Source organism: Sorex fumeus, unplaced genomic scaffold (assembly GCF_029834395.1).
Source record: "Sorex fumeus unplaced genomic scaffold, SorFum_2.1 ptg000019l, whole genome shotgun sequence".
NCBI lineage: Eukaryota > Metazoa > Chordata > Mammalia > Eulipotyphla > Soricidae > Sorex > Sorex fumeus.
In genome coordinates this window covers 42,067,850-42,193,711 of record NW_026606076.1, presented here as the reverse complement: position 1 = coordinate 42,193,711, position 125,862 = coordinate 42,067,850, and the positions used below count along the sequence as shown (strand labels likewise).

General features: G+C 53.6%; 4 protein-coding genes across 5 annotated transcripts; 3 read left to right on the top strand and 1 right to left on the bottom strand.

Annotated features, from left to right (window-relative positions):
• Window positions 1–8,154: 8,154 nt before the first annotated feature.
• On the bottom strand, window positions 8,155–55,117 carry ITK (IL2 inducible T cell kinase). 2 transcript variants are annotated; one of them, XM_056112889.1, is made up of 17 exons: window positions 54,980–55,117; window positions 42,397–42,501; window positions 39,604–39,685; window positions 37,725–37,853; window positions 31,177–31,226; window positions 29,544–29,695; window positions 27,371–27,436; window positions 19,430–19,484; window positions 16,354–16,436; window positions 15,200–15,333; window positions 14,518–14,592; window positions 13,042–13,213; window positions 12,280–12,496; window positions 11,158–11,222; window positions 10,961–11,079; window positions 10,053–10,210; window positions 8,155–8,290 (listed from the first exon to the last, which is right to left on the bottom strand). In XM_056112889.1, the coding sequence occupies exons 1-17, from the start codon at window positions 55,115–55,117 to the stop codon at window positions 8,219–8,221; spliced, it is 1,872 nt and encodes a 623-aa protein (XP_055968864.1). In that variant the 3' UTR covers window positions 8,155–8,218. The 2 variants fall into 2 exon arrangements, with proteins under 2 accessions (XP_055968864.1, XP_055968865.1); XM_056112890.1 differs by having other exon boundaries at window positions 31,186–31,226.
• Window positions 55,118–69,720: 14,603 nt separating this feature from the next.
• On the top strand, window positions 69,721–73,444 carry GARIN3 (golgi associated RAB2B interactor family member 3). The gene is made up of 2 exons (XM_056113053.1): window positions 69,721–70,380; window positions 72,260–73,444. The coding sequence occupies exons 1-2, from the start codon at window positions 69,721–69,723 to the stop codon at window positions 73,442–73,444; spliced, it is 1,845 nt and encodes a 614-aa protein (XP_055969028.1).
• Window positions 73,445–82,999: 9,555 nt separating this feature from the next.
• Window positions 83,000–87,983, top strand: MED7 (mediator complex subunit 7). Its single transcript, XM_056113069.1, has 2 exons — window positions 83,000–83,052; window positions 87,145–87,983. Exon 2 carries the CDS (start codon window positions 87,166–87,168, stop codon window positions 87,913–87,915), a length of 750 nt encoding a protein of 249 aa, XP_055969044.1. The 5' UTR covers window positions 83,000–83,052; window positions 87,145–87,165; the 3' UTR covers window positions 87,916–87,983.
• A 12,720-nt stretch (window positions 87,984–100,703) lies between these two features.
• HAVCR2 (hepatitis A virus cellular receptor 2) lies at window positions 100,704–115,104 on the top strand. Its single transcript, XM_056113052.1, has 7 exons — window positions 100,704–100,752; window positions 104,188–104,526; window positions 105,467–105,544; window positions 106,675–106,715; window positions 109,106–109,229; window positions 109,392–109,440; window positions 114,957–115,104. Exons 1-7 carry the CDS (start codon window positions 100,704–100,706, stop codon window positions 115,102–115,104), a joined length of 828 nt encoding a protein of 275 aa, XP_055969027.1.
• The last annotated feature ends 10,758 nt before the right edge of the window (window positions 115,105–125,862 follow it).

Genomic DNA, 125,862 nt, shown 5'->3' with positions numbered 1-125,862 from the left:
CCGCACACACACAGTCACCCGCACACACGCACACACACACAGTCACCCGTGCGCGCACACACACACTCACACACATACTCATACACACACAGTCACCTGCACATACACTCACCTGCACATATCCATATCCTCACACACATACGCACTCATACACTCACCCCCCACACACATACACACACTCATATGCTTTTACAGACTCACACACATATAGTCACTCACACACTCACCTACATATACACTCACACACATACACACTCAAACACTCATCCCCCCCACATACATACTCATATACTTACACATACACATACAGACACACATACACACTCATACACTCACCCACACATGCACATACACTCATATGCTTACATATATACACATACTGACTCACACACATATGCTCACACACTCACCGACATATACATTCACAAATATATACTCACACACACAGACTCATACATATATACTCAAACACTCACACACTCACCTGCACACACATATACAGTCACACACATACTCATACAACTCACCTGCACACACATAGACACACACTCATATGTTCACACACACACACATACATATATACTCACATACCAATACACTCATACCCTCCTACACCCACCTGCACACATACATACACTCTCATACACCCTCACACTCACCAGCACACACACTCACACTCATGTACACACTCATACACCTGCACACACATAAATACATATACTCAAATAAACACACATACACATTCCAACACACTTATACATGCACACATATACTGTAACATATACGTACATACTCTCACACACATATGCACACATATACTGTAATAAATACATATATCCTCACACACTTTCATACGCACACATGCAAACATCACTGTACATATATTCACACATGTACACTCTAATATTCACACACTCACACGCATCCACACACATACACTCACACCACCTCACATATACACAAATACTCTCACACCTACACTCTTACGTACACACACACTTTCACACACATACACTCACATACACATATACCCTCACACTCAGATACACATACACACATTTACCACATACACATACACTCATGTATCTCACACACATCCACGTATTTATAATCAAACACACAATAACGCACAAACCCCTCCTCTTGAATTTCTGCCTGGGGGTCAGGGTGCCTTGGTAGCAGGCAATTTGGGGAGGCTGTTCCCCCTGAAACGTTCCCAAGATTCCCCCCACCAGCCGAGGGCCCATACTGGATCTTGGGCTCTGTTTCCCACACCAGAACTCAGCAAGACACCTGCGTTGTGGCTATGGGGAAATTCTTTTCTAAGTAGCTTTCTTGGGGAACTCAGGCATGCAGTGTGTGTGTATGTGTGTGTGTGTGTGTGTGTGTGAGAGAGAGAGAGAGAGAGAGAGAGAGAGAAATGGGGCAGTGGGGGTGCTCAGGAAGCTCTGAGGGACCCTCTGGAGGGGAAAGAAGGGGAAGCCCCCCCACCCCCAGCTCTGTCCCACCTGCCTGGGCATATCCCGGGGGCAGGTAGGCCTCCTGCATCTGCGACTCTGGGCTGGGCAGTGAGGCCTCGTGAGGGCCAAGCCTAAGGGGAGGTATGACCCCGTGTCCCCACTGTGGACCCCTGCGCCCTCCTGCGCCGCCCTGCCCAGTTCTCCCGTGCCCAGGTCATGGAGAAGGATTGGACACCGGGAGGTGCCCCATGGCTAGGCCTGGTTGGAAGGAGAGGAGGAGATGGCATTAGTGGCCGGGCTGGGGGGAGTGGACAGGCAGAGGTCAAAGCTGGCCACCTGGGCAGTTCCCAGTGTCCTGGCCTGCCAGGGGGTCCCTAGGGAGTGTCACGCTCCTCCCCTCGCCTGCCCCCTGCAAACCGAGCACCCATTCCTCCTTCTCCTCCTCCTCCTCCTCCTCCTTCTCCTGCTCACGCAGGCGCGCTGGGGCGGGCAGGTAAGCAAGCATCCCCCAGAACACCCCACCTCCTCCGGGGGGTTCCGCCCGCTCGGCTCGGGCCCTGCCCCCGCCTCCCCGCCCCCAGCCCGCTGCCACCGCCGCCGCCGCCGCCGCCGCCGTGGGTGTAGGCCCGAGGCTTCAAAGCGGGTCAGCCTCGCCCGGCGCCCCTCGCCCCACCCATCCCGTCCTCCGCAGCAGGGGCGCGGGGGACCCCAGGCTGCGGGCTGGGCGCAGGGCGGGACAAGAGGTGCCGAGGGCAGTGCGGGTCGGGTGGGGGTGCCGAGCGGCTGCAGCACCTGCGCCGGGAAGGGGGAGCGCTGGGGGGGGGGGGGTGGCCTTGGGGCTGCGGCCGCTGCAGGTGCCGCGGGAGCCGCTGGGCCCAGGCCGCGCAGCCACCCGCGGGGCTCCGCGTCCCGGTGCACCCGGGCCTGGGCGCCCGGCTCCGAGGGCGGGTGGGGGTGGGGGGGTTGCTTCCTCCCAGGGGGCCACCCCCCCCACCCCCGTAGCTTCGAGCATCCTCAAGCAGCGCAGCAGAGCAGCATCGGGTGCCCCCTCGCGCCCGCCGCCCGCTGCCCCTGCGAGCCGGGGCCCGGCTGGTCGGCGCCGCCTACCTGGATCTGCTGCTGCAGGTCCCCGAGCGGCCGGAGGTGTGTGCAGGCCCCGCGCCGGGGCGCAGGATGCTCGGCCCGGGCGCTCGGCTCGGCTCGGCTCAGCTCTGCCACCGCCGGAGCCCCGCCCCCGGCAGGCCACGCCCCCAGAAGACCACGCCCACTGTGGCCACGCCCCCGGCCCGCCCACGCCGCCGCCGCCGCCGCGGGCGCACAAAGAGCCGGAAGTGGTTCGCCCGGTGCGCCCTTGGGCGCGGCCTGTGCCTCCCCACCCTGCATCCTGGGCCTGCGCGCCCACTGGCTCTGAGATGCACACAGGCCCGGCCCGCAGAGCAGCGCATCGCAAACTCCCATAGAGGAGAGGGGGGCCGGCTGCTGCATTCGCTGCCCCGCTCAATTTTTCTTTTTGGCTTTCTGGGTCACACACGGCGGTGCTCAGAGGTGACTCCTGGCTCTGCACTCCGGCTCTGCACCTGGTGGTGCTTGGGGGGACCCTATGGAATGCTGGGGATCGAACCCTGGTCGGCCGTTTGCAAGGCAAACGCCCTTCTATTAGCTCCAGCCCCAGCTTGATTTCTTCTGTCTTCTGTCCCGTTTCTCTATGGAGGAGGGGTGCTGGTTTTGGGTGCTAACCCTGTCCCCCAGATGAGCACTGTGCCCGGTGGAGCCTCAGAAGCTTGATCTTTGCAGGCACCATGAACCCAGCTGTTGTCCAGCGACAGGCCTGCCCGAGAAGTCCTGCACCCTGGGGGTGTAGGATCTAAATCACGGATCTAATCACGGTCCTCCCACTGTTCATCGATTTGCTCCAGCGGGCCCAGTAACGTCTCCATTATGAGACTTGTTACTGTGATTGGCATATCACATAGGCCACAGGGAGCTTGCCAGGCTTTGCTGTGCGGGGAAGATACTCTCAGTAGCTTGCTGGGTTCTCTGAGAGGGGCGGAGGAATTGGACTTGGGTGGGCCATGTCGGCCGCATGCAAGGCAAACGCCCTACCGCTGTGCTATCGCTCCAGCCCAGGGGTGCAGGAGGAAGATGGAAAATAAACCTGGCGGTTAGGAACGGGGCCTTCCAGGGATGGGTCTGGATGTGTCCCTAAAGCCCCGCCCTGCTCAGGAAGCCTCCCCCACAACCCTCAGTTTTGAGGTCCCGCATCCCCAAGACTGGCCTCCCTTAAACCTGCATTTCTCTCCAGATGTAATCAGCGTTTTTGCTTGGGGATCCCCTATAGTGCCTGGATTCAAACCAGTTCCCACGCATCACCCCACACCCACTACTCACAGAACTATCTCCTAACCTGGAATAATGTTTTAAAACAAAATTTTATCCATTTATTTATTTTTTGATTTTTGAGTTTTTATGGGCCACCCCCTCTCCCTCTGTGCTCAGGGCTCAGCTCCTGGCTCTGAGCTCAGGGATCACTCCTGGTGGTGCTCAGTAATCCCCGGGAAACAAACCCGGGTCTGCTGCATATAAGGAACATGCCCTACCCGCTGTAATATTCCTCCAACCCCTAAAAAAGAAATTTTTTAGAAAGGGCCATGTCATTATAGGAGGTTGCAACCCACAGTTTCACAGGGTCTGGGGCACCGAAGGGTGCTTCAGGGAGGGGTGTTTCAGACTGCTAGCAGGCCCCTTTCTCTGGGGTCTGGACAGCCCTCTGTGCACCCGATGAGTTTACCCGCACACAGGCCAAGCCAGACACCCCAGCTGTACCGGAGACCACTAGCCGGATATCGGCCCTTCCCCTCTCAGGAAGTTTGGGGGGTTCTAAGGGTGTGTGGCTAGGAGGGGTGCTGAGACCAGAGCTCCCTAATGTACCTGCCCTCCCCCCGCCCCCCCTCCCCATGGTCTGCCTCTCCCAGGGGCTCTGTGCAAGGTCGGCTGACTTCGTTCTCAGCAAAGGTCCCTGGGGACTGCCTTCACTTGCACCCCAGTTCCCAAGCCCCCAAAACCATCATCCTGCAGGGGTGCAGCCGTCTTGCCCGAGCTCATCAACGTTGCTATTTCTGAAGGGATGACTGATAAAAATGTGTCCTCCCGGGCTGTCTGTGGGAGTGTCTGTAGGGGGGTGGTTTCAAAATAGCACGGAGGTGCCTTTCTCTCTCTCCCCCCCCCCCTTTCTCCCCCTTCCTTCTTCCCTTCTTTACTCTCCCTCTCATTTTTTCTTTCTTTTTTTGTTTCCTCTTTTGTTTTTGTTTCTTTTGTTTTTGTGGACAGTGCAGTGCAGGTTTTGTTTTGGGGGGCCACGCCCTGCAGTACTCATGGGTTACTCCTAAATCAGTGCTCACTCCTATTGTGTGTTGAGGGACTATAGGGTGCCAGGATGGAAACTAGGTCTACTGTATGCAAAACGTGTGCACTAGCAGTTTTAATACCTCTAGGTCCTTCCTCCCTCCCTCCCTTCCTTCCTTCCTTCCTTCCTTCCTTCCTTCCTTCCTTCCCTCCCTTCCTCTTTCCCTCCTTCCCTCCTTCCCTCCTTCCTTCCTTCCTTCCTTCCTTCCTTCCTTCCTTCCTTCCCTCCCTTCCTCTTTCCCTCCTTCCTTCCTTCCTTCCTTCCTTCCTTCCTTCCTTCCTTCCTTCCTTCCTCTTTCCTTCCTTTATGGGTTGATACTTTTCAGGAGTGTTTGCAGGGAAGACCCTTCCTTCCTTCCTTCCCTCCCTTCCTCCTTCCCTCCTTCTTTCCTTCCTTTCTTCCTTCCTTCCTCCCTCCCTCCCTTCCTTCCTTCCCTGCCCACTGTCATAGGGGTCTCAGGCATCTTATACCCCCTTTTCCAGCGTTTTCCGCTGCTTACAAACATGAGTATTCAGGGACCAGGAACCTTTGACTTCCTCTGTGTTCCGGTTTGCATCTGACCTTTGGCCACACTATACTTTCTGCTCGGAACCTTCTGCCCTCTTTTTCCTCTGCCTTCTCCCCTTTCCTCCAGCGCCCTGCCCCCCACCCTCCAACTTGAACTCATCCTTGTTTTGTTTTTGTGCTACACCCCCCCAGGGCTGACGCCTGGCTCTGCGCTCAGGGACCACTCCTGGCAGGGCTGGGGGGGGGGACCCTATGAGATGCCAGGGATTGAACCCAGGTACAAAGTAAATGCCTTCCCTGCTGGACTATCCCTCCAGCCCCTAACTTGGACTCATCCTTCTGGTGCCCACTTAGCTAGCACTACCTCCGGACCCCTCAATGCCGGGGGAGGTGAGAGGTCTTCTCTGTGCAAACAATCCTGCTGCTGCATAGACTGTGAACCCACTTCCTGCCCTCACCATTGAGTGTGCCCTCTAGGACAGCAGAGATGCATCCGCGAGCGGGCTTCCCTTGGATGCTCACGTACCTAACGGAAGTGCAATAAAAATGATGGCGAATGGACATTGCAGGGCTGGGGTGATAGCCCAGTGGGTAAGATGCTTGTTTTGCACATGGCTGACTAGGGTTCAGTTCCCAGCACCCCATAGGGTCCCCCAAGCCCACCAGAATTGGTCCCTGAGTGCAGAGCCAGGAGTCAGATCTGAGCATCGCTGAGTGTGGTCCCCCCCCAAAAAAGTGGCACCGCATCTCCCACGTGGCCAGTGGAATCTGTCTCCATCTTCTCTGCTCCCTTCAGGGCTGGAATCAGGCTACTGACCAGCACGGACAGCACCACAGCTACGCTTGAGAGCCACCTGGCAAGGCTGCCAGGCACCAGGGAACTAGGAATCCCTGGATATTAATTGGATGAACAAAAAATGTTGGTGGGGGACCTTTGGCTAAAACAGGGGAGACCAGACTGACAAGGACAGACAGACTTTCGCTCCATGTGCTTTACTGAGCCTGGTCTGGCGTGATAATTGTCAGGCCGGAAGTGGCAGTGCCCTCATAAATACTCAGCCCACCCAGACATATTTACACAGATCCCAAAGGCACACCCACAAATGCAGAGGCCATCCGTGCAGTGCAATCGAACCCATGGCTCACGTGTGGAAATTCGCTGTGAATGTGTGATACCATTTTCAGAAGGGAAACCCATGTCCCAGCAGGGAGGGAGCAGGGAGTTGGCACAAAGTCCCCCGATGAAACTGAACCTCAAAAAGATGATGCCGGGCCTGAGCCATAATACAGTGTGAAGGGCAGTTGCCTTGCACGCAACCAACCCGAGTTCGATCCCCAGCATCCCATAGGGTCCCCAGTGCACCATCAGGAGCGATTCCTGAGGGCAGAGCCAGGAGTCAGCTTTGAGCAACACCCAGTGTGGCCCCCAAAAAACAAATAAATAAACCAAATAAAGATGGCAGCCCCATGGGAGGTGGGGCTGGGGTGGGGGGCGGGGATCCGGACCCACACCACAGAACTCAGGCAGTGAGTCCCAACTCAGTGTTCCTTCTAGGTTGGGCGTTCCAGAAACCCTCTGTAATGAGGGGTTCCGAAAGAGAATCCACAAGCAAGCAGAGCTGACGTGGGCTGTGTTAAATCAGATCAGCTTCAGAGGAGGAATTTTTTTTGTGTGGCCACACCAGGCAGTGCTCAGGTGGGCCACTCCTAGTTCCGCACTCAGGAATCACTTTCAGGGACCCTATGGGATGCTGGGGATCGAAACCTGGTCAGTTGTGTGCAAGACAAGCGTTCTACCCGCTGTACTCACTCTCTCTCTCTCTCTCTCTCTCTCTCTCTCTCTCTCTCTCTCTCTCTCTCTGCTCTCTCAGGAGGATTTTTACCCTGAAGCGCCAGCTCAGAGTTTGCAGTAGTGCAGGGGGGGTCTCACTGGGTCTTGAAGGCATGATGGCCATCCAAACCTCCCCCACTCCCGACAACCTGAGTTGTGTCAGATTACTGGGGCACCCCTCCCCCGCCCGCAGTGTTTGTGGGGTGCATTGGGCCACACGTGGGGATGGTAATTATAGCAAGCATGTCTCCCTCTGCAGGAGACGTTCGATGTCCCTTTGAAGCTCTTCTGCAAAGGGCTCTCGGCAACATGACTGGTGGTTTGGGTGGATCCAAGGGTTCATTAACTGCGGCCCTCCAAGGTTATGGGCTCTGACTAAAGAAAGGAGACGGAGTGGGCAAAGGGAGATCCGACCACAGCGGAGGGGGAACCACACTGCCTCCCTATTGGTCCGAGAAGCACTCCTTGGGTGAATGAGTGGAATTGCCAGTGATGGGCTTTCTCTCCCTCCATGCAATACCCTCCATCCTCAGTAGGAGACAGTGTTGAGCAGACAAAAACCTGAATGCGCCAGGGCTGGAATGACAGTCTAGCGGGGAGGGCCTTTGCTTTGCATGAGGCTCATGTTTTGAGCCCTGGCACCCTATATGGTTCCCTTGAATCTACTGGGTGTGATCCCCGAGGGCAGTGGGAGGAGTAAGCTCTGAGCACCACCAGGTGTGCCCCCCACCACCAAAAATCCATAATAATAACTCAGGGCTCCTCTGTCTTCCCCTCCCACACACACACACAAGAGGAAGTGTGAGATGTCAAGGGGCTTGGCGTGTGAGGGATGCAGTGGAGAGAGCAGGCAGAGGCCACTGCTCTGGGTCCGGCGTCACAGGTGAAGCCTCCTGCCAGCCTGTGTGGCTCCTTGGGGACCGGAGAGACCAGAACCGTGGCGGCAGCTGTTAATGCTTTTGTGGAGGGCCGGTGGGGCCCCTGGTGCAGATCCAGTTCGTGGCTGCTGGCTTCCCGCTAAAGTCCCGATTCTGCCATTTCCCCCAGCTGAGTCAGGAGCATGGTGAAGGGCGGCCTGTCTTCCGGTTTCTGATGGGGGTGGGGTGGGGGGGAGAGATGAAGCAGGACTGTGAGTTTCTTGCTACGTCCGAAGCAAGCCAGAGGCCAATCACAAGTGCCTCCACTGATTGTCTAATAAAGTCTATTCATTAAAAAAAATGGGGGGCTGGAGCAATAGTACAGTGGGTAGGGCGTTTGCCTTGCACATGGCTGAACTGAGTTCTAATTAATCCCCAGCATCCCATATGGTCCCCCGAGCACCGCCAGGATTAATTCCTGAGTGCAGAGCCAGGAGTAACTCCTGAGCATCACTGGGTGTGATCCAAAAAGCAAAAAAAAAAAAAAAAAGGGGGGGGGGAGACAAAAAAAAATCAGGGACTGGAGCAATAGTACAGCGAGGAGGGTGTTAGCCTTGCATGCACCTGACCCAGGTTCAATCCCCAGCCCCCAAGAACCGCCAGGAGTGATTCCTGAATGCAGGGTCAGGAGTAAACACCTAAGCAGCATTGCCAGGTGTCACCTAAAACCCCCAAATTAAGTAGACTTTAAAAAAAAACAAAAAATCAATGAAAAAATTTTTTTGAAAAAATCAATGAAAGCAAAGTTCAAAACCGAAAACACATAGCATAAGCATTGGCGCTCATTGTGGTTGGTTCTTTGTCCTGGAGAAGCTGCCTAGGTTGGCTTTGTGCCCGAGATTCATTTGGGTGTGTTTTTGTTTCTCGGCTGCAAAGGCTGGGCTAGAATGATAGGTCAGTGAGATGGGCCCTCACTTTGCAGGGAGCTGACCTGGGCTTGACCCATGGCATCCCATAGGGTCCCTTGAGCCCCACCAGGAATGATCCCCGAGTGCAGAGCCAGGAGTCAGCCCTGAGCATCACCGGGTGTGGACTCCCAAAAAAAAGAAAGAAAGAAAGAAAGAGAGAGAGAGAGAGAGAGAAAATTGATAAGGTCCTGACCCTTCATCCAGTCAGACAAATGTTGGCAGGTGACTGTACATGGGAAATAAAACATAATTTCTGGTTTGGGGCCGGAGAGAAAGCATAGTGGTTACGACGTCTGACTTGCAGGCCACTGACCACCAAGTTGGAACCTCAGCATCACACATGGATGTCCACACAGGAGCCATGGGTTGCTCCTGTGCAGAGCCAGGAATAGCCTCTGAACACAGTTGGGTGGGGACCAACCTTCCCTCCCACGCCCATCTCTGGTCCCCAAATAAAAAATTTTCTGGTCACCATCAGCTTTTGTGGGCTGGGAATCTGGGACGGGGACAGCTCCTTGATGCTCAAGTCACTTGCTTGCTAACCCACGTCATGGAGTGTGAGCCATAGGACAGCGGGGAGGGAGTTGGCCTTGCACGTGGCTGACCTGGGTTCGATCCCCAATGTCCCATAGGGTCCCCGAGCAAGCCACGACTCAGCCTTGAACATTGCCGAGTGTGATCCAAAAGCCAAAACCAACCAAACCAAAAAAAAAAAAAACCACAAGGGCTAGAGCGATAGCACAGTGGGTAGGGCATTTGCCTTGCATGCGGCCGACCTGGGTTCGATTCCCAGCATCCCATATGGTCCTCTGAGCACCGCCAGGAGTAATTCCTGAGAGCATGAACCAGGAGTAACCCCTGAGCATCGCTGGGTGTGACCCAAAAAGAAAAAAAAAACAGAAAAATCTCAAACCAAGTCTACTCAGGTTGTATCCCTTATCCTAAGCTGAATCCTTTTTCTGGGGAGGGGCTGGCCGTGACATCACACAGCCTGTCAGCAGGACGGGGTACCATCCCTCCACCAACCTCTTTCCAGCAGAGATTCATGATCTGGTACACGGGTGGTGAGGCCAGGCGGGGCTTGTAGAGTCGGAAACCACTCGAGATATCCTCCACCACCTCCGAGTTGGTCCGATTCTCATAAGGGATCTTCCCTTCGCTGAACACTTCCCACATCAGCACACCTGTGGGCAGGTGAGGGCCGCCTGGCTGAAGTCCATGGCACGCGCGCGAGCACACACACACACACACACACACACACACACACACACACGCGGGGATGCCCTTATAAAAGGAGCCCCAGGTGCCCAGAGCAGGGATCTCAACCTCCTCTGTCCCACCACCCCCATTTTCAGGAGAAAAAAAATCACTCTTGGTGGCTGGAGTGATAGTATAAGCAGGCCGGTAATCAATCCAGGTAATCAATCCAGGTTCGATCTGCAGCACCCTGCAGGGTCCCCTGAGCAGCCCCAGGAATGATTCCAAAGAGCAGAGCCAGGAAGCGAGTCTTTGGGTGCGCCCTCCCCCAAATAAGACAAATCACTCAGCACCCCCTCAATTGTTCCTCAGTCTATTACCACCCCTTTTCTACTTAAGGATTTTTTTTTGGTGGGGGGGGGGTGTGTGGGCTTATCCAGTGATGCTCAGAACTTACTCCTGGCTCTGCACTCAGGAATCACTCTTCTGTTGATGCTCGGGGAAAACATAGGGGATATGGGGTTCGAACCCGGGTTGGCCATGTGCAAGCAAGCACTTTCCCCACCCACTGTACTATCTTTCCAGCCCCTTTACTTTAGAAATCCCCGCAGAACTCTCCACCCAGCACTCTGGGCAGGGCAGAGGGTTGGATGTCCAAGGCCTTGGCCCCTCTACCTCTGACCGTGAAGTCAGAGGTTCTGGGTGTCCAGGGGGCGTGGACTGGAGGGGACACTCACCAAATGACCACACGTCTGACTTGCTGCTGTAACGGCTGAAAGAGAAGACTTCCGGGGACGCCCACTTGACAGGGAACTTGGTGCCGGTGGAGCTGGTGTACTGGTCATCCAGGACGAACCTGGGTAGAGAAAGAAGTTCGGGGATGAGAGCTCAGCCCACTCCTGACACTCGGTCACTCTCCTGCCCCTTGCACTACCTGGTCATCCCGAAGTCGGACACTTTGATGACGTGATTCTCTCCCACGAGGCAGTTCCGGGCAGCCTGGGGGGGGGGGGGGGGAAAGAGCATGTGGAAGGAGTGTTGGGGTGGGGTGGGGTCCTGATGGGCTGTCATCAGTCCTAGGTCACACCCGGCGATGCTCAGGGGTTCCTCCTGGCTCTGCACTCAGGAATCACTCCTGGTGGTGCTCAGGGGAACCATATGGGATGCCGGGGATCGAACTTAAGACGGCCGCATGCAAGGCAAATGCCCTCCCCATTGTGCCATCGGTCCAGGCCAGGCCTTGGCTTTCTAGGCTGGATAACGGCACGGAGGAACTTCGTGGATGTGAACCAAGACTCGAGGAGCTGGGGGGAGCTGGCTAGGAAGCTTGTTAAGGAGCCAAAGTGCGGCAGGGAAGGTGTCTGCCTTGCATGTGGCTGACCCAGGTTCGATCCCCAGGAGTGATCCCTGAGTGCAGAGCCAAGAGGAAGCCCTGAGCATCACTGGATGTGACCCTCACCTCCTCAGAAAAGAAGCATATTAAGTCTCCCCCACCCTCTCTCTCTTCTGGAATAGGGAAATCTGGTCTTGGGGCTCCATCGCTGAGAAACCTGTGTTTGTGGTGTGTGGGGCTGGACCAGAAAAATTCCCAAGTACAAGCTGGCCCATCCCATGGGGTCCAAAGGGTTCGGGGCTGGAGCGATAGCACAGCGGGGAGGGCGTTTGCCTTGCATGCGGCTGACCTGGGTTTGATCCCCAGCATCCCATAGGGTCCCCAAAGCCCCGCCAGGATTAATTCCTGAGTCCAGAACCAGGACTTAACCCCTGAGCATTGCTGGGTGTGACCCAAAAAAGCAAAAAAGAAAAAAAGTGGGTTCAAGGTGAAAGTAGGAAGTGGGACCTCTAGGTACCCCAGGAAGGGGCAGAGAAAGAAATTCTAGGAGGGGATCATGTCTGTGATCTCTCACATGTGCTGGGCGTGGAGAGCTCCGGTTTGCCGTGGGATCTCCCTCCCTCCCTCCCTCCGTCTCTCCCTCCCTCCCTCCCTCCTCATCCTGCATCCCTGCATGGGGCTGTGGGGTGGAGGTGGGGTGCTTGGGTGGGGTGGGGGTCTCACCAGGTCTCGGTGGATGACACACGCCTCCTCCAGGTAGGCCATGCCCTCGCACACATCCAAGCACATGCCCAGCAGCGCGCCTGCCTTCAGCGTGCCCCGCTGGTGGCGCAGGAAGTCCGACAGGCAACCGTGTTCCATGAACTCGAACACCAGGCAGATGGGGGCCTGCTCCAGGCACACCCCATACAGCTGCACCAGCTTGGGGTGTGAGAGCTTCCTGGAGTGGGGGAAGGGGGGAAGAAGGCAAGAGACAGGGGCTGGAGCAATGATAGCACAGCGGGAAGGGCATTTGCTTTGCACGTGGCCGACCCAGGTTCCATTCCCAGCATCCCATAGGGTCCCCCCGAGCACCACCAGGAGTCATTCCTGGGTGCAAAGCCAGGAGGAACCCCTGTGCATCGCCGGGTATGACCCAAAAAAGCAAAAAAAAAAAATAAAGAAAGAAAAAAAAGGAAAAAAAAAGGCAAGAGACAATCTACACTCTGTCTCCTACTGAGTGCATTCCCTCACCTCCCTCCCTTACCTCCCTCAAAGGCAGGGCAGGAAGTCAAGAGGTGTGACCCCTTGGGAGGAAATGGGGGTGGGGGTAATGGGGGGGTATCAGTGGGCTCTGTAGACATTGGGGTGGGGGAGTTTGATCTTGAAATCGGTGCTGGGGGAAAACCAGGGCTAGGAGGGGGCAGTGCATGGTCTGCAACTGGTGTTCAAAGGCACAGAGCGGGGCGGGGTGGGGGGGCAGGCTCCCTTCCCAGGGCCCCTCACATCATGATTTCCGCTTCCTCGAGGAAGTCTTCTTCAGACATGGCGCCCTCCCGGACGGTCTTGATGGCCACCTTGTCTCTGTTAAGCCAGTAGCCCAGGTGCACCAGCCCGAACTGCCCGCTGCCGATCTCCTGCACGAAGGTGAGCTCCGAGGGGTCAATCACCCACTTCCCTGAAAGACAGGTGCTATTTGTTCTAGGGTCAGCTTGCAAGAGGGGAGGAGGTGGCAAGGGACTCCAGGAAGTCGCCAAGTCCCCTCCTAGAACCTGATCCTGCGCTTAACGTAACCCAGAGATGGTGAGTGGTAAGAAGCCGTCATCTTGGGACCACTGCCGATAAATAAAATGAATATTCTCTTTTCCCAAATTATAAACTTTAAAAAATAAAGAGCCAGGCTGGGCTGGAGAGACACAGCAGGTTGGGTGCTTGCCTTTGGGTGTAACCCTGGTGCCATGTAGGGTCCCCAAGCAACACCAAAAGTGATTTCCTGAGTGTAGAGCCAGGGCTGGAGCGATAGCACAGCGGTAGGGCGTTTGCCTTGCACGCAGCCAACATGGCCGACCCGAGTTCGATTCCTCCGCCCCTCTCGGAGAGCCCGGCAAGCTACCGAGAGTATCTCGCCCGCACGGCAGAGCCTGGCAAGCTCCCTGTGACGTATTCGATATGCCAAACACAGTAACAACTAAGTCTCCAATGGAGATGTTACTGGGCCCGCCCCAGCAAATCGATGAGCAAGGGGAGGGCCTTTACTTTACTTACTTTACTAGAGCCAGGAGTGAGCCCTGGATGCTATTGAATGTGCCTCCACCGCCCCCCACCCCCAAAACAAAGAAAAGTGCGTGCGTGCGTGTGTGTATGTGTGTGTGTGTGTGTGTGTGTGTGTGTGTAGGGGGGAGGAGGGAGGAGAGTCATCCCTGCAGGAGGTGTCTAGTTGCAATAAAACGCAAGTGGGGGGGTGCCTGGAGCGATAGCACAGCAGGTTGCACGCGGTCAACCCCAGTTCGATTCCCAGCAACCCATATGGTCCCCCAGCACTACCAGGAATAATTCCTGAGTGCATGCGCTAGGAGGAACCCCGCTAGGAGGAACCCCCCCCCCCCATGCAATGCTGGGTGTGGCCCAAGAAACAAAACAAACAAACAAAAAGCAAGTGGGGAAGAAGAGGGGGAAAGACGTTCATGGAGACCACCAGGATGCTTAGAAGGAACCTGTAATGTTCCAAGTTTAACTGCAAACTTCTCAGGATCACTTTTACCTATGAACCAAAGTTGATCATTCATTCATTCATTCATTCACCCATTCACACAGCCAGCCAAGGGAATCTGCTACACACACACACACACACACACACACACACACACACACACACACACTTTAGCTAGATGTTAGCAGGAGGGGATGGCCACTGTGCCCTGGCCTGGGGAGTGTGCGTTTCAGTGCTGGGGCATCCCTCCCTCAAAGGCTGAGCATGCTTACCATAGCGTAGCCCGGCCGTGACCGGGGCTTTCTGCCTCCAGGAGCAGACGGGGTGCCGGAGCCGAGTGACCAGGCCTGGGTGGGTTAAGAAGAAGGTGTTGTTTAGAGCTGACAGCAGCAGCTATCCCAGTGAAATCACCTGGGAGATGCAGGGCAGAAGTGACTTTTATTCTGAAAAATCCAATGCGATAGAGACTTTTATTTTGGAAAATGTAGGAACTCTTATTCTGGAAAATGCAAGACAAAGGAGACTTTTACTTGGGAGAATCCACTGCAAAGGTTACTCTTATTCTGGAAAATGCAAGGCAAAGACAGCTTTTACTCTGGAAAAAGCAACTTTTATTCTGGAAAAGAAATCCTACAGCCCAGTCTCTGATGGCATATGTTTCCTAAGAGGTGGGTGGGCGGTGAAAATCCCAGGACTCCAACTACAGAATTTGGTGATTAAAAGAAAAAAAAATTCTATCCTGGGACTGGAGTGATAGTCCAGCAGGTTGGGCATTTGTCTTGCACACAGTTGACCCAGGTTCCATTCCCAGCATCTGCAGGATCCCCTAAGCACCGCCAGGAATGATCCCTGAGTGCAGAGCCAGGAGTAACCTCTGAGTATCGCTAGGTATGGCCCCCAAATCAAAATAAAACCTGTCCTGCTGTCCCCAAAGCAAGTGCCCCGTGGACTCACCTCCTCCGTTGTGTTGGTGGTAGTTGATGAGAAGGGGGATGGAATCAAACACGAACTTCTCAGCCACGTAGAAGCGTTTGGGGCTGTCGCTGGTCTCCTTGATATGATAGTGCTTGATGCAGGGGCTGTTCTCACTGAAACCCAGGGAGGACAGGTTCAGGGCCGTGCTTTCGCCCCAGGCCACCTTATGCAGCCTGGCCTCAGGTCTACTGGTCAGCATCAAAGATCCTGAGGGGGCGCCTGGTCTCACACCACGGGTGGGCCAGGGCAGGAGTGCTCCCTGTCACTGTGGGGAAGGTCACAGATACTCCCTGTCATACCCCGGGCAAGGTCATGGGTCTCCCTGTCACGTGGAAAGATCACATGTGCTCCCTGTCACACTTGAGAAAGTCACAGGTTCTCTTTGTCATAGTGGGGCATGTCACAAGTGCTCCCTGTCACACTTCCTGATGGGGAAAGGCCAGGAGTGCTTCCTCTCATATGGGGGAGGTCATGAGTGCTCCCTGTCACAAGTGGCAAAGGTCAGGAGTGCTCTCCATCAGTGGGGAAGGTCTCAGAGCTCCCTGTCACAGTGGAGAGGTCTGAAGTGCTCCCTCTCGCAGTGGGACAATTTATGAGTGCTCTCTGTCACATTGAAAAAAATCACAGGTTCTTCCCATCAGTGGAAAAGGTCACAAATGCTCCCTGTCACAGTGGGGAAGGTCACAGAGCTCCCTATCACAATCGGGAAGGTTGTGAGTGTTCCCTGTCACAGTGGGGAAGGTTGTGAGTGCTCCCCGTCACAGTGGGGAAGGTTGTGAGTGCTCCCCGTCACAGTGGGGAAAGTCATGTGTGCTCCCCGTCACAGTGGAGAAGGTCACGAGTGCTCCCCATCACAGTGGGGAAGGTCACAAGTGCTCCCCCATCACAGTGGGGAAGGTCGTGAGTGTTCCCCATCACAGTGGGGAAAGTCATGAGTGCTCTCTGTCACAGTGGGGAAGGTCATGAGTGCTCCCAAATACAGCGGGGGAGATCACAGAGGTGCTCCCCAGTGCCCCTCATTCTTCAGAGCTTCTTGTTCAGGGACGGAGACGTCCACATCTCTCTCCTGGCCGGACCCGCTCGGTCTAGTGCTCCTGATGTTTGAGTCCCCGGAGGAGGGGGCCTGTCCCTACCTCCCGATGGCCTTGGTGAGCACGGACACTGTGTGCGTCCCGGGGGTCCTGGAGTCTCGCACCATGAACGCCCCCTCTTTGTCCTGGAGGAAGAGAGAAGGGAGGGGGTGAGCAGTGCTCTGAGGTGTGGGGTCCTTCCTGAGACTGAGCCCCATGGAGCTGGGGTGCTGCTTCCAGAGACAAAGGGTGCAATTGAGGGCAGGATCACAGAAGATGACGCCCACCACCCACCGGCCGCTCTCAGCCTCAGTTTCCTCAGGAGGTCACCTCCTAGTAACTCCCAACCAGAAAGCAGCAGATCCGAGGTTCATGTTCCAGATAGGTGCCACTGTCCCATGACATCAAGGTACAGCAACGTGGGAGCTTCTCATCCCCACCCCCACCCTCATCAAGGGCACAGAGCCCTTTGTGGTGTCAGAATCATCCCCCTCCACCCCCAACCCCATTCCCAGCTCTCCCCAGAACTGCTGAAAAATAACCTTCAACTCCCCAGAAAAATAACATTCAACTCCCCAGAACTGCTGGTACTGGCTGAAAACATAACATTCAACTCCTGCTGGTACTGCTAAAAAATAACATTCAACTACTGGCTTCAGGAGGGAAGTGGGGAGCAGGAAGCACCCCGACATGCTTCCAGCGCAAGCAATCAGAAAGGATTCCCCCTATTATTGATTCCTTCCCAGCAAGGACCTCAAAACCACCTGTTTCCAGCACGCACCAGACCATATTTCCAGTCCACTTGGGCTTGTGGTATTCGGGAGACTTTGTATAGGTGGGGAATGGGGAGAGGGGGTGGACTCAGTGAGTGGGGCCTTGAGCCTGTCTGTGGAACGAAGCACACAGTCGGGAACAGCGCCCCCTGCCCCACCCTGTAAAGGGGGTGTGCGTGGTAATGCAGTAAGGTCCCATGCTTGAGCTGCGTTTGCAATGTCAGGGAGAAAGGTGGGACTCTGCAAAAGTTTTCTTTTTTTATCCTTTAATGCTTTCTAGGTCACACGCAGGGATGCTCAGGGTTTACTCCTGGCTCTGCACTCAGGAATTACTCCTGGCAGTGCTGGGGGGACCACATGGGATGCTGAGGATAGAACCCGGGTCTGCCGCGTCCAAGGCAAACGCCCTCCCTGCTGCACTATCGCTCTGGCCCCTCTGCAAAGGTTTTCTGGTTCTGGCCTTATCCGACTTTGCTACTGTTGCGTTTACATCTGGGTTGCCCAGTGCGCGCGTCCCAGAGCACGGGGCTGGAGCTGCAGACCCTGCAAATAACACATCGTTCAAGTTTTCTGGGTTTGCGTGGGGGAGGGGTACAAACCCACTCCAGGGGGGCGGGGGACCGCTGACCCCCTCATCCCCACCCTACCCCTCCAAACTCCCCAATAACGACTCGGTCGCAGACATCCCTGATCACGGCCAGGACAAACCCCCCAAAAGCAGAACTCCGCTCACCCAGAGGGCCCCCTGGGAAGTCTCCAGGATGCGTAGCCTCGACCTTGCTTGCATGGGGACAGGTGTCAATAATTCAGCGTAGTTCTGACTCGGTGGGGCGTGTGTCGCCTACACCCTCGCACGCGAGCTAAGTTCACTTAAACTTGGACCGGAGCTTGCAAGCATGCGTGCGTGCGTGCGTGCGTGCGTGCAGCGTGCGTGATGCGTGCGCGATGCGTGCGCGATGCCTGCGTGCGTGCGTTTGCAACCAGCTCGGGGGAGCGAGCGTGACCGCTAATGCACCCACTCTGTTTTGGTTGATTTTGTTTTGTTGGGGGGGTCACACCCGGCGGTGTCGCCCGCACCCCACCGAGCTCCGGTGCTTCAAGCCTCGCCTTTCCGCGACGCGGATGCCCCCCTCTCCGCCCGGCTGTTCCTTGCAGCCTTGGAGCTCAGGGAAGGCCTGACCCTGGAGGGACCTAGTCGGGTCCTCGGTTGTCTGCCTTCTCACGACTTGAGCTGGAAGAAAGAAGCGACACGGTAGGGCGCATTTCTAATCCCCTATAAAACGGTGATGGATTTTGTAAGAGCTTGGCTCGCGGCCGCCGGGAAGCACAGTGGTTAGAGAAAAGCGGGGATTCTCCTGCGGGCTGTGTGGATGGAGAGACACCCTGGAACCCCGGCTGGGGACCACTGGGGCAGCCTCCAGAGCCGAGGGACAGCGGGAGCGCTGCTCATCTTGGACCGGTGGAAGAAACGGGGCAAGTGGAGAACCCCAGTGTCCACTCACGGTGTTGGGGGGCGAGAGAGCGCGCGCGCACAGGGCACGCCCTCTCTTCAGGGGCTCCCCTCCTAATCTTGACACCCACTCCCCACACCCACCCGCCGGCCTGGGTAGCCTCCTCTGACCTGGTGTAGCTTTAGAACCATCAGGAAAAGCTAAGGCAAGTGGCAGTATTCCTTAGCACCCCGAATACAAATCATTGAGCATGACATTCTATTCTGGCCTGACCAGAGTTGGGGTGAGGGGGCTCCCTGGGTGGTCCCAGCCAGAGAAACCACAGCTTTAGTGAGTTACCTGCCAGTATGAAAACTTTCCCACCCCTCCACCCCCAGTTTCTTTTTTGTTGTTTTTTTTTGGGGGGGAGAGATTACTCAGAGATTACTCCTGGCTCTGCATTCAGGACTCACTCCTGGCAGGGCTCCGGGGACCCAATGGGGTACCAGGGATCGAACCTAGGTTAGCACGACAAGCGCCCTCCATGCTCTCCTAGTGCTCTGGCCTTCATCCCTATTTTAGTTACCCTGTCGTCGGCTGATGCCATGATATCCCTCTGCCCCAGGATATTTGCACCAGATATGAAAACCATTCCTTAGCCATCCAACCCCCTGCCTTGGCATGAGGCGGAGCCAGGCTGATATAAAAGCACAACTGAGTTCATTTTCACTCCAAAAAACAAATCCAGCTAGGGCTGGAGCGACAGCACAGCAAGTAGGGCGTTTGCCTTTCGCGCGGCTGACCCGGGTTCAATTCCCAGCATCCCATATGGTCCCCCAAGCACTGCCAGGAGTGATTCCTGAGTGCAGAGCCAGGAGTAACCTCTGTGCATCGCTGGGTATGACCCAAAAAGAAAAAAAAATCCAGCCGACTTACAGTGTCCAGAAGAAGTTTTTCAGCTTTGTCTCTGCTGATATTTTTGTTGTACCACCTGAAGGCAGGAAAAATAAAATAGTTGCAGTTAGTGATGATTGAAATGTGAGTTTTAGCTGTTTGCATTCTTTATTTCTAAAAGGCCTTTTGTGCTGGGGTTGGAGAGCTAGTCCAGTGATTAAGGAGCTTGTCTTGTATGTGGCTGACCCAGGTTCAAACCCCTGGACTGTGCCAGGGGTCAGTCCTGGGCACAGCCCACAAATAGCCCCTGAGCACTGCAGGGTGTAATCCAAACTCACTTCCCTTCTCCCCAAAATAAAATACAGTTTATTCTAGGAAAGCATTTGATCATTTTCTGTTTTCACCTCCTAGGGTTTAAAACTCAAAAGGAAACATATTTCCCGGCCAGTGGGCACAGAACAAATGAACCCATGTTGGCAAAACTGGGATCTTGGCTGAAGCCAGATTTGTGGTGGTGTGTAGAGCATCCATTGTATTGTTCTCCTTTTGGGCACGGTGCAAGTTTTGGGTTTAAAATATGTGTCCTGGCCTGAGAGATAATACAGCAAGTAGGGTGCTTGCTCTGCATGTGGCCAACCTGGGTTTGATCCCTGGCACCCTGTAGGGTTCGTCCAGCACCACTTGGAGTGATTTCTTTTTTTTTTTTTTGGGTCACACCCAGCAATGTGCAGGGGTTACTCCTGGTTTATTCACTTAGGAATTACTCCTGGCCATGCTCAGGGGACATATGGGATGCTGGAAATTGAACCCGGGTCCGGCCGCATGAAAGGCAAATGCCTGGAGTGCTATCACTCCAGCCCCTCGGAGTGATTTCTGAGTGCAGAGCAAGGTGTAATTTTTACCGGAAGTGACAGAAAAAAAAATGAAAGAAAACAAACAAAAAAGAAAAATATGCATCCTCCTCTCTGTGTCTGAGGACAGTGTTGGTAATAACGTGCACATTGGTGAAGGGTAGTGGACACTGCCAGACAGTCATGAATATCTTTGTGATTCAGTGATTCAATTTAAAAAAGAACATTTTAGAAAGAACGAGCAGCTAGGAACACTATTGTCCTTACAGTTTCAAGATCTGCAAAAATTTTTATAGTTTTGGTGTCTACTAAAAAAAAAAAAAGCAGAAGGATTGGAGCAATAGTCCAGTGGGGAGGGCATATGCCTTGCACGTGGCTGATCCTAGTTCGGTTCTCGGTCCCCAGAGCACCGCCAGGAGTAATTCCTGAGTGCAGAGCCAGGAGTAACCTCTGATCATGCCGGGTGTGACCCAAAAACCAAAATCAAGCAATAACAACAACAAAACACCCCAAATGCTCAGAAAGTAGCAAAGGTTAGAAATGATGTTGGGGGGTGAAGGTTGGGGCGTGGTTAGGGCTGGGGCGTATTTAAAGGTTGTGGGCGTGGTTAAGGGTGGGTGTGGTTAAATGGTGGGCGTGGCCAAAGAAGTGGGCGTGGTGAGAGTGTGGGTGTGGTTGGAGGATGGGCGTGGTTAACAGGTGAGTCACATCCTGGCTTCCCTGGCTCCTCGGAAGAGGCACTGGAACTGATCTGCTGCCACTAAAGGATCTGGGCGCCTCACCAGCCCAGCACAGGGGAAGCTCTGGGCGGAAGGAGCATCCTGAGGATCATGGCTGTTGAGTGTTGAGAGCAGCCACTTATGGGGGAGCAACAGGCTTCTCTGAGCCTCTCAACGTCACACCCCTAGATGGTGCCTATAATAAACTCATGGGGCTCCTCCCAGCTGGCGAACAAGCTTGTTCCCGTGAGCGAGCAATTGGATTGTGCTGAAAGAAAGGCGTTTGCTGCATGGGCCTCCAAGCTGATGTCCACCCTGAGGAGGACATACTGCCCTACCTCTGCCACTGAGAGTGCTCTAGTCGCACACACACAGACACACTCACGCACGCACGTGCACACACACCAACATTCATCTTACCAACCCTCCTTTTTTTTTTTTTTTTTTTTTGCATCACACCCGGTGGTGCTCAGGGCTTTCTCCTGGCTCTGTGCTCAGGGATGGATCACTTCAGGACTAACTGAGCCCCACGGGGACAGAAGAGGTGTTGTGATTGAACCTGGGTGTAAGTCAGGCGCCCTGCCCGCTGTGCTATCTTTCTGGCTTCTTTTTTTTTTACATGGTTTTGAAGTCTTTGGCGATGGTCCCCCGAGATCAGGCAGCATGGAGTGGGAAATCTGCCCGGGTTTCTCTGCAACATTGGGCGTGTGAAAATGCAGTTCTGCGTGCAGAGAGCAAAGCCAGCTCACAGATGGAGTGGCTCGCGGGTGTCAGGTTTTATTTTTAAAATGACTTAAAATACCTTCCGACTGGAGAAGATAGAGTTTTCTTTTCCTTTCCACCCTTCCCTGCTGCTTTCTTCTCTGATGGAATTTTGAGTTGGGCTCACTACCAGAAAGGAAGAGGTAATGAAGAAAAGCCCAAACAAGTCATCCAAGTTTTTTGGGGGGGAGGGGAAGCGGAGCGATAGTACCGAGGGAAGGGTGCTTGCCTGGCACGAGGCTGACCTGGTTTGATCCCTGGCATCCCCTAGAGTCCCCTGAGCCCCACCAGGAGTGACCCCTGAACACAGAGCCAGGAATAAACCCTGGCATATGTGGCCCCTAAATAAAGAAAACAAACAAACAAACAAGTTTCCCAGCCCAGTGCTCATTGAAATAGATGCTGTTCTGCTTTCTTTGTTATTATGATCTACTGGTGTTGTCTATAAAAACAGCAGATGAGGGGCTGGAGTGATAGCACAGCGGGTGGGGCGTTTGCCTTGCACGTGGCCAACCCAGGTTCAATTCCCAGCATCCCATATGGTCTCCTGAGCGCCACCAGGAGTCATTCCTGAGTGTAGAGCCAGGAGTAACCACTATGCATCGCTGGGTGTGACCCAAAAAGCAAAAAACAAAAACAAAAACAAAAACAAAAACAGCAGATGAGGGTGCCAGAGCCTTGCTACAGCAGCTAAGGTGCTTACCTTGCATGCAGCTGACCTGGGTTCGATCCCTGATATCCCATAGGGTCCCCTGAGCACCACCCGGAATAATTCCCGAGTACAGAGCCAGAAGGAAGCCCTGAGCACCATTGGGTATGGCTCCAAAACAAAAGGAAAACAAAATGAGAGACCAACTGTAGGGGCCAGAGTGATAATAGTGCAGTAGGTAGAGTGTTTGCCTTGCACGCAGCTGACCTGGGTTCGTTTATTCTCCAGCATTCCTATGGCTCCCCAAGCACCACCAGGAGTGATTCATGAGTGCAATGCACCCCCTGAGTACTGCCGGATATGACGCCCCCCACAAAACAAAACCCAGCAGATGACTTTTTTTTCTTTTCGGGTTACACCTGGCGATGCAGAGGGGTTACTCCTGGCTCTGCACTCAGGAATAACTCCTGGCGGCACTCAGGGGACCATATGGGATGCTGGGAATTGAACCCGGGTCAGCCGTGTGCAAGGCAAACACCCTACCCGCTGTGCTATCACTCCAGCCCCAGCAGATGACTTTTATTGAAGTATATTTCCCACACTTTTCTTGGCAGCTCAAGCATGGTGAGATGAAGGTTCTTCCCCCGACGGAGGGCTCTCCGCCTCGGAAAACCTCATCATGAGATCTTTTAATTGAGAGATGTTTTGGAAAACCATAGAACCCACTGGAATTTCCAGAGCCAACAGCCGCCTTTGAACCCCCCCAGAACCCCCCAGGAGAGGTTGGAAGTCTTGATGAGCTGCCCCCCCCCCCCGTCTTGTAATTGGTAAGTAATTCTGTCTTTCTTGTCATCGTTAAGCATAGAGGAGGACATGGAGATGCTGTGATGAAAGTTCTCCCTGTATGCTTCACCCAGATGACCCAGGTGCCAACATTGTGTGCCCTGAACCTGCTTTTGCCCTCCAGAAAGGTGCAGTTTTTCCTCTGAACCCTCTGAGATTAGACTTCCTCCCAAGCACTGCAGTCTGTATTTTTTTTGGGGGGGGGGGTCACACCGAGCACGCAGCTTCGGGAGGGACGCACATGGAGCTATGAGGGAGGAAGAGGACACCCGCCTAGCCAGCCAGATCAGCCGAATCAACTCTGGCGATCAATGGGGTGACAGATGTCGCAGCCAGATCGCCCGCACACCAGGGCTGGAGCGATAGCACAGCGGTAGGGCGTTTGCCTTGTGCGCAGCCAGCCCGGGCGAGCCGGGTTTGATTCCTCCGCCCCTCTCAGAGAGCCCGGCAAGCTACCACACGGCAAAGCCTGGCAAGCTACCCGTGACACATTCAATATGCCAAACACAGTAACAACAAGTCTCAAAATGGAGACGTTACTGGGCCCGCTCGAGCAAAATCGATGAACAATGGGAGGGCAGACAGTGTTTGGGTCACACCAGTGGTGCTCATGGGTTAACCCTGGCTCTACACTCAGGAATTACTCCTGGTAGTGCTCAAGGGACCATATGGGATGCCAGGGATCGAATCCGGGTCAGCTGTGTGCAAGGCAAACGCCCTTCCCGCTGTACTATAGCTCCAGCCCCTGCAGTCTGTATTTCTGAGGTGGTGCAGTTACTTGTGGACCTACAGTTAGGGGCCAGCATTCATTCATTGCCCCGCCACATTTTTTTGAACACTTTAAAAACATTTTTTTGGTGGTGGGGAGGTGGGACTTGGGGGGAGGTTCTGTTTATTTGGTTTGGCACTTTCAGCGGTGCTCAGGAGAGACCCTATAGAGATCGAACTCGGGTCAGCCACATGCAAGGCAAATTACCCTCCCTGCTGGACTGTCACTCCCGACCCTCTAACCATCTTTCTCCCCGCAATATTAGTGGGTTTCTTTTTCCGGCTTTTTGGGCCACACCCAGCGATGCACAGGGGTTACTCCTGGCATTGCACTCAGGAATTACTCCTGCTGGTGCTTGGGAGACCATATGGCATGCTGGGAATTGAACCCGGGTTGGCTGCATGCAGGGCAAGAGCCCTATCTGCTGTACTATCTCTCCAGCCCCTATGTTACTGTTTTATTACAGTGAACATCGATAGGTTAAAAAATCAACCAAGAAAGAAGTGCATATGAGTACAGAAAAAGGTACCAAATATAGAGCTATTATTTTCCTCTTCCTTCACATTACTCTTCTGCATTAAGGTGTGATAATAGAGGAAGTATTGGCAAGAGGAAAAGCACTTTCAATATCCAATATCACTATTCAACGATATTTGAATCGTTCAACAGTTCAATGGAGTGATAGCTCAGCGGGTAGGGTGTTTGTCTTGCATGTTGCCAACCTGGCCGACCTGAGTTCGATCCCTCTGCCCCTCTTGGAGAGCCTGGCAAGCTACCGAGAGTATCCTGCCCATATGGCAAAGCCTGGCAAGCTACCCGTGATGTATTCGATATACCAAACATAGTAACATGTCTCACAATGGAGACATTACTGGGCCTACTTGAGTAAATCAATGAACAATGGGGGAACAGTGCAACAGTTCAATATCACCAATTACAATATTCAATATCTAATATCCCATATAGTCATGTGGTCCTCTAACCATCTTGAACATGGCTGGGGGGATCCGCTCCCCCTGCCTTTGGCTCCCTCATCTTCTTTCTCCTGTCACCCCCTCCTCCCTGATGGCACCAACCAGCCAGTTCGCAGCATTTCCCTCAACTGTGATTTGCCTTTCGTCCCACACCTCCCCAAGTTCCTCTCACTCTGAAGCCAGGATGGGACCTCCGGGTGGGGGGAACTGAGAAGGGACACGTCCTTCTTGGGGTGTCACATGGGGAGACATTGGCTGAATGTGGGCCCCCTAGTTGCAGTGACGTGGGAACAACTTGGTGCTGATGGGAGTCTACCAGCCAGGCATTTCCATTCTGTGATATATCAATGATAACAGAAGAGAGCCACTATGAGACTAGGCAAGGCTGGCTTTCTCCTCTAGGCCGTGCTGTTCGTGGGGCGTATGCTGGCCTGAGGGACTCTGGCCTGACTGGATTGGCACTTTTTTTTTTTTTACTTTTTGGGTCACACCCAGTGATGCACAGGAATTGCACACCTGGCTCTACACTCAGGAATTACTCCTGGCGGTGCTTGGGGGACCCTATGGGATGCTGGGAATCGAATCCAGGTTGGCCACAAGCAAGGCAAAAGCCCTCCCTGCTGTGCTATCACTCCAGCCCCTGGATTGACACTTTGAGCCACAAATGACGGATTTCCCGCCCCCCCCCCCCCAGCTCATTCTTTCTGGGGGCATGAGTTGGCGTGCTTGGATTCTCGGTTAAGACTGAGGCTTCGGCCTGTGCATGGGTTGGCTTGTTCCTCACTGATGGAGCTTCTGAACTCTCTGTTTCAGTCAATTCTTTGTTGCAGTTGTTGTTGCTTTTGGGTCACACCTGGTGCTGCTCAGGATTTACTCCTAAATCTGCACTTGGGAATCACCCCCTGGCAGACCTGGGGGACCCTAGGGAATGCTGGGAATTGAACCTGGGTCAGCTGCGTGCCGGACAAACGCCCTTCCTGCTGCACTGTTGCCCTGGCCACTCGTATGGATTCTCATTCCATTGTCATCGATTGTTGTCATCCCATGCTGTGATACTCTTGGTGTCCCTGACTCGGCCCCATGGAGCAGGATCCGTGAAATACCCCCGGTTTAAAGGGCGAGGGGGCGCCTACCCCCTCTTCTCATACGCATGCTATTATTCTATTAATTATTTTGGGATCAGAGTTTGGGTGGGTGTGGGGGAGGGCAAGAAGGAGGCTTGTCGGCAAGGTGCCCCAAACCAAACTCAATCAAACCAAACTGATACGTGTGTGTGTGTGTTGTGTGTATGTGTGGTTGTTGTTGTTTTGGAGTCACACCCAGTGGTGCTCAGGGCTTACTCCTGACTCTGCACTCAGGAATTACTCCTGGAGGTGCTTGGGGGAACATGAAGATGTGCCGAGGATCACACCCTAATATTTTCTTTCTTTGTAGGGCGTTTGCCTTGCGTGCAGCCAGCCCGGCCGAGCCGGGTTTGATTCTTCTGCCCCTCTCGGAGAGCCCGGCAAGCTACTGAGAGTATCTCACCCTCACGCCAAAGCCCGGCAAGCTCCCCATGACGTATTCGATAATGCCAAACACAGTAACAACAAGTCTCACAATGGAGATGTTACTGGGCCCGCTTGAGCAAATCGATGAACAACGGGAGGATAGTGCTACAGTGCTTTTTTTTTTTTTTGGCTTTTTGGGTCACACCTGGCGATGCACAAGGGTTCCTCCTGGCTCTGCACTAGGAATTACCCCTGGCGGTGCTCAGGGGACCATATGGGATTCTGGGAATTGACCCCGGGTTGGCCGTGTGCAAGGCCACTGTGCTATTGCTCCAGTCCCCAACAGTGCTTTTTAAAAAATGAATCACTCTGAGATGCAGTTAGACTTGTAAACTTTCGGGATTATGTTTCAGTCATACAATGATCGAGTACCCATCCCTCCACCGGTGCCCATTCTCCACCACCCATGATGCCAGTATCCCTTCTGCCACCCTCTCCCATCTCCCCTCTGCCTCTGTGGCAGGCACATTCCCTCTTACTCTCTCTCTCTCTCTCCTTTTGGGTGTTATAGTTTGCAATACGGGTACTAAGTGGCCATCATGTTCGGTCCATAGTCTACTTTGAGCATGCATCTCCCATCATGGGAAACCCTCCAAGCATCGTTTATTTGGTGGTCCCTTCTCCATCCCAGCTGCCTTTTCCCCCAGCATGTGAGGCTGGCTTCCAAGTCATGGAGCAATTCTCCTGGCCGTTATCTCTATAATCCTTGATACCCTAATATTTTCTGATTGGCCATGTACAAGGCAAGCTCCCACCTCGCTGTTTTGTGTCTGTGGCCCCCAAACCAGCACTTCTAGAATCAACCAATAATTGATCCACCTCTCAGCAGACTGTGGTCATAGAGGAAGCAAAAGAGAATCGCTTACTCGTAGGTTTCCAGGTTATTTGGAGACTTTTCCACCAGGTAACTGCTCGGTACGTAGCCTTCATGTCTGTGGGAAGGGAAGAAAGAGTTTAGACCAAGACTGGACTAGAGTTCTCTGCCCCTGGGTAGAGGCTTGATGCAACACCAGACATATGCAGATTGCAGTATCCACAGCCACATGACCTTCGGGCTGAGACACGTTAGAAGCATAGAATAGGATTGCTGAAAACAGCTGCCAACTGCTGTCCTTTAAAGGGCAAAAGTTTGGGACTGGAGCGATAGCACAGCGGGTAGGGCGTTTGCCTTGCACGCAGTCGACCCAGGTTCGATTCCCAGCATCCCATAGGGTCCCCCGAGCACCGCCAGGAGTAATTCCTGAGTGAAGAGCCAGGAGTAACCCTGTGCATCGCTGGGTGTGGCCCAAAAAAGCAAATAAATAAATAAATGAAGGCCAAAGGTTTGGGGTCCGGGCAATAGGAGAGCTAGGAGGGCGTTTGCCTTGCATGCGCCCAATCTGGGTTCAATCCCTGGCATCCCCTAGGGTCCCCCAAGCACCACCAGGAGTGATTCCTGAAAGCAGAGCTAGGATAAAGGCAGGTGTGCACCAATACATAATAAGGCAAAAAGTTTTGCCACTGAAAAATGCTCTGGTAGATAAGAAACGATGAATGACCCTAATATATCCTCCACGTACAGTTTCCTCTACTGGAAAAAAATAAGATTCACCTGCAGCCACCGTTTTCTATCAGGAAACATTATTTTGTGTGTGCGTGGGCGTTAATTTTCCACTGTAGGACTTTATCACTTTAGCACCAGGAAACCAAATATCATTAAACATTTGAAAAAAAAAGAGAAATTTTCCAACCACACATGGCAGCTACCCAGTGGCAGGGTCAGTTTTGAGTTCCAGAGAACCCTAATATTTTCCTGCTTTTGGAGTTCCTGCAGGTATATCGATGGTACATTTAGCAGTGCTCGAGGCTGACTCTTGGATCAGTGCTCAAGGCTGACTTCTAGCCCTGTGCTGAGGGCTGACTCCTGTGTGGTCAGGGCTGATTCCTGGCTCTATGCTCAGGACTGACTCCTGGATCAGTGCTCAGGGAACACTCCTGGCTCTGTGCTCAGGGATCACTTCTAGATCAGTGCTCTGGGATGACTCCTGGATTGGTGCTCAGGGCTCACTCCTGACTCTGTGCTCAGCGTTCACTCCTGGCTCTGTGCTCAGGAATTACTCCTGGTAGAGCCTGGGGAACCCTATCGGGTTTTGGATATCGAACCTGGGTCTACCCCATGCAAGGCAAGCATCCTACCCGCTGTCCTGTGGCAGCCTCCAGGGACCTTCTCTCTCCACATGCCCTTCCCACCTTTGATGAGTTCCTCACAGGGAGTGCCCTGCAGTCTCCCTCAAATAGCCCTACGCCACGGGGCTTTGTGGGGTGACTGTCCACTGCCTGCCCCCTGCCTGTTACTTTCCACCCCTGCAATCTGCTATCTCAGGGGAGAACTGGCAGCTGGGGGATGGGGAGGGGAAACTTGATGGGGTGCAGGGCCCAGCCTGGCCAGTGCCTGCCTGTTTCCTGGTCAGGAGGAAGCCATGCCTGGTCCTCGCCCGCCCGCCCTCCCTCCCTCCCTTCCTTCCTTCCTTCCTTCCTTCCTTCCTTCCTTCCTTCCTTCCTTCCTTCCTTCCTTCCTTCCCTCTCTCCCTTCCTCCCTCCCTCCCTCCTTCCTTCTTCCTTCTTCCCTCCCTCTCTTCCCTCCCTCCCTCCCTCCCTCCCTCCCTCCCTCCTTCCTTCCTTCCTTCCTTCCTTCCTTCCTTCCTTCCTTCCTTCTGTCCTCTTCTTCCCTCCTTTTTTCCCTCCCTCCCTCCCTTCCTTCCTTCCTTCCTTCCTCCCTCCCTCCCTTCCTTCTTCCCTTCCTTCCTCCCTCCCTCCTCTCTCCTTCCCTCCTCCCTCCCTCCCTCCCTCCCTCCCTTCTTCCTTCCTTCCTTCCTTCCTTCCTTCCTTCCTTCCTTCCTTCTCCCCTCCTTCCTTCCCTCCTTCCCTTTCTCTGTCCCCCTTCCCTTCCTCCCTTCCCCCTCTTCCCTCCCTCCCTCCCTCCCCTTCCCCCCCTGCCTCTCACACTGCCGGAAGCATGCACACGTTCCCTCCAGAAGCTTCTCCGTCCTGCCCTCTTACCCATTGCGGTCCTGCACCCGCCACCAGTGTCTCTCGGAGCTGTCCAGGACAAAATACTCATCGTTGCGCCGCAGGGTCAGCTCCTGCGGGTCACTGGTGTGATAGTCGTAGAGCGCCACCACCAGTGTCTCCTCCGTGTTCCCAAGGCACCGCTGCCGGGGACAGGGCAAGGGGACAGGGACAGGTGAGGGATCAGAGAGGCCAAGGGCGTGGTTCCATCCCTGGCAGCATGTCTGGTCCCCCGACTCCTGCCAGGAGTGAGTGATCCCTGAGGAAGAACCACGGGGGGTTGCCCAACGCCAAAAGCGAAAAAAATCGGGGTCAGAGCTATAGCACAGTGGGGAAGGCAACTGCCTTGCACACGGCCGACCCAGGTTCGATCCCTGGCATCCCATGCGGTCTCCTAAGCTCACTGGGAGTGATTCCTGAGTGCAGAGACCAGGAGTCAGCCCCGAGGTTTTGGGTGTGACCCCAAAACCAAACCAAAAAATCCAAAGTGAAAAAACAATTTAAAAATAATTTAAAGTGGGGCTGGAGCAGTAGTCCAGCGGGGAGGGCATTTGCCTTGCACGCAGCCGACCCGGGTTCGATTCCCAGCATCCCATAGGGTCCCCTGAGCACCGCCAGGGGTAATTCCTGAGCACAGAGCCAGGAGTAACCCCTGTGCATCTCCAGGTGTGACCCAAAAAGCAAAATAAATAAATAAATAAATAATAAAAATAGAAAATGAAAATAATTAAAAGTGGGGCCGGACCGATAGTCCAGTGGGGAGGGCATTTGCCTTGCACGTGGCCGACCTGGGCTTGATCCCCGGCATCCCATAGGGTCCCCTGAGCACCACTAGGAGTAACCACTGAACATTGCTGGGTGTGACCCCCACAATAAAAAGACCAAAATATATATAATAATAATTTAAAGAGGAGCCAAAGCCATAGCACAGCAGATGGGCGTTTGCCTTGCACGCAGCTGGCCCAGGTTTGATCCCCAGCAACCCATAAGGTCTCCTGAGCCCACCAGGAGTGATTCCTGAGCTCAGGGCTAGGAATAAACCCTGAGCACCACTGGGTGTGACCCCCAAACCTAAACAAAAAAATGTAAAAAGACAATTAAAAAAAGCAATTAAAAGAGGGGCTAGAGTGATAGGACAGCAGACGGGACATTTGCCTTACATGCAGCCTATCCGGGTTTGATTCCTGGCATCCCATAGGGTCCTCCAAGCCCTGCCAGGAGTGATCCCTGAGCACAGAGCCAGGTCTCAGCCCTGAGCATTGCCGGGGGTGGCCCAGAAACAGCAGCAAAAAGAAAATTAAAAGAAAATGCCAGTGAGCCATCACAGGGAGGCTGGCGCGGGGTGGGGGAGGGGTTAGGGGGTGCATGTGGAAGGTGGTGGCGGGAGAGTGACATCACTGGGAGGACAGGAAGGGGTGCACCCGCCTGTCTCCCAGTATGCATCTGTCGAGAATGCAGTTCCTCTCTGGCATTCATGGGCACATGCTGTTACCTGACCCGAGCAGTAAAGGGGGGGGTGGGGGTGGGGACCAGAAGCACATGCGTGACGTTGGCATGACGTTGGAGATCAACGTGGGGGTCGGTGAAGCTGAGGGGACCCCTGCCGTGGCTTCTCCCCTGCGACTTCACTCACCCTGTTGTCTTCAGGAGTCGGGGGCAGAGGTTTCTTGGACGCTGTAAACGAGAGAAGCAGGAGCGTGAGCTCATCCAGATGGACGCCAGGGGATTTCGTGACCGGGAGATGAGGGGAGGGCGGGGGGGGGGGGGGGCGCGGAGATGATGCGGAGGTATCGGCCACCACCATGAGCTGTGGCATCCCAGTGTCAGCCACTCAGAGATAGCAGAAAGTTCTAGAAGCTGAGCTCGTGGGGGGGGGGGGTGCTGCTCTGTGGTTTTTCTGGCGGGAGGGTGGAGCTGAAGCTGAGATGGGCTCACGGCCACACCCCTGGTACGGCGGGGGGGGGGGGGGGGCGACCCGCCCATGAGACTTCTGAGGGTCTGGAGCCCATTTCTTTTCTTTCTTTTTTTTAATTGAATCACTGTGAGATGCAGTTATAAAGCCTTCGTGTTTGAGATTCAGCCCTACAATGATCGGACACCCATCCCGCCACCAGTGCACACTTTCCACCACCAGTGTCCCCAGTATATCCCACCCCCCCACCCCCCATATCCCATCCCAGTCCTCTGCCTCCATGGCAATTTTCCCAATACTCTCGACTTTGGGGCATTATGTTTGTTTTTTCCCTTTTTGGGTCACACCCAGCGATGCACAGGGGAGACTTCTGGCTCTGCACTCAGGAATTATTCCTGGTGGTGCTCGGGGGGACCCTGTGGGATGCTGGGAACCGAATCCAGGTCGGCTGCATGCAAGGCAAACGCCCTACCCTCGCTGTGCTATATCGCTCCCCCCCTGGGCATTATGTTTAGCTCGAATTTTCCACCACCATTCAAGCCTGCCTGCCAGGGGCAGACGCCAGATCATTTATTGTCCCTTGCTCATTCTGCATATCAGTGGTTCCGCTGCCTTGCGCTTCTGGAATCCTAGATTGCAGATGGCTGGGTTACAAAGACATCTCCGTAGGGCACTAATCCGTTTTGTGGAACCCACTTCTTTGTGCATGTCATACCTCAAGGGGTCATGCCAGGGATCGAACCAGACGGGGTGGGGGGTCGCCCGCATGCAAGACAAGTACTGCCCTCCTGTGGGTTCTCTGGTTCCGGGGAACCCACTCCTTGGACCCATGTTCTGGCTGCTTCCCCCAAACGCCACGCCCCAACATTTCTCTCTCTCCCACCCACCGGTGTTTCTCTTCCTTCTCCCTCTTCCTTCCTTCCTCTGTGTCTCGTCTATGTGTAATCAACTCAGTAGGTGCTATAGAATCCCGGGCAGTCCTGGAGGGTCCCTCAGAGGCCCTGTGGCTCTCAGAGCTGGGGGCCCACTGAAGCTGCAGGAGGCAGGGGTGGGTGGGCTGTGGGACTCTGGCCGATCCTGGACCCATCCCTGTCACCAAGGAGGATAGGGACCCTGACCAATCCTGGACCCAGCCCTGTCACCATATGGCTTCCCAAACAGAGAGCCAGGAGTAGCTCCCAGCACCGAAGCATGTGGCCCAAAAACAAAGGAGCAGCCACCTAGGACTGGAGCGATGGTACAGTGGACGGGACACTTGCCTTGCACACAGCCAACCTGGGGTTCGATCCCCACCCCACATATGGCCCCTGCCAGGAGTGATCCCTGCATGCAGAGCCAGGAGCAAACCCTGAGCATCACCTAGCGTGGCCCCAAATCCAGAAAAGGTACACGATAGACATCAAAGACTGTGTGGGCTCTGCCCCCTTAAAGTTCCCTCCTATTTTCTTTTTTTTTTGCTTTTTGGGTCACACCCAGCAATGCACAGGTGTGGGAAGCTGGCCCTTTAACTGACCAAGGGCCTAAGTGCCTGTGCTATGTATGGTCATCTTGACCTACGTGACCCGCCGCAGGCAAAGCCTGTGCTATGTATGGTTATCTTGATGTATGGTTATCTTGAGAAAACATCTGTCATGGCTAACAAGAAGTAACTGACAGTGATTAACCTGGCATGCGTAAACTTTGTAATGCCTGAAATGTATAGACTTTGTAACCCTCCTACCCATATATGGACATGACTCTTTTTGTGTAACTGCATTGTGCTTTTCCTGTACTCATAGGTACTTAAGCCCCTGCTGCCCTGAATAAAGTCCTGTCCTGTCCTATCCTGTCTGCTGTCCTGTCTGCTCTGTCCTGTCCCTTTTTCTCTCTGTTTCTAAACTGCATTATGTCTCTTGTGTCTTGTGTTCATTCGGTCGGTCCCTCCCTATACCTACGGACCCTAGGGCCACCTCCGTGGGCCGGAGAGTGGTCTGGCAGGGCCCCCCGAACACAGGGGTTACTTCTGGCTCATGAACTCAGGAATTACTCCTGGCCATGCTCGGGGAACCATATGGGATGCTGGGAATTGAACCCGGGTCGAGCCGCGTGCAAGGCAAACGCCCTACCCTCTGTGCTATCACTCCAGCCCTGAGATTTCCCCCCCCCATTTGAGAACAGGACCCCACCACCATCACCAGGTGCTGCCAAGCACTGGTTTCAGGAAGCCCCCCCCCCTCCCCGAGGCCACCCCAAGCACCCCGGGGGCGGGCAGACCCCACCCAGAGAAGAATTTTGACTCCTTTCCCAGCCACCGTGAGCCTCAGGGCAGCACACCCCAACGCTGGAAGACCTGTTGGGGGTCCCTGTGAGGCTCAGCCCCGGGGGCTACAGCCTCCAACTTTCTCCCTCCCGAGGCGGAAGGCGAAACTGGTGGTTGATCTCAGGTGGTGCCGAGTGTGTGGGGCTGTGACTCAGGAAGCCGCGGAAAACCCAGCCGTGGGCTGCTTTTAGCACCTCCGGACGCCGTGGTTTGTGGGTCGGTGGAAGGCTGGGGCAAGGGGGGGGCAGGGGGTAAGCGAGGAGGAAGTTGGGCAGATGGAGGGGAGAGTCAGGGAGAAGAGGGGACGACGTCCATCTCTGAGCTCACGGCCTCCTCCCTCTGTGCCATCCGAGTCCTCAGCATCTAGCCTGCGTCTGGTTCAGACGGTGGTGGTTGCCGGGACCCAGCCCAGAACAGGGCAGGCAAGCCGACGGGGGGGGGGGGGGGGGAGTCCTGCCCGCGGTTCCCCCCCCCCCACACACACACTCTGAGAAGGTTGCCTCAAGTTGCTCTCTGAACCCCAGCCCCAGGGTCTTTGGCCTCAGAGCTCAAGAAAATGAAGTCTTGGGGCCGGAGTGATAAGACAGCAGGTTCACAGGCTTGTGTTGCGTGAGACTGTCCCAGGTTCGATCCCCAGCATCCATCCCGTACAGTCCACCAAGCACTGCCAGGAGTGATCTCTGAGTGCAGAGCCCAGGGTAAGCCCTGAGCATGGCTGGGTGTGGCCCCAAACCAACACCAACACCAGCCAGCCAAACACCCCCCCCTCCAAAAAAATAAATAAATAAAACCAATAAATTTAAAAAATAAATAAATAAATAAAATAAATCCATGACATTGGCAACTATCGCCCCATCTGCCTATTGTCTGTCATCTACAAGTTGTTCACTCGAGTCATCCTAAATAGGATTGGCAGAACACTAGATGAAGGACAACCATGCGAGCAAGCAGGGTTCCGCAAAGGATTCAGCACCATCGACCATATCCACACGATAACCAAGCTCATTGAGGTTTCTTGGGAGTTCAAGATGCCGCTCTGTTTAACGTTCATTGATTTAAAGAAGGCCTTTGATTCTGTTGAGATGGAAGCGGCCATTGAAGCCCTCGCCAATCAGGGCATTCATTCCCAATACATCAGGATCCTCCGTGAGCTGTATTGCGGATTCACTACCAGGATCTCACCATTCTACAAAGAAGTGATTGTTGATGTCAAGAGAGGGGTGCGGCAGGGTGATACCATTTCACCGAAACTCTTCAGTGCCACCCTCGAGAACATCATGCGACGACTGGAATGGGAAGGAATGGGAGTGAAGATAGATGGTCGGCAACTACACCACCTCCGCTTTGCTGATGACATTGTTTTAATAACACCAAACATCAGCCAAGCGGCACAAATGCTGGCCGACTTTGACCGTGAGTGTGGAAAGGTAGGACTACAGCTGAATCTTACGAAGACAATGTTTATGAGAAACAGCCTTGTTCCTGATGCCCCATTTGCTCTCAACGGAACGACCATCTCCGAATGCAACAGCTATGTGTACCTAGGTCGAGAGGTCAACATGACAAATGACCTGGCACCCGAGCTGCGCAGGAGGAAGAGAGCGGCTTGGAACGCCTTCAAGAACGTCGAAGAAATAGCTAAGAGGACGAAGAACCTCCAGCTCCGGGCACATCTCTTTGATTCCACTGTTCTTCCTGCATTAACATATGCCTCAGAGACCTGGGCCCTACGCAAACAGGATGAGAACGTTATTCAGGTCTCCCAAAGAAGAATAGAAAGAGCTATGCTTGGAATATCACGTTTCACTCAAATGAGAGAACGAATCCGGAGTTCTGACATCCGTCGACGATCAAGGATCAGGGACGCTGTCTCATTTGCCAAGGTGTCGAAAATCAGATGGGCTGGTCACGTAATGAGATTTAAAGACGACCGTTGGACTAGAGCTGTTACTGATTGGATTCCACGGGATGTCAAAAGACCGCGTGGCCGCCCACCTACCAGATGGTCAGACTTCTTCGTCAAGATCATGAACGATCGGTTTGAGGCCCTTCATGTTCCCGGAGTGAACAGATGCCATTGGGCTACACTAGCACGCGACAGGGACAAATGGAGACGTTACTGGCGCCCGCTCGAGCAAATCGACGACTAACGGGAAGTTAAGTGATTAAGTGTGATTAAGTGAAATAGAACCAAATGCATGGGAGGTTGGAGCAATAGCACAGCAAGTAGAGCGTTTGCTTTGCACGCGGCCGACCCGGGTTCGGTTTCCAGCATCCCATATGGTCCCCCGAGCACTGCCAAGAGTAATTGCTGAGTGCATGAGCCAGGAGTAACCCCTGAGGATCACCGGTGTGACCCAAAAAGCAAAATAATAATAATAATTATAATATAATATAATATGGGGCTGGAGAGATAGCACAGCGGTAGGGCATTTGCCTTGTGTGCAGGCGGCCTGGACGAGCCAGGTTCGATTCCTCTGCCCCTCTCGGAGAGCCTGGCAAGCTACTGAGAGTATCTCGCCCACACAGCAGAGCTACCCGTGACATATTCAATATGCCAAACACAGTAACAACTAGTCTCACGATGGAGACGTTACTGGGCCCGCTCGAGCAAATCGATGAACAACGGGAGGAGAGTGCTACAGTGCTATAATATAATATATAATAATAATAATAATATAGTATTATATAGCCGACCTCCACTGACCAACCACCACCACGCTCCAGGCTGCTTTCTGGACTGTGCAGCTGCGCGACACATTATAAGACACTTCCTACCCAGTTGTGCCTCTCAGAGAGCCCGGCAAGCTACCGAGAATATCTCGCCCACACGGGCAGAGCCTGGCAAGCTCCCTGTGGCGTATTCGATATGCCAAATGCAGTAATGACAACAGGTCTCATTCCCCTGACCCTGAAAGAGCCTCCAATCATTTGGGAAAAGATGAGTAAGAAGAGGCTGCTAAAATCTCTGGACTGGGAGGAATAGAGACGTTATTGGCGCCCGCTCGAGTATTTTGATGACCAACAGGATGACAGTGATACAGTGATAGTGAATAATCATAATAAAATAAAATAAAAAGAAAGAAAATGCACAAAGCCTTGAGCCCTGGGACTGGATGGTACAGGGCTACCATGTTCGCCTTGCATGGGACCATCCCGGCTGCATCCCCAGCATCTCATCGAGTCCTGCCAGGAGTGATCCCTGAGCAGTGCCAGGTATGCCCCGCCCGGCCTTCACCCTACCTGCCCCCATAAAAAGGAGAAACAAGGGAGTGACCTTGTTTCCGCTGACCTCGCGGCCAAGGGCAAGCTTGACCCGGAGGAAATGAGGCGTCTGGAGGTGGTGGGAGGGGTTTTTGCTTTCTTCGGCTTCCAAGTATTTAGGGTTCAAGGTGTGGGTGGGGGTCAGCTGAGTTCAGTGATGGTTGAGAGGTGTGGTATGTCACAGGAAGACCAGATCGTGCGGATACCCAAAGTCAGGGGGTACAGAATGATTAGCCATGCTCCCCCAGGCCCCTTGGGGGGCTTGTCCAGGCTGGTCTGGGAGGGTGTGTGTGTGTGTGTGTATGTGTGTGTGTGTGTGTGTGTGTGTGGTGGTATATCCTCTGAGCTCCTGGGGTCTGGGAGGCACAGTTGTGTATTAAGGGGTACGTGAAGGGGGCTGGAGCAATAGCACAGTGGGTAGGGCGTTTGCCTTGCACCCGGCCAACCTGGGTTCGATTCCCAGCATTCCATAGGATCCCCCGAGCACTGTCAGGAGTGCATCGCCGGGTGTGACCCAAAAAGCCAAAAAACAAAAATGGGGTACGTGAAGAGACATCCGCGCTGGGGGCGGGAGAGAAATTGGGTGGGCAGATGAGGCCCCTCTGCCAATTCTAGACACGCAGCCCCGGGCCTCCCCTGCCTGTGTGCCCGTGTGCCATTAGCTCCCCGCAGGTCAAGGGTAAACCCTCGTGCTCACCGTTCTTGCTGGGGTCATACTGGGCACAGCCGACAGCTAGCTTCTCCAGCTGGGCACAGCACCTCCATCTTCCATCCAGCCAGAAGTTCGGGTGGTACTTGGGTACCAGGCTGTTGTTGTTCCGTGTTTCTGGAAAGGGGCCATGGAGTCATTTATACCTGGTCAGTGAAGGCCCTATGCCACCTTACAACACCCCCCACTGCCCCAGCCAGGCCCAGAACTACAGAAACCAGAGACCCCCACCCCCACCCCGGCTGCTGGCTGAGCTTAGGGGAGGGGCCAAAGCATCCTCCTTTACCCAGGCTTCTCTGCTCACATCATCTGGTTTGGTCTGAGCCTCAGTTTCCCCACTGTGCCGTGAGGGCTCAACCTGAGGTGCCCAGGCAGATGGAGCTAATGCAGGTGCTCACCCTGACACACACACACACACACACACACACACACACACACACACACACTCACACACCCCTCTCCTACCTGGACCCACAGAGCCGGCTTTTATCCTAGAGGGATATCCTATGCCTTTTGCTTTTGGCTTTTGGGTGCTCAGGGCTGAGTCCTTCCAAGCCTCAACCCCAGCCTGTGGCGTGGAAGTTGGATTCTGAACAGGGCTTGCTTTGTATACGGGGCTTTGCACGTGCGAAGCCTGGGTTCTGCCCAGGCCCTTGTGTGGGCCCCTGAGTTTGGGTGTGTGCCCCCTAGTCACACAGAAAGTTACTAGAATGATTGACATTTCTTATTATTTGGAGCAATAGCACAGCGGGTAGGGCGTTTGCCTTGCACGCAGCCAGCCCGGCTGAGCCGGGTTCGATTCCTCCGCCCCTCTCGGAGAGCCCGGCAAACTACCGAGAGTATCTCGCCCGCACGGCAAAGCCTGGCAAGCTCCCCGTGACGTATTCGATATGCCAAACAGTAACAACAAGTCTCACAATGGAGACGTTACTGGGCCCACTCGAGCAAATCTATGAACAGCGGGAGGACAGTGTTTGTTTGTATTATCATTATCATCATGTTTTGTTTTGGGAGGTGACACCCAGCCAGCGGTACACAGGGGCTATTTTCAGCTCCTTACTTAGGGTACCATGAGGTGCCAAGGAATAAAACCAGGCTTCCTGCATTGCAACTTTGTGTTTTTGGGGGGGTTCGGGTCTTTTTTTTTTCTTTTGGGTCACTCCTGGCTCTGCACTCAGGAATTACTCCTGGCAGTGCTCAGGGGACCCTGTGGGATGCCAGGGATCGAACCTGGGTTGTCCGCATGTGAGGCAAATGCCCTCGCAGCTGGACTACGGCTCTGGCCCTTGCATGCAAATTTGAACTTTCTCCACAGCTCTCCTCCCCATTCTCCTCCTCCTTCCTCTTTGCCAGGGCTTTGTCCTTGCCCTTCCTCTTCTTCTTCCTCCTTTCTTTTTTGTTTTGATTTTGGTTTTGGGAGAGGGCGGGGCAGGGGGGCGCCCAGGCAGTGGTGTTCAGGGCTGACTCCTGGCTCTGCACTCAGGGAGATCACTCCTGGTAGGTTCGGGGGACCCTCCGTGGGAGCCGGGGGTTGAACCCGGGTAAGTCACAGGCAAGGCCAGCGCCCTCCCCGCTGTGCTACAAGGCTCTGACCCCTTGGCGGGGGTGAGCGTGGGTGGCAGCCCACCCGCTGGGTATATTCCGTAGAGATCGAGGTGAATCTGTCAAACGGTGCCGTCAGCCTCAGCCTTAGCTCAGAGCCTGCGAGCCACAGGGCACAGGGGCACTCGGCCCGACCCTCCCCTTTCTGGTTGTGGCACCCTCCCCCAAGTCCCAGGTTGGGAGCCCCCACCCCCGCCAAGGGAGGGATGCATGCTCGCCGACTGGAGTGGCGGGTGCCACCAACAGGAGCCCCCCGGGAACATACCTTCCTTCAGCGCCAGCACCCAGCGCTGCCGGCTCTCGCGGTCGGGAGAGAACACGTAGAGGATGTAGTTGTCGTGCATGACCTGGGGACACGCAGGGGTTCAGGGGTTCAGCTGTGGGCCCCGGGGGGTGGACAGCTGGTCGCGGGATGCAATGGGGGAGCAGGCACGGGTTGTTCAGGAAGGCCAATATCTGGGTGATGGGGGGCGGAGGGTGGCGGGTCCCTTCTGTCCTGATGTCCGGGGGCAACTACAGGGAAAATAAATCTCAGGGCTTGGGGCTGGAGCGATAGCACAGCGGGGAGGACGTTTGCCTTGCACGTGGCCGACCTGGGTTCGATTCCCAGCATCCCATAGGGTCCCCCGAGCACCGCCAGGAGTAATTCCTGAGTGCATAAGCCAGGAGCCATCCCTGGGTATTGCTGAGAAAAGAAAAAAAAATAAATCTCACAGCTTGGGACTGGAGCAATAGTACAGCGGGGAGGGTGTTTGCCTTGCACACGGCCGACCTGGGTTCGATTCCCAGCATCCCATAGGGTCCCTGGAGCACCGCCAGGAGTAATTCCTGAGGGCAGAGCCAGCAGTAACCCCTGTGCATTGCCGGGTGTGACCCAAAAAGCAAAATAATAATAATAATAATAATAATAATAAAATCTCACAACTTGAGACTGGAGCAATAGCACAGCTGGCAGGATGTTTTCCTTGCACACGGCCAACCTGGGTTCGATTCCCTGCACCCCATATGGTCCTCCGAGCACCGCCAGGAGTAATTCCTGAGTGCAGAGCTAGGAGTAACCCCTGTGCATCGCCGGGTGTGACCCGAAAAGAAAAAAAATCTCATGGTTTAAGGCATAGGTCTCAGCTTCCGATGCCCACCAAGACCCTGCTGCCCTCAGAGAGCTAGAGAATAAGCTCTCTACTCCCAGAGATGGTAACTCTCCTAGTGCGTGTTCTCTCTCTCTCTCTCTCTCTCTCTCTCTCTCTCTCTCTCTCTCTCTCTCTCTCTCTCTCCCCAGGACTAAAAAAAAAGATTTTTTTTTTCATCTTGGCATACGTGTGAGTAATCTATTTGCCAACACATGTCTCGCTGGGATTTATTTCAAAGACAAGCATAAGATAGCCAAAGAGTTTCCCCAAATAGTCCGCCCTCTCCCCCTCCGAGTGCCTACTGCCCACTGGACCCCTAGGGACCCAGGGCGTGTTTCAAGACTGGAGGCTGCCCTGGACCTGGGCTGGTCCACTCTCTTGAGAATGCCCACATGTCTTTCTCTTGAGTCCCTGTGCAGGGTTGGGTGGGGGTGGGGGTGTTAGTTATGGGGAAATGTGGGTTGTCCCGGGGTTAGAGCCATAGCACAGTGGGGAAGGCGCTGGCCTTGTTATGTGGCCGATCTGGGTTCGATACCCAGCATCCCATATGCTCTCCTGAGCACTTTCAGGAGTCATCTCTGACTGCAGAGCCAGGAGTAACCCCTGAGTATCTATAGGTGTGGCGCGCTCCCTGAAATAAAAAAAAAAAACCCAATGTGGATTGTCCCTGGGTGTGACTCAGGGGTGGAGCCTGTTAGGGAGAAGGCCCTGGGTTTGATTCCTGGCCCCCCTGGCACCAGGACCCCCGCTGGGGGTGGTCTCCCTAGTGGTAGAAAGAAAGAAGTTGCTAAGGCAGAATCTCACCCCACAGACTGGGCAGCAAGAGGCCTGGGCTCATGTGGGCTGTGTAAGGCTTTTGTTCTTGTTTTTAAGAAATATTGTTGGGCCGGAGTGGTAGCACAGTGGGGAGGGTGTTTGCCTTTCATGTGGCCAACCCAAGTTCGATTCCCAGCATCCCATAGAGATCTCCGAGCACCACCAGGAGTAATTCCTGAGGGCAGAGCCAGGAGTAACCCCTGAGCATCGCTGGATGTGATACAAAAAGAAAGAAAGAAAAAAAAGAAATATTGTTGGGCTGGAAGGATAGCACAGTGGAGAGGGCATTTGCCTTGCATGCGGCCAACCCAGGTTCAATCCCCAGCATCCCATAGGGTCCTCCAAGCACACCGCCAGGAGTAATTCCTGAGTGCAAAGCCAGGAGTCAGCCCGGAGCATCGCTGTGTGTAACCCAAAACACACACACACACACACAAGAAATGTTGTTTTGGGGCCACACCCGGCGGTGCTCAGGGCTGACTCCTGGCTCTGTGCTCAAGGATCACTCCTGGCAGGCTGGGGGTGGGCGGGGGGCCATATGGGATGCTGGGGATTGAACCCGGCTGGGTTGTCTGCAAAGGAAGTGCATGACCTTCTGTTCTAATGGCTCCAGCCCCTGAGCCTTGGGTTGTTTGTTTGTTTGTTTGTTTGTTGCTTTTTGTGTCACACCTGGCGATGCTCAGGGGTTACTCCTGGCTTTGCACTCAGGAATCACTCCTGGCGGTGCTCAGGGGACCCTATGGGATACTGGGAATCGAACCTGGGTTGCCTGTGTGCAAGGCAAACGCCCTACCCGCTGTGCTATCTCTCCAGTCCCAGCCTTGGGGTTTTTAACTGTCTGCTCGATGCAGTTGGAACCTCCCGTGAGAGGTGGGGGGCCCCCGGGGGAAGAGGGGAAGGAGAAAGGGTTACTCTGCCAGGATTCGGGGCACCTTAGGTGGGACGTAAACGATCTGATAAAGAACAAAGTGGAATGGAAGGAACACGGCAACTTCCTCGAACCCCACGCCAGGCCCTCCCCATCCCCCGCCTTCTTGCAGTGAGGGACCGTCTCTGCCCCTCCCCCACCGCAGGGCTGGCATTGCTCCCTGCCCCCACAAGCGTGCGCCCACCTGGAATGGGTACTTGTAGTGGCAAGGGACGCTGACATCGCTCTTCACGATCTCCACGCACTTGATTCTCGAGAGTTCGATGGAGCCCTTGAGTGTCCGCTTTTTCTGGGGGGCGGGGAGGAGGGACAAGCACAGAGAAGAACAATGGAGGGGGCCCTGCGGAGGGTTCAGGTCACCTCTGGGCCCCCTCTGCTGGGTGGGATCCGTTTTTCCCCTCTTTTTAAATTTTTATTCTTTGGGGGGGCCACACCCAGTGGTGCTCAGGGCTTCCTCCTGGTTCCTCATGCAGAGACCATCCCTGGCGGTACTCAGGGGACCCTTTGAGATGCTGGGGTTGGCCACGAGCAAGACAAGTGTCCTCCTTGCGGTAATACGGCTCCAGCCCTTCCCCATAGAAACTTTCGTTTATTAGTTTGGTTTGGGGGCCCACACCCAGAAATGCCCAGGGGTTTACTCCTGGCTCTGCACTCGGAATAGCTCCTTGGCAGTGCTCAGGGGACCATACAGGATGCTGAAGGATGCTGAGGATGGAGTCTAGGTTGGTCATATGCAAGGCAAGTGCCCCACCCAGTATACTGTCTCTCAGACTCCCTCCCCATAGAGTTGATTTTCTTTCTTTCTTTCTTTCTTTCTTTCTTTCTTTCTTTCTTTCTTTCTTTCTTTCTTTCTTGGCCACACCTAGTGATGCTCAGGGGTTATTTTTATTTTTCCTTTTGGCTTTTTGGGTCCCACCCGGCAATACACAGGGATTACTCCTGGCTCTGCACTCAGGAATTACTCCTGCTGGTGCTCAGGGCACTCTATGGGATGCTGGAGATCGAACCTGGGTCGACTGCGTGAAAGGCAAACGCCCTCCCACTGTCCTATGGCTTTGGACCCTTCCCATAGAATCATTTTTTTGGTTTTTGGGGTCACACCCGGCGATGCTCGGGGGTTACTCCTGGCTCTGCACTCAGGAATCACCCCTGGCAGTGCTCAGGGGACCCTATGGGATGCTGGGAATCAAACCCGGGTCGACTGTGTTCAAGGCAAATGCTGTCCTATCGCTTTGGCCCCTCCCCATAGAATCTTAATGGGAGATTTTGCGCTTGGCATTTTAGTTTTTCCAGTCTTCCCCTAGAAAAAATGAAAAAGACACAAGTCATAGTCTAAGGGCGCCGTTTTAACCTGATGGATGCTCTCATCGGTCCCTGGGTCCCCAGTGGCACTCTGTGCTCGCTGAGACTCGAGTTTCATGATGCGACGTATTTGGAGCCGCCTCACATCTGACTTCGGTTCCCGTGCCCGATGACTCATCATTACTATTTTTTAATTTTGGTGGCCTCCCAAAGCCTGGCAAGCTACCCGTGACGTATTCAATATGCCAAACACAGTGACAATAAGTCTCACAACGAACACGTTACTGGGCCTGCTCGAGCAAATCAATGAACAGGAGGACAGTGCTACAGTGGTGGCCTCCCAAACTGAGCTAGGGCTGGGGGTGCAGGGTGTGTGTGGCGGGGAGGGGGGACAGGGCCACTCCCATCAACGTCTGGCTAATTTGGCCCAGAGCTTCTGTGTTTGGGGCTGGATTGATAGCACAGCAGTAGGGCGTTTGCCTTGCGTGCAGCCAGTTCAGCTGAGCCGGGTTCGATTCCTCTGCTCCTCTTGGAGAGCCTGGCAAGCTACCAAGAGTAGCTTGTCCGCACAACAAATCCTGGCAAGCTCCCCGTGATGTATTTGATATGCCAAAAACACAGTAACAACAAGTCTCAAAAAATGGAGACGTTACTGGGCCCGCTCGAGCAAATCAATGAACAACGGGAGGAGAGTGTTTCACAGTGTGTTTTCTGTGTTTGTACCGGGGCTGTGTCTGCCTGTGCTGAGGGCGGGGTGTTGGGGACCAGACTCGGGGTCCTGCACTTGTAAGGTCCAACTCCGTGCATCTCACGCCCCAGCCCTGGAAACTTATTCCCGAGCTGCGTGGCTTCAAGAAACCCAGAGATTTCTCCTCTAATTTAGGTGATCATTTTTTTGAGGGGGGCAGTGATGGGGCCACATCTGGTGATGCCCAGGGAGAACTCCTGGCTCTGCACTCAGGATTCACTCCTGATGGTGCTCGGGGGACCCTAAGGGATGTGGGGACAGAACTCAAGTCATCAGCCTGCCAGACAAACGCCCTCCCTGCTGTGCTATCGCTCCAGCCCTTATATGATTTTTTTCTTGATATCTTAATAGTTGTTGCTTCCCCATGTGATTTTTTTTGTTTTTGTTTTCAGGGGACATACCCAGCTCTGTGCTGAGGGATCACTCCTTGGTGGGGCTGTGGGGACCACATGGGGTGCCGGGGATTGAACCCTGGTTGACGTCATGCATGACAAATGCCCTACTAGCTAAACTATTGATCTGGTTCCCCCTTACCCAATGTGGATTTTCCCCCCCTAGCTGCCCTTTGTTCCTTATCAGACTATGAAGGTAAAGATTTCATACTTCAGTGGGGTGTGTATGTGTGTGTGTGTGTTGGCCACATCAGTGATGCTCAGGGGTTATTCCTGGCTCTGCACTCAGGAATCACTCCTGGTGGTGCTCCAGGGACCCTATGGGATGCCAGGGATCGAACCCAGGTTGGCCATGTGCAAAACAAATGCCCTCCCCACTGTGCTATCGTTCCAGTATCTCGTGCTCCAATGCTGAGTCACTCATTTTTTTCAGTCACTCCTGGTGGTGCTGGAAGGACCTTAAATGGTGCCAGAAATGAAACACAGATTGGCTGCAGGCAGGGCACATGCCTTCACCCCTGTGCTCTCCCTCCGGCCCTAAAACTCACTCTTACCCTACAAAACCACCTTGGGGGTGGGGGTGGCACCCTCCTGCCTCCAGCTCTTCACTTACTTAGGTGCTGGCCCCTGGGAACAGGCCTCGGGATAAGACCCAACAGAGGTCAGAAACCAGGGTGAACGTGGCCCATCTCTTGGGCTTGACCTCAGGACCCTCCACGGAGTCTCAGCAGGACCCAAGTGTGCCCCCTGCCCCCACCCGGGCACACCACAGCCGGGGCCCGCCCCTGGAAAGCAGGGCTGGTCTGTAATCATCCCCCACAACCCGGCTATTTCCGAGAAATGCCAGGGTGGGCCCTTCCAAGGAAGCCACAACAAAGCCACGGAGAGGGCGCCTGACGTCCACCCAACCCCCCCTGGCCTTGTCTCGGTCTGTCTGGCTCCAGGGTGGGCGGCAGGCTGTGTGTGTGTGTGTGTGTGTGTGTGTGTGTGTGTATGCAGACTCAACCATAGCCTTGGCCTGGTCTGGACTTTGGGTCCTCAGCGGTCCACATGACACTGAACCTCCCCGACCCCAACATGTAAGTGTCACAGATGCCCCCTCTCATCACCCTGTGCCCGACCCGGGTGGGCTGGCACCAATCTGACCCCTCCCTGACTTTCAGGGTAGGGGGGAAGGAAGGTGTGTGAATCCTGAGTGTCCTGGGGGGTGGGTAGGGGGCCGGCAGGGCAGGTTCTACAGATACTCCCTCCCTTTGAATCATCATCGTATCTCCAGCTTCATCAACCCTCGCCAGCGTCCCCGTTTTACAGCTGAGGCAACTCAGCTTAGAGCAGCCGTGCCAAGGGGCCCAGATATGCGCTAGTATAGCGGGGTGGTTGGGCATTTGCCTGGCACCTAGCCAACCTGGGTTTGATCACCCCGAGCACCTCCAGGAATGATCCCTGAGCACAGAGCCAGGAGTCAGCCCTGACTGAGCACTGCTAGGTGTGGTGCCAATAACCATTCAAATAGGGGAGGGGCTGGGGGCTGGGGTGATAGCACAGCAGGAGGATGTTTGCCTCGCACGCGGCCGACCCGGGTTCAATTCCCAGCATCCCATAGGGTCCTCCGAGCACCGTCAGGAGTCATTTCTGGGTGCATGAGCCAGGAGTAACCCCTGTGCATCGCCGGGTGTGACTCAAAAAGCAAAATAAATAAATAAATAAATAGGGGAGGGGTGCCTAGGAAGTGGGGGAAACCCCCCTGCTCCAGTCCCAGGAGGATGTCCAAAGCTGCCCCCGGCACTAAGGAGTCCATCTGGGACAGTTTCCCCAAGCTGCCACCAGGCAGTCCCCAGACACACAAGTGACCGCTGCGTGCAGAGCACAGAATAGCCCCTGAGCATCCTCAGGTAGGGCCCCAAAACCAAAAATGCATCACGAAGTGGGAATGAGCAGTCTTGGAATAAAGCTGGAATGATACAGCAGGTGAGGGTTTGTTCCCCAGAATCCCATAGGGCCCCCCCTGGGCACCGGCAGGAGTGATTCCTGAGAGTTGTGCTTGCTGGGCACACAGGGGACCCGGCGCCCCCAAACCGAAAATACAGCACAAAGTGGCAATCATCTGTCCTGGAACTGGAGCCAGAGTAATCACAGAGTGGGGAGGGTGGTGCTGGCCTTGCACGCAGCAGACCCGGGTTCAATGCCAGCATCCCATAGGGTCCCCCAAGCACTGCCTGGGGTAAAAGCCCTCAGCACTGCTAAGTGTGCCCCCCCCTCCAAAAAAAAGAGTCTGGGAATCTTAGAGTTTATGGAAAGGAATTTCTTTGGTTTCTGTTGTGATGTCCCTCTTTTCATTTCTGATTCGGTTTATTAGGGTTCTCTCTCTCTCTCTCTCTCTCTCTCTCTCTCTCTCTCTCTCTCTCTCTCTCTCTCTCTTTCTGTGAGTCTTTCTAGTGGTTTGTCAATCTTGGTTTCATAGACCTTTCAGATTGTTTTTTGGGGCTGACCCAGGTTCGATTCCTCCGCCCCTCTCGGAGAGCCCGGCAAGCTACCAGAGTTTCTCGCCTGCACGGCAAAGCCTGGCGAGCTACCCGTGACATATTCGATATGCCAAACACAGTAACAACAAGTCTCACAACAGAGACATTACTGGGCCCGCTTGAGCAAAATCAAACAACGGGAGGACAGTGCAGTGCAATTTCTGCTCTAAGTTTTGTTATTTCTTTCCTTCAGCCTGGTTTGGGCTCTTTTTTGTTAAGTTCATGGAGAGGTGAGGAGAGAGTTCCATGAACAATTACAGCAAGCTCCGACCCTCCTCTCCTTCCCAAGGGCTGCCTGCAAACATGACTTATTCGTTTCCTCAGTTTGGAGACTTAGCTTTCCGTGCCGGCTTCATGTCTGGGCAGATGAGGAGTCAGCCAACACCCTTTAGTCACTGGAGAGAGAACACAGGGGCTAAAGCATTTCCCTTGCATGCAGCTGACCCAGGTTCATATGCGGCCACCCCGTCGGGCCCCCATCTCCAAGCTCCACCAGGATCGACCCCTGAGCACAGAGCCAGGAGGAAGCCCTGAGCACCACTGGGTGTGGCCCCCGAACAGTAGCACTGTAGCACTGTCCTCTCGTTGTTCATCGATTTGCTCGAGCGGGCCCAGTAACGTCTCCATTGTGAGACTTGTTATTGCTGTGTTTGGCATATTGAATACGTCACAGGTAGCTTGCCAGGCTTTGCCGTGCGGATGAGATACTCTCAGTAGCTTGCTGGGCTCTCCGAGAGGGATGGGGGAATCGAACCCGGCTCTGCCAGGTCAGCGGCTTGCAAGGCAAACACCCTACAGCTGTGCTATCGCTCCAGCCCCAAAACAGTAACAACCAAATAATACCCTTTAACCAGCCACGCTGGGCTGTGTTCACGCCGCCCGGCCACTGCTGATGCTTTCCTTTGTGAAATCAGGGCACCACTGCGGGGCTCGCTTTGGACCTCCTGTGGCTGTTTTTCCTACGTGTGCCAAGATGAGGGTTTCTTTTTTGTTTTGTTTTGTTTTTGGGTCACACCCGGCAATGCTCAGGGGCTACTCCTGGCTCTGCACTCAGGAATTACTCCTGGCGGTGCTCAGGGGACCATATGGGATGCTGGGAATCGGACCCGGTCGACCGCGTGCAAGGCAAATGCCCTACCCGCTGTGCTATTGCTCCAGCCCCCAAGATGAGGGTTTCTGCTGTAACTTCCTCCCTCTGTTGTCCCCCTTGCCCTGTGCCCATGCTCTGGGGATTCTGCTGAGGTGGGTACACAGCAGGGAGGGGCCAGGCACCTGCAGGGTGAGGGAGCTTTGTGTGTGTGCGTGTGTGTGTGTGTGTGTGTGTGTGTGTGTGTGTGTGTGTAAGACTGTACCAGGCCAACTAGAGCCTGGGGTATGCCATGGGGCTGATTGTAACCCCTGAAGGAATAGGGGGACACAGAAACAGGTGGACTCCTGTGAATAGCAGTGACACATGGCCCCCGGAAGTGTTCATTGGCGGAAGATGGCAGATGAACATGCAAATAGCCCTTAAAAATATTTTTAAATTTATTTTGGCTTTTTGGGTCACACCTGGCAATGCAGAGGGGTTACTCCTGGCTCTGCACTCAGGAATTACTCCTGGCGGTGCCTAGGGGACCATATGGGATGCTGGGGATCGAGCCTGGTCAGCCACATGCAAGGCAAATGCCCTCCCCACTGTGCTATCGCTTCAGCCCTGAAGAGAGCCATTGACATAGCACTTCTGTCCCTTCCTGCATGTCCTGCCACCTGGGCAAGTCACCTTTTGAACGGATAAATGGTATTTGGTGGGTTTTCCTGCACGTGGTAGGAACCTTTGCTGCATCCCTGGCTATAGTCTCCAATGCCAAGAGCGACCCCTCCCCTCTCTTTCCCTCACCCCTCCAGTGCCCCAAATTCCAGCATGCCTTGCTAATGTCCCTGGGTGGCCATGGAGGAGGGCCACTGTGAGGCAGGTAGGACACATCTTTGGCAAGGTCACTCATTCCTCATTGCAATGACTTGGGAAGAAACTTGGGAAAAGGACTTCCTGTTCTTCATCTAGGATACATTTTGGGGGGATGGGGTCAGTAGCAGAGCACGTCTTATGTGCGTTCAATCCCCAGAATAAAATGTGTGTGTGTGTGTGTGTGTGTGTGTGTATGGGGCTGGAGCTATAGTACAGTGGGAAGGGCATTTGCCTTGCACGCAGCTGACCCAGGTTCGATTCCCAGCATCTCTTGAGCACCACCAGGAGTAATTCCTGAGTGCAGAGCCAGGAGTAACCCTTGTGGGTTGCTGGGTGTGACCCAAAAAAGCAATATATATATACATATATATATATACATATATATATATATAGGGGCCACATTTGCCAGCGCTCAGGGTCCTATCGTTCTGGCCCCTCAACAGCCTTATTTTAAATCCATGTCATGAAATACTATGCAACCATAAAAAAGGATCAGAAGAATGATGTTATCAACACCCCCTTCTCCCCCTCCCCTACCAAACTGACAGGGGTGAGGATTGGGAGCAGCCAGAGGGGCATGTGTCTCAACGCACTAGGACCTGAGTCTGGTCCCTGGTATCGTGTGTTCCGTGAGCACTGCCAGGTGAGTCCCTGGAGCTGAGCTCTGCTGCACAGCCTTGAACCCTGCCCCCAGGGCATAGCCCCTCTCCTCCCAAGAGAAGAATGATACTCTTTTGTTTCTGTTTGTGTGTGTGTGTGTGTGTGTGTGTGTGGCCTTTTTGTTTGTCTTATGGCCACGTCCAGTGAGGCACAGGGCTGATTCTTGGTTCTGTGCTCCGGGATCACTCCTTGTGGGTTCAGGGGACTATTTAGGGTGCCAGGGATTGAACCACAGTAAAGCTATATGGTTACTCTGGTTCCCAAAGTGATACTCTTGTATATGAATGCCAACCACAGGAAAGGTGAGGATGTGTTTAAGCTGCATTACAATGGATCACTGTCACTGTCACTATCCTCCTCCCTGTTGTTCATTGATTTGCTCCAGCACGCCCAGTAACGTCTCCATTGTGAGACTTGTTGTTACTGTGTTTGGCAGATCGAATATGTCATGGGGAGCTTGCCAGGCTTTGCTGTGCAGGCGGGATACTCTCTGTAGCTTGCTGGACTCTTCGAGAGGGGCAGAAGAATCGAACCTGCGTCGGCCACGTGCAAGGCAAACGCCCTACCAGTTGTGCTATCACTCCAACCCCAATATGTTATGTGTGTGTGTGTGTGTGTGTGTGTGTGTGTGTGTGTGTATACCCCGGCAATACTCAGGGGTTACTCCTGGCTCTGCACTGAGGAATTACTCCTGGTGCTGCTTGGGGGACCCTATGGGATGCTGGGGATGGAACCCGGGTCAGCTGCATGCAAGGCAAACACCCTTCCCGCTGTGCTATCGCTCCAGCAACCCCGCCCCCACCCCACTTTAAAAAAAAAAAAAAGAAAGTGTTGGCTCTCTGACTTTCTAATGATCTCTGTATATTTGGAGTTTGGGGGCCATGTCCGCCGTGCTCAGGGCTTCTTCCTGTTCTGAGCTCAGGGCTCACTTCTGGTGGAGACTGGGTTTTTTTTCTGCCGTACCAGGATTGAACCGATTGAGCCAAATGCAAGATAAGCGCCTTAACTCCTATCCTCTCACTCGGGCCCTTAATCATTATTTATTTGGCCAGGGGGGGAGAGTGGCCCTGCTCGGTCTTTGGTTTCTGCCGGTGAAACCAAAAGACACAGCATCTCAAATCTCCCCTTGGGCTCTGTCTCCTGGGAGCAGGGAACAGACACTGTAGCTGGGGTCTCAGCCTCCGGGGCCTGCCACCCCCAGGTTCTCAAGGCCAGCGAGAAAATTCTGCAAGATCTGCTTTTCTGGAGAATGGGGGAGTGGGTGGGTGTTACCACCAGTGTGTGGTGTGTGTGTGTGTGTGTGTGTGTGTGTGTGTGTGTGTGTGTGTGCGCACGTGCATGTGTAGGTTTTGCACTTTGGAAAACTTTTTGTTTTGAGGTCACATCCGGCGATATGCTCAGGGCTGATTCCTGGCTCTGCACTCGAACCCGGGTCAACCACGTACAAGTGCCCTCCCTACTCACTAGGCCACCCCATTCAGCGCCTGCGCTGTAGAAGACTCGAGAGGAGTCCTCACAGGGTCTTCTGGGGTGCCGGCCTCTGAGTCTGACATGAAGACACCTTGTTTTACGTGATATCCGCCCCCTTCCGGTTCAACTTCCTTCCGGAAACAAGTGCGAACCACGCCTGTATGTGCAGTGTGGCCGCAGGCAGGCACTCTCCCAGGGCAGCGAGGACCCTACTGGCCTGTCCACCATGAGATTTTTGTCTCTTAAACCAAAATGTCCTACCCAGGTCGGCCCCCAGCATCCTCCCACCAAAGTTCCATTCTCAGAGACACCCACCTACCCCTTCCCAGCTGACCCCTCACCCCCCCCCACACACACACCTCTTTCAGTTTTTTTTTTTTTTTGGAGGGAGGAGTCCGTACCCAGCAGTACTCAGTGGTTAGTCCTGGCTCTGCCCTCTGGGATCACTCCTGGGGCCAGCTATGTGCAGAGGCCAGTGAATCAGTCCCTGTGTTTGACCTCCAGCCCCCCTTGCCTTATTTATTTTGGGGGGGAAGGAAATGACACAGTGATGTTTGGGGCTGACTCCTGGCTCCTGGCTCAGGGATCACTCCTGGCGGAGCTCAGGGGGCCCTGTGGGAAGCGGGGGATCGAACTCGGGTCAGCCGCATGCAAGGCCAACACCCTCCCTGCTGGACTGTCATCCCAGCCCCATCCCTGTCTCTTCTTTGCCTTGTGAGGACGGCCAGGGCTATCTTGCCTGATGCTTTCTCAAAATGTGATTTGGTTTCTGTGACCTTGGGGTGTGCCCTCCCGCCCCCCCCCCCCCCCACATACACACACTTTCTGCTGTGCCCAGCGAAAGGACTTTAGAATGGGTGAGGGGTGGGTGGTTGCGTATCTGATTGGTCTAATTGTTATCCTGTCTGTATGTGGGAAGCAGATGTTGTAGGGAGTCTGGGGTCCCCGGGGAGCCCAATAGAAGACAGCTCAGGAAGGAGGAAGAGAGAGACAGTGACAGGACAGTGACAGATCCAGGTTTTGTGGGAAGATGATGCACAGTGGTTATTCCTGGCTCTGCGCTCAGGAATTACTCCTGGCAGTGCTTGGGGGACCATGTGGGATGCTGGGAATCAAACCCAGGTCAGCTGCATGCAAGGCAAACACCCTACCTGCTGTACCATTCCTCCGGTCCCACACTTGTTCCTGTGAATACCTCCAACGCCCCTCACCAACAGAACACAAGGAACTGGGAGTGCGTTTTGGACAGGGCCTTCTCACTTTGGTATGAAACAAAGATCGGGACCCACACCTCCCCAGAGGCAGAAAGAAAACAAAACTATCAGACCGTGAGGGCGATGCTTGCCTTGCATGTGTCGGACCCGGGTTCGATTCCCTGGTATCGCATAGGGTTCTTCCCCCCCCCAATGAACCCATCTAGGAGTGATTCCTGAGCACAGACCCGGGAGCACCGCTGGGGAGGGCGCCCCCAGCAGAAGTAAAAAAGAAAAGTTTTGCTGCAGGTCGCATTTCCAGAGCCTTCGGCTGAGAAAGAAACTTTCGCAGAAGGTGACTGTGATCGCCTGAGGCTCGCCCACTCAGAGGGAAGAAGAAAGATAAGATCTGACCTCTGTCCCCCCTCAGCTCTGTGGGAATTAGGTCATTCCTGCTGCTTCTGCAGAGGCTGTGGGATCTAGAATTAGAACTGCCGAACCAAGGGGCTTGACATCCCTGTTGGATGTCCCAGGGAAGGGCCTCTTGGTGTGTCCTGTGTGATTCCATGTGTCCCTCTTGGGAGGGGTGAGGAGGGCATCTCTCAAGGGCTGAGGCTTGGCAATTTCTAGAAATGCCCGTGCCCAGGGAATATCACGCCCAGGTGCGAACACTGGGTCCCAGAATTCCAAGCATGTGTCTCCTTCCGCTGTCACTTAAGGATGCTGAGTTTTATTTTATTTTTGGTTTGAGTCATACCTGGCAGTGCTCAGGGGTTACTCTCGGTTGTACACTCAGGAATGACCTCTGGTAGGGCTCAGGGAACACTATGGGATGCCGGGAATCAAACGTGTGTTGGTTAGGGACAGACATAGAAAGATTGCATTCATCTGGGGAATATAAAGTAACAAAATAGGAGACTAACACCCAAGAATAGCCAAGATAAGTATCAGGAGATTCACTCCATGGCTTGGAGGCCAGCCTCACATGCTGGAGGAGAAGGCAGCTCAGATAGAGAGGGGAGCACCAAGTAAAGGGTGTTGGGAGGACCCCCCCACCAGGATGAGAGATGCATACTGAAAGTAGACTATAGACCGAACATGATAGCTACTCAATGCCTCTTTTGCAAACCACAGCACCCAAAAGGAGAGAGAGAGAGAGAGAGAGAGAGAGAGAGAGAGAGAGAGAACAAAAGGGAATGCCCTGCCACAGGGGTGGGGTGGGATGGGGAGGTGGGGAGGTGGGAAGGATGCTGAGAGCATTGGAGGTGGGGAATGGGCACGAGTGGAGGGATGGATACTCAATCATTGTATAACTGAAACCCAAGCACCAAAATTTGTAAATCTACAACTGTACCTCATGGTGTTTCACTAATAAAAATTAAAAAAAAAAAAAACTGCGTTGGCCTTGTGCAAGGCAAACGCCCTCCTCACTGTGCTGTATCGTATCGGCCCCTGGGAAGCTGAATTTGAGTGGCCTCATGATGAAATGCTGGCCAAAGTCAGAATTTGGCTGCGGTGCACTGTGACCTCCCTCAGTGTCAGAAACCAATATTACATCAGTTCTTGCTTTTAGAAGCCAAAAACAAGAAAAAAAGAGGGTCGGAGTGAGAGTACAGCCACCGAACGGGTGCTTGACTAGCATGAGACTCACCTGGGTTCAATCTCCAGCACCCCATAGGGTCCTCCAAGCCCTTGCCAGGGGTGATCCCTGAGTGCAGAGCCAGGAGCGAGCCCTGAGCACTGCTGGGTGTGGCCCCCAAGCAAATAAAAATCCAAAACAAAACTATAGGTACACGGAAGGAAATCGGGCCCAACCCTCCCTGAATTCCCGTCAGCTGGAAATCGCCCAAACATGGTTGGATTTCAAAGGAAGTTCATGTTTCAGCCAGTCACGCCACATAAAATACCCTTTCAGGGTCCAGAGCGATAGCATAGCGGGAGGGCATTTGCCTTGCACGCGCTGACCCGGGTTCAATCCCCGGCATCCCTTAGGTTCCCCAAGCACCGCCAGAAGTAATTCCTTTGTGCAGAGCCAGGAGTAACCCCTGAGCATCGCTGGGTGTGACCCAAAAAGCAAACAAAACAAAATAAAACCCACCTTTTCAAACTTAGGCTTTATTGGGGGGCGGGGGGTGTGCATTGAAGCTAAGGAAACTTACACTCACTCTGGGCCCAAGAGATAATCCAAGGGTTAAGGCATTTGCCCTGTACACTGCTGACCCCCCACAAGGCCCCTCTAGGAGTGCTCCCTGAGCACTTTCAGGTGTGACACTTCCCCCCACTCCCTCAACCAAGCGTTACACTCCCTTTCTCATTGTTTTTCGGGGCAAAACCACCTCACCCCTGTCTCCCAGTGTCTCTCCCTCCCATTCCCTGAGGCTGATGCCTAGGGTCCATCTTAGCTAGCTAAGAAAAAAAAAACAAAAAAGGGGGGGGGGAAATGAAGCCCGTACCTTTCACCGTGATTCAGGCCGCTTTGGATAGAAACTGTTCTTAAAGAAAAACACACACACAAATAAAGATAGGACATACCCCAGGACGATCCTCAAAGTAGGCCAGGCTGGTTTTAGTGAGAACGAAGAAGCGGACTTTGAAGTTGGAGGGCGACGTTCTTCTCTTCTGCTGGGATTTCTTGATGAGCTGTTCCTCCAGGAGAATGGAGTTGTTCATGGTTCCACGGAGCCTCGGGAGGGGTCCTTGGGCATTGCCCCTCTCAGCACAGCCGTGGTGGTGCACTGGTGGGGAGGTACCAGGAATGCAACCCCTGGCGGGGGCCAGTTGGTTGGTCTCCGGAGAGAGTGCGGTTCAAAGGCGAGCTGTCTGCAGGATTATCTCTCTCCCCATCAACGTTCCGTCAACAGCCGAGCCTCTCTGATGTCAGAGGCCCCGACCACATCCTTTCAAAATCCACCGAGAGGCAGATGCCTGGTGCAGGCCCAGCCTTTTCTTGACAGTTTGGAGAGGTTGTCTGAAGCCCTTTCACCTCCTTCCATGCCAGGATTAGAACCTTGCTCCCCCTGGCTCAGCTCACCCAACAATGGGGGCAGAGGGGCAGCCCCCCGGAATCTACCAGCAGATTTCTACTGATCCACGCTCAGCAGAAAATCCAGGGGGCTCTGTGGATCTCCATAAGGTTCTTTTTTTTTTTGGCTCTTTGGGTCACATCCGGTGGCACTCAGGGGTTACTCCTGCCTCTGCACCCCGGAATTACTCCTAGTGGTGTTCCAGGGAACCCTATGGGATGCCGGGGATCGAACCTGGGTCAGTCGCATGCAAAGCAAACGCCCTCCCTGCTGGACTAGCCCTTTGGTCCCTCCGTGAGGTTCTTTCACCATCCTTGCCAACAATCATTAATTTATTTTTTTATTGTTTTTTTTGGGGGGGTCACACCTGGCGATGCTCAGGAGTTCCTGCTGGCTCTGCACTCAGAAATCACTCCTGGTGGTGCTCCGGGGAACCCTACGGGATGCCGGGGATCGAACCGGGTCAACCATGTGCAAGGCAAACGCCCTCCCCGCTGTTCTATCTCTCCAGCCCCAACAATGATTATTTTCAGTCTTTTTGATATCAGCACTTCTCACTGATGTGACAGTACATCTCACTGTTGAAAAAGAAAGCCTGGACTTTTCTCTCCGTGGGTGTATAGTTCGTCATAATCTTGTTTTACTTCTGTTTTGCTTATTTTCAAGCATTTGAGTCTTACCCCCCCCCCCCATTTCTGTTAGCAATTCATTTTCATTTTCTTTTGTTCGCTCGTTTGTTTGGGGGCCACACCTGGGCTAACTCCTGGCTCTGCACTCTGGGATCATTCATGGCAGGCCGGGGAGAACTGTAGGAGATGCCGGGTATCGAACTCAGACCGGCCATCTGCAAGGCAAGTGCCTCTTTCAACTGTGCCATAACTCCTGCCTGATTAATTTTCATTTTCAAAGCACCATGGTCTGAGCAGATGGCGGGTACCCTCTCTCCCTTCTCCGTTTCCTGGAGCTGGGTTTTGAGACCCCGTAGATGGTCTGTCTTGGTGGGTTCTGGAGCCCTTTTTTTAGGGACATGGTGATCGATTGACCAACTCCTTCCTGCTTCTTGCATCCTCTCAAAAGCCTTCACACCTGGGGTGAGGGGTTTCTCCAGCGGTTCTTGATTCAGAGGTGCTGAGTGGGTCCCCAGCAAAGGCATCAAAGGGGGGTGAACTCTGCAAGTTCTGGGGGTGGCCCCTGTTCTCTGGCCCTCTGTAGCCACCAGATTTTTACCCATATGCCTGAGTGGGTGTGGACTGGCCTCAGGTGTCTTTCTGATCTCAGCCCCTCTTTCTTGGAGCTCAGAACCCCCGGGGGATTTCCTGCCCAGTTTGCTTGCTTTCTCTCTCTCTTTCTCTCCCTCTCTTTTTCCCTCCCTCCCTCCCTCCTTCACTCCCTCCCTCCCTCCCTCCCTCCCTCCCTCCCTCCTTTCCTTCCTTCCTTCCTTCCTTCCTTCCTTCCTTCCTTCCTTCTTTCTTTCTTTCTTCCTTTCTTCCTTTCTTTCTTTTTCGTTCATACCCGGCAATGCACAGAGGTCACTCCTGGCTCGGCACTCAGAAATTACTCCTGGCAGTGCTCAGGGGACCATATGGGATGCCAGGGATCGAACCCAGGTTGGCCGCACGCAAGGTAAATGCCCTCCTTGCTGTGCTATTGCTCCAGCCCCTCCATTCTTTCTTCCTTTTCTTTTTTTCCCACTTTTTGGGTCACACCCAGCGGTACTCAGAGCTTATTCCTGGTTCTATAGTAAGATACTACTCCTGGCAGTGCACAGGGGACCCTATGGGATACCGGAGATTGAACCCTGGTTCACTGTGTGCAAGGCAAGCGCCCTTCCTGCTGGACTATCACTCCGGCCCTACCTCTTTTTTTTCCTTCTCTGAAAAACCTGATGAGTTCATGGGCTCCAGCCCTTGATGCGGGAGATGTTTATTTGTTTTGTTTTGTTTTGTTTTGCTTTTGGGGTCACACCTAAGTGATGCTCAAGGCTGACTCCTGGCTCTACATTCCGCAATTACTCCTGAACAGTGCTCGGGGGACCCCACGGGATGCCGGGGATGGAACCCGGGTCAGCCACATGCATGTGAGCCACATGAAGCAAGCATCCTCCCCACTGTCCTATCACTCTGGCTCTTGATGAGGGAGTTTAAGGTCACCTTGTCGCACAGATGCCCACATGCTAACAGATTACATATGAACATACAGAAGAACACAGTCCAGTTTCCTGAGCTCCTGACCCCTGCACCTTTTTTTTTTCTTTTTGGGTCACACCCAGCGATGCACAGGGGTTCCTCCTGGCTCTGCACTCAAGAATTACTCCTGGCGGTGCTCAGGGGACCCTATGGGATGCTGGGAATCGAACCCGGGTCAGCCGCGTGCAAGGCAAATGCCCTCCCCTCTGTGCTATCGCTCCAGCCCCTCCTCTCCCTCCCCCACCCTCACCTGTGTACACCTTTGTCCCAGGTGGCAAACTTGACTCTAAGGAATGCACAGCTCCAAGCCCTGATGGCTGGGAAGGTAACAGGACACCTGGTGGCTTTAAAGCTGGGATCAGCAATGTCCCCCAGGCTATCTGAGAAGCTGTGCTCACTTTCCTTCCTTGCTGCTGCGTGCCCAGGGCCTGTCGCCAGAGGACATGCCTTCCTGACCCCCTCACCTTGCTCCCCGGGGGGGGGGGGGTGGGGGGGGGGTGGGGGGGGGTGGGGGGGGATTGTCCTCTGCTCCCCACTGATGTGCACCTCCAGGGGCCCAATGTTTCCCCTGCTCCTGCCTGGAAAACAATACCCCTCTCCCCCACAAAAGAATAGAATAGTATTTAGCCAGTGGGATTGGATTTCCACAGGACAGTTGCAATAGATCTGTGTCCATGGCAGATCCCAGACTTACACGTCCTTCCACTGGGCACAGCCTCTTTTATTTCTCATTTTGGTTTTACTTATTTTTTTTTCTTTTTGGGTCACACCCGATGTTTGCATGGGGGTTCCTCCTGGCTCTGCACTCAATAATCACTCCTGGGATTGGTGCTCGGGGGACCCTATGGGATGCTGGGGATTGAATCCAGGTTGGCCTCATGCAAGGCAAATGCCCTACCTGCTGTACTATCACTCCAGCCCCTGTTTTTACTTTTCTCTTGGCGGGGGGGCACAACTGGCAGTGTTCAGGGCTAACTCCTGGCTCTGCACTGAGGAATCGATCCTGGTGGTGTTCAGGGAAACCTGTGTGGGGCCAGGGATCGAACCCTGGTCAGCTGCCTGCAAGACCAGTGCCCTCCCTGCTGTACTATCTCTCCAACCCTCCAAGTGCCTCTTGAAGGTTTGCAGCCTGTCCAGGAATCGGAGAGGGGGTCCCCCGATGGACTGGGGTTGCGTGTAAGGGCCTCTGAGCGCACCCCAGAGAGGGGAGGGGACCCTTCCCACTCCCAACGTCCATCTCCAACCTCCCTGATTTGAATCCAGGAAAGAGACTGACATAAACAAGATTGCTTCATCTGTAACTTGCCAGAGCTTCCCTGGGGTCTGGAGCCAAGAGACCCTCCTTGGATGGGGTTTGGAAGCCCGTTATTTCCTTGTGGTTCTGATCCAAGCACGGCCAGGGTCATTATTTATTTTTAATTTTTAAATTTCATTTTCATAAGTTTGTTTACATTAATTGATTACATTCAATATTTCAACACCAATCCCACCACCATTACACCTTCCCACCACACCAACCAGGGTCATTTGTTTAGATCAAGAGTGGCTTAAAAAAAAGAGTGCATGGTGGGGGGACTGGAGTGATAGCACAGCGGGGAGGGCATTTGCCTTGCATGCAGCCGACCCAGGTTCAATTCCCAGCATCCCATATGGTCCCCCGAGCACCGCCAGGAGGTGATTCCTGAGTGAAGAGCCAGGAGTAACCCCTGAGCATCTCCCAGTGTGATCCAAAAAGCTAAAAAAAAAAAAAAAAAAAAAAAAAGTGGCATGGAGCGGAGAGGGGGAAAGCAATATTCCAGCGGGGAGGGTGTTTACCTTGTACACAGCTGACCCGGGTTCAATCTCTGGCATCCCATAGGGTCCCTCAAACAGCACTGCCCAGAGTAATTTCTGAACACCAGGAGTAACCGCTGAACATCACCAGGTGTGACCCAAAAAGCAAAAAAAAAAAAAAAAAAGAAAAAAGTGATCTGGGGAGGGTGGTGGTGATGGACAGAGCTTGCCTTGCAGCTGATCTGGGTTCGATTCCTGGCACCCCATTGGGTCCCCTGAATCCCGGAGTGACCCCTGAGGTTAGAGTCAGGATGTATGTGTATGCATGTGTGTATTTGTATACGTGTGTGTGCGTATGTGTGTGCATATGTGTGTTTGTATACATGTACAGTGTGTATGTGTGTCACGGTCCTCCCGTTGTTCATCGATTTGCTCGAGCGGGCCCAGTAACGTCTCCATCATGAGACTTGTTGTTACTGTGTTTGGCATGTCAAATCCGTCACGGGGAGCTTGCCAGGCTCTGCCGTACGGGTGAGATACTCTCGGTAGCTTGCCGGGCCCTCCGAGAGGGGCGGAGGAATCGAACTCAGGTCAGCCATGTTGGTCGCTTATAAGGCAAATGCTCTACTGCTGTGTTATCGCTCCAGCCCCGTGTATGTGTGTACATTGTAGAAATGTGTGGATCCAGCTTTTAACAGACAGAGCTAGACAGAGAAAGGTCCCGAGCTTTAACATTTATTTATTTATTATTTATTTATTTCACGAATCACGACCATCCTGTTATTCGTCGATTGCCTGAAATTTATTGCTTTTTGGGTCACACCCGGCAATGCTCAGGGCTTACTCCTGGCTCATGCACTCAGGAATTACTCCTGGTGATGCTGGGGGGACCCTATGGGAAGCTGGGAATCGAACCCGGGTCGGCTGCGTGCAAGGCAAATGCCCTACCCACTGTGCTATTGCTCCAGCTTTAACATTTAAACACGGTCATTTATTTCTACTTTCCAATTGAAGATAAAAGATATCTTGTGACTGGCGCGATAGTACAATGGTTAGGGTGCTTTTTCTTGCAAGTGACTGACCCTGGTTCAACCTGGTTCGATCCCCGGCACCCCATAGGGTCCTCCAAGCACCTCCAGGAGTGATTCCTGAGCACAGAGCCAGGAGTAAGCCCTGAGCATTGCTGGGTGTGTCCCAAAAAACAAAATTAAAAAAATATATATTAGTCACCAAAAACTTAGAAAATTATTCATGATTTGGTTTCAGGTGTATAATGTTTCAAACCTAATCCCTTCACCAGTGTTTATTTTCCTCCACCAATGTCCCTACTTCTTTCTGGGTCACGACAGAGTTTGTTTCATGACTGTGCATATATATGTATATATATTATTGAACCACTGTGAGATTTACCATTACAAAGCTATTCATGATTTGGTCTCAGTCATACAATATTCTAACACTCATCCTTCCACCAGTGTGCACTTCTCACCACCAGTGTCCCTGTTTCCCTCACACAACCCACCTCAACTCCCCCCTCCTGCCTCTATGACAGGCACCTTTCTTCTTTCTCTCTCTTTCTCCTTTTGTGCACCATAGTTTGCATTACAGGTATTTTTTCCTATTTTAATTTTTATTTATTTATTTTTTAATTTTTATTAGTGAGATCCCATGAGGTGCAGTTGTAGACTTAACAAATTTTGTGCTTGGGTTTCAGTTATACAGTGATCGAGTACTCATCCCTCCACCAGTGCCCATTCTCCACCATCACTGATCCCAGTATCCCTCATACCCTCCCATCTCCCCATCCCACCCTGCCTCTGTGTCTTCCCTTTTGTTCTCTCTCTCCTTTTGGGTGTTGTGGTTTGCAAAAGAGACATTGAATGGCAGTCATGTTTGGTCTATAGTCTACTTTCAGCATGCATCTCCCATCCTGGGAGGATCCTCCAAACACCCTTTACTTGGTGCTCCCTTCTCTATCTGATCTGCCTTTTCCCCTAGCATGTGCGTCTGGCCTCCAAGCCATGGAGTGAACCTCTGGTACTTATCTCGGCTATTCTTGGGTGTTAGTCTCCTATTTTGTTACTTTATGTTCCTCCATGACTGTGCTCTTAACTTAGTATATGTATGCCGTTTAGCTTATCTCCTTTAGATGCCAGGGTAGTTTACAACTTGCCCTGTGTCCATCCTTGTCCCTCGCTGGGACTCTCCTTTTGAGGGTGTTAGGAAGTAAGGATAACTGAGGCTTAAGTCAGGTAAATAGGACAGATGGCCAGGAATAAATATTATTCAGTCAATCAACTCCCAAGTTATAAAAGCATAGAATGAACTGTCTTCCTGTGTCTATACAAAAAGGACATTGCTCTAAAGCAAACTATGCGAAGGACGTAACGGAAAGAGAAAAGCAAGATTTCACTTACAAATGCAAAATCCAGAGTCCTTAGAAGGATCTGACCTTACAAGTGACAGGGTCTGAGTTGGGGATAAAAGTGATTCCACAGATAGGGGAAGCAGAGCACAGAGGAGTCAAAGAAAAACACAGAGGAATGGGAGTGCCTCGCGAGCACTGTGATGAGTGGAACCCAGTAAACCTAAGCTCCCTGCAGCAAGGGAGAAAGGACAAACCAGTGTTATCCTACACCCCCCCCCCCATATGTCTTTTTTTGTCAGAAATTACTGATCAGCAGGAAGCAGATAACAGAGGGGCAGATGGAAAACTTGGAGTCCTGATTTTAAAGCTTTACATTCTACAAATCCAGCCTATTATGTATGTTTCTGTTATATAAGCAAAATATCTTCTCACTGGAATCATGCCAGCAAATAGACAAATGTAGAATCACATTAGCGTTTATGTGACATTCTTCCGCCCCCCCCTCTTTTTTTTTCAGAGGCTAAATATAAAATATACAATTCTAGCAGCTGGGGATGTAGCTTGATCGGGCACCTGCCTTGCTCACGTGTGACTCAGGCAGTGCAGAAGCCGATACATACATTTTTCTTCTTGTTTTTGGGCCACAACTGGTGATACTCAGAGATTACTCCTGGTGGGGCATGGTGGTGGTGGTGGTGGTGGTGGTGGTGGGGCCTCTATGGGACCAAACCCAAGTGGGCTCTGTGCTAGGCAAACGCCCTAACTACGGTACTATCTCTCCAAATCACTGTCACTGTCACTGTCCTCCCATTGTTCATCGATTTGCTCGAGCCGGCCCAGTAACGTCTCCATTGTGAGACTTGTTGTTACTGTGTTTGGCATATCGAATACGTCACGGGGAGCTTGCCAGGCTTTGCCGTGCGGGCGGGATACTCTCGGTAGCTTGCCGGGCTCTCCGAGGGGGCGGCGGAATTGAACCTGGGTCGGTCGGGTCGGCCGTGTGCAAGGCAAACGCCCTACCGCTGTGCTATCGCTCCAGCCCTGCTAATTATTTTATTCTTGTTGCTTCTGCGTGTGCCACGTCCGTCTGTCCCTCTCCCATCACGGCTCTGTAGTTTTAACTTTGCATGTCTGACTGCTTGCCTCCGTGGTGGCTTAGCAATACGGCCAGGCCAGCCTGACCCCTGGGAGAGGTCCCTGGCCCCCAGGCCAGAGCAGGACCAGGACAGAGCAAGAGGAAGGCGGATGAAGGTCCAAGAGGTGAGGAGGGTCCCTTGGCTGGTGACTTCCTGGCAGTGACTCAGGTGTAATTTATTTTGTTTTGCTTTGGGGTCACATCTGGCAGTGTTCCAGGTTTGCTTCTAACTTTATGATCAGAGGTGACCCCTGGCAGGGCTCTGGGACCTTATTCATCATGCCAGGGATGGAACCTGGGTTCGACTGCGTGCAAGGCAAGGGAACCTACCTGCATATTATCTCTCTGGGCTCCAAATCTGTGATTTTTAGTTTTGTTGTTTTTGGGGGGGGGCGTGTTGGGGGGACCATACCTGTCAGTGCCCAGGGTACTCCTTGCCGGGAGCCAAAATGTCAGTACAGCCTGACCTGCGATTTAAGAACTAATCTCTTCTTGGAAAAATGTTAAAATACATTGTGTAAGTTTCTGAGCTATGCCCGGGATAAGTGCCATGAGCCCACCGTCAGGGCTCACACCATGATTTATTGAAAATCTGCATGCTTTGTGAATTCCCCATTTTGCCCACTTCCTCATGTAATCAGTTATAAAAAGCTAGCTCGGGAGATATAAATTTGGAGCTTGATCCGAGTCTTGACTTGCTCCCATTCTTCTCTCTCTCTCTTTTTTCCCACTCGCGCGCCCTCTCCCGGTTATCCACGTTGACTCGTCCCGCGGGTCGGGGCAACTCCTGACTCTGCTCAGAGATCACTCCGGGCAGTACTCAGGGGACTGTATGTTGTGCCAGGTGGAACCTAGTCTTTGTGTGCAAGGCAAGCGCCCTACCCACTAGACTATCTTTCTGGCCCTTCTTTTTCTTTGCAGGGGCGGGGGGCACACCTGGCGATGCTCAGGACTTACTCCTGGCTCGGCACACAGTAGGTCGCTCTTGGCGGGGCTCCGGAGACCCTGTGGGTTGCCAGGGATCAAAGCATCCTGTCCACTGCACTGTCTCTCCAGCCCCATCCTGTGTGTTTCAAACTTATGCATGCGCAGGACTGGGGGTACCCCGGTTCCATCTGAGGGGCCTCCCGCAGCCCCGAGCACCTGGGGCATAGCTGCGGCCCAGCCCCCAGCACTTCACTGCCACACCAGTGGCCCCCCAGGGTGGTATTTGAGGCCCTGGGGATTTACGCGGATGCGCTTGCCTTGGAAATATTCCCCCACCCGCACATCCTGCCCAGCTCAGTGTGCCCTCCCGGAGGTGGGGGGACAGGCCACAGGAAGCTATTTATAGCTATCTGCTTCCCTTGCTTCTGAAGAATCGCAGGTGGGCAGCAGAAGTTGAATTATTTTGTTTGATTTGGGGGCCACAGCCTGCAGTGCTCAGGGATCACTCCCGGCAGGGGGCTCGGGGGACCCTATGGGATGCCGGGGATCGAACCCAGGTTGGCTGCATGCAAGGCAAGCGCCCTCCCCACTGGACTAGCGCTCCAGCATCCTGCTATGTGCTTTTTTGAAATGTACCAGCATTTCGTGGAAGTAGTTCAGCCTCAGTTTCCCTCCCGGCTGCTTCCGTTTGTCACCCCTTCTCCTGGATACGTGCTGACCCTCATCTTCATTACTATTTGCCTCTTTATCGTTCAGGCTCCAGTCTCTGTGTAGTTGACTGCACCGGACGGGGATGTTCATAGAAAAGTTTGGGGGGCACACGATGTAACAAGCCCACCCCTAGCTCCGCCCCACCACTGTCTCTGGGTCCCCTTCCGCTGGGCCCCACGCTCATCAGTTCTGTGCGGCAACTCTTGGGAGCTGCTCTCATGTGCCTGGGTTTCAGCCCTGTGCTGTGGTTTGTTTGTTTTGTTGCTTGCCTTGGGGGCTATACCTGGTGATGCTCAGAGCTGACTCCCGGCTCTACATACAGGGATCACTCCTGGCAGGGCTCAGGGAACCCTGTGAAGTGATGGGCGTCAAACCTGGGTTGGCCACATGCAAGGAAAGTGCCTTAGCTGCTGTACTATCACTCCGGCCCCTGCATTTTTCTTTAAGATGACTGTCAAAATGGACAAATCCACAGGCTATCTTTTCATCTTTGGTTTTTTTTCTTTTTGGGTCACACCCAGCTATGCTCAGGGGTTACCCCTGGCTATGCACTCAGTAATTACTCCTGGCGGTGCTCAGGGGATGCCTAAAGGATGCCGGGAATCGAACCCAGGTCGGCCGCGTGCAAGGCAAAGGCCCTCCCCGCTGTGCTATCGCTCCAGTCCCTCAGTGCCGTGTTTCTCTCTAACCCATGTAGGAGAGAAATCACTCCCTGTTCTTCCCACTCCAGCTCACTCCACTTGGAATCATGTCCTCTGTCTCCACTCATGGTGGGAGCAGGCAGCAGGATTTCGTCTTTCCTCAGAACCCAACTGTAGGGGCTGGAGCGATAGTGCAGTGGGGAGGGCGTTTGCCTTGCATGTGGCTGACCTGGGTTCAATCCCCGGCATCCCATAGGGTCCCCTGAGCACCACCAGGAGTGATTCCAGAGTGCAGAGCCAGGAGTAACCCCTGAACATCGCTGGGTGTGACCCCCACACAACAACCACCAAACCAACCAAACAAAAAAGAATGCCAAGGGAGAGAAGAGGGAAGGAGGAGGAGGTGAAGGGCTGGTGGGAAGAGAAGGTCCTCGGGGTGGCAGGGCTTGGGTGTTTGTTTTAGTGGAGGTTGAAGGAGCAGTAAGGGTGCCCATCCAAACCATTAGCATTGGGGGCCAAAATTATAGTCCAACAGTGAGGGAGTTTGCCTTGCACACAGCCAACCCATGTTCGGTCCCCAGCATCCTATCGGGTCCCTGAGTACCACCAAGAGTAATTCCTGAGTGCAGAGCCAGGAGTAACCCCCATCCTGAGTACTGCCAAGTGTGACCCCAAAAGCCAAAATACACTTCCCAAAAACCCAACCCCCCAAATAAAACATTGGCATCGGGCCAGAGAAATCACTCAACAGACCAAGCACATGCTTTGAATATGCGAGACCTAGGTAGGGTTGATTTTGGTACCTCATGTGGCTCCTGGAGCACCACCAGGTATAGCCCCTGAGCATTGCCTCAGGAGTAGCCCCTGAGCACTGACCGAGGAGTAGCCATTGAGCACTGGGACAAGAGTAACCACTAGCCTGGCTGGGTGTGGCCCAGGAAACAAAGCCAAAACAAAGCCTCAATATTATCACCAGTGTAACTAGGTTATAAAATAAGCTGCTTTGGATGTTTGTTTTGGATACGCCTTTAGAAAAAGAAAAATCCTTTTAGCTGTTCAGAGCTAAATTCTTTCTCTTTCCATTTCCACTCTCTGGCCAGTTCTGATCGTTGTAATTGTGTGATTAAACCCCGTGCAACGCACTCTGGTGCTCACAAGCAAGTGTGTATTTGTCCAAATGCTACAGACAGAGCCAGGTCCCACGGGATGAAGTCTCAAAGGAGCTAAAGAACTTAGTGATGGGGCCTGGAGGGATAGTCCAGCGGGTAGGGCATTTGCCTTGCACATGGCTGACCTGGGTTCGATTCCCAGCATCTCATATGGTCCCCTGAGCACCACCAGGGGTAAATCCTGAGTGCAAAGCCAGGAGTAACTCCTGTGCATCACTGGGTATAACCCAAAAAGCCAAAAAAAAAAAAAAAAACTTTGTGATGGGTCTGGAGCGATCATCCAGTGGGGAGGGCACTTACCTTGCATGGTGGCTGGCCCAAGTTCAATCCCTGGCACCCCATAGGGTCTCCTGAGCTTCACCAGAAGTGATTCCTGAGCATAGAGCCAGGCGTAACCCCTGAGCGTCACTGGGTGTGGCCCAAAAAAGATTTTGGGGCCACAAATTTACTTGGAGATCTCCACATCGTTTGAAAGGTTTCAAGTGGTTGAAAACATCCTTCAAAGTTTCGAAGCAGGGGAGGGGGAATTCGGTTCTGTGTGCTATCTTTAAAATAAAAACACAGAAACCCAACAGAAGAACAGTTCCAGAAGAAGCTGGAGAAACCAACAAAAGAAACCAGCAGAAGAACATTCTCTGAAAGAGCTTTTCAGAGAAACCTTCCACCTAGCCGTGAATCACGTAAACCTCAGAGCAGAGCAAACTCCGCGGGGTCATGCGTGGCAGGAAGGGGGGGACTCCCACCGTGATTCACGCCTTCTGAGAAGCCCGGTGTCTCCCGCCTGTCGCCGCTGACCCCTGTAGTCACTGGTTACTACAGAATGAGCCCCCCAAGGATGTGCCTTTGCACCAGGGGGAGGTGAAGATAGAAATGGGAGAATTGGCGTTCCCAGCCCCGGGAGAGAAGTAACCTTCTCCTTCAGAGTTCCAGGCTTTCCCAATTCTTCCCAGGCATGCCAGGTCTGGAACACAAAACAGAACTTCCCTCAAAACGGGGTCCCCAGGGAAAGAAAGAAGGCGGCCGCACGGGAGCCTTGTGGAAAGCAGGTTTGAGCCGGGCTCGGGGGAGCGGCGGGGACCTCATGGGAAGGGGGGCTTTGTGGGCCGTCCCCCACGCCCCACCGAGGTCACCAGCTGCCCCCCACGAGCGGCTCTCCGGCACGGCCACGACTCCAGGGCACAGAAACCAATCTCTTAACTAGCTAACTTTTAATAGAAATTCTTCCAGGGTCAATTAGTAAAATAGCAGAAATTCAAAACCGCGCGACATCATTTTATTCTTAAACCAAGTTGTAGAAAGCAAATCATTTCACAACGCTGTTTCAGCATGTCTGATTGTGGGGGGTGGGTCGTAAACTCTAAACAATAATTGTGCATCTTCTATCGAAATAATCTATCTAGTCAAAGTAGATAGAGTATTAACTAGAACTCATCTGCCTCACAAGAATTGGGAGGGGTGGGAGGTGGGGGTCTATTGGGGTTCGGGGTTAAAAATGAGTATTGGTAAAGGGAAATGTGTTCGGTATCTACATGACTGAGACCTAAACCCGAAAGCTCTGTAACTTTTCCCACAGTGATTCAATAAATAAATAAATTTAAAAAAAAAATTAAAAAAAAAACAAAAAACGGGGTCCCCAGGGCTAGAGCAGTAATATAGCAGGTAGGGCGTTTGCCTTGCACACAGCCGACCCGGTTTCAATTCCCAGCATCTGTAGGGTCCCCCAAGTACCGCCAGGAGTAATTCCTCAGTGCAGAACCAGGAGTAACCCCTGAGCATCATCGGGTGTAACCCAAAAAACAAACAAAAAACCCCCCAAAAAACAGGATCTCCATCCCCATCCTGAGATACACGCTGGATTGAGGGTCTGGTTGGCCCCCACCCCTCCCCCGAAGACTTCCCCCAACCCCCCAGGACTCCCCACCACCCTTCAGGGGCAACCCTGGGTTGCATGCCCGGCTCCAGCATTGGAGGGTCTCAGTTCATTCCTGCAGGTAAACATGCCCCCGCCCCTCCCCGCCAAGCTGGATTCAGCCCAGAGCAGAATTATTTTCCTCGTGGTGGGCCCGAATTTCACATCCCCAGTTGTGGAGAGATCACGTCCACACACACTATAATGCAAAAGCAAAGGAACTTTAATGCTAGCTCGAGCTAGGGTCTAAGTCTCACCCAACGCAGTGGAGTCTTGACAAGGACTCCGACTCCAAGTCATGAGCAGCTTATCTAGGGTTCAAGGTTGAGCGAGTACTCGGATAACAGTGATGAAGCCAACCGTGGTCAGCGATTTGTCAACATTTGATAACAGTCAGTTTGTGGTTCCAAAAAAAATGCACATAGTGACCCCTCATGACCAGTCAGAGGAGCTAGCAGTTCTTGGGGCAGGTGACTCAACTGGAAGTTTACCAGAAATTGCAAGTTCAGTTTCTGGGAAACAAAAACTTAAGCCGCATCAAAACTTAATGTAAGGGGGCTGGAGCGATAGCACAGTGGGGAGGGCATTTGCCTTGCATGTGGGCGACCCGGGTTCGATTCCCAGCATCCCATAGGGTCCCCTGAGCACTGCCAAGAGTAATTCCCGAGTGCAGAGCCAGGAGTAACCCCTGAGAATAGCTGGGTGTGACCCAAAAAGTGAAGAAAAAAAAAAACAAAAACACCGTAATGTTAGTGGGCTCAGCAATAGCACAGCGGGGAGGGCGTTTGCCTTGCACGTGGCCGACCCTGCTTTGATTCCCAGCATCCCATAAGGTCCCCCAAGCACTGCTAAGAGTAATTCCTGAGTGCAAAGTTAGGAGTAACCCCTGTGCCTCACCGGGTGTGACCCCCCAAAATTAAAAATATTAAAGAAAAAAAAACATGGGGCTGGAGCGATAGCACAATGGGGAGGGCGTTTGCCTTGCACGCAGCCAACATGGCCAACACAGGTTCGATTCCCAGCATCCCATATGGTCCCCCGAGCACCGCCAGGAGTAACCCTTGAGCATCACCGGGTGTGACCCAAAAAGAAAAAGAAAAACTTAATGTTAGCTGCGGCCTGTCACAGCATCAGTTTTGTCCTCACGCTCAGCCTTGGGTGACCAGGAGTGGCCTCCGAGCCCCTGCAGACAGATTCACGGGGACTTCTGGAAGCTTGAGCGCAGGGTGGTGGTTGAAGAGGTGGGGTGGGGGGGAGGAGGGACAGCCCCCAGGCTGGCCACAAAGGGGTGTGTGTGCTGGGCACGACAGGTCACAAAGGGCCGTGCAGGATAAAGGGGAGGGCCTGGCGGGGAGGGGGCCTTAGACAGAGCCCTGCGGAGGGGTGGGCAGCTGCCTCTGCCCCTTCTCTCTCTCTCCGGGGACGCGATTCATGGCCGGCGGAGCTGACCCGCTCGCAGCCCGCGGAGCCATGAGCAGCAGCAGCGAGTGCCTCCTGCCTTACTACACGGCCCACAACTACCGGTCCATGGGCGTCTTCAACACCTCCATGGGCGACCTGCAGCGGCAGCTGTACCGAGGCGGGGAGTACGACATCTTCAAGTACGCGCCCATGTTCGAGAGCGACTTCATCCAGATCAGCAAGAAAGGGGAGGTGATCGACGTGCACAACCGCGTGCGCATGGTCACCGTGGGCATCGCCTCCACCAGCCCCATCCTCCCGCTGCCCGACGTCATGCTGCTGGCCCGGCCCGCCAAGATGTGCGACGACCACCTGCCCCGAGCCCACCCGCCCCGGCCCGCCAAGGGGAGGGGCCGCAAGTCCGTCAAGACCCTGGAGCTCACCCGGCTGCTGCCGCTGAAGTTCGTCAAGATCTCCATCCATGACCGCCAGAAGCAGCAGCTGCGCCTCAAGCTGGCCACGGGTCGCACCTTCTACCTGCAGCTCTGCCCGTCCTCGGACGCCCGCGAGGACCTCTTCTGCTACTGGGAGAAGCTCGTCTACCTGCTCCGACCCCCCATGGAGAGCTGCAGCAGCACCCCGACCCTGCAGACGGCGGACACGACCACGGAGGAGGACAAGTCCCTGCTGGTGTGCGGCCGTTGGGATGGTTTCGGGGGTGGGGGGTGGAGGGGTGGGAGGGTTGGCCGTGGTGGGGAGCAGGGGAGACGAGAGGGGGGCTGTGGGGAATGGCTTGAGGTCAGGTGGGCCAGACCCCCCACTCAGGGAGGTCCCCAGTACTGGCCGCTCGGGGCTGACCCTGGCAGGGTTGGCCTGGGGGACCCGATTGCGATGCTTGGGGATCGAACCTAGGTTGGTGGCACTCGCAGAAAAGAGCCTGCTTTCCTGTTCCTGTTCCGTCTCTCTCTGGTGCTACACACACACACACACACACACACACACACACACACACACACACTCACTCACACCCCCCCCCCCACACACAGAGTCTGCTCTCTAGACTAGGATTTTGTAATCGGGGGCCCCCATGTCACCCCTTTCTGGGACCCCCCAATAGATTCCAGGTGAAAATTGTACCCATACTGGGGTCTCAGTATGAAGCTAGGGGCTGTGAGGCATCGGTGTAAAAACTAGGGGCCAGCTGTAGGCTGAGGGGGGATTTACAGGATGGAAAGAAAGTTGGAGAGAAGATTGACGCAGAGGGGCTGGAGTCATAGCACAAGGGGAGGGTGTTTGCCTTGCACGTGTCTGACCTGGGTTCGATCCCCAGCATCCCCTAGGGTCCCCCAAGCTCACCCTGAGTGCAGAGCCAGGAGTTAGCCCTGAGTCCCACCTGCTGTACTTCCTTCCTCTCTCCCCCCCACCCCAAATAAACAAACTTAAAAAAAAAGAGTTGACAGCGGGTAGGGCATTTGCCTTGCACGTGGTCAACCCAGCTGACCTGGGTTCGATTCCTCCGCCCCTCTCGGAGAGCCCGGCAAGCTACCGAGAGTATCTCGCCTGCATGGCAAAGCCTGACAAGCTCCCTGTGGTGAATTCGATATGCCAAACACAGTAACAACAGCTCTCACAATGGAGATGTTACTGGGCCCGCTCGAGCAAATCGATGAACAACGGGAGGACAGTGCCACAGTGTAGTGCAGAATCAGTGGAGGGGTGGGGGTCTGGGCTTCCCCAGCTGGCCTCCAGGCATTGGTCTCCCAGTCTAGGACTGTCCCCCACGCAGTCTTCTCCCTGGGGACTGTGGCCATTGTCCCACAAGCAACTCAAGGGCGAACATACCCGCCTGGTTTCTCCCCCCGCCACGGCCCGGGTTTCTGCGCCCTGTTGCTGACCTGCTTGTTGGAACTGGGTCTCTGAGAAAGCCGGGATGCAGAGATGGCCAAGGGGTGAAGGCACTTGCCTTGCATCTTCCCAGCCCTGGTTAGAATCCTGAGTACCGATGGGGCCGCTTCTGAGCACAGAGCTGGGAATAGCCCCTGAATTCTACTAGATATGCAACCCTACTCCCCCCCACCCCCCAAAAAAGAGAAATCTAAGCATGCTACATCAAATGCAGACTCGACTATGTGGGGACCGTTTCTGGGTGATTTTTCTGGTACCAGGCAGGCCTATGAGATTGGATCAGGGATTGCGTCAGAGAAATAGAACAATTGGGAGGGCACTTGCCTTGCATATTCTTGACCTGGGTTCAATCCTTGGGGCCCCATAAGGTCCCTGGAGCATTGCCAGGGCCTGATAGAGCCAGGAGTAAGCCCTGAGGACCACCAGGTGTGGAACACACACACACACACACACACACACACACACACACCCCTTGGGGACTTGGAACCCCTCCAAGTTTCTCCTGATCACAGATGCTTCGGGGGACAGTGGAGAAGGCGGGAGGGAGAACAGAGGGACAGTCCACCTGCCCCTGCACTGTCCCCCCTGCCCCAGACCTACCCCAGCACGCCCCGCCGTGACTCAGCGCCCTCCCCCCTACCCCGCACCATCCCCTCTTGCCCAGGTCTCGGATCTGCAAGGAGAAGGTGACCAGCACGAGCTGAAACATCACAGAACCCGGGATGTCCGCGGCCTCTCCTCATCGGGCTTCGCAGGGGGCGAGGGCATCCAGCCCACCACGGTGGCGGCAGCGGCGGCGGGCGGCCCACCCTCGGCGTCTGTCTCCAGCCCCACTCCCAACACGGAGACCTCCTTGCCCGGGAGCCTGGCCTTCGTGGGGAGCACCAGCGGCGGCGGTGGGGGCATGTCCCTGGCTACTAGCAGCAAGGCGGGCCAGAACAACCTGGCGGCGGCCGGCCTGTCCTCCTCAGGCCCCGGCGAGCCGAACGCCTTTCAGTCCATCACGGGGGCCCTGGCGATGTCCACCGAGACCACCAGCATGGCCGTGGCCGCCAGAACCAGCAAACAGACTCAAGGGAAGACCTCGCGGAACAAGGGCAAGGCGGGGACCCCCGCCAAGGAGCCCCACATCAAGGGAGACGCCACCGTGCCTGCCGCTGCCATCACCACCAGTTCCCCGCCTGACACCACCTTGCCGCCCCTGGTGTCCACTCTGCAGAGCGAAGGGTACATGAGCGAGCGGGATGGAAGCCAGAAGACCCCCGTGTCCAGCACGGAGGACCCCAAGGAGAAGAGGGAGAAGAGGGAGAAGAGGGAGAAGAAGGAGAAGGAGAAGAAGGAGCGAAGTCCCTCCAGAAAGAGCCGGCCCCACCCGCCCAAGTCCAGAGAGGGTCACCACCGCTCGCGCTCGGACAAAGCCAAGCACAAGACCTCGTCGTCCCGCCGGGTGTCCCACAGGTCGTCCTCCCATCGCTCCGCGTCCACCCGGGGCAGCCGGCGAGAAGGCAAGGACAGAGGGCAGGGGGTCAGTCGGAGGCGAGGGAGCTCCAGGAAGGGTCACCACCGGGGCTCCGTCAAGGAATCGGGGTCCTCGCAGAAGGGGAGCAACAGCCAGTCCACCGAGGCCAGCTCCAGCACACTGAGCAAGAAGCCCAGCAAGATCAGCTCTTTCTTCAAGAACTTCCGGGCCACCTCGGACCGGGCCGTGGACATCATGACCGAGACGGTGGAGAAGCACAATATAGAGGCCAAGCTGGAGCAGTCGGCCGAGGGTGAGGGGGTGGACATCTCTAGCATCATGACCTCCGAGACCAGGGAGACCATCATCATCGAAACCAAATCCGCTTAGACCCGAGCCCCGGGGCAGGAGGCGACCGCAGAAACGGGGCTCCGGGAATGTGTCCCTCGAGAATCCATCCTAAGCTGTCTTTAATAAAGGGAACCTACCACTCCACGCCCGCCTCAGGCGCCTTCCCTGCTGGTGCCCCGGTCCCCTGAGGCTGCTGGCCTGGAAACACCAGCGTCCAGGTAAACAGAGCCCCAGCCCGCTCCTCCCCCCACCCCCCTCCCCCACCCCCACCCCCACCATGCACAGGGGTTGTCTTTTTTTTTTTTTTTTTTTTTTTTGCATCACACCCAGTGATGCTCAGGGCTTACTCCTGGCTTTTGCACTCAGGAATTACTCCTGGTGGTGCTTGGAGGCTCTTATGGGATGCCGGGAATCGAACCCAGGTTGACCATGCGCAAAGCAAACGCCCTACCCACTGTACTATTGCTCCAGCAGGGGTTGTCTTTGACTTCCCCAAAGACTCTACCTTCCACTCCCACCCCTCCCCCCCTTTTTTTTTTTTGCTTTTTGGGTCACACCTGGTGATGCACAGGAGTTACTCCTGGCTCATGCACTCAGGAATTACTTACTCCTGGCGGGGCTCGGGGGGCCCTACGAGATGCTGGGAATTGAACCCAGGTCAGCCGCGTGCAAGGCAAGGCAAGTACCCTCTCTGCTAGACTATGGCTCCATCGTCTCCATTTCCCTTTGGATTCCCCGCTCTCTTCCCGGGAGATCCTCCCATTCATCATCATCTTTCAGTCCCTAGACCCAAGGAAGTCTGGGAGGGTACGAAGGGGCACAACAGCTTTTGTAGACAAAGAATATGTCAAGTTTGGGCCGGAATGATAGCACAGCGGGGAGGGCATTTGCCTTGCATGCAGCCGACCTGGGTTCAATCCCCAGCATCCCATAGTATTCCCCAAGCACCACCGGGAGTAATTCCTGAGTGCAGAGCCAGGAGTAACCCCTGAGCATTGCTGGGTGTGAACCAAAAAGAAAAATATGTCAAGTTTGGGGGACAGGGGTAGATTGGTAGTACAGCAGCTAGGGCGCTTGCTTGCCTGGCATATGGCCAACCCAGGTTCGATTCCCAGCACTCTATAGCATCCCCCGAGCTCCACCGGGAGTGATGCCAGAGCACAGAGACGGGAGTAAGTCTTGAACATGCTGGGCGTGGCCTCAAACCAAAAACTAGTTTAATAAGAAAAAAGTGTGGGGAACTGGGTCAAAGGGTTGGGATGGGGAACCGCAGGCTCTGGGCGCAAAACTTGTGGGTTTGATCCCCAGCATTGCACAAGTCCCGCCTCCCCTCCCCCCATGATGCCAAGCACTCCTGGGGGTGGTGATCCTGGGAACACTACTCTGAGTATCATCCCCAAGCCTCACCTGGTAAAAGGAAAAGAACCGGTTGTGAAGTTGGGATTTGGGGGAGACAGGCTACAGGGAGAGCTGAGGAGGAAGACAGGTGATGCTCGGGTTAATCCTGGCTCTGTGCTCAAGGATCACTCCTGACAGTGCTCGGAGAACCATGGGATGCCGGGAACTGAACCCAGGTCGGCTGCATGCAAGACCAGCACCCTCCTCGATATACTATCTTAAAGCTGGAGTGATAGCACAGCGTGTAGAGCGTTTGCCTTGCATGCAGCTGACCCGGGTTCAATTCCCTGAGCATCGCCAGGAGTAATTCCTGGGTGCAGAGCCAGGAGTAACCCCTGTGCATCACCGGGTGGGACCCCCAATAAATACACCCCTAAAAAAACACTGTACTATCTCTCAGGCCCCTGAAGTTGGTGATTTTAACCAGGAACTGGCATCCAGAGTGTTAATTCTGTTGCGTTTATTTCTACATTGTCTATGGCTGCTTGTGTATTAAAAGGTGTGTGTGTATAGGGGCTGGAGCGATAGTACAGTGGGCAGGGAGCTTGCTGTGCATGTGAAAAACCCCAGATGGTCCCCTGAACCCCGCCAGGGTGATCCCTGGGCACAGAACCAGGAGTAAGCCCTGAGTACTGCTGGGTACAGCCCCTAAGCCAAAAATAAATGCATAAAGTTTCGAAACTAGGTGTGTGGTGTGTGTGAATGTGTGTGAGTGTGTATATATGTGTTTGTAAGTATGTTGGTGAGGGTATGTGTGTATGTGTCTGTGAGTGTACGTGTGAGTGTGTGTATGTGTTTGTGAGTGTGTATGTGTTTGTGAGTATGTGTGTGTTTGTGAGTGTGAGTATATGTGAGTGTGTGCATTTGTGAGTATGTGTTTGTGAGTGTGTGTGTATGTGTTTGTGTGTGTATATATCTGTGAGTGAATATGTGTGTATGTGTTTGTGAGTGTATTTTTTGAGTGTGTGTATGTTTATGAGTGTATGTGTGTATGTGTTTGTGAGTATGTGTGAGTGTGTATATGTGTGTGTCTATGTCGGTGAGTGAGTATGTGTGTATGTGTTTGTGAGTATGAGTATGTGTTTGTGGGCGTACTGTGAGAGTGTATGTGTTTGTGAGTGTGTGTATGTGTGTGTTTGTGGGTATGTGGGTGTATGAGTGTGTGTGTGAGTGTGTGTGGGGGTACAAGTCCATGACCCAGGCGCCTTCTATGCTGTCCTCTAGGCCTGCACTGTGAGTGGCCTATAACTGGGTTCACGCAGAGCCCAGTAATGGACCCTGGTCCACCCCAGAGTTATGCTTCCCAGTTTTACCCTCATGGGCTACTCCCTGGCAAACCCACCCCAGGATACCTGGAGAGCTTTGTGGGACAGATTTATCTGGGACATCGAAATCCTGGAATATTGTGCTCAGTGATTCTGAAGCACAGAGTCAGGAGTAAACCCTGAGCACAATAAAATATAAAGGGAAAAACAACAATACATTTGGGATTATAAATGTTGCGTTTGTATTTAGACCACTGACTGTGCGCAGGGCTCTCTCTGGCTTCAGTGCTCAGGGATCACTCCTGGTGGTGCTTGGAGGGACCCTCTGGGGAGCTGTTAATTGAACAGGAGTCTGCCTCAAGCAAAGCATGCAAGCACCTTAACTAATCCCTGTACTATCCCTGTATTGATTATTTTAAAAATTTGGGGGGAGGGCTGGAGTGATAGCATAGTGGGTAGGGCGTTTGCCTTGCATGCGGCCAACCCGGGTTCGATCCCCAGCATCCCATAGGGTCCCCTGAGCACTGCCAGGAGTGATACCTGAGTGCATGAGCCAGGAGTAACCCCTGTGCATTGCCGGGTGTGACCCAAAAAGCAAAAAATAAAATAAAAATTGGGGGGGAAGTAGTACAATGAGTAGGGTGCTTGCCTTGCATGTGGCCAACTCAGGTTGGATTCCTGGTATCCAACCCCTGGGTCCTCCTGGGTCCCCTGAGCACTTCCAGGAGTAATTTCTGAATGCAGAGCTGGGAATAACCCCAGAGCATTATCAAGAGTGGCCCCCAGAAAAAAATTGTAAAAGGGAATAAAAAAAAAGTTCTGCTCAATTATATTTATTTTGTTTTGCTTCGTTTTGGGGTCACACCTGGCAGTGCTCAGGGATGACTCCTGGTTCTGTGCTCAAAAATCACTCCTGGAGGGGCTCAGGGGACCCCATGGGAAGAAAAAGCAAGTGCCCAACTATCATTCTGGCTCTGCTCAATTTTAAGTAAGTGGCGTCTGCATTGCTTATGTGTGAAAATTATGCCATGATCAGCAGATATACACTCAGCAGATGCTAGGGGCTGGCTGCACAGAAATGAGGGCAGTGGTTTGTTTCGTTGTTTGTTTTGTTTTATGCATCACCCCAGTGATGCTCAGGGCTTCCTTCTGAGAGCTGTGGTTTTTTTGTTTTGTTGTTTATGGGATGCCAGGGATTGAACCCTGGTCAGCCGTGTGCAAGGCAAATGCTCTCCCCACTGGACTAACGTTCCAGGAGAGAGAGAGAGAGAGAGAGAGAGAGAGAGAGAGAGAGAGAGAGAGAGAGAGAGAGAGAGAGCGCAGTATTGTAATTCTTTACTTATCTCTCCTCCATATCAACCTTTTTTTTTGGGGGGGGTCACACCCAGCAGTGCTCAGGGGTGACTCCTGGCTCTGTACTCAGGAATTACTCCTGGCAGTGCTTGTGGGACCCTATGGGATGCCGGGGATCGAACCCAGGTCAGCCGTGTGCAAGGCAGGTGCCTCCCCGCTGGACAATTGCTCCGGTCCCTCCTTCATATCAACCTTATTGCCCTAAGATAGAGGTGGGGTTTCCGGGGCCTGGAGCGATAGGACAGCCAGGAGGGAGTGTCCTTGTACACAGCCGACCCGGGTTCACTTCTAGGCACCCCTAGAGGGTCCCCTGAGTCCCTCTAGTGATCCCAGAGCTTGAGCACCACTGGGTGAGCTCCCCCCCAAAAAAGAACACATCGAAAAGTGGGGTTGTTGGGAGAAAGTGGAGACTTTTCTTCTCTAGAGAATATGTATGTGTGGGGTCAGGGTGGGGAGGGGAGGAAGGAGAGGAGCAGTGACCTTTGGGGGAAGCATTCCAGGGGGGTCCAGAGTTAGAAACCCCCCACCCCCTCCCATGGTTCGTGGGGAGGTTAAAACCAAGCTTGTAGGCCCCGTGTTCTGGGATGGGGGAGCTCAGGAGACGGAGAGTGAGCGCCCCATCTTTAGTGATCCAAAAGGTCCTGTGGGGGCCGGAGTGATAGCACAGAGGGTAGGGCGTTTGTCTTGCATGTGGCTGACTTGGGTTCGATCCCCACCATCCCATATGATCTGGACCCTGAGCACCACCAGGAGTAATTCCTGAGTGCAGAACCAGGAATAACCCCTGAGCATCGCCGGGTATGACAACCCCCCCCCCAAAAAAAAAAAACCAAAAGGTCCTGTGGAAGAGCAGAACTCTCCCCAAATCCTGGGACTCTGCACCCTCTTATTCACTTACCCCGATGCTGCATTCGTTATTCTGGCCACGGCAGCCCAGAATAATAATAATAATAATAATAATAACAACTAGCACTAGCCTCTCGTTCATTGATTTGCTCGAGCGGGCCCAGTAACGTCTCCATTGTGAGACTTTTTGTTACTGTGTTTGGCATATCGAGTATGTCACGGGTAGCTTGCCAGGCTTTGCCGTGCAGGTGAGATACTCTCGGTAGCTTGCCGGGCTCTCCGAGAGGGGCAGAGGAATCGAACTCGGGTCGGCCAGGTCGGCTGCATGCAAGGCAAACGCCCTACCTGCTATGCTATCACTCCAGCCCAATAATAATAATAAATAATAATAATAAATAATAATAATAAATAATAATAATAAATAATAATAATAAATAATAATCTGCTGCTTTATCCTTCTTGGCTGCGCCCCCCAGCCTGCACCCCAAGGGGCTGCTTTCCCAGGAGCCCATTCTATGCAGCATGGGGGGGCATCGCCGGGCAGACCCGCATTGGAGTGGACCCCCAGTGGACACAGAAGCGCCAAGCCCAGTGGGGTGCCAGGCACCTTCTGGGCTTGTAGCTTGACCCAGGGCTGCCCCTGGTGTACGTGTGCCACACAGCTGGGGGTGCTGGTGAGGGCATCAGGCCAGTGGACCCCAAGGAGAAGTCCGTCTTCTTGGACGAGAAGATACAGGAGCAATCATGGACAAGGCAATGAGCCAGTGGCTGGGGTTGTGTCCAGGGGCACATGCATCATCCAGAAGGTGAGAATGGAACGGCCAGCCGACAGCAGAACAGGATCACGCAGGGCTAAACTATGGGGGGGGGGGGGTCCAGTGGATGGAGTGCTTGCTTTGTACCCTCCCCATTATACTATCCATTCCCAGGACTGGAGTTATAGTACAGCCGGTAGGTGTTTGCCTTGCATCTGGCCGACCCGGGTTCAATCTCCAGCATCCCATAGGGTCCCTCGAGCACCGCCAGGAGTAATTCCTGAGTGCAGAGCCAGGAGTAACCCCTGTGCATCACCGGGTGTGACTCCAAAAGCAAATAAATAAATACTATCCATCCCTTTATGCCCCGTCAGGAGTAAGCACTGAGCACCACTGTCTCTAACCCAAACCATCACCACCCCGCAAAATGGGTTTGCCATCATGCATAAAAGGAAAAGGAGAGAGAGAGAGAGAGAGAGCAAGGAGAGTGCCTCCCTTATAGGGAGGCTGGGGGTAGGGGGTGGGGGGGGCTGGGGAAATGGGGGTGGTAGGGAAATGGGGGATATTGGTGGTGGGAGATGTGCACTGGTGGAGGGATGGGTGCTGGGTCATTGTATGACTGAAACCCAATCTGAACAGCTTTGTAATGGTCTATCTCCTGGATATCCAATTTTTCTTTTTGGGTCACACCCGACGAAGCACAGGGGTTATCCTGGCTCATGCACTCAGGAATCACTCCTGGCGGTGCTCAGGGGACCCTATGGGATGCTGGGGATTGAACCCTGGTCGGCCAGATGCAAGGAAAACTCCCGACCTGCTGTGCTATTGCTCCAGTCTCTCATGGATATCCAATTAAATTAAAAAAAAAAAGTAATGTGGACTTCATGCCCAATTCAATCAGCTTAATCAATGACTGAATAAATAGCAGTTCTCCTACATTAAAAAAAAAGAAGAAGGGTTTGCCATGACCTAGAGAAGAAGGAAGGGGCGCCTTGGATGGAGGGGACAGTGGTGAGTTGTAAGGGGTGGGGGATGAGTACAATGGGAAGACAAGGAGTGGGCCCGGGCCAGGCCAGGTGGGACTGGGAGGTCGGGGAAGGTGTCTGGCCATACAATAACAATGGACTGAGTCTGCACTTTTGTTTTGGGTCACACTCAGCAATGCTCAGGGCTTCCTCCAGGCTCTTTACTCAGAGATCACTCCTGGTGGACTCAGGCAGTGGCGGACAGGGGGAGGGGGTGTGTTCCTTTGGGGTACTGGGAATCGAACTTGGGTCAGCCACGTGCAAGGCCCTACCTACTTTATTCTCTCCAGCTCAGCCCCTACTCCTGTTTCTTTGATGAAATTGCACAGTCATGTGATTTTTTTTCTTTTTGGGTCACACCCAGAGATGCTCGGGGGTTACTCCTGGCTCATGCACTGAGGAATTACTCCTGGCGGTGCTCAGGGGACCCTATGGGATGCTGGGAATCAAACCCGGGTCGGCCGTGTGCAAGGCAAACTCCCTACTCGCTGTGCTATCGCTCCAGCCCTCACCGTCATGTTAATGTAGACTTAACCCCAGTAACAGCGACAACACATAATGCAGCCGCCAGAGAAAGAAGATTGTGGGGGAGGGCGCTTGCTTTACATGTGGCCGGCCTGGGTCCCCTGAGCACCACCAGGAGTGATTCCTGAGTGTGTTGAGCCAGAAGTAACCCCTGAGCATCACCGGGCAAGGCCCCCCCACCAACACAAACTGAAAATAATTCAAAAGGGTTGACTTATCTTTTGGGAGGGCTGGAGCAATAACACAGCAGGTAGGGCGTTTGCCTTGCACGCAGCTGACATGGCTAACCAGAGTTCGATTCTTCCGCCCTTCTCGGAGAGCCCGGCAAGCTACCAAGAGTATCTCGCCCGCACAGCAAAGCCTGGTGAGCTACCCGTGACGTATTCGATATGCCAAACAGAGTAACAAGTCTCACCATGGAGACGTTACTGGGCCCACTCGAGCAAATCTATGAACAGTGGGAGGACAGTGATAGTGACAGAGATCTTTTGGGAGGATTTAAGTGGCAGTGTCCCTCACTAGGACACGCTATGTCTTTCTGAGAGATGGAGAAATGTCTGCTTGGGGGGGTTTGGGGGGTAGGTGGTTTCCAAATTGCAGGGCAATGCTGCCGTCTACTGTGGCAGGAAGGGCATAAGCAGGCAAGGCTGGAAAGGGGTCCCTGCAGCTCAGGTCGGGGGTGTGGCACTTGTGGTGAGTGACAAAGGGTGGTCCTTACCCGAGACAACAGCGAGATGGTGATTAGGACTTGAAACAGGGCAGTGGGTGGAGTGACAAGGGACAAGTAAGGACAAGGGACAGTGCGTTTATTGGGATGGAGAGAGATAGTACAGGGGTTGAGGTACATGCTTTTGCATCCTGCTGACCTGGCACCGTGGGGAGGGGGGGCTTTCCTGAGCAAAAAGGCAGGGAAGAGCCCCTGAGCACTGCTGGGTGTGGCCCAATATATAGACAGGTAAAGTTGAGAGCCTTTCTCAGAACAGGTTTAATCTGCAACTTACTAGAAAAATAACCTTCCAAAGAAACCTTGAAGTCTGATTTTGAAGAAGAGTCATGGGGGCTGGAAAGATAATGCAGTGGGTAAGGCATTTGCCTAGCACATGGCTGATCTGGGTTCAATTCCCGGAGCCCCATAGGGTCCCCAGGCCTTGCCAGGAGTGATCCTTGAAAACAGAGCCAGGACTAGGCTCTGAGCACTGTTGGATGTAGCCCCCCACCCAAAAAAAAAGAGAAAGGGAGGAAAAGAAAGGAAAAAAAAACAAAGAACGAATGGAAGGAAGAAAGAAGGAAGGAAAGGATGGAAGGAAAGAAAAAGAAAGAAAAAGAAAGAAAGAAAGAAAGAAAGAAAGAAAGAAAGAAGAAAGAAGAGGAAAAGAAGGGGAGGCAGGGAAAGAAGATGAAAGGAGAAGGAAGAAGTGGAAGAGGAGGAGGAGAAGGAAGGAGGAGGAGGAGAAAAGAAAAAGGAGAAGGAAGAAATAAAAAAGAAAAAGAAAGAAGAAAGAAAGAAAGAAAGAAAGAAAGAAGAGGAAAAGAAGGGGAGGCAGGGAAAGAGAAGATGAAAGGAGAAGGAAGAAGTGGAAGAGGAGGAGGAGAAGGAAGGAGGAGGAGGAGAAAAGAAAAAGGAGAAGGAAGAAATAAAAAAGAAAAAGAAAGAAGAAAGAAAGAAAGAAAGAAAAAGAAAGAAAGAAAGAAAGAAAGAAAGAAAGAAAGAACAGAACAGAACTGGTTGATGCGCTGTGGATGTGACTCAGCAGTAAAGAGACTTGCCTTGCAGGTCCTGGGTTTAATTTCTGGCATTGTCAAAAACCAGCCAATCACCCAAGCTGTGTACCGGCTCAACAGGTGGGTATACATCTGCATGTGTGTGCGGCCCAGGTCTGACTGCTGTGTCACATGACCCCTGAGAGACCCAGGAGCAACCTGAGCACAAAGCCTGATCCCTGCCAGGTACGGCCCCCAAACCAAAAATAATTTAAAAAAATTAAAAGCAATTAAAAAGACTGAGAGAAAGAACTCGCTGCTTCCAGGAACTTAATTCCGTTACAGGGTAACAGTGTTTTTATTGCATTGTCATTTTCTTTATTTTTGTTTTCCTGGCCACGCCCCGCGATGCTTCCTAAGCACTCCTGGCGGTGCTCGGGGATCGACCGTGTGCAAGGCAACTGCTCTGTCCTCTAACCCTTTGAATTACTTGTCACTGTGGGGATAGAGCAGCGCTCACCGTCACCCCAGCAACTGCCACCCCAGGGGCCGCCAGCAACTAGAAAGCCGGGTTGGGAGAAGGTGCGCAGGCGCACTAGCCAGCCCGCGGCCGGCGGAGGTGGGACTAGAGGCTCGTCTAAAGGACAGCTCTTGCAGCCAATCGAGGGGCGCGGCGCGGAGGCCTCCTTCCGGGAGGCGGCGGCGCCGGCCGGAAGTCGCGTTTGGGCGGCGGCGGCGGTGGCGGAGGCGGCGGCTTGCGGAGTAAAACGGGAGCTGCGGTGAGTGGGCGGGGGACGGGGCGACTTGGCCGAGCCCCGGCGCGTCTCGACCGGGGCCCACGGGAGACCCGCGGGCGCGCGTGGGGCGGAGTGTCCCGTCGGGGGTCTCGAAAGTGAGGGGGGGTGTCTCTCCCCCTGAGCCGCTCTTGAGGTGGAGCTTGGAGCGGGGGCTGAGGCCGGGGAAGGCGCCGGGAGGCCCGAGAGGTGGCCACTCGGAGGGCCCTGGAACGTCCAGCCGGTCTCCTGCGGGGAACTGGGGTCCTTAGGGTGGGCGCGCGGGAAGCCCCGCCCCGTCGATGAGGTCACGCCCACTACCACGAAGCCACGCCCCTACCGGCCAGACTGAGGCGGCTTTCGCGAAGCCACGCCTACTTGCCTGCGGCCACGCCCCTGCCAACCAGACTCAGGCCGCTTTCGCGAAGCCACACCTACTCGCGCGCGGCCACGCCCCCGTCAACCAGGCTCAGGTTGCCTTCGTGAAGCCACGCCTACTTTCATGAAGCCACGCCTCCTGCACGGTCGGGCAGGGGGAGGGGACTCAGGCTTAGGTCTGGGGGCTGGAGGAGAATGGGGGGACGGTTGGGACCACTGAGGCTGGTGAGGGCAGGGGTGGACATGTGAGAGCCTCAGGGTGAAGGCCAGGCAAGTCAAATCAGTATCATTTTCCTCTGCAAATTTGGTTTTGCATAAAAGTGAAAAGAGGTGCCCCCACCCCCTAGCAACACCTGATGTTAACCCCCCAACCCCCAAAATGGGGGATCAGGGGCTGGAGCAATAGTACAGCGGGTAGGGCATTCGCTTTTCACGCGGCCAACCCGGGTTCGATTCCCAGTATCCCATAGGGTCCCCTGAGCACCGCCAGGGGTAATTCCTGAGTGCAGAGCCAGGAGTAACCCCTGTGCATCGCTGGGTGTGACCCAAAAAGCAAAAAAAAAAAGGGGGGGGGAATCTTGAAAATCACCCGAGAACCCTGGGCACTCGCCTACAGAGGGGCACCCTGCCCACCCTTAAAGCAAGTTTTGGATCAGGTGTTGGTTAGGATCTGGTATGTCCTGGTCTCAGCTCTGGGGGTCTGCGGAGGAAGTGAGAGCGAGTGGTCCAGAGGGCATCCAGGGCTTTTCCTTGGGTGCTGAGAAGAGCGAACGGAGCCGTAGCACCCTGTGCTTCCTGCTGCCACTGCTGCAGGTGGGAGAAATGGGGAGTCGGGGATTAGTAGTTTGGAAGACAACTTTGTCTGCATCTGGGCTACCTCTCCTTCCCCCCCCCCCCACCAGTGTTCACCCTCCAGTGTACCCTTCCACACGGGGTCGATTTATCCAGCCCTCCTCCTGGAAGTTCTGGGTTTATTTCCAGCTGTGCCTGCTCTGTCCAGCAGTGGTCCATCCAGGACAGTGCCTCTGTGGCATCAGCTTCCAACCTTGGGGTGCCGTCCACTCTGGCGCCTGTGAATCTTTGTTTTCCTTTACCATCAGGTAGGGGTGTGTGTGTGTGTGTGTGTGTGTGTGTGTGTGTGTGTGGGACTTGGGCAGGGCAGTATACTGACCCCCCCACCTCCCGAAGGGTAGGTGGGTTGGCTTCTGTGGGTTCCAGAGTGAGTGGACGCTGTCCATCTGGAAGGACATCTGGAACCCTCCACGGGAGGTATGCAGGGTTTGAAGGCTGATGGGGAGCTGGAGCCCTCTCAGTCGCTGAGCTAAATGGTCCCCTTCAGATTTGCTGATGAAAGTGTATTCATCGGGCTGGAGCCATAGTCCAGCAGGTCGCTGACTCGGCGTTCAATTCCCAGCACTCCATATGGTCCCCTGAGCCCTGCCAGGAGTGATCCCTGGAGCACAGTCAGGAGTTACGCCCGAGCAACACTCAGATATGAACAAGTGTGTTGGTCTGAATAATTTCCCAACTTTATTTCACATTTGCATTTCCTCCATTTTTTATTGAGAGGAAATCCGTTCATGGGTGGGGAACGTGTGTGGAGCACAGACCCTGCGTGTGGGAGCTGGGGTTCTCACCCCCAGCACCCCAGATATGGGTCAGATTGCAGCACCAGCAAATACAGTTCTCTGGGGCGCCTCTCAGGCCTGGTTTGGGGGGTCTGGAGGAGGAACTGTGTGTCTTCGGGCATCATGTCTGGAAACGATTGTGCTTTCCTTCTAGTGGAGATGGAGTTGGAAAAGAGATGTTAAAAAAAGAAAATTAAAGTAGGGTCAGAGAAGTGGGACAAGGGGTCTGGGTGCCTGTCCACAGCCAGCCGTGGTTCAGTCCTCACCACTGTATGGTCCCCTGAGCACTAATGGGCATGCCCCACCCCGCTTCCGAAAGAAACTAATTTTTCCAGTGCTGGCCCTTGTTAGCTTATGAAGAGTTTTCTACTAGAAAGCTGGACTCTTTTTTTTTTAATTTAATTTTATTTTTATAAAGTTTATAATCATAAAGTTCACAATAATTTATTACATTCAATATTCCAACGTCGATCCCACCACCATTACACCTTCCCATCACCATTTTGAATTTTCTCAACCATCACTCAAGCATGTAGCTTAGCTGGGGTCCTCTTAACCAGTCTTCCATCCTTTTTTTTTTTGCCTTTTGGGTCACACCCGGCAATGCTCAGGGGTTCCTCCTGCCTCTGCACTTAGGAATTACCCCTGGCGGTGCTCAGGGGACCCTATGGGATGCTGGGATTCAAACCCGCGTGCCAGGAAAACGCCTTACCCATTTATCCAACCCCCATCCTTTCTTTTTTAAGTTTTGGGTCACACCAGGCAGTGCTCGGGGGTTACCCTGGTCCTGTGCTCAGGAATCCCTCCTAGAGGGCCTCAGGGGATGCTGGGGACTGAACCCAGTCCTCTGTGTGCACAGCAAGTGCCCTCCCTGCTATACTGTCCCTCTAGCCCCCCTGCGTTTCCTGTGTATTTCTGTGTGTGGTTTTGTAGTCAGATCTCTGGGTCTGGTGGTGGCCTCCAAGCTTGTCGTTTGTGCTCATCATTGTCCTTGACGCCCTGCAGCAGCAGTAGCATGAGGGCCCGGTTTCCCACCTATCCCTGGACGGTAGTGGGGTGTGGGGGTCTGGCCCTCCCCCGCCCCCGAGCCTCCCGTGCTGACCACCCTGTGCATGGGCCTTGCTCTGGCTCAGACACAGTTGTCTGCACACTCAGATGGAGTTTTGTCTTGTCGTGGGACTTGGGCACAAGGGAGAAAGTACTTATAGCAGCAGACGGCCATCGGTAATTGCAGCCTTAGAGACTAAGGAGGTGGTTTGGTCCTAGATCCCAAACTGCGGGGGGGTGGGGGGGTGGGAGGGGAGAGGGGAAGAACCAAAAAAGGAGAGAAGGAACCCCAGAAGGGAAGTTGGTGGCCCATGATGGGACCTTTTGGCATCCCCGTGCTAAATCTTGGGTCTGCTTCAAACCGCACACCCTACCCATACTCCAAGATTACCACACTGCATTTAATAGGGTTCAAAGTGGGAGGCAGGGGCCAGAGTGATAGCATAGCGGGTAGGGCGTTTGCCTTGCACGCGGCTGACCCGGGTTCAATCCCCGGCATCCCATAGGGTCCCCCAAGCACCGCCAGGAGTAATTTCTGAGTGCAAAGCCAGGAGTAACCCCTGAGCATTGCTGGGTGTGACCCAAAAAGCAAAAAAAAAAAAAAAAAAGTGGGAGGCAACCAATCTTAGAGGGAAATATACAACTTTATTTTACAGATATATATATGTATATGTATGTATACACACACACACACAGAAGGCTAAAACCTTTAACAACATGTTACCTCTTATAGAAGGGCTTAATGGGCCCTGGGTGAAATACAACAACCTCCACACTCTTTCCCCGAAGGATACTTTTCTTGTCGTGTTTTCAGCGGTTTTTCATGACCAACAATACCAAATACGATTTCGGTTCTGCTTTGGGGCAGGGGTTGGGGTGTGGGATGGAAACATCCGAAATACGGTGCTGGGAAGGTGTCAAGGTGGTGGGATCGGTGTCCGAATATCACATGTCATGAAAGACTGTCAACCACAAAATTTAAAAAAAAATTGTAAAAAAAAATATTGTAAAACAAGAAAAAAATCTCTTGGGGTCTGTCCCGTAGGTCCGTCGTCCGCCGGCCGCGATGGGGGAGCCCCAGCAGGTGAGCGCCCTGCCCCCGCCGCCCATGCAGTACATCAAGGAGTACACGGACGAGAACGTGCAGGAGGGGCTGGCACCCAAGCCCCCGCCGCCCGTCAAGGACAGCTACATGATGTTCGGCAACCAGTTCCAGTGCGACGACCTCATCATCCGGCCGCTGGAGAGCCAGGGCATCGAGCGGCTGCACCCGCTGCAGTTCGACCACAAGAAGGAGCTGCGCAAGCTCAACATGTCCATCCTCGTCAACTTCCTGGACCTGCTGGACATCCTCATCCGCAGCCCCGGCAGCCTCAAGCGCGAGGAGAAGCTGGAGGACCTCAAGCTGCTCTTCGTGCACGTCCACCACCTCATCAACGAGTACCGGCCCCACCAGGCCCGCGAGACGCTGCGCGTCATGATGGAGGTGCAGAAGCGCCAGCGCCTCGAGACGGCCGAGCGCTTCCAGAAGCACCTGGAGCGCGTCGTCGAGATGATCCAGACCTGCCTGGCCTCGCTGCCCGACGACCTGGCCCCCGCCGAGGCCGGCGCGCGCGTCAAGGCCGAGCCCATGGAGGCCGAGGAGGGGGGCGGCGGTGGTGGCGGCGGAGGTGGCGGTGGTGGTGGTGGTGGTGGCGGCGGCGGGCCCGGCAAGAGTGACCCGCAGAGGGACAGCGCCGGCCACCGGCGGGACCAGATCCTGGAGAAGGACGCAGCCTTGTGTATCTTGATCGACGACATGAATGAAAGGCCCTGAGGGAGGGAGGCGGGTCTGGCTGTGTGTGTGTGTGTGTGTGTGTGAGAGAGAGAGAGAGAGAGAGAGAGAGAGAGAGAGAGAGAAGGACGTGGTGGCATTGTGTCTTGATCAGCCTGGTGTGTCTTGATCGATGACATGAATGAAAGGCCCTGAGGGAGGGAGGCGGGTCTGGCTGTGTGTGTGTGTGTGTGTGTGTGTGTGTGTGTGTGTGAGAGAGAGAGAGAGAAAGAGAGAGAGAGAAAGACGTGGTGGCATTGTGTGTCTTGATCAGCCTGGTGTGTCTTGATCGATGACATGAATGAAAGGCCCTGAGGGAGGGAGGCGGGTCTGGCTCTGTGTGTGTGTGTGTGTGTGTGTGTGTGTGTGTGTGTGTGTGTGTGTGTAAGAAGGACACGGCCTTGTGGCCTTGTAACTTGATCGCGACCTTGTGTGTCTTGATCAGCCTGGTGTGTCTTGATCGATGACATGAATGAAAGACCGTGTGTGTGTGTGTGTGTGTGTGTGTATGAGTGAACACCCCCCACCCCCTCAGTTACTTGACCTCATACATCAGTTTTGTTTGTGCTGGGCCATTCTTCACAGAGAGGCGAGTGCGAGTCCCAGGACAGGCCCACCTCCTGCACGTCGTGGGCAGTGAGGGGGTTGCTGGCTAGTGCGAGTGCCCCCGGCGAGCCCCTTGGGGCGCAGAGCCAGCTGCTTCGAGGCCGGCATTCCTGTGTCCTGTCTTGGGAGAGGCGGGGGAACGTGCAAGAGGCCCCCTCCCCATCAGAGCTCAATCAGAAGGGTCGATTGGCTCGAGGAACGGTAAATCCCGGCTGTGAAGCTGAATAAATGTGAAATTCAAGTTCCACCGTTTCGCGCAGTGTCTCAACAGACGCCGTGGGAGAAGGAGCAGGGCCCCACAGCGGTTTAAAGTGATGTCAGTGGCCAGAGTGGTAGCACAGTGGGTAAGGCCTTTGCCTTGTACGTGGCTGACCCGGTTTTGACTCCCATCGTCCCTAGGGTCTCCCAAGCACCGCCAGGAATAATTCCTGTGTGTAGAGCCAAGAGTAACCCCTGAGCATGACCGGGTGTGACCCAAAAAGCACAAGAAAAAAGTAACTTTTTCAGGCTTCCTTTGATGGCTTCTGACAGAGCTGCTCCCAGCCTGGTGCTTGGGGACCCTCCCAGGCTGGGATCTGATCGAGCCTGGGGCTTTGGCGTGCAGAGCTCTGAGCTGTCTCCTTGACTGTCTCTGCCTCTCACTGCTAACTCTGACGGTGCCTTCTGTCACTTTTCTTTTCAGTCTCATCTATCTTAGGAGTTAAAAGTCTGTGATGAACTTCCTTTAAAACTTAGGTGGGACTTGCAGGCTGAGCCTCCAGTCGGGCAGGGGAGGGTAAAGTGTGGAAAGGGCGGGAGGGGGGTGTGTTGGGTGGTAGGGGAAAGACTCTTAGGTGTCCCCGAGCCTTCCCCGATGGCATTACCTCTCACTCCCTGTGTCTCTAAAGCCTGTGACAAAGCAAGTCCTGGGCCCAGCTGGGTCTGGACCAAACACCCACCCCTAAAAAGAAAATTCCAGGAAGTTAGAAAAAATAAGATTCCAAGAAGCCATGTGTCTTTGTGTGTGTGTGTGTGTGTGTTTTCCAGGGCTGGAGCAATAGGACAGTGGGGGAGGGGGCATTCACCTTGCATTTGGCCAACCCGGCATCTTTCCCTAGTGCCCCATTTTGTCCGCTGAGCCTGCTAGGGGTGATCCCTGACCCCTGAGCACTGTCACATGTGGCCCCAAAGCCAAGTAGAGAATTGACATTGAGTTGAGATATAAAATCAATTACTGACTGCCTTACGATTCCTTGCAGATTTACCACAACATTCAAAGTCATGGCATTATTTGTAAAGGAAGGGGTGCGTGTGTGTGTGTGTGTGTGTGTGTGTGTATGTGCGCGTGTGCATGTGTGTCCTGTCAATTCTGCACATATTTGACCTCAGCACCACATAGGATTCCCTGAGCACCGCCAGGAGTGATCCTTGAGCACCACTGGGTATGACCCCTCCCCCCCACCAAAAAAAGAAAAGGAAAAAAACTTGATAGCTTATGGGTTGTGGAAAAGCAGATCACTGACTAGATTTGGTTCATTGGATTTTATTTTTATTATTTTTTAGTGAATCACCATGAGATAGTTACAGACTTACCAAATTTCATGATTACATTTCAGTCATACAATGATCGGATACCCATCCGTCCACCAGTGCCCATTCTCCACCACCAATGTTCCCAATAACCCTCCCACCACCCCCACCCCTCCATGGGTGGTTGGATTTTATTTATTTTTGCTTTTTGGGTCACACCCAGCGATTCACAGGGGATACTCCTGGCTCTGCACTCAGAGTCACCCCTGGTGGTGCTCAGGGCACCGTATGGGATGCTGGGAATGGAACCCGGGTCAGGCGCGTGCAAGGCAGACGCCCTACCTGCTGTGCTATCGCTCCAGCCCCGTGGTTGGATTTTAAACCTGGTCATAAGAACTACTGCAACAGAAACGACATGAGGATTGTTTTCATTCTTGAAGTCTCATGACTGCAGGGCACTTGGCGGGTTTTCCGGCGTCTTGGTAAGGCCTGAGACAGGGTGACAGTGTGCCTCCCAAGGGGCCTTTGCTGTAGGGCCGGAGAGAGACCACAACCGGGAGGGCGCTGGCCTCGGCATGCCGCCGACCGGGGCTTGATCCCTGGCACCCCATATGATCCCCTGTGCGTCACCAGGAGTGATTCTCGAGTGCAGAGCCAGAGCATCCCTGGGTGTGGCCCCAAACCAAAAAACCAAGGAATCTCGCATTTGGTACTTAGAACTAATGGAATTGCTGGTCTCGAGCTGCAGTGTGAGGAGTCTGCCACTAGGTGGCAATGTTGCCTTGGGTTTAGGTGCAGCCGACCCAGCAGCCTCCGGGAAACCCCGAAGTGCTGTGAACAGCGGGAGTTTAAGTCTTGGGTCAAGCGTTGCTCCACAAATGGTGTTCTCCCGTGAGAGACCCGGCCCCTTGGCCACGTACCTTTCTCTCTTGAACATATATTTATCTCTTTCTCTCCCCTCACACCTTAATAAGCTTCAATAAAAACTTATCTTGGGCTGGAGCGATAACACAGTGGGCAGGGCCTTGCACGCGGCCGACCTGGGTTCAATTCATAGCATCCCATATGGTCCCCTGAGCACTGCCAGGAGTAACTCCTGAGCACAGGGCCAGGAGTAACCCCTGTGCATCGTTGAGTGTGACCCCCAAAAGCAAATAAATAATTTAAAAATTAAAAAAAAAGCATATTGCTTCACACATGCGCACACACGCACACAGGAATTGCATCAAGGGTACAGCAGGTAGGGCACTTGCCTTGCATGCGGCTGACCCGGGTTCGACCCCCAGCATCCTGTAGAGTAGGAACCCCACCAGGAGTGATTCCTGAGTGCAGAGCCAGGAGGAAGCCCAGTGCACCGCCATGTCTGAGGTGTGACTCCCCCCCCCCCCCCAACAAAAAATTTTAAAAAAGAGAGCCTTTTTTCGTGAAAGAGAATTCTTTTTCTTATCATCAACACTAGGTGACTCTTGAAGAAAGATGATTATTCTTGGGCCTGGGGAATCACTCAGTGAGTTAATGCCTGCAGGAGGCCGGTTCGATCCTCACGTTGGTCCTTTGAGCACCCATGGGACCACCTTCCAGTCACTGAGCTGTGAATAGCTCCCGGGTACCCCTGGGTATCTCTGCCCCCTATTCCCTCACCCCTACACACAAATGATTAATCGTGGGTTTGGTTTAGCTTATGAACATAAAACTCAAATTTTATTTTTCTCGGGGTGGCGGTCTGTGTGTGCTGGGGGCAGGGGGCACACTGGGTGGTGCTCAGCGCCCATTTCTGGCTCTATGCTGAGGGATCACTCCTGGCAGGGCTAGGGGAAATCCCACATGGGGCCAGGGATAGATTCCGGGTCAGCTGGATGCAAGGCAAGCGCCTTAACGAATGCTCTATCTCTCCATCCCTGAATCACGGTTTCCTTTTTTTTTTTTTTCTTTTTGAGTCACACCTGGGGATGCTTAGGGGTTACTCCTGGCTCTGCCCTCAGGAATCACTCCTGGCGGTGCTCAGGGGACCCTATGGGATGCTGGGAATCGAACCCGGGTCGGCCACATGCAAGGCAGACGCCCTCCCTGCTGTGCTATTGCTCCAGCCCATGGTTTTCTTAATTAGTGCCCATCTTGGTGGGTGCATCAGAGCGGGAGGGAAAGCATCTCCCTGCGCCAGCGCCTGTGAACCTTATTAGTCCCTAGCAGCATCGTCTGCGCCTGCGCTGAGGAACGCGTATCCTCCTGCCCAAGGCTCAGCCTCCCAGCTTCCAGGGTTTGAGTCACTGCGGTTGACAGGGGAGAGGGACCAACCAAAGCAGGAAGGGGACACAATAGCAAAAATGAAAGAGATGCCCCAACCCTAAGTTACGCGTAGAAAGAAACAGGAAAATGTGGTCAGCCAGCGTACATTTGCAAGTGTGGACACACTACGCGATTGTCTCTGGAACAGAGAGCATGTACAGGTGGGACAAGAACTTGTCCACTGCACAATATTCTTGGCCACTCCCCGCCCCCAAAGAAACAGGTCTAGAGAAACTTGCCAATACTAGTTTAAAAACAGGAAACCCTGGGGCTGGAGTGATAGTATAGCAGGGAGGGCATTTGCCTTACACACAGCCAACCTGGGTTTGATTCCCAGCATCCCATTGGGTCCCCCGAGCACCGCCAGGAGTAATTCCTGAGTGCAGAGCTAGGAGTAATCCCTGAGCACCGCTGGGTGTGACACACGAAGCCAAAATAAACAAATAAAAATAAGAAACCCAGCTGGAGTATGGGGTAGGGGTGCGGGGAAAGGAGGGGAAATTAGGGCACTTCCCTTGCACGCGGTCATCCTGGATTTGATACCCGGCATCTCTTAGGGGGCTTCGAGCACTGCCAAGAGTGATTCCTGAATGCAGATCCAGGAACACTGCCAGATGTTACCTCCCCAAAACCAAAAAATAAATAAAATTGTGCAGAGACACAAAGTTAAGAGGTACTTTTTATTTTTCAATTGGGTAAATTTTATTTTTTTTGCTTTTTGGGTTCACACCCGGCAACGCACAAGGGTTATTCCTGGCTCATGCACTCAGAAATTGCTCCTGGCAGTGCTCGGAGGACCCTATGGGATGCTGGGAATTGAACCCAGGTCAGCCTCGTGCAAGGCAAACGCCCTACCCATTGTACTATCACTCTGGCCCACAATTGGGTGATTCCTAAGGGTGCTTCAAGGACGGTGTGTGCTGGGGGTAGAGTCTGTGGCTGACAGACGCAAGGCTCAGCCCTGTGTGCCGGGCTCTTCTGCTCCCCAGGAGACCCTTTATTATTTAAAAAATATATTTTTGCGGTACTGGGGTTCACAACCAGATCTGCCTGTGAGGAACCCTTTATTAATTATTTTTTTAAAGTTTTAGAATTGAGTATCCACAAGATATTCATTACATTACAAAGCTACTCATGTTGGGATTTCAGTCATACAATGACTCAACACTCATCCCTCCACCAGTATACATGTATGCATTTCCCACCACCACCACCAATGGCCCCATTTCCTTCCCACCATCCCCCAATACCCTCCCTCCCCCACCCCCGCCCCTAGGGTAGGCACTTTTCTTCTTTCTCTCTCTCTCCGTTTGTGCTTTATGGTTTGCAATAGAGGTACTAAGAGGTTATCATGTTTGTTCAGGGTGTTCAGTTTTTTTTTTTCAACTGGGTGGCAGCTTTGGGGTGTGGACATGACTACTGAGGCTTCTGGAAATACACGGAGGTGGGGGGAGGTAGCCCATCCCGACCTTGAGAAAGCCTGTAGATTTCAGTCACAAAACCCACGTAACCCACGTACCCAAATTTTCAGCAGATTTATATCTCGTTGGGGTCCATCCAGAGACGGTGGAGTCTGGGCAGGGGCATGACAATGATTTTGGATTGTGGTAGCAAGTGGCTGCCGGTGGGGTTCTGCTGGAACCCTTTATTATAGTCACAGATCACAGATCATCCTGTTATTCGTCGATTGCCTTGAGCAGGCCCCAGTAATGTCTCCTTCATCCTAGCCCTGAGATTATATTCAAGACTCTTTAGGAGAATGAGACCCATCCTTGTTACTGGTATTTGGCATATTGGGTACACCACGGGGAGTTTGCCAGACTCTGCCATGTGGGCAGGCTACATTCGGTAGCCTGCCAGTTTGTCAAAGTAGGAATGAGATGTCATAATAAGATGTCGCGTGGCCGCGAATGCGGCCGCGCGGTTCCGGGAGCTGGTTTTTATAGTCTCTGAGTCTTGGCCGCTGATGGGATTACACGGCGCCAGGGGGCCAGTTGGTGGGTGTGACCCCCGCCTACTGGAATTTGGAGGATCTGGGTGGAGGATGCTCCACCAATATACCAATATACTTTATTATATATACTTTATTATAGTAAATATACTTTATTATAGCATATAATATACTTTATTATATATACTTTATATATACTTTATTATATAATATACTTTATTATATATAATATACTTTATTATATATACACCAATATACTTTATTATAGTAAAGGTAAAGGTAAAGGCCCTCCCGTTGATCGTCGATTTGCTCGAGCGGGCCCAGTAACGTCTCCATTGGAGACTTTGTTGTTACTGTGTCTGGCATATCAAATACTCTCGGTAGCTTGCCGGGCTCTCCGAGAGGGGCAGAGGAATCGAACTTGGGTTGGCCATGTTGGCCGCTTGTAAGGCGAACGCCCTACTGCTGTGCTATCGCTCCAGTAAAAAAAATTTTTTTTGGCAGTGTTGGGGCTCGCATCCTGAAGGTGCTCGTAGGACCCTATGGGATGCTGGGTATCGAACCCAGGTCGGCCGCATGCAAGGCAAATGCCTTACCCACTGTGCTATCACTCCAGCCCCCTTCTTTGAATTTTCTTGAATTTCACAAGCATCAGTGCCCAGGGCTTCCTCTTGGCCCTGAGCTCAAGCATCACTCCTGATGGCGTGTGGGGATGGAACCCAGAGGGGTTCTGTGGATCAGGCGGGCGCCCCACCCTCTGCGCCGTCTCCCTGCTCGCTGTGTTTCCTCTTTGTTCTTGCCAGGCAGTTTCCAGGCTAGAGGTGGAGCTCTCCCCCCCACCCCCCACTCCCCACTCCCCACTCTTGTTTTCCTGACCTCCGAGGTGCGTGAAAGCCCCTAATTTCCATTTTCCTGACTTCCACCAGGGGGCCTTTGGGTTAGCTGCTCTTTTCTGCTTCATATACCCATGCTGCTGCTCTCTTTCCCGTGGGTGCTGGTGACTATCTCGAAGGAGATTTTTCTGCCCCTTTTCCTGCTGACTACAGAGCAAGCGAAGCACCAACCATTGCAGCCGAGTCTTGTCCTGAGAAGTAGGCAGCAGTTGGAGGCTGCAGCCTGCCCTCGATCATGGCCGGCCAGGCAGTTAGCACGAGGTGGGGGTGGGGGGCACAGTCTTTGTGGTGCCAGGTTCCATCCTGTCTGCTCCGTCGCCCCCAACACCGAGCATCAAGTAGCCCCTGAGTACTTGCTGGCTATGCCCCTCCCAATCCCCCCCCCACACACACACAACTAAAGAGAACAAGAATCGGGGCTGGAGCGATAGCACAGTGGGGAGGGCATTTGCCTTGCACGCGGCTTACCCAAGTTCAATCCCTAGCATCCCATAGGATCCCCAGAGCACCATGAGGAGTGATTCCTAAGAGTAGAGCCAGGAGTAACCCCTGAGCATCACCGGGTGTGATCCAAAAAGCCCCGCCCCCCCTAAAAAAATAACAACCAAGAATAATTATAGTCAATGCTCATCAACTATTTTGTTTTGGGCCAACCCCAGCAGTGCTCAGGGCTGACTCCTGGTTCGGTGCTCAGGGATCACTCCTGAAGAGCTCTGGAGATCCTATGGGGTGCCGTGGATGCAACCTGGGTTAGCCGCGGGCAAGGCAAGTGTCCTACCCACTGGTCCATCTCTCCAGCCCTATCATTAACTGTCTCTTAGGAAGTTGATGATGGGAGGCTGGAGTAGTAGTCCAGTGGGTAGGGCGCTTGTCTTGCACATGGCCAACCTGGGTTCGATCCCCGGAATTCCATAGGGTCTTCCTACCACAAGCATTGCCAGGAGTGATTCCTGAGCACCACCACGTGTGCCCCCCGCCCCCCCTAAAAACAAAGAAAGTTAGTTCAGGCTGGTCTGGAGAGATGGCACAGTGGGAGGGCACTTGCCTTGTACCCAGCTGACCTGGGTTCGATCCTCAGTGCTGCCTAGGGTTCCCCCTAAACATCAAAATAAGTAAAATCACAGATGATGATGCTTGTATGGCACTTAAAGGAAGGGAACTTTGAGCTGTGGGAAGTTGAAAGAGGAAGGTGCCAGCCTGTCACGCTTAGTGGTGAAGCAACCAGGCAGGTGCGGGGAAAGGAAACCCCAGCCCTGGCGGTGAAGTCATCGCTCCAAGGAAACCCCGTCTCACACCCACCTCCAGACCTCCAGAGCCGATTTCCATCGCCAGGAAAACGCACAGCGACGAGGAATAAGTTAAAATGACACTGTGAGGGGTAGGGGTGACAGCACAGCAGGGAGGGCGTTTCTCTTGCACACGGCCGACCTGGGTTCGATCCCTGGCATCCCATAGGGTCCCCTGAGCACCACCAGGAGTAGTTCCAGAGTGCATGAGCCAGGAGTCAGCCCTGAGCATCATCGGGTGTGACTCAAAAAGGGAAAAAAAAGTGACACCATGGAGCAACAGGCAAAACCCTGACACGGACACCAGTCCTCAGGGGCCAGGGAAGGATGCTGGTTCTGGTTCTAAGAGAATTTCTGAGGCAGAAACAGCAGCCTGGGTTGGGTGAGGATGGGAACAAGGCTGGGGTCAGGGGCAGTTTTTTTTGTGCTTTTTGGGTCACACCAGCGATGCACAGGAGTTGCTCCTGGTTCATGCACTCAAGAATTACTCCTGGCGGTGCTCAGGGGACCATATGGGATGTTGGGAATTGAACCTAGTTCGGCTGCGTGCAAGGCAAACGCCCTACCCGCTGTGCTATTGCCCCAGCCCCTCGGGGGCAGTTTTGAGATCATGGAGACACTGAGGCAGATGTACTGTGATGTCATTATTTCCCATGTAAACAGTGATCAGGGCATAATGGTTAGAAAGCCCCAGTGACCACGTCTTTTTTCTTGTTTGTTTGGGTCACAGGTGCCGAAGGCTGGTCCTGAGTGAACAGGCCTGAAGCGAGGGTGCCATAAGGAATAAAGAAATAAGGAAAGAGGCAGACATAAGAGAGAAAAAGCATGGGAACAGGGGGCTAACAGTTGCGTGGATGGAGAACCCTGACTGTCCTCAGCTTGCTGTATTTATGGCTCAGGACCAGTAAGCATTAGAACAACAAACTAATGTTCTTTAGTCGATTAGACTTTTACATAGCTGTGGCTGTTGGTCAAATATAAACAGGTAGGGGGCTGGAGCCACAGTGCAGTGGGGAAGGCATTTGCCTTGCGTGCAGCCAACCTGGGTTTGATCCCCAGCATCCCATAGGGTCCCCTGAGCACCACCAGGAGTAATTTCTGAGTGCAGAGTCAGGAGGAACCCCTGAGCATCGCCAGGTGTGACCCAAAAAGACAAAAAAAAACCCAAACTAAAAATAATAAATATAAATAAATAAAAACAGTTTTAGTGATAGCACAGCAGGTAGGGCGTTTGCCTTGCATGCAGCCTACCCAGGTTTGATTCCTCCGCCCCTCTCGGAGAGCCCGGCAAGCTACTGCTACCAAGAGTATCTTACCGGCACGACAAAGCCTGGCAAGCTGCCCGTGACGTATTTGATATGCCAAAAACAGTAACAACAAGTCTCACAATTTGTTGTGAGATGTTACTGGTGCTGGCTTGAGCAAATCGATGAACAAAGGGAGGACTGTGCTACAGTTAAGCATAAATATATAAGTATGGGTTTAGCTGAATATAAACACCAACAGATGTAAAGTGCTTCCTTCTTCCAGGAGATCTGCCCAGGGCGGCACTCACTCCATCTCGGGGCTCCTGCATTCTGGATTCTGGTCCCCAACACCAAGGGGTTACTCCAGGCTCTGTGGTCAGGGCTTACTCCTGGCAGGAGTATGAAGGACCATATGTAGTACCAGGGATTGAACCGGGATCAGCCCGAGTGCCCAGTGTTTAAAATCCCCACATAGGACCGGAGTGATAGTACAGTGGGGAGGACTCTTGGCCTGGATGCAGCCACCTGGATTCCATCCCCCTAGTCCCCCGCACTACCAGGAGTGATCCCTGAGCACAGAGCCAGGAGTCAATCTATGCACTGCTGGGTGTGGCCTGAAAACCAAAACCAAAAAATTCCCACAGACTTGATATCAGGGTGGGTAGTGTGACTTGATGACAGAGATGTGTGTATGTGTGTGTATGTGTATGTGTGTATGTGTGTATATATATGTGTGTGTGTATGCTGAAGTAATAGCACAGCAGTAGGGCGTTTGCCTTGCGTGCAGCCAGCCTGGCCGAGCTGGGTTCGATTCCTCCGTCCCTCTTGGAGAGCCTGGCAGACTACCGAGAGTATTCAATATGCCAAACACAGTAACAAGAAGTCTAACAATGGAGACGTTACTGGGCCCGCTCGAGCAAATCGATGAACAACGGGATGACAGTGTTTGTTTTATATATGTGTGTATGGATATATGTGTGTATGTGTGTATATATGTGTGTATATGTATATGTGTATGTATGTATATGTGTGCATGTGTTGCGTGTGTGTCTGTTCCTCTGTCTCTGCTTATGCTTGGAAACTTCTTCCAGAGAAGAGTCAATCAAAGATGCTGCAAGGTGGGGTCCATGCTCAGGGGCAGCTCAGAGGCAGCTTCGACCTTGCCAAGTGGACACGGGTCAGGCCTGGGCTTGAATCCGGTTTCTAACTCACCTGTGTCCGTGTGAGGCCAGGGGCTCTGCTGTGTGGGGTCCTCCCGTGTCACTACTCGGTACCTCTCCTGCCAGCTGCAGCCAGATGTGCATGTGCCCCGCTGCCAACCTTGCCCCACCCAACCAAGGCCACTTGCCCACCGAGGCACGACAGAAACACGGCAAGGGGCACGATTTGGGGGGCGAGGTGGGAGGGGGGAGAGGAAGGTGCAGAGCGTAATTACCACAGTGCGGCTCTAAGGCAGAGCAACGTGAACTGCGGTGGAGCGCGCCCACGCATCGGTGGGTGTGATCTCTCCCCCGCACTGCTGGCCGCCGGGAGCTCTCTGGGCAGAAGAGTTTTAGTGGGAAGAAAGAAATCTCGGGGCTCAGGTCCTCCGCCTGAGACCACCGGCTGCGTGTCTGCGGACAGAGGAGACCCCCCTCCCCGCGCCTGAGACCGAGGAGCCGGTGGGGGGGGGGTCTCCGAGCTGGTGCGCGCCTGCGCGCTCGAGGCGGGGAGCCAGCCCTGCTAAACCGCACGCACGCACGCACACACGCACGCATGCACACGTGTAGGGAGCACGCAAGCACGCAGTGGGTCGTGCAAACATGCATTGGGGCACGCACACAAACACGCAGCGGGGCACTCATGCACGCAGCGGGACACGCACGCACGCAGCAGGTGCATACACGCAGCGGGACACTCACGCACACTATGGGGTGCACGCGCACGCATGCACGCAACGGGGCATGCAAACACGCAGACACGCACTGGGGCACGCACGCACGCAGCGGGGCACGCATGCACAATCGGAACGAGCGGCAGTCCCTGTTAATCACAACTGTGGACACAGTTGCGTGTTGGGGACATGCAGGAGACCAGAAAGGAAGCATTGCGGTGGGGAGAGGAGGCGGGGGAGCTTGGGGCCTGGTCGGTTTCTGAGCTCACTTCCCCATCCAGAACATTCCCTGGGCCTGGACGGCGGCCAGACTCCAGCCGCCAGCGCCGACCTGTGGCCGGTCGGTGTCCACCCGGGGGTGGTTTGTGCTCCGGCCTCTCTGGCTTTCTGTCCCCCCCCCCCCCACGCCCCCGTGCATGGTGCAGAAGAAGCGGTGGGTGCATCCCTTTGGCCTCCCCTCCCCTGAGCCCCCAATGGGGGAGACACGGAGCCTCTCGGAGAGTGTGGGGGCGTCGGGGGTCTCACCCGGGCTGGGTGTGCCAACGTGGCACAAGCCCACGTGCCTGTCACCGGTCACATTTCCGTGCCACAAAGCTGATGAGCACGTGCCCCACCAGGACACCGCACGCGCCGGCCACCCCGTCCGTGTCAGAGCGAGGCGGAGATCCCGGTGCGCGGGTGGAGGGACAGGGGCCACGCGTGGGACGCGAGGGACACACCCTTCTGGCCTGCTGGCTTTCCTGCCCCTGCCTGGCCACTGTGTCCTCCCGTGGCGGCCCGGGCTGGGCTGACCGCCGAGTGTGCCCAGGTGAGCTCAGCCTCCACCCCGCCCACCCCCGGAGAGAGGAGGGGACACGGGTTCCCTGGTCCCCACCAGCGGCGCACCCCTGGGCGCAGATCTCACTTCCTTCCACACAGGATGTGTGTAGCCTCCCGGTGACGGACACCCGGGGTTTCCGTGCACGTACCTTCAGAGTCCGCAGCTTGCGGAAGAGGGCTGTGGGCTGGCAGAGCACTCCTGGGGGAGCATCACCCTCCCTCCCTCCGGCAGGGGCGCAGAGACGTGGCTGCCGCAGCCGCCAGGGACCACCCCGGGATCGTGGTGAGAACTGGATCCCTGGTTTCTCCTGCAGCCTAGTCATGTTTCTCCCTTTTGCCTGGGTCCTGCTGGGGCTGCTGTGGCTGGCCGGTAAGTCTGCCTCTGGGCTGTGGAGAGTGCTCAGGAGCCCAGAGAGGGAGGGGGTCGGAGCAACAGGATCACAGGGAGGGCACTGGACTTGCATGCAGGGGGGAACGGGTTCCATCTCCTGCACCTCCTATGGACCCGTGAGCCGGCCAGGAGTGATCCCCGAGGGCAGAGCCAGGAATAAGAAAACCCTGAGCACTGCCAGGTGTGGCCCCAAAATAAAATAAAAATTAAAAAAATGTGGGGGCTTGGGCCCGAGCAACAGCACAGCGGGTAGGGTGTTTGCCTTGCACGCAACCGACCTGGGTTCGATCCCCGGCATCCCATATGGTCCCCCAAGCATCGCCAGGAGTAATTCCTGAGTGCAGAGCCAGGAGTGACCCCTGAGCATTGCTGGGTGTGACATAAAAAGAAAAAAAAATGCGGGGGTTGGAGCGATAGCACAGCGGGGAGGGTGTTTGTCTTGTATGCCGGGGACGGGTTTGATTCCCAGCATCCCATAGAGTCCCCTGAGCACCGCCAGGGGTAATTCCTGAGCGCAGAGACAGGAGTGGCCCCTTTGCATCGCTGGATGTGACCCAAAAGGCAAAATAATAATAATAATAATAATAATTTTAAAATGCTAAGAGGGGTGGGAGTTTGTAGCAGGAAGGTTGGAGGAAGTTGAAGGGGCTGGGGAGGAGGGTGAGAGTTGCTGATGGGGTGTAACCATGGGCTGGGTTGGCTGGTGAAACTGTAGTGGGGGATGGTCCCCAACTGATCAGGGCCACTGCGGGCATAAAGGACAGTGTCCTATACCATGAAACTTGCATGTGCTTGGGAGCCTTGGGGGGAGGGGAGGTCCAGAGGATCCTTTTTTTTTCTTTTTGGGTCATACCCGGCGATACTCAGGGGTGACTCCTGGCTCTGCACTCAGGAATCACTCTTGGCGGTGCTTGGGGGACCTATGGGATGCCAGGGATGAACTCAGGTCGGCCATGTGCAAGGCAAATGCCCTGCCCGCTGTACGATTGCTTTGACTCTTTGCAGGCCTTCGTACTGTTGGAATGTTTGACTTGGAGCTCCAGGTTGTTTAGTTGCTCGTTTGTTTTTGGGGTTTTGGTTTTGTGGCTGATTAGGGGCTGTTCCTGCCGGTGCTGGGGGACCCTACGATGTCGGACCTGAGACTACTAGGTACTCTCGCTTGCCACGCTCTCTGTCTCTGTCTCTGTCTCTCTTTCTGTGACTTTTTTTTTTTAAAGACAGTGGGCCAGCAGATAGGGCGTTTGTCTTACACGCAGCCAACCCGGGTTCAATCCCCAGCATCCCATATGGTCCCCTGAGCACCATCAGGAGTAACTCCTGAGTGCATGAGCCAGGAATAACTCCTGAGCATCACTGGGTAGGACCATAAAGCAAAAAAAGCAAACAAAAAGAAAGAAAGAAAGAAAGAAAGAAAGAAAGAAAGACAGGTCCAGAGAGATAGTACAGTGATCCTTGGCACCCTAATCCCCACCAGGAATGATCCCTGAGTGCAGAGCCAGGAGTAAGTCCCAAGGCCCACAGCACTACCTGGTGTGACACCCCATCTCCCTAAAAAAAATGGGGGGATCAAAAGGAGGGGATATAGATTTGAGCCCCGCAAGCTGCCTCTGAGTAGTTTCAAACAGTGACACTTCATACCTGTTGTGAACCCCGGTTTCTGCGGCCAGCCTGAGTTTGATCGCCCAGGCCCCACCAGGAGTGAGCCTGGGGCCCCACTGGGTGTGTCCTCAAAACCAAAAAAAAAAAAAAAGGAAGAGAAAGAAATTAGGGTCCTGTACCTGGGTCACACTTATTTTTCTAGCTGACAATGGGCTGTTTTCCATTCACTACCCCGGCTCTTTCTGGCTGGGTCCCACATCCTCTTCATGTAGGCGGGTAGACAGGCCCGTGGCAATGATTTTCTGGGAAGTAATAAAGCCAGTAGCTCAAGGCTGCAAAGCTCTTCACCTGGCAGATACAGGAACTAAGGCCTGGTAAGGCTTCTCCTGGGACCAGCAACCCAGAGCGGGCTGGACACCCCCAGCAGGAACGAAGGCCCGGAAAGGAATCTCCGAGAGGACCATGGACCACTCCCAACCCTACCCCTTGGCAGCCACCCTAGCAATGGACTTTTCTATTTTTTTTTTGGAGGGGGGAGCGGTTATACTCAGTGATGCTGAGGGGTTCCTCCTGGCTCGGCACTTAGGAATCACTCCTGATGGTGCTCAGGGGACCCTCTAGGATGCTGGGGATGGAACCTGGGTCAGCAGTGTACAGGGCAAACCACCCTCCCTGATATACTATCGCTCGGGCCCCTAGCAACGGACTCTTACCTCGCTAGAAAGCACCATATAAGGTGGCTTGGGGGAAAAAAAAACCTGTAAAAGCCACCTGGAACAAAGGAATGACTCGCATATGCTGCCTGAGCCTTTGTACTGCTTGCACGCATGTAGGCAGGCACATGTGTCACCCGCATCATCTCCCTTCTGGAGCTATGTGCTGGGGCTCTCTCCATCTTTGGACAAGCCTGTGTTGTTCTCTCTTGAGCGTGTTACACTCTCTTCACTTTTCTCTCCATTTTATTTTTCCACTCCTGGTCTCCTGAAATTCCTTTCTGTGAAATAGAACAGATGCTTCGAAACCCCTGGGTAAAGTTTAGGATTGACTTTCTCATCCTGCAAAGAGCAATTCCAGGGATGGAGCGATAGCACAGCAGGGAGGGCGTTTGCCTTGCATGCGTCTGACCCGGGTTCAATTCCCAGCATCCCATAGGGTCCCCCTGAGCACCGCCAGGAGTAATTCCTGAGTGCATGAGCCAGGAGGAACCGCTGTGGAAAGCCGGGTGTGACCCAAGAAGAAAAAAAAAAGAAAGCAATTCCTCACTCCAGCCTAAGTCCGCGGTTCCCCGATTGATGGTGGGGGTGACTCCCATGGGGACATCAGTGTGGTTTGATGGCCCCCCCTGGTGGGGCTGGCAGGAGTGTGTGTGTGTGTGTGTGTGTGTGTGTGTGTGTGTGTGTGTGTAGGGGACTCTGGCCCGCACTGTGCAGGAGAAGCTCATCACAGACTATCAGCCCCATCCTTTCCTGCCAGTCCAGGGGTGGCAGAGGTGGTTGGAGAGGAAGTGACCGTCTCCCTCCTCCCCTGCTCACATAACCCACTGGTGGGGGCCCACCGACTTCACTCTCCTGGACCACAGGGGTGGGGCGTTCTGGAGTAAGCTCCCCACCCCTCCGCTGCTCCAGGAATGGGCCAGAAACGCCTGTTCTGACTCCAGCCCCGAGCTCCCCGGAGTGCGGCTCCCTATGCGTGCGGGGGCCTTCCTTGGGACCCTGATGCCCGGTCCCCCGCACCTCTACCCCGGGTTCAGACATTGGCGGCTTGGTCTCCCCGCCCCCCCCCCCCACCCTCAGCTTTTTCTGCCTCTCCCTTCAGGCGCCATGAACGGAGCCCAGGAGGTGGAGGTGGGGCGTGACGCCCACCTGCCCTGCGCCTACGCCCCCGGGCAGCCCGAGCGCCTGGTGCCCATGTGCTGGGGCCGGGGCGCCTGCCCGCTGCGGGGCTGCCCTGGGAGGCTGCTGAGGACGGATGGGAGGAGCGTGCAGGAGCAGGCCGACGCCAGGTACCAGCTGCGGGGCACCCTCCTCCGAGGAGACGTGTCGCTGACCATCGAAAGGGCGGGGCTGGGCGACAGTGGCCCCTACTGCTGCCGCATCCTGTTCCCGGGCCCCATGAACGACCAGAAGGTCACTGTGACACTGACCGTCAGGCCAGGTGCGTGCCTCTCGTGCCCAGGGAGGTGCCCTCAGACCTGATGTTCACCCGTGGGGTCTGTGGGGGGGGGGCGCAGAGGACAACAAGGGGGGCAACGGCATCAGGGACCTCCCGGAAATGCTTGGGAACCCCCCCAGCGAGAGAAACTGGTTAGGGGTGGGGTCTGCAAACTTCTCCTCCTTGTCCCTCGTGATACCATAGGGACAGACTGGGAGTGGGAGAGAGGGGGAGGGGGAGAGAAGGAGAGCAAGTAGGGGAGAGAGGAAGAGGGAGAGAGGGAGAGAGAGAAAGAGAGAGAGAGGGAGGAAGGGAGAGGAGAGGAAGAGAGGGAGAGAGAGATCACGAGTAGAGAGAGGGGGAGTGGGAGAGAGACAGTTGTATATTCATGCATGCAGGTGTGTGTGCGAGTATGTGTGCGGGTGTATGTGTGTGGGCATGTGAACGGGCATGTATGGGAGCGCATGCTGGTATACGCAGGTGTGTGCATGTGTGTGTGTGTGTGCACGCAGGCTTGTGCAGTCACATGTATGTGTGTGTGTGTGCAGGAGTGTGTGCAAGCTTGTGTGGATACAGGTGTGTGCATGCAGGCCTGTGTGGGTGTGTGCTAGTGTGTGTGTACGTGTGAGTATGCACGTATTTGTACGTGGGTGTGTGTTTATGTGTGTGCATGTGTGCAGGCATGCGTGAGTATGTGCAGGTGTGCTGCATGTATGTGCATTTGCAGACGTGCGTGTGGTGTGCGTGCGTGGGCATGTGTGTGTGTGTGCAGGTGCGTGTGTGTGCACATACATGCATGTGTGTGCGTGAAGGTGTGTGAATGAGTGCAGGTGTGTCTGTGCGCGCATGCAGGTGTGTGTGTGTGTGTGTGTGTGTGTGTGTGTGTGTGTGTGCAGGTGCTCGGAGCAGCGTAGGGAGCCTCACTCTCTCTGCTCCCCCCCAGCTGAGGCCGTCCTCACCACCACTGTGAACAGAGGCTTCACCATCCCGTGGGCACCCAGCGCAGAGGGACAAAGCCCAGGTCAGTGTGACTATGGGGGGAAGCTGGGGTGTGGTGGGGGCTGGGGGCAGGGGTTTGTCTATTGTTGGGGGGGGAGTTTTTTTGGTAGAGCACACCCAGCAGTGCTCAGGGCTGACTCCTGGCTCTGTGCTCAGGGATCACTCCTGGCAGGCTCAGAGGACCCTATGCAGTAGCGGGGGGGGGGGGGGGGGGGGACTGAGGCCACCTGTGTTTGTTATGGGAGCCTGAAACCTGTGTGACCTCTTTGCCGCCTTTGTGAGGGGGTTGAACACGGAGGGGTGTCGATTTGAGGAGAGGAGGCAGGGATGCTCCCCAGCTGGGATGGTGGAATTGGTGGGACATCCTGGAGGGGTGCTGGTCTCCAGGTAATACCTGTGAAGAGCAGAGACTGAAAATGGGTTCCCTTATTTTATTTGCTTGTTTATTTTTGGCTGGAGCGATAGCACAGCAGGTAGGGCGTTTGCCTTGCACGCGGCAGACCCTGGTTCGATTCCTCCATCCCTCTCGGAGAGCCCGGCAAGCTCCCGAGAGTATCCCACCTGCATGGCAGAGTCTGGCAAGGCTCCCCGTGGCATATTCGGTATGTGAAAAACAGTAACAACAGGTCTCACAATGGAGAGGTTACTGGTGCCTGCTCGAGGAAATTGGTGAACAATAGGAGGACAGTGCTACAGATTTTCTTGGGTTTTGCTTTAGTTTTTGTTTGGGGGCCCCACCGGGCAATGCTGAGGGCTGACTCCTGGCTCTGCGCTCAGGAATCACTCCTGGTGGGACTCAGGGGGCCCTGTTGGTAGGCCAGGGATGGAACCAGATGGGCTGTCTCTCCACCCCCAGGCGTGTGTTTTTATTTTTATTTATTTTTATTTATTTATTTATTTTGGTTTTTTGGGGTGGGTCACACCCGGCGATGCTCAGGGGTTACTTCTGGCTCATGCACTCAGGAATTACTCCTGGCGGTGCTCGGGGGACCCTATGGGATGCTGGGAATCGAACCCGAGTCGGCCATGTTGGCTGCGTGCAAGGCAAACGCCCTATCCGCTGTGCCATCGCTCCAGCCCTGGCATGTGTTTTTAAATTCAGGGAAAGCGCTGCTAACTGTCCCATTGTCTCTTTTTCCCTCCTTGGGGCAGGGACAGAGACGCTGGAGCTGCCCCGTGACAGAAATGGGTCGGTAAGTAGCTGTGAGCAGGCGTCCAGGCAGATTCCTTCCCTTCCTTCTCCTGGGGAGGGTGTGCCTCCGCCCCTCCCCCCTGCCACCCCTGTCCCCTGAGCCCCAGGAGCCTGCTGGGACCTGGGATCTAAAGGTCATGGCGAGGGTCAACTCCGTGCCTGAGACCAAGAGGAAGCCTGAGCATTGGTATTGGTTCTTTTTTTTTTTTTTTTTTTTTTTTTTTTTTTTTTTTTTTTTGCTTTTTGGGTCACACCCAGCGAGGCTCAGGGGTTCTTCCTGGCTCTGCACTCAGGAATTACTCCTGGCGGTGCATGGGGGACCCTATGGGATGCTGGGGATCGAACCCGGGTCGGCCGCATGCAAGGCATATGCCCTACCCACTGTACTATCACTCCAACCCCATCATCAACATCAACATCATCATCATCCTCATTTTGGTTTGGGGTCACACCCGGCGATGCTCAGGAATTACTCCTGCGGTGCTTGGGGGACCCTATGGGATGCTGGGGATTGAACCCGGGTCGACTGATTACAAACCCGCTGTACTATCACTCCAGCCCCGGTCCTTCTTTCTTTTTTCAACTTTTGGTTTGGGCTTTGGATTTTGGGTCTCACCCAGTGATGCTCAGGGCTGACACCTCCTGGCTCTGCACTCAGGGATCACTCCTGGCAGGGCGAGGGGCAAGGGGACCCTCAGGGGTGCCGGGGATCGAACCCAGGTCAACCACATAAAAGGCCAGCTTCCTCTGCGGTACCTTGGCTCCAGACCCCGCTTGGAGCTCTTTTGCTCGCTGCAGAGACCAAGCCTGACCCTTCATAGAGGGGGTTGAGATTTTTTTAAAATTTTTATTGAATCACCGTGAGCTATAGTTACAAAGCTTTCATGTTTGAGTTTCAGTCATACAATGATCCAACACCCACCCCTCCACCAGTGCACATTCCCCACCATCAATATCCCTAGTATCCCCCCTTTTCCACCTTCCCCCTGCCTCCCTGGCAGACAGTTTCCCCCCATCCTCTCTCTCTACTTTGGGGCATCATTTTTTGCAATACAGATCCTGAGAGGCCATCACGTTTGGTCCTTTATCTACTTTCAGCACACATCTCCCATCCCAAGCGATCCCTCCAACTATCATGGGCTTAGTGATCCCTTCTCTATTCCAGCTGCCTTCACCCTCAGCTCATGAGTCAGGCTTCCAATTATGGAGTAATGTTCCTGACCTCTGTGTTTACTGTCCTTGGGTGTCAGTCTCATATTATTTTATGTTCCACAAATGAGTGCAGTCATTCTATGTCTGTCCCTCTCTTCCTGACTCATTTCACTTAGCATGATACTCTCCATGACCATCCACTTATAAGCAGATTTCATGACCTCATCTCTCTTAACAGCTGCATAGTATTCCATTGTGTAGCTATACCAAAGTTCCTTTAACCAGTCTTCTGTTCTCGGGCACTCGGGTTTTATGGGTTCCCTTATTTTATTTGCTTATTTGTTTTTGGCTGGAGCGATAGCACAGTGGGTAGGACATTTGCCAGATTCTGGCTATTGTGAACAGTGCTGCAATGAACATACAGATGAAGATGTCATTTCTACCGTGCTTTTTTGCACCCTCGGGATATATTCCCAGAAGTGGCATTGCTGGGTCATATGGAAGGTCAATTTCTAGTTTTTTAATGAATGCCCATTGTTTTCCAAAAAGGCTGGACAAGTTGGCATTCCCACCAACAATAAAAGAGAGTCCGTTTCTCCCCACATCCATGACAACACTGGTTGCTCTTGTTCTTTTTGATGTATTCCAGTCTCTGTGGTATGAGATGATATCTCGTTGCTGTTTTGATTTGCATCTCCCTGATGATTACTGATGTAGAGCAAGTGGAAACAAACATAAACAAATGGGGCTACATTAAACTAAGAAACTTCTGCATCTCAAAAGAAACAGTGACCAAAAATACAGAGAGAGCCCACGGAATGGGAAAGAATATTTACCCAATACCCATTTAATAAGGGGTTAATATCCAGGATATACAAGACACTGGTCGAATAGTATAAGTAAAAAAAAAGCCCTCCTGGGGCTAGAGTTATAGCACAGCGGGGAGGGCGTTTGCCTTGCAAGAGGCCGACTCAGGTTCGATTCCCAGCATCCCATGTGGTCCCCTGAGCACCACCAGGAGTAATTCCTGAGTGCAGAGCCAGGAGTAACCCCTGAACATCACTGGGTGTGACCCAAAAAGAAGAAGAAGAAGAAAAAAAGAAATACAAATGGCCAAAAGGCACATAAAAAAATGCTCTACATCGCTATTCATTGGGATTGAGATTTCAGAGCCTGGCTGGCGCAACCTGTCCTGTCCCTCTATGCCCCTGAGCCCGGGCTCTGTTGGTGTTTTCGCAGTTTGGGGCCACGGTGGCCAGTGAACCGCCACCGGACGCTGGCGTCCCCCTTAGGACGGGCCTTTACATCTGGGCCGGGGTCTCGGCAGGCTTCCTGCTCATCTGCAGTGCTGTCATCCTCATAGGTGAGTTGTCACAGCCGCGTCTCCCTCCCAGGTGGGAACCTGAGAACACTCTGTGTGCAAGGGGTCCGGGTTCATCCCACGACCTGCCATCCCCCTGGGCTCTGGGAACGACCCCCGAGCATGGCTGGCTGTGTCATCAGCACCCACCTCTGCCCTCCCCAGCAAAGAGGCTGGATGTCTACCGGAAGGCAGATGTTTGGGTTGTGACCAGGTGGCGCTTGGGAGTTGCTTCTGGGATCACAGGGACCAGAAATTCATCCTCCGTCCGAGGCTTGTGCCCCAGACCCCAGGGTTTGCTCTGCCCTTCCAGCCCCTAAAGAGAACTCTAGCTGACTCCCCCCATCTTCTTTTTGGCTTTTTGGGTCATGCCCAGCGGGGTCCAGGGGTTACTCCTTGCTCAGCACTTAGGAATTACTCCTGGCAGTGCTCAGGAGACCCTATGGGATGCCGGGGATCAAACCCAGGTCAGCCGTGTGCAAGGTCAATGCCCTCCCTGCTGTGCTATTGCTCCAGCCCCAGCCCTAGCTCTCTTTCATCCTCTCCTGGCAGGTTTTGTTTCTTTTATTGGTTTGTTTTTGTTTGGGGACCAGCCCAGGGGTGCTTTACTCCTGACTCTGTACTCAGGGATTACCCTTGGAAGGGCTGGGGTTGGGGAGGGACCATATGAGATGCCGGGATTGAGCCTGGGAGGAGCACCGTGCAAAGCAAGCACCCCCCTGCCTCTGGGAAGTATGGCCCCCTGGGAAGTATGTTTTATTTATTTATTTATTTTGTATTTTAACGAATCACTGTGAGAAACAGTTACAAGTTTATAAACTTTTGTGATTTCTTTCTTTCTTTCTTTCCTTCTTTCTTTCTTTCTTTCTTTTTTTGCTTTTTGGGTCACACCCAGCGATGCACCGGGGTTACTCCTGGTTCATGCACTCAGGAATTACTCCTTGCCTTGCTCGGAGGATCATAAGGGATGCTAGGAATTGAACCCAGGTCAGGCTGTGTGCAAGGCAAATGCCCTACCCACTGCGCTATTGCTCCAGGACTCTTGTGATTATGTTTCAATGTTCGAACACCCATCCCTCCACCAGTGCCCATTCTCCATCACCAATGTCCCCAGTATCCCTCCCACCACCCCCACCCCTTCCCACCTGCCTCTGTGGCAGGCACATTCCCTCTTACTCTCTCTTCTTTTGGGTGTTAAGGTTTGCATTATAGGTACTAAGCAGCCACCATGTTTGGTCCATAGTCTACTTTCAGCACACATCTACCATGGGAAGTATGTGTTATCCCCATCTTGCGAGAACAGTGGTCCTCTCTATCCCAGTCACCAGAGGAGAAAAGTGTCTCCAGGAAACCAGTTTCCCCCATTCTCCAGAGTCCCCAAGATGCAAAGCAGGAATTCAGATCCAGTAGGTGGGGGGCCGGAGAGATAGTATAGTGGGTAGAGCGCTTGCCTTGCACAGGGTCCGCCTGTTTTTGATCCCCAGCATCCTCGGGCCCAGAGAACCCATGTGGGATGGGCTTGGGGGATCCTATGGGATGCCAGAGATCAAACCCAGGTTGTCCACATGCAAGGCAAGCCCCTGCTCATTGTATCAGCACTCCTGCCCCGGTTCTTTGGTATTGTTGATGTTCCATATACTGAGGGGCTAGAGCAATAGTACAGTGGTAGGGTGTGACCCCAGATTCAATTCCCAGCACCACACAGGGTCCCCAAAGCCCGCCAGGTGTGATCCCTGAGCACAGAGCCAGGAGGAAGCCCTGAGCCTTGCCGGGTGTGGCCCACAAAGCAATACAGAGAGAGAGGGAGGGGGGAGAGAGAGAGAGAGAGACAGAGACAGAGAGAGAGAAGAGGGAGGGAAAGGGAGGGAAGGAGAAGAAGAGAGAGAGGAAGAGAGAAAAAGAGGGAGGGAGAGAGGGAGAGGGAGAGGGGGAGAGAGAGAGATAGAGATAGAGAGAGAGAGAGAGAGAGAGAGAGAGAGAGAGAGAGAGGAGCAATAAAGATGTTCCAACTTATTTGCTCATCAAACCCCTGTTGGCCCTTAAGCTTGTATCTTGTTTGTCTGAAACTGTCTCTTTGGGGCTGGAGTGATGGTACAGCGGTTAGGGCGTTTGCCTTGCATGTGGCCGACTCGGGTTCAATTTCCAGCATCCCTTATGGTCCCCTGAGACTGCCAGAAGTAATTCATTCCTGAGTGCAAAGTCAGGAGTAACCCCTGTGCATCACCGGGTGTGACACGGAAAGCAAAAAAAAAAAAAAAAAAAGAAAAGAAAAAGAAAGAAACTGTCTTTTTTTGCTTGCTTTTTCCATTCTGAAGAGGCTGTGGTCTCTCTCAGTACTTCCTCTCTTTCTCTCCCCTCAAATCTAAGGAAGTTTCAGTAAAAAATATTTTGCTTCACTAAAAAGTAAAGGATGGGGGAGGAGTGATGGTCTAGTGGGGAGGGCGTTGGCCTTGCACGCAGCTGACCCGGGTTCGATCTCCAGCATCTCTTATGATCCCCTGAGCACCACCAGGAGTAATTCCTGAGTGCAGAGCCTGGAGTCACCCCTGAGCACCGCCAGGAGTAATTCCTGAGTGCAGAGCCTGGAGTCACCCCTGAGCACCGCCAGGAGTAATTCCTGAGTGCAGAGCCTGGAGTCACCCCTGAGCACCGCCAGGAGTAATTCCTGAGTGCAGAGCCTGGAGTCACCCCTGAGCACCGCCAGGAGTAATTCCTGAGTGCAGAGCCTGGAGTCACCCCTGAGCACCGCCAGGAGTAATTCCTGAGTGCAGAGCCTGGAGTCACCCCTGAGCACCGCCAGGAGTAATTCCTGAGTGCAGAGCCTGGAGTCACCCCTGAGCACCGCCAGGAGTAATTCCTGAGTGCAGAGCCTGGAGTCACCCCTGAGCACCGCCAGGAGTAATTCCTGAGTGCAGAGCCTGGAGTCACCCCTGAGCACCGCCAGGAGTAATTCCTGAGTGCAGAGCCTGGAGTCACCCCTGAGCACTGTGGGGTGTGACCCAAACATGAGAAAAGGGAAAAAAGAAAACGCTCAGACTGAGTGTTAGAAAATAGACCTCGGAAAGTAGAAGAGAAAGGAACTCCCTAGAGCCAGGAGGAACTCAGCGGAGAACTAAGTTAAAAGTAAGGGGTCTGTGCTCAGAAAATGGGATTCTTTGTGTTTCTTATCAAGTGTTCCAAAGACTGTGATTTCTGTCCTACTCACAGAATGGTTGGCTAATTTAGGGCCTTTTGTGCTGCTCTCAGAAGCTGACACCCTCTATGTACTGGGATTTATTCTTAGGAAGACTGCCCGGTCTGTTTATTGAAGGTCTATTTGGTTCTTTATTTCAACATCTGTGCAGGGATCGCCCATTATCTCTGTGGCGTCTAAGAGCTGGGGCAAAATTTATGCTCGGGAAAATGGCAAAATTGATGGTTTTGGGAGAGTGGAAACTACCCAGCTTCAGAGAGAACCCAGGATCTGGCAGGAAGGTCTGAAATGCAGAACCAAGTCAGCTTGATTTGATTGATTTGACCCTAACACGGTGGGCAAGGGAGGAACAGGCCCCCCTCCCTCCCCTGCTGGCTCTGGAGACCTCCCTTGAGAGCTAGGGAGGCCCTTTACTCCAGGGTGGCCAGGCCCAGTCTGGCCTGCAGCACACACGGAACTTTCCGAGTTATCTTTGAAAACTTTCTGGAAGATGCAGTGACTTTGTCCACCCAAACCAGAAATGCTGACACTTCTCTAACCAGCTCACCTAAATGATGATAATTCAGTTGTTCTCAAGGGTCGGGGGTGGGGGCAACAAACCTGGAGGTACTCGGGGACTACTCCTGCATCAGTGCTCAGGGGATACTCCTGCATCAGTGCTCAGGGCTCACTCCTGGTGGTGCTCAGGGGACTGTATGTGGTACCCAGCATTGAACTGAGGTCAGCTCATGCAGGGCGAGCTCCCTGTTCCTCTCCCCTCTTGGAGGCATTGCTAACCACCTTCCTCCTCCCCACTTCTCTTCCCTAGGGCATTCTCGCCGAAAAGAGAAGTTGCAGAATTCCAGGTAAGAAGAGCAGGTGGAATCTTGGAGGATCCTCCTCAAAAATCCTGTTTCTTTCTTTGAATTTCTTTGTCCTTTGTTTGTTGGGCCACACCATGCTGTACTCAGGGCTTACTCCTGGCTCTGAGTTTAGGGTGCGTGTGCGTGTGCGTGTATGTGTGTGTGTGTGTGTGTGTGTGTGTGTGAGTTGAGGGGGGCAGTGTATGTGGTGTCTAGGGCTTTGAGCTTAGGTTAGGTGTGTTTTTTGCGTGTGTGCATGCGTGTGTGTGTGTGTGTGTGTGTGTGTGTGTGTGTAGGTGTGTATGTTGAGTGACAGGGGCGATGTATGTGGTTTCATTGGGGTTAAGGTACTTGCTCCTGTTCTAACTATTCTAAGTGCCTTAAAAATAGTTCTTTCTTTCTGTCTGTCTGTCTTTCTTTTTTTTCTTTCCTTCTTTCTTTTTTTCCTTTTTTTTTTTTTTGGCTTTTTGGGTCACACTTGGTGATGCACAGAGGTTACTTCTGTTCCTCCTGGCTCTGCACTCAGGAATTATCCCTGGTAGTGCTCAGGGGACCGTATGGGATGCTGAGAATCGAACCCGGGTCGGCCGCGTACAAGGCAAATGCCCTACCTGCTATGCTATCACTCCAACCAACCTTTCTTTCTTTCTTTCTTTCTTTCTTTCTTTCTTTCTTTCTTTCTTTCTTTCTGTGCTTTTGGGTCACACCCAGCATTGCACAGGGGTTACTCCTGGCTCTGCTCTCAGGAATCACTCCTGGCAGTTCTTGGGGTACCCTATGGAATGCTGGGAATCAAACGCCCTACCTGCTGTGCTATTTCTCCAGCCCCCTTTTTTGTGTGTGCTCTTTCTTTTTTTTTGGGGGGGCGCACTTTCTGGGTCACACCAGGAGATGTTCAGGGCTAACTCCTGGCTCTGCACTCAGACCAGCAGTTTCTCCTGACCCATTTGGAAGGGTGGTTCTGACATCTCCATGCAGTGCCTAAATGTCTCAGATCCCCCTTCAATGGAGGAGGGTGGTGCAAGGAACAAGCAATTGGCCTGAGATAGAAGGCAAATGTTTGGCCCTGTTTGTTTTATTTATTTATTTGTTTGGTTTGTTTTGGGTTCACACCCAATGATGCGCAGGGCTGACTCTGGGCTCAACCTTCAGGGATCACTCCTGGCGGTGCTTAGGGGACCCTATGGGATGCCGGGGATTCAACCCGGGTCTGCCGCATGCACGGCAAATGCCCTCCCCACTGTATTGGCGCCCCATCCCCCTCCATATGCTGTATTTATGCCCGAGAACATTACGGTTAATTCTTGATTTCTTCATGGGGGTGCCACATGATGGAATTTTCTTTTTATTTCTTTTTTTAAAAAAATTTTTGGGTCACACCTGGCGATGCTCAGGGGTTACTCCTGGCTCATGAACTCAGGAATTACTCCTAGTAGTTCTCCAGGGACCCTTTGGGATGCTGGGAATAGAACCCAGGTCGGCCGCGTGCAAGGCACGCACCCTACCCACTGTGCTGTCCCTCCAGCCCCGTGGTTCTATCTAATCCTCTCCCTATCTCCCACCCTCCCTTCCCAGGTCAGGCCCCCACACTGGCCCGTGTCAGGCATCTGTTCCTGGCACATAAGTAGAACGGTTTGTCTCTTGGCTGGCTGTCCGGGAGTCACAGGACTCAGTGCCCACGTCTTCCTTCCACAGGCTCATCACATTAACAGAAGAGCCCCCGATAGGGCTGGCCAAAAGAGCCGTAGGAGAGGAGAACATCTACACCATCGAGGAGAATGTGTACGAGATAGAGGACCCCGACGAAAATTACAGCTCCATCGCGCCCCAGCCGCTGGACTGATGCCGGGCAGGCTGCCTCCTCGGCACATGGAACTGTTGGCTTGTTTTATGTCTGTTTTGTTTTGCTTTGAGCCACACCCGGTGGTGCTCAGGCTCTGAGCTTAACTCCTGGCTCTGTGCTCAGGATCACTCCTGGCAGGGCTCAGGGGACCCTATGGGATGCTGGGGATCGAAGTCAGGACAGCTGCATGCAGGGTAAACGCCCTCCCCACTGTGTTATCGCTCCAGCCCTGCAGTTACCTTTTATGAGAACTGTGGAAGTGAATCTCTGCCCTTAACCCCGAGCAGAGAGTCCCACGGAACTGCATCATGGCAGCTTGATCTGCCTGGACTGGCCTCCTCCCTGGTCCAGTCTGTAGCCTAGGTACTCAGCTCCTAGGCCGCCTGTGGTGTCCTTCTGTGTCTACAAGTTTTCGTGGAGAAAAGAGGTTCTTTTTTTTTTCTTTTAGTTTTTGGGCTACATCCAGTAATACTCAGGAGATCTCCCTGAGTGTCACCAGGAGTGATCCCTGAGCACGGAGCCAGGAGTAACCCCTGAGCACTGCCGGGTGTGGCCCCCAAAACTGAAAAGTAAACTAACAGAAAGTGAGCTGTTTGCCTTGCTTGGTAGATGCTGGTGTTGCACAGTGCCCAGCTGGCCACTGGCCCTTGGGGCCTGTTCGTGACCGGAAGGAGGATCCCGTCCGGTGCTTCCTTTGAGCTGGACACCGTTCTAATGCCTAGAAATAAGACAGCAGAGAAATAAGACAGCAGACAGAAACAACAGGACTCAACACTACCCTCACAAGGGGGCTGGAGCTGTAGTTCAGTGGGGAAGGTGTTTCCTTGGATATGGTTGACTCTAGTCAGCACCGTATATAGTGCCCTGAGCCCCTCCAGGAGTGATCCCCAAATGCAGAGCCAGGAGTAAGCCCAGAGCTTTGCTTTTTGGGTGTGGCAGAAGAAAGAAAGAAAGAAAGAAAGAGAGAGAGAGAAAGGGAAAGAAAGGGAAAGAAAGAAAGAAAGAAAGAAAGAAAGAAAGAAAGAAAGAAAGAAGTTCTTAAGGCCAGGAAGATTGCTCAATGGGTAGAGTGCCTGCGTTCCCTGCAGGTCTGATAAGAAAGAAAGAAAGAAAGAAAGAAAGAAAGAAAGAAAGAAGGAAAGAAAGAAAGAGAGGGAGGGAGGGAGGGAAAGAGAGAAAGAGAGAAAGAGAAAGAAAGGAAAGAAACAGAAAGGAAAAGAAAGGGAAAGAAAGAAAAAGGAAAGAAAGAAAAGAAAAGAAAGGAAGGAAGGAAGGAAGGAAGGAAGAGAGGTTCTCAAGGGCCAGGAAGATGGCTCAATGGGTAGAGCACATGCTTTCCCTGCAGGTCTGATCCCTAGTCTCATGGTTCCCTGAGCACAGAGCTGGGAGTTGCCCCTGAACACTGTCTGTATGTGGGCAGGTGGCCAAAAAACCCAGGACAATCAAATAAGAGAAAATAAAGAACAAAGGTTCTCAAGTTGGGTACATTGTTGTCACTAGTGGTTTTTTTTTGTTTGTTTTTGGTTTTTATTTTTTTGCCTTAACATATTCTGGAAGAGGACCAGAAAGTAGTAGGGATAAGTTTCTTGTCTTGCAAGCTACTGACTTTAGTGTGATCCCCAGGACCCCACAGGGTCCCCACAGCACCAGCAGGAGTGATCCCTGAGCACCTCAAGGTATGCTCCCCACCCTGAACAAATACTAATACAGTGACTGCCAGGGCCAAGAGTCCTGAGCAAACAACCATTTTTCCCTTCTGTGTGCTTTTCTGGCTGTCTGAAATGTTGTTTCTATTTCCTTCACTAATAAAAAAAAAATAAGACAAGTATTCTGCGCTGAGGGATCACTCCTGGTGGGGTTCGGGGGACCCTTGGAGGTACCGGGGATGGAAGCTGGGTCGGTTGTGTACAAGGTAAGCGCCCTCCCCACTGTACTATTGCTCCTACCCCTTCTTTATCTTTTAAAATCAACCAGGCTCAGAACTCCAGTGTTTCAACCTATCCAGAGCCCCGGGGACTAGATTCCTGCTACTCTCGTCCACTTCTTATTCTCTTCTGGTCAGCCAGTCCACTAGGCTTCCTCCCTGCTTCCAGAACAACCAGTCTGGGGGGCCAGAGTGATAGTCCAGCAGGGAAGGCATTTGCCTTGCATGAGGGTGACCCAGGTTTGATCCCCGGCATCCCATAAGGTCCCCTGAGTACCACCAGGAGTGATTCTTGAGTGCAGAACCAGGAGTCAGCTCTGAGCATTACCAGATATGACCCAAAAAGACAAACTAGCAAAAAAAAAAAAATAGACCTTTCTGGCTCTGCCCCCTCTGGAACCTTCTCTCAGATGCTCCCCAGCTTGTTCTGTCACTGGGCCCTGGTTCCTGACTGCCCTCCCTGCAGGACCCCTCCAACCCCTGCCTAGTCCATTCAGCTGTGATGTGCCGGTGGACTTGCACTTCAGACATTTACGTATCTATTTTTCTCTTCTCCCCGCCATAGAGTCAGCTCCTGTGCATTTCAACTCCCAGGTGCATTGCTTGACCTGTCCTGGCAAGTGTGGCTGGAGCAACTAAACGAACACGTGTCCACTGTGTTATGAAGCCAGGCCACAGCACAGAGCCACATGCACGCACACATACCCACCCACACACCCACACACACACACACACACACACACACACACGCATGCACACACACACACACAGATTCACATTCCCCCTTCAAGGAACTTCATGAGGTCCAGCTTATCGGCCTGATTCCAAGAGCAAGATTCTCACAGGAAGTTCACCATGTTCTGAATCACGGTGTTGTGTGAATATTCGTCCAGTTGGAGGCGCTGAGACAAGGAACTCGAGAGAAATTATATTTCATGGAGGGCCCGGATTCGCTCAGATCCTGTGACAAAGGAAGAGCGTCCCAAGATCTCCTTTTATTACCACCCTACAGTACACACCTCTAAAGGGCTCAGTACACTGAGGTCATCAGTAAAGAAGTTAACAAGAAAAACGTGCAAAGACAAAGAAGTTACAGGAAGAACATGCAAAGCAGAAAGCTTTTCTGGGCTACAAGCACCTGGAATCTGCATGTCAAAGAGGCTGGGCTAGCCTCTGGAATCTGCATCATGAAAACAAACAAGCTAAGCCAGCACCTGGATCTGTGAGAAGAGGAAGATGGACAATTTCAGCATACTGAAATTTATGAAATTGTTTACTGAAGGCAGCTTAAAGAAAAAGAGGTTTAGCCTCATCCAAACCAGTCAAGACACATGAGTAATCATGCCTGTTTTCATGGGGTCCTGTTCCTGCCCATTTGCGGGTCAGTCTACCTGGGCTCATCCTGATGGCCTAGTCCGGCCCCAACACCACGGAGAAAAGCATTTCTGGTAAGGTCTTCATTTGATCTATTTTAAAATATTTTCCCTTAACATACCTTTTTTGTCTTTATCACTTAGCCCTAAAACCCCAAGTTTGGGGGGCAGGGGTGGCAGTGCGGTTGTGTAGTGGGGAGGGCGCTTGCCTTGCATGTAGCTGACCCAGGTATCCCATAGGGTCCCCTCCAGGAAGAATTCCTGAGCATGGAGCCAGGAGTGATGCCTGAGTGCAGAGCCAGGAGTGAGCCCTGAGCACCACAGGGTGTGGCTTCCAAACCAAATGAACAAAAATCCAGGGTCAGAGAGAGATGGCTGAAGGACTGAGCTCTTGCTCTGCAGATATGACCCCCTGGGTGTCTGAGCACTGAGATGGGAGTAGCCAGGCATGACCCCCTTCCCTCCCAAACAAAACAAAAAGCACTGCCCACTCTCCTGGCAGGCTTCACTGTATCATTGTATCACTGTCATCCCATTGTTCATCGATTTACTCTAACGGGCACCAGTCACGTCTCCGTTTGTCCCAGCCCTGAGATTTCAGCAGCCTCTCCATACTCGTCTTTCCCAACGGTGCCGTATTGGAGGCTCTTTCAGGGTCAGGGGAATTAGACCCGTTATTGTTACTGTTTTGGGCATATCGAATATGCCACTGAGAGCTTTCCTGCCCACTCTCCACCCCCACAGGCTTAGGGACTGTAAATCAGGGAGTGCAGGAAGTGGAGAACCCAGATTCCAGCAGCCCTCCCCACACCCCAATCAATTTAAAGACCAGAACACAGTCAGCTTTGTAGAAATGTTTGCAGTGTAGACACTTGTATATTGATCAAAGCATTGTTTCTGAATTTTCCATCTTTCTTCATGCCATGCGGAGGGGGGGGGGGTGGGGGGGTGGGGAATGTCTGAATTAGCTGTAGGCAACTTGACTGCTTTCTCTCTCTCTCTCTCTCTCTCTCTCTCTCTGGCTTTTTGAGCCACACACAGCAGTGCTCAGGGCTGACTCCGTGCTCAGGGATCACTCCTGGTAGTGCTCCAGGCGACCCTGTATGGTACTGGGGATTGAACTTGGTTTGCCCACGTGTACTACCTCTCTGGAGCCCGATGCCTTCTTATCTTTCTTGGATAAAGGTGAGGCTGCTTAGGCTATGAAAAGTTGTACATGAGTGTAAGAGATTTTTTTTTGGAGGGGGGGGTTGTGGCCACCTCCAGAGATGCTCATGTTTACTCCTGACTTTGTGCACAAGATCCTGGAGAACTCCGGAGCCCATGTGGGATGCCAGGGATCGAACGCAGGCCGGCCGCCTGCAAGGCAAGCTCCCTGCCCGCTATGCTGTCTTTCCGGCCCCTATTTTTATTTTTTTCTTAATAAATGTCATTAAAAGGGAAAGAAAAGAAAACTTGTGCAAGAAAGAACGTGGGGTTCCCTGGAGAGAGAGGGGAGAGTCCCAGGAAGTTCAGTAACAGGGGAGCTCACCTGGCTGGGATGTCAGGGCCCTGGGGGCACCAGAATCAGAGTGCCCGCCTGGATTTTTTTTTTTTTTTTTTTTTTTTTTTGCGAAACGTTGGGTACGTGTTCTGGAAGCTGACGTGGGTCGGTGCTCATCAAACATTCCATGACCCATAAGTGGCCTCAGCCAGCTCCCTGCCTAAGGGGGTGCTTGGTGGCTCGCTGCCTTCCTCCCCTCTCCATGGAGTTGCCGCACGAACCCAGATGGGTCTCGCGTTGTACATTCCAGGGAGTAAGTTGTCATGGGGCTTGGGTGGTGGGAAGTGGCTCAGAGGAATGAGTGAATGCTGTGTGTGGGGGATAGAGAGCCCCAGTTTGCTTCCCAGCACCTCAGGCTCTCGCTCCCTCTCCCCAGAGCTCCGCTGGGGTCAGTCCCCAAAGAAAGAGCAGAACTAGCTGCCCAGCACTGCCAGTGGTGACACCCCCCACCAAAAAAAAAAAAACACCGAGAGAAATACACAGTCATGTGAATCATTGTTTTTGTTTTTTGCTTCACGTTTCTTGAAGCTGCTTCCTTCCCCATCAGTGTCCAGATGAAAGAGGGCTTTGTGTGTCAGCCCTGGCACCGTTGGTGTCGAGGTGGGGGGGTGCTGGATCACACCTGGAGGCCTCAGGGGCTACTTCCGGTCTGGTACGAGGGGCTGGGCGGACTGCCCACAGTGTTGGGATGAACCAGGGCCTCCTGCACTTGGCACTGAGCCAGCTCCAGACCCCAGGGGCCACACTCTCACTCTTGGCAATCCAAACACCCATCCCGACATGGTGCTTGGCCTGGCCCTGTGGCCACTCGGTGTCTGTGGAGGGTTAGTCGAGCACTGGTACTCAGCAGGAGCCTGGGGCGTGTGTGACTGAGAGAGTGTGATTGTGTGTGGGTGTGCTGTGGTGGTGGGGGTGAGTGTATGTTGTGTTTCTCTGTGTGTGATTGTGTGCATGTGAGTGTGTGTGGTGTTGTGTGACTGAATGAGTATGTGGGTTTGAGTGCATGTGTGTGTGTGACTGTGAATGAGTGTCAGTTTGAGTATATGTGTTTCTGTGTGTGACTGTGTGTGTGGATGAGTGTGTTACTCTGTGTGTGGCTATGGCTGAGTGTATGTGACTGACAGTGTGGGTGTGCGACTGAGTGTGACTGTGAGTTTATGAGCATGTGGGTGAGTATGTGACTGAACATGTGACCGTGTGTGTAACTGGTTGAATATGTGACTGAGTGATTGAGTGTAGGCATGACTGAGAGTGTGGGTATGAGACTGTATGTGAGACTGGATGTATGTGTGACTGAGTGTGGGGTGACTGTGTGTGGTTATGAGACTGTCTGAGTATTTGTGTGAATGAGAATATGGATACTTGACTGTGTGTGAGTGTGACTGTAGTGAGTGTGATGGGTGGGTGTGAGTATATGACTGTGGATGTGACTGTGGGTGAGTGTGTGAGTGAGGGGACTGTGTGTGGATATGTGACTGGGTGTTTGTGTGACTGACAGTGTAGGTGAGTCTGTTTGAACATATGAATATGTGACTGGGTAAGTGTGTGTGTGTGTGACTGAGTGTGTGAGTATGTTATTGAGTGTGAATGTGACTGGGTGAGTGGTGTGCATGACGATGTGAGGGTATGTGACTAAGTGTGTGTGAGACTGAGAATGTAGGTAAGCATGTGACTGTGAGTGTGTATGTTACTGACTGTGGATGTGACTGTGAGTGTGGGTGACTACTGTGTGTGGGCATGTGACTGTGTGGCTGAGAATGTGGATGAGTGTGTATGAGTGTGTGTGACTGTGTGTGACTGAGAACGTGGGTGAGTGTGTGAGTGTGAGTGTGTGTGACTGAAAATGTGTGTGAGTGTGTGTGACTGTGTTTGTGTGTGACTAAGAATGTGGGTGAGTGTGTGTGTGAGACTGAGTGTGGGTGTGACTGTGAGTGTGGGTGACTATTGTGTGTAGGCATGTGACCATGTGTGCTGAGACTGCGGGTGAGTGGGATCACTGTTTTACTTTGTGTGTTTTTTGGAGGGAGGGCACACCTGGTACTCCTGGCTTTGTGCTTGGGGACCGTGCACGGGGCCTTTTGAACTCCCAGGGTCTCTGCTTTCACTCTGACTAAACTTTCACTGTTGAAAACAGTAGCTTCGTTCGGTTGGATGAGAACAGTCATTACCCAGGTGGTTGGTAGCTTGCCCGAGAGAGCCCTAGAAGGTTCCATGGGGGCATTAGCACCCTTGGGTGCCAAAGGGGTAATGGGGCAGGTGGGGGAGGGGCCTGCTTTCTGCTTGCTTGCCTGAAGAAGGTAGATTTCGGGGGCGGGGGGTGCTGGAAGGCGGTGGTGCTGGGTCTGTTGCATACCACTTTGTTTTGGGGTTCTGCACTCAGGGATCTCTCCTGGTGGTGTGCGGGGGACCCTAGGGGACTCCGGGGTCCGGGGATCGAAACCCAGTTGCTGTGTGCAAGGCAGCTGACCTACCTCTGCAGCCCCTGGGTTTTTGTTTTGTTTTGTTTTTTGCTTTTTGGGTCACACCAGGCGATGCACAGGGGTTACTCCAGGCTCTGCACTCAGGAATTACCCCTGGCGGTGCTCAGGGGACCCTATGGGATGCTGGGAATCGAACCCGGGTCGGCCCATTTAAGGTAAGCACCCTACTGGCTGTGGTTTTAGCCCCCTGGGCTATTTTTTTCCTGAAGACAGAAATGTCAGTCAAGCCAGCTGAGGGTCTCTGGGTTGAGCATTGTCCCATTGCTTATTCTGGGGGCTGCTGATGGTGGTGGCCGGACCATACAGGCAAAGCTGCTCTTTCACTCTCTCCGCCTCTGTGGTTCCAGCCAGCACTCAGCAGCTCCTTCCTCTTTTTTTGACTCTTGAACCGGCTCCACGGCTCAGACTGAATCTTCGACTTGCCGGGCTTGAGCGTCTGCCTGGAGCCATGATCTGTGCCGAATCTCTTCAGAGAGACGGGAGGACGGGTCCACGGTAGGAGGCTTGCCACAGAGGGGCCGGGGGAGATGTAGTGAGGACAGAGAAGGGGGCACTGTGATAATGATAGCGGGGACCGGTCGCTCTGGACTAGAAGTGAGTGCTGAGAAGGAGGGAAAGTGATACTGATATGCACGAGGCCCTTTCCGGGACAGTATTGAAAACCATAATGCATGAAAGGAGAGAGGAAGGGAGGGCAGGAGAGAGGGAGAGACAGAGACAGACAGAGACAGACAGAGAGACAGAGTCAGAGACAGAGATGGAGAGAGAAAGTACCTACCATAAAGGAAGGCTGGGGGTTGAGGAAAACTGGGGTCATTGGTGGTGGAAAATGTGCACGGATGAAGGGATGCGTGTTGGAACGTTGTGTGACTGAAACTTAATCATGAACAGCTTTGTAACTATCTCACGGTTATTCGATTAAAAAAAATCTTTTTTAAAAGAGACAATGGAGGGGCTGGAGTGATAGCACAGCGGGGAGGGCTTTTGCTTTGCACGTGGCCGACCCGGGTTCGATTTCCAGCATCCCATAGGGTCCCCTGAGCACTGCCAGGAGTAATTCCTGAATGCAGAGCCAGGAGGAACCCCTGAGCATTGCCGGGTGTGACCCCAAAAAAGCGAAAGCGGAAAAAAAATAAAAATAAAAAACAGACAATGGAGGGACAGAGTGATAGTACAGCTGGTAGGGCTTTTGCCTTGCACACAGCTGAGTGGGGTGGAGTGGGGTGGGGTGGGCCTGGCCTGGGTTGGATTCCCAGCATCCCATAGAGTCCCCCAAGGCCACCAGGAGTAATTCCTGAGTGCAGAGCCAGGAGTAACCCCTGAGCATCAGCAGATGTGACCCAACCACCCCCCCTACCAAAAAAACAAAAACAAACAAACCAAAAAAACAGTGATGAGTGGGCGGGTGAGAGAGTGGGGGGGTGGGGTAAAGGACCTCACAGGCCACTGACCCAGGTTCCATCCCCCACACCAGGAGTGATCCCGGTGTAAGTGATCAGGATAAGCTCTGAGCACAACTGGGTGTGGTCCCCAAACAAACCAAACAAACAAACAGATAAGGAGCGCACAGAAGAAATTGGTCCCAGCCCACCGAAACCTCCCTGGAATCTGTCTTAGCCTGGAAGAGGGGCAAGTACCAGAAAAAAAAAAAAGATGGGTAGTGCGGGAGAAGTTTGAGTCTCTGAAACACTTCCTCAGGGGAAAGGTGTGTCCAGGAGGGCGAATTCTGGGACAGAGGTGCCTTTTCCTGTAAATGCCTCCGAGGAGCAGGCCAGAGAGCAGGAGGGCAGCTGGACCGCCAACAGGTACGTGCCTTTCCCGGGGAACAGGTGCTGCTTCTCTTGTCTTTGTTTCTTAAAACCAAGTAAGGTAATTTTATTTCTTGTTTTCTTTTTTCTTTGTTTGTTTGTTTTTGCTTTTTTTTTTTCTTTATGGGTTACACCCCGCGATACTCAGGACTTACTCCCAGCTTTGCACTCAGAAATTAACTCCTGGCGGTGCTCGGTGCTCGGGGGACCCTCTGGGATGCTGGGGATTGAATCCCAGTTGAGCGCATGCAAGTCAAATGCCCCTCCCCGCTTTGGCCCTGCAAGGTAGTTTTTTGGAGGTTTTTTTTTTTTTTAAGTTTTTGGATTTTTTAAAAAATAATTATTTATTTATTTATTTATTTATTTATTTTGGGGGGGACACCTGGCTTTTGCTCAGAAAATCACTCCCGGCAGGCTCAGGGGGTTATAGAGGGTGCTAGAAATCGACCCTGGCCGGGTTGGCCGCATGCAAGGCAGGCACCTTACCTGCTGGGCTATCCGCCGCCTCAAGGGAGTTTTGATTGAAAGAAACTTGGCCCAGGGAGAGGAGAGGAAGAGCAAACGCATGTTCCGGAGCAAACACGGGCTTCTCCAGAGTGGACACAGGCTAGCCCAGAGACAAGCAGGAGAGACGCGTGTTCACGCGAGAATATAGCATTGGAGGGGCGTGGCTGCTCTGTCTCACGAGGCTGCACTGAGAAGTCATTTAGTTGTATTTTTTTCCTTTTAATCGAGCTGGAGCAATAGTACAGTGGGTAGGGCCCTTGCTTTGCATGAGGCCGGTCCCCTGAGCACCTCCAGGAGTGATCCCTGTGTGCAGAGCCAGGAGTCAGCCCTGAGCATCGCCCAGGGTGCACCCCGACTTTTTTTTTTAATTTTAATTTTCCTGGGTTATTTTGGACTGCACCGAGCTAGCAGTGCTCTGGGGGAACCCGGCCTGCGGGGGATTGGACCCAGGCCTCCTGCATGCAATGCACTGGGGCCTTTTGGAGCTCTGGGTCCCTCCAGCTGCCGATCGAAGCTTGACTGACACATCACGACAGAGCAGACTGGAGGGGAGACGCGATGCCTTTGTCAGCAGCCCCATGTCCTCCTGGAAGCCATGTGATGGCAGGGTGGGGAAATGGGGGTCCGGGCAGCTATAGCCTGTCCACCCCGGGTGGAAAGGGCAGGTCACTTCCAGGAGCGGAGCTGGGCGCCGGCGTCTGAGATGGCCTCGCATCAACCTTGTGGTCAGCCGTAAGGAGGGTCCTTCTGACTGCGCAGGCGCAGGGGTCTGGGCCGCGGTTGGGCGAGAGGCGCGGTCAGGAGCCAGTTCCTGCAAAGCCCGGGGTCCTCCCTGGCGGCGGGATCAGGATACAGAGCGTGTGATCGGCTCCCGAGTAACAGGGCGCAGAGCTGAGACTTGGGGCTCTTGGGGAGGAGGGGGAAACTCCCTTAGTTAGGCTTTCGGGGGTGTCCTCCAGGGTCTGAAAGGGAAGGGTAGCAGCAAGTACCCCAGGAAGGGAACTGGAGCCTGGCAGGGTTTCGGGGGTGTCTGGGAATGGGTGTTTGGGGGTGTCAGGCGGGGTGGACCGCTGGAGTCCCTCCTTCCTCTGAGGGCGACGCATTGAACATTTGCAGGTCCTGT

Coding starts and splice junctions, on each gene's coding strand:
- MED7 (XM_056113069.1), top strand. CDS start 87,166: ATGGGGGAGCCCCAGCAGGTGAGCGCCCTGCCCCCGCCGCCCATGCAG.
- ITK (XM_056112889.1), bottom strand. CDS start 55,117: ATGAACAACTCCATTCTCCTGGAGGAACAGCTCATCAAGAAATCCCAG. Junction 37,854..39,603: donor GGTGCTGGCGCTGAAGGAAG/GTATGTTCCCGG, acceptor GCCCCTTTCCAG/AAACACGGAACAACAACAGC. Junction 16,437..19,429: donor AAAAACTTCTTCTGGACACT/GTAAGTCGGCTG, acceptor CTCTTCCTCCAG/GACAAAGAGGGGGCGTTCAT.
- HAVCR2 (XM_056113052.1), top strand. CDS start 100,704: ATGTTTCTCCCTTTTGCCTGGGTCCTGCTGGGGCTGCTGTGGCTGGCC. Junction 106,716..109,105: donor CCCGTGACAGAAATGGGTCG/GTAAGTAGCTGT, acceptor GTGTTTTCGCAG/TTTGGGGCCACGGTGGCCAG. Junction 109,441..114,956: donor GATGTTTGGGTTGTGACCAG/GTGGCGCTTGGG, acceptor TTCCTTCCACAG/GCTCATCACATTAACAGAAG.
- GARIN3 (XM_056113053.1), top strand. CDS start 69,721: ATGGCCGGCGGAGCTGACCCGCTCGCAGCCCGCGGAGCCATGAGCAGC. Junction 70,381..72,259: donor AGGAGGACAAGTCCCTGCTG/GTGTGCGGCCGT, acceptor CCTCTTGCCCAG/GTCTCGGATCTGCAAGGAGA.